The 122,312-nt window shown below is 40.8% G+C and overlaps 15 protein-coding genes and 3 long non-coding RNA genes across 23 annotated transcripts; 10 read left to right on the top strand and 8 right to left on the bottom strand.

Annotated features, from left to right (window-relative positions):
• Positions 1 to 9,472: 9,472 nt before the first annotated feature.
• Positions 9,473 to 16,087, top strand: LOC146714814 (uncharacterized protein C17orf114). The gene is made up of 3 exons (XM_085451143.1): positions 9,473 to 9,647; positions 14,607 to 14,702; positions 14,790 to 16,087. The coding sequence occupies exons 2-3, from the start codon at positions 14,618 to 14,620 to the stop codon at positions 14,960 to 14,962; spliced, it is 258 nt and encodes an 85-aa protein (XP_085307269.1). The 5' UTR covers positions 9,473 to 9,647; positions 14,607 to 14,617; the 3' UTR covers positions 14,963 to 16,087.
• A 743-nt stretch (positions 16,088 to 16,830) lies between these two features.
• mettl3 (methyltransferase like 3) lies at positions 16,831 to 22,316 on the bottom strand. The gene is made up of 11 exons (XM_085451138.1): positions 21,868 to 22,316; positions 20,520 to 20,710; positions 19,963 to 20,427; positions 19,675 to 19,850; positions 18,852 to 19,065; positions 18,550 to 18,737; positions 17,739 to 17,777; positions 17,548 to 17,656; positions 17,317 to 17,382; positions 17,122 to 17,234; positions 16,831 to 17,040 (listed from the first exon to the last, which is right to left on the bottom strand). Exons 1-11 carry the CDS (start codon positions 21,968 to 21,970, stop codon positions 16,920 to 16,922), a joined length of 1,785 nt encoding a protein of 594 aa, XP_085307264.1. The 5' UTR covers positions 21,971 to 22,316; the 3' UTR covers positions 16,831 to 16,919.
• A 4-nt stretch (positions 22,317 to 22,320) lies between these two features.
• ttc5 (tetratricopeptide repeat domain 5) lies at positions 22,321 to 29,108 on the top strand. Of its 2 annotated transcripts, XM_085451140.1 has the most exons (10): positions 22,321 to 22,387; positions 22,471 to 22,576; positions 24,334 to 24,466; positions 24,562 to 24,773; positions 26,895 to 27,045; positions 27,138 to 27,229; positions 27,350 to 27,553; positions 28,186 to 28,400; positions 28,515 to 28,659; positions 28,746 to 29,108. In XM_085451140.1, exons 2-10 carry the CDS (start codon positions 22,514 to 22,516, stop codon positions 28,863 to 28,865), a joined length of 1,335 nt encoding a protein of 444 aa, XP_085307266.1. In that variant the 5' UTR covers positions 22,321 to 22,387; positions 22,471 to 22,513; the 3' UTR covers positions 28,866 to 29,108. The 2 variants fall into 2 exon arrangements, with proteins under 2 accessions (XP_085307266.1, XP_085307267.1); XM_085451141.1 differs by having other exon boundaries at positions 22,340 to 22,576.
• A 1,106-nt stretch (positions 29,109 to 30,214) lies between these two features.
• Positions 30,215 to 35,113, bottom strand: ccnb1ip1 (cyclin B1 interacting protein 1). Its single transcript, XM_085451142.1, has 5 exons — positions 35,034 to 35,113; positions 33,904 to 34,202; positions 33,335 to 33,481; positions 32,971 to 33,157; positions 30,215 to 30,584 (listed from the first exon to the last, which is right to left on the bottom strand). The coding sequence occupies exons 2-5, from the start codon at positions 34,198 to 34,200 to the stop codon at positions 30,418 to 30,420; spliced, it is 798 nt and encodes a 265-aa protein (XP_085307268.1). The 5' UTR covers positions 34,201 to 34,202; positions 35,034 to 35,113; the 3' UTR covers positions 30,215 to 30,417.
• A 2,278-nt stretch (positions 35,114 to 37,391) lies between these two features.
• Positions 37,392 to 44,122, top strand: LOC146714810 (uncharacterized). Its single transcript, XM_085451133.1, has 3 exons — positions 37,392 to 37,880; positions 39,541 to 42,842; positions 42,934 to 44,122. The coding sequence occupies exons 1-3, from the start codon at positions 37,805 to 37,807 to the stop codon at positions 43,144 to 43,146; spliced, it is 3,591 nt and encodes a 1,196-aa protein (XP_085307259.1). The 5' UTR covers positions 37,392 to 37,804; the 3' UTR covers positions 43,147 to 44,122.
• Positions 44,123 to 46,838: 2,716 nt separating this feature from the next.
• Positions 46,839 to 55,631, top strand: slc7a7 (solute carrier family 7 member 7). 2 transcript variants are annotated; one of them, XM_085451134.1, is made up of 11 exons: positions 46,839 to 47,116; positions 47,531 to 47,584; positions 48,460 to 49,084; positions 51,638 to 51,763; positions 52,030 to 52,174; positions 53,313 to 53,436; positions 53,520 to 53,623; positions 53,713 to 53,809; positions 53,909 to 54,058; positions 54,695 to 54,878; positions 54,984 to 55,631. In XM_085451134.1, exons 3-11 carry the CDS (start codon positions 48,592 to 48,594, stop codon positions 55,055 to 55,057), a joined length of 1,497 nt encoding a protein of 498 aa, XP_085307260.1. In that variant the 5' UTR covers positions 46,839 to 47,116; positions 47,531 to 47,584; positions 48,460 to 48,591; the 3' UTR covers positions 55,058 to 55,631. The 2 variants fall into 2 exon arrangements, with proteins under 2 accessions (XP_085307260.1, XP_085307261.1); XM_085451135.1 differs by lacking the exon at positions 47,531 to 47,584.
• Positions 55,632 to 55,674: 43 nt separating this feature from the next.
• oxa1l (OXA1L mitochondrial inner membrane protein) lies at positions 55,675 to 61,718 on the bottom strand. Of its 2 annotated transcripts, none has more exons than XM_085451137.1 (11): positions 61,580 to 61,718; positions 60,390 to 60,583; positions 59,787 to 59,882; positions 59,419 to 59,695; positions 59,117 to 59,260; positions 58,935 to 59,020; positions 58,209 to 58,373; positions 58,003 to 58,107; positions 57,754 to 57,916; positions 57,544 to 57,624; positions 55,675 to 55,912 (listed from the first exon to the last, which is right to left on the bottom strand). In XM_085451137.1, exons 1-11 carry the CDS (start codon positions 61,644 to 61,646, stop codon positions 55,788 to 55,790), a joined length of 1,503 nt encoding a protein of 500 aa, XP_085307263.1. In that variant the 5' UTR covers positions 61,647 to 61,718; the 3' UTR covers positions 55,675 to 55,787. The 2 variants fall into 2 exon arrangements, with proteins under 2 accessions (XP_085307263.1, XP_085307262.1); XM_085451136.1 differs by having other exon boundaries at positions 60,390 to 60,524.
• A 4,334-nt stretch (positions 61,719 to 66,052) lies between these two features.
• LOC146714807 (uncharacterized) lies at positions 66,053 to 66,721 on the top strand. The gene is made up of 2 exons (XM_085452760.1): positions 66,053 to 66,185; positions 66,584 to 66,721. The coding sequence occupies exons 1-2, from the start codon at positions 66,053 to 66,055 to the stop codon at positions 66,715 to 66,717; spliced, it is 267 nt and encodes an 88-aa protein (XP_085308886.1). The 3' UTR covers positions 66,718 to 66,721.
• Positions 66,722 to 67,742: 1,021 nt separating this feature from the next.
• On the bottom strand, positions 67,743 to 70,409 carry LOC146714806 (uncharacterized). The gene is made up of 5 exons (XM_085452759.1): positions 70,319 to 70,409; positions 69,526 to 69,709; positions 69,328 to 69,428; positions 68,668 to 68,820; positions 67,743 to 68,582 (listed from the first exon to the last, which is right to left on the bottom strand). The coding sequence occupies exons 2-5, from the start codon at positions 69,680 to 69,682 to the stop codon at positions 68,121 to 68,123; spliced, it is 873 nt and encodes a 290-aa protein (XP_085308885.1). The 5' UTR covers positions 69,683 to 69,709; positions 70,319 to 70,409; the 3' UTR covers positions 67,743 to 68,120.
• Positions 70,410 to 71,401: 992 nt separating this feature from the next.
• On the top strand, positions 71,402 to 79,117 carry LOC146714805 (ubiquitin carboxyl-terminal hydrolase 47). The gene is made up of 11 exons (XM_085451132.1): positions 71,402 to 71,753; positions 72,334 to 72,436; positions 73,890 to 74,002; positions 74,101 to 74,171; positions 74,242 to 74,367; positions 76,591 to 76,686; positions 76,773 to 76,901; positions 77,388 to 77,516; positions 77,626 to 77,663; positions 78,350 to 78,381; positions 78,468 to 79,117. Exons 1-11 carry the CDS (start codon positions 71,681 to 71,683, stop codon positions 78,722 to 78,724), a joined length of 1,167 nt encoding a protein of 388 aa, XP_085307258.1. The 5' UTR covers positions 71,402 to 71,680; the 3' UTR covers positions 78,725 to 79,117.
• A 4,144-nt stretch (positions 79,118 to 83,261) lies between these two features.
• Positions 83,262 to 87,013, top strand: LOC146714804 (E3 ubiquitin-protein ligase DDB_G0292642-like). Its single transcript, XM_085451129.1, has 5 exons — positions 83,262 to 83,312; positions 83,654 to 83,748; positions 83,913 to 84,013; positions 86,050 to 86,205; positions 86,308 to 87,013. The coding sequence occupies exons 1-5, from the start codon at positions 83,293 to 83,295 to the stop codon at positions 86,761 to 86,763; spliced, it is 828 nt and encodes a 275-aa protein (XP_085307255.1). The 5' UTR covers positions 83,262 to 83,292; the 3' UTR covers positions 86,764 to 87,013.
• Positions 87,014 to 88,312: 1,299 nt separating this feature from the next.
• Positions 88,313 to 93,711, top strand: LOC146714803 (E3 ubiquitin-protein ligase DDB_G0292642-like). The gene is made up of 5 exons (XM_085451130.1): positions 88,313 to 88,370; positions 88,619 to 88,713; positions 88,904 to 89,004; positions 92,673 to 92,828; positions 92,911 to 93,711. The coding sequence occupies exons 2-5, from the start codon at positions 88,623 to 88,625 to the stop codon at positions 93,364 to 93,366; spliced, it is 804 nt and encodes a 267-aa protein (XP_085307256.1). The 5' UTR covers positions 88,313 to 88,370; positions 88,619 to 88,622; the 3' UTR covers positions 93,367 to 93,711.
• A 962-nt stretch (positions 93,712 to 94,673) lies between these two features.
• Positions 94,674 to 96,933, bottom strand: LOC146714802 (uncharacterized). The gene is made up of 3 exons (XR_014918862.1): positions 96,749 to 96,933; positions 95,864 to 96,038; positions 94,674 to 95,289 (listed from the first exon to the last, which is right to left on the bottom strand). It is a non-coding gene; the product is annotated as an uncharacterized LOC146714802 (long non-coding RNA).
• LOC146714801 (uncharacterized) lies at positions 96,446 to 99,824 on the top strand. The gene is made up of 5 exons (XM_085451125.1): positions 96,446 to 96,527; positions 97,408 to 97,502; positions 97,618 to 97,718; positions 98,564 to 98,719; positions 98,790 to 99,824. The coding sequence occupies exons 1-5, from the start codon at positions 96,490 to 96,492 to the stop codon at positions 99,243 to 99,245; spliced, it is 846 nt and encodes a 281-aa protein (XP_085307251.1). The 5' UTR covers positions 96,446 to 96,489; the 3' UTR covers positions 99,246 to 99,824.
• Positions 99,825 to 100,182: 358 nt separating this feature from the next.
• LOC146714800 (uncharacterized) lies at positions 100,183 to 101,343 on the bottom strand. Its single transcript, XR_014918861.1, has 2 exons — positions 101,151 to 101,343; positions 100,183 to 100,734 (listed from the first exon to the last, which is right to left on the bottom strand). It is a non-coding gene; the product is annotated as an uncharacterized LOC146714800 (long non-coding RNA).
• A 4,370-nt stretch (positions 101,344 to 105,713) lies between these two features.
• LOC146714799 (uncharacterized) lies at positions 105,714 to 109,417 on the bottom strand. 3 transcript variants are annotated; one of them, XR_014918864.1, is made up of 4 exons: positions 109,354 to 109,412; positions 107,667 to 107,795; positions 106,751 to 106,846; positions 105,714 to 106,154 (listed from the first exon to the last, which is right to left on the bottom strand). It is a non-coding gene; the product is annotated as an uncharacterized LOC146714799 (long non-coding RNA). The 3 variants fall into 3 exon arrangements; XR_014918865.1 differs by lacking the exon at positions 107,667 to 107,795 and having other exon boundaries at positions 109,354 to 109,417; XR_014918863.1 differs by lacking the exons at positions 107,667 to 107,795; positions 109,354 to 109,412 and having other exon boundaries at positions 106,751 to 107,648.
• Positions 109,196 to 112,315, top strand: LOC146714798 (uncharacterized). Its single transcript, XM_085451124.1, has 5 exons — positions 109,196 to 109,466; positions 109,750 to 109,841; positions 110,024 to 110,124; positions 110,520 to 110,675; positions 110,772 to 112,315. Exons 1-5 carry the CDS (start codon positions 109,318 to 109,320, stop codon positions 111,195 to 111,197), a joined length of 924 nt encoding a protein of 307 aa, XP_085307250.1. The 5' UTR covers positions 109,196 to 109,317; the 3' UTR covers positions 111,198 to 112,315.
• A 2,140-nt stretch (positions 112,316 to 114,455) lies between these two features.
• On the bottom strand, positions 114,456 to 117,235 carry LOC146714797 (uncharacterized). The gene is made up of 4 exons (XM_085451128.1): positions 116,995 to 117,235; positions 116,665 to 116,756; positions 116,207 to 116,351; positions 114,456 to 115,982 (listed from the first exon to the last, which is right to left on the bottom strand). The coding sequence occupies exons 1-4, from the start codon at positions 117,113 to 117,115 to the stop codon at positions 115,852 to 115,854; spliced, it is 489 nt and encodes a 162-aa protein (XP_085307254.1). The 5' UTR covers positions 117,116 to 117,235; the 3' UTR covers positions 114,456 to 115,851.
• Positions 117,236 to 122,312: the final 5,077 nt, after the last annotated feature.

Genomic DNA, 122,312 nt, shown 5'->3' with positions numbered 1-122,312 from the left:
TTTTCTTTAATCTCTTTGGCCTTTAAAATGTGCATCTAACCCCCCCCCCCCCCCCCCCCCCCCCCAAAAAAAACCCCAACAACAACAACTACTTAAATGTGTTAAAGGTGCATATGTTTTTTCCCTCCAGAGTCAAATTCAGAGGGTAGTTATTTTATAAAACTGGAGAGTATTAGTTATGTGGCATCCTTCCCACACAGTGGCATCTCCCTCGCTTTACAGGGCTGAACTGTGACTCTGTCGAACATAAGAATCAGTTGCCAAAGACTCAAGTCTGGTCCAAAGAATAACTTTGGAAAATGTGAACAAAGGATAAATTTTAACTGTATTTTCACAGGTTTTACAGCACTTCTACCTTCCCCCGATGGCCATTCATACCTCACCAAAATAAAATTAACAGATAAACATTTAGAAGAAAGTTTCTCCTATTTATGATTTTTACAGGGTTCCCCATAAAAAACAAAAACAAAAAGAGGAAATGCTTTTAACTATCAAACATTTCCTGTTGTCTAATTTCAGGACAGTCAGAGTTCTGAGCTAACATGACTTTTACACATTTATTTCTTACAGCTTAAGCCCAAAGCAGCAATCTTTACGCTGACAGAGGATTTTCACTGGTCTGACCTACTTAAGATCAAACTTGGCTGCATGTGGCCAATAATGAAAAATGAATCTTAACCTGCAGCCGATTTTACCCCAGTATTAAACCCTACTATTTGCTACAGACTTCTTTCTTATCTCCAAAAACTCAGTCATGCCCTCACAATGTGACTGCGCAGTAAACACACACACAGAGCTGTAACAGAAGTCTCTGCACTGTGTCACCAGTTAACTCTGATTATCCAGAAGAACTTGAACACATCAGAGTTAGCAACTCTGTAAATTACTCATCCTGTTCCTGTGTAGTGAGAGAGCCAGTTGTAACGAGATTATTTTGATTAGACACAAGGCCAAAGGTCAGAACGCCCCCTGTGGACACTGGGAACACTGCAGATGTACACAGTCTGCAGAAGGAGCGCCTGTTAGTGTAGGTGCAGGTTAAGCTCGTAATCTTTTGCTGCCTGGAGCAGCTTCGCGGTAATTGTTACCTAACTTTCAAGGTAAAAGCCTGTTGGGAGACTGCACCCAGGTAAATATAGACACGCTCTCTTAGGACATGCCAAATAACCCAAAGCTGTATCTGTAAGGTAGGCTGAGCCCCTTTGGCAGCAGAGATAAATGAATTTAAACTGCTTTAGTGGCCTGGTTTCCTCAGTAATGATGTCTCTTTTCTTAGTTCCATCTCTGGGGAGATTTAGGTCCATGTGTGCCACAGATTGAATCATGACCCTGCTCCTTTGTTGCAAAACTCAAGCACAAAATTATTCTCAACGTGTTTTTGTCTTCACAAACCCCCCAGGACACGGAGGAGGAGTTACGTTGATCTGGCCAACGCTTTGAGCCAAATCTTAGCCGACTGAGTGTCCGGTGCTGTGCTGCTCTCTTGCATAATGTCAGCGCACAAAGTGTGACCGATTTTGGGATAAAAGAATGAGGGGAAGGGGAGAAGAGAGGAAGGGGCCCCTGCTCTCTGCCAGTTTTCATACAAATCGGAGCCCCAGTGAAAGAATCCAGAGAAGCAAAGAAAGATCCATTTAATGGCGTACGTGCACACATCTCTGAGGGGAAAAGTGGCAGGCTGGTCATTTGAGCATAAAATTCTTTTGTTTTGTTCGCCTCAGCTTGAGCCAGGAGGGAAACGGGACATCGAGGCAGATCTGGCCGTTCCCAGAAACATTGAATTAACCTGCTGTTTGTGCAGCTGTGTACTCTTCTCTCCTGCTTCTCCCGCTTGTTTCTTGGTGGAGAGCTCTTCAACACACCCACACACCGCAGCCTAATCTGAAAGTAGCACTCATCCTGCAGTCACTGGCCAAACACAAATTTCAGCTCAGACGCACGTACCTGATAACTCAGCGCTGTCCACCACCCGGTCATTATGGCAACCACTAATAGCAGAAGCAGAGCCACAAAGCAGACAGTGAGGCACATTCAGCGGCTCGCTCAGCATCTCCAAAATCAACACATCTTAAAATCCAAATTTGAACTGTTTATTAATCAGAACAAACTCACTTTGTCAAGAACAATCACAATAAAAACTCACCCGTCAGGTATCCACACACGAAGACTTTTTGTCTGAGTCATGTTAGTTTCAAAGTGTCTGCAGATGCTGACACCCGTGTTAGTGGGAAGTGTGTTATTATGAGATGTGATAATGTGCATTAGCAACAAGACACAGTGTCACTTTGCCTGTTTGCACCATTGCTTCAAGGCAAACCTGACAGTCTGTGCTCCACTCTGCATGGAGGAGCTGTGATATTAACACTTTCAGTGCCAGATTATTATTTTCAATCTACCTGTGACTCATGAATCTCCAATCACTCAACATATCCCACAATACTTTTGCTCTATGAAAATATACAGTGAAGTTCAAAAGTATTGAGTCGCCCCCTCATTTCTTAATATTTTCTTCCCAGGAGCCAGACTTTCTTGTAATTCTTAACGTGCTCTTGAGCAATACGTCTCCAGGTTTCTGAAGGACTGTCACAGATTTCCTTTGGCTACTTTTTCACTCATTTTCAGTCCAGTCCTTGAACCAGACCAGAGGAATGTTTGTTTGTTTGTTTGTTTAAACCACTTCACATTAACTTTTGAGTCACTCGGGCATTCAAACAGCACTTAACTCATGTGTCTACACACAACACAATGAAAAATACCAAAGATAACACAAAGTAGGATTTCTATCACCATCGAGGTGATTCTCAGAGAGTTATTAGCTGAATATAATACTGAATATCTCTGCACGGTGTTCGCTGTAACCCTAAAAAGGAAGGAAGAGGCAGCAAATGCAAGTCTTACAAATCAGGAACATTTGAATGTCTTTAAAGAAGCCTGGAGAACTATTCCTGAAGATTACATAAAAAAATGACACGAATGTTTGGCTCTGAGTTCAGACTGTGTTGGAGAATAAAGGTCATCTCTGACTTTTAAACTCATTATAATTGTACAAACTCAGTTTTGCCTTATTTACTGTGTTTCCACGTCTGTTTGCTCTTGTTTCAATAAATCATTGCACCTATTTCTCATTTTCCTAACAAAATATAAGTAACCTGTGGCTTGAGACAGAGCAGATTTTTTAATGCTGTCGCATGCTGTGAGAACACTGATTGCTGGATTTCTCCATCACTGCTGGGACGGTGTTAAATCAGCACTGACCCGTTCGATGAAGTGTCTGCAATTCATTTAGTTAATGAAATGTGTCGGCTGAGAAATAATCAGCCCGGAAAACCCATCAAATCATTTCAGTTGCCGTTCATCCCATTTGGTGCAGTTTCGTATGCTCTCATCACATCTTTTATAAATGCTCTACAGAATTAATTAACAGTTGCGATCCCATAAAGTTGGTTCTGTTCAACTGGACGTTTTGTTTTCAGTGGGAGAAAAGTTTTGTCAGCCTTCCAGACTGAACAAATGCTTCCAGCATGTCACTGCCTGGACGACTGAGCGTGGATCACGACGTAACAACTGTGATCTGTGTTGAATCTAACCCATGAGAGCCCAAACCCATTTTTACTGTCAGGAAAACTATGGGAGAGTCAATGTTGAAACTTTAACAGGAACTTTTTCTAAATGTGTAAAAGGGCGTAGGTTCTTATGGGCTAAAGTACAAAATCAAAACAAACCAGTTGAAAAGGAAAAAGGAAAGTTCCAGGAGCATGCTTGGAGCAGTAAATGTTAGCTGACTTTTAATGTGTTTTGTTTTTATAGCAAACTGGGAATAAAACAATTCCCTTATCTAGAACATACAGCCCTGGGAGGAACCTCCCTATCTGTTCTGCAGTTTCCCAAATAGACCCCTTTTTTTAATCACAGCTTTTTTTCTATCTTCCTTTGCTTTTGTAATCATGTTGAACAGGGAATCATCAGCTTTCAGACCCTTTAAACCTATTTAATATCAAAGTACACGCTCTTTAAGAGGCTGCAGAAGACAGCATGGTGCTCTTTGCCCTGCAGGAGAATTATCTACTCATTTGCATGCTGTGCAGGATACGCCTCCTTTACGACGTGAATGAGCTCACTATGTGAAACATGTGTACGTCTTGTTTACGTAGAAACAACAGCAGGAGATAAATAACTCAATGTACAGACCACAGAGAGGGGAGGGTGGGGGGCAGGAACCAGCCGCGAGCGACCTCAGCTAGTCAGCAGCGGTTCCACAGACACACACACCAAAATGCTAGAAAATTAAACTGTGGGTGTGTGTGTCTGAGGGAGGGGACAACAAGAGGGGGTGAGGGGTAAGGGGAGGGAAGAGACGACTAGACTGGTTTAAACCTGCGATGACAGCATTTTAGTTAGTGTTCAAAATTCTCACAACAATCAGTGATGAAAACAAACACAGTGGCTTTGCACATCTTATCTGCCCTGGATTTGTCTGCAGAAAGACATTATCCTAGATGCTAATGTCATTATACACACACTGACACACACAGCCTGTCCTCCTCCTCCAACAACTCTATCAAACCCCCATTCTCTGCTCCATGACCTCCTCTAACAGCATAATAGAAGGAGAAGTAGGGTAATACAAATCAACAACACAACCTGAAGTGAGGCTTTTCTGCACAAGGTGTCACGTTCTGGTACAGGGATTCAACGCAGCGCGGTAAGGTATCTCCAAGGTGTGGTTTATTTACAGTGCAGTGCAATATATGTACAGTGAAGGGATCCAAAAACTCCGGGGGGGAATCACAGGGTAACTCGCTCACGTCTTCTCCGCTCACACTCACACACTTTCCCGTAGCAGGGAGGTCGCAGGTCCGGGGGGGGGGGAGATCTGAAGCAGACGAGAAGGCAGGTCACCAACAAATCACAAGTCACGGATATGAAGCACAAGAGCTGTGAGAACACTAACGTTAGGGGTACAATCATCCAGCGACGAGAGGATCTGTGTTCCAGCCTCAAATAGTGCTCCTGGTGATGATGGGTGAGTGTTGTCAGGTGTGTGTGTGGGCCAAGGGCGGGAGCCCACAGTGAGCTCCGCCCAGGCAGAGAGGGAGAAAACAGCAACAGCAATTGTAGCCTTGTGGGGCCGACCGGGCAGGCACGGAGACCATGACACAAGGGTCAAGAGTAACTGACGTATAAGTACATTTATAGGTAATTTTGCAGCGCTTGTCCATAGATTGCAGTGACTAATGACATAGATATTGATCCTTCTATTATAAGCATGAAATTAAAAAAATATCTGCTTGTATTTTAAAGTTTTTGCTTTTTCCATTTGATACTTTGAACAGTACCTTTGAGACAAGACAACGCTCTCTAAGCCTTTTAAATTAAATACTTATCCAGTCATGCACAATTATGTGAAAAACTCTGTGCAGTTCTGTAAAAAACTAAGTGCACCCTACGACTCAGTAGTTTCCCTTGAACCACCTTTAGCACCCATGACTTGCAATAATCATTTTCTGTGTCACTTTATCACATTAAATGTCCCGCTTTTCTTTGCAGCATTGCTTCAGTTCACTGAGCTTGTCAAGCATTTATACACGCACAGCTCTCTTAAGTTCCCACCGCAGCATTTGAGTCTGGACTTTGAGGCCTTGCAGCACCTCGATTCTTTTCTTTTTCAGTCATTCTGTTCCGTTGTCCTTGTGATCATTCACCTGTTGCATGAGCCAATTTAGGTCGAGGCTTAGCTGTCGACCTCACGTTTGACTCTAGTGTCGATTCAATGACTCCTGTGTTCGGATTTTACCAAACATGGTGCTGTGCATTATGCTCCAACATCTCCACTTTGGTCCCATCTGTCCAAAGGACATTGCTGCAGCAGTCTGGTGATTTTTCAGACGCCTTTCTTTCCAAGCTCCTTAGACTACGATGACCTGGATGACTGAAAAGCTTCACAGACATAGAGAGAAGACGCTTTCTTCTGACGGCGTATCCAAACAAACCATCGTTGTTCAGTACTTTTCTAATTGCACTGTCACAAACATGTAACATGCTAACTGAGGGCTGTAGAGTTCTTTTGCAGTTTCTCAGAGGACTGCATGCTTTGACTTTGAGATGTAATTGCTGGGACTTTTGCGCTTTTGCATTAACGCAAAATGCTTCAAACAAGAAAACTCTCCAAACTTTAGCTTTTATGGAAATAGTCAAACTTCCTGATGATAAATAGCAACACCTAGCTTACAAGTACCGTCTTGATTCCTTTGGAAGCAGGTTGGACTTAGTTTTTCACCAAACTGCGCTGATTCATGTGAAAACTTTGGTCTTCACACGACTTTACACTCTGGGGCAAAAAAAAAGGATAAAAAAAAACAGGACATAACTGTATAATTCAAGCAAGCATGAATGTTTTTCTTATATTTTCACTCAACTAGAGAAAATACTGAACGACACTCATTGTTTTCCAGTAACAACAGCTTTATGTTTGCCTACTGGTGGTGGTCAGAGGGCCCGGTGGCGCCTGTGTCCGGCAGCCTTGCCTCTGTCAGTGCGCCCCAGGGCAGCTGTGGCTACAATGTAGCTTGCCATCGCCAGTGTGTGAATGTGTGTGTGAATGGGTGAATGACTGAATGTAGTGTAAAGCGCTTTGGGGTCCTATGGACTAGAAAAGCGCTATACAAATGCAGGCCATTTACCATTTACCATTTACCGACACTAGGGGTGCAAAATTAGGTTGACCAATGACACTTCTTTCTGTGAATAAGCTTCTTGTCAGTCATATGGTGAGGCATAATCTTATTTATCCTTCTTTTTGACTCTAAGGAGATCACCATTTACAAAATCAACATCCTGTTGTATACAGTAACACTTGAAATGACCCATTTAGCCCAGGAAAAAGGTTGCGCATCAAGAGAGCTGAAGTGCTGTTTTCCATAGTCGCCTGCACAACAGGATGCATCTCTGCAGCGTGAGGACTTTCCCCTTTGCTGATTAGAAGGCTTTTACGCACACTTCTGTCGCCGCCCTTTCCATTCAAGTCCTCCTTTCAGCCACTGGTTGTGTCAATAGTACGACAGTGCTTCGTCTTGCTCCTCAGGTAACCCCCCCCTCTCAGCTGACAGGGCCTGATATCATAAATGTACTTGAGGCCAGTGGGACAGTGGGTGTGGTTTAGCTCCTGACATCTGAAGCTGCTCGTGGACTCACAGGAAGCGACACACTGTTGCCTCGTAATCATATTCAGGCCACCAGCAGACTGGCAGGGACACTTGTCACCTTACAAGGATAGGAAAGAGTGTGTGAACGCACAGAGGTGACATTGCAGAGGGATCACTTCGGTGCAAGTTTAGAATCTGCTGAACAAAAAAAGAAAATGGAGTTTTTAAGCTATTAAAATGTCATTAACTCCACTAAGAACAGCAAATCAGAGCAAATACTTGCCTGGCTGATACATCTGTTTAAGCATGTCTGATTTAACATGATAGTTCTGGTCTGCTGACCTGCTGTTAATCATTCACAGGGCAGATTTAAAATTAGAGAGAATGTCCCACTGAGGCACGTCTGTCCTTCACCCACATCCACAGGTGTAAATCTGTAAGCGTGAGTGTGCAGCTGCCATTAAGACCACAACGCAGACTTTAACTCATGGAGACAGACTGTTAAAGAGCAGCTTCACTGTCAGCCCAAAATACAGATTTGGCTCATTTAAGTCTTCAATCCATTCCAGGTGTTTTTGACAATCAGTGCTCTAAAATAAGAGTAAGAAGACAATTGGAAAGTGTTGAAAACACTCAGATACTCAGAATCAATCAGCAAACGTCACCCACTTAACCATTAGAAACCTCTGGTGCTTTGAGCTCAATGTAGCAGATGATGCTAAGGTTGAAGTCCCACTAAGGTGACTGGTTTTATAAACCCTAAAGGTTTATATGAAAATAGAAATGCTCTTCAAAATAACTGCATGATTTCCAGTAAAAAACAACGTAATTTATAGTCCTCTAATGAACTATTAAGGCATTGTACTGAACAAAGTTGAATTATGTGTAATTCCTCATTCACAGTGGAAGAACAAGTTTTAGAAAGCATGCCTCTTGTTTCACTAACTACTTCCTGGGTGATTTCTGGGCAGCGGGCTCAGACTCACTCTAAGAACTCATCTGGGTAAATTTCCAAATCACTGCAGCCAGAGCACTGCCTTTGATAAGCCTTAAATAGAAGCCAGGAAAAAAAGCATGTAGCGAGATTCACGCTGTCCATTTGTTCCTACCTGATATACAGCTGGTCATTCTTGTTCAGGAGTGACAACAAAACTGTTTGCAAAGTTATATAAAAATCATTTTTAGCTGCTTGTGCTGGCACAGACTTTAAATGTGTGCAACAAAATCTGAGCTGGCTGCAACTGTTTCCACGTGACTCATTTGGACTGGTGACGAGGTATAAACATCTGGCCAAGCCTTTATTCCCTGAAATCACTATTTACCTGTATCTAAAGGGCAAAATCCACGGTCTTTATTACTGTGCAGACTCTCGGGAAGACCTTAACAATATATATTGTGAATGTTTTGGGGGCATGAACAAAGAGACGTGATTCCTGCCATTAGATTATAGATTGTAGAAGGTACAGAAAGAAAAACCGACTGTAGGCGTGTGAAAAATGAGCCAATAGCAAAATGTGTTCTGAAGCTGAAGCTGACGCTTTGTTTTGGCATAAATAATCAGTTTCATCTTGAGTAGGAAACTAAGTGTGACTTAAGGTGAATCAATTTTTTTATGGTTTGCAATGATTTTAAGCCTTCTGGAGCCAGGTACCCCTTACACAAGGACCCCGACATAAGTGATTTCTCACTATCTGTTGGAAATTTTAGTTTTTCAATGATAACGCTGGTGCAAGCGATCGACATCATTTGTTGGCAATGTAAATATGCACAGAAGTCAACTAACAGTCCAGGACTTTTAGGATCCCCAGCCCCAATCAGAGAACCATAAATCTCATGCCTTGTTTACAGACCTAATATTAAAGGAAATGTCATTTTGTGCAACAACATGGGTTGGCTACAGTATGGTGATGGTAACAAAACATAACCGTACAAAATATAAATAAAGAAAGAAAAGCGGTGATGCTCTCTCTATGGATCAGTATAGAATAAATAGAAAAACCTGACTCCCGGATGTCAAACGATATCAAGGATCACATCATGATCATAGTTTGAGAGAGTCAAAATCATCTTAACTCACTTGTCATTTTGCACCTGTTATTTCGTTTTTCCTACACAAGCGGCTATTTATGCTTTATCCACATCAACACGTGCAGATGGAGGCACAACAAGCAGGAAGCACTGCACAAGCCTACAGTACGTGCATTAAGGAGGGGTTAGCCGGGAGGGAGAGTGTACAGGAGGAACGCACAAGAAAGGAGGGAGGGTGAGAGAAAGCAGGCGTGTCCATTCAGCATGCTCCGGGGATTAGCTATTTAAAGTGCGGCGACTGCGCGCCACTGAAACCATTCCACGGTGCCAATAAGGACGCGGATCTCAGGACGTGCAGGACGAGGCAGCGCAGCAAGGACACAGAGTGAAGCACATTTTAATGAGGGGACGCAGATAAAGAGTGAATAGACGCGTAGACAGCGAGAAGAAAATCAGCAGTATCCAGTATTTCATCGGGTAAGTAATCAAACTAACCCTCAATTCAACCATGACTGAAAGGTTGTATCAAGTTGTATTGTAAAAACTTGCTTGAGTGCATCTCGGTTTTTTTTTTAAATGTTCTGTTAAAGCTTCACGTAGGTCATGATTTATTGTTCGAATAAATAGATAACCTCGTATGTGATCTTCTCTTATCAAACAGCTTAAGTGTGAGAAGAGGAGGTGTGTGTTTGTGGGAGGGTGCCTGATTATGACACTGTCTGGCAACGCATGGAAGACACTATTACTGACAACAGCCTGCCACACTCGATTATTTACGCGTGAATAAGTCACCGATTCTTCTTCTTATCTTTCTTCTGCGTTAATTAGCAGCAAGATTTATGGTCCAATAATGCGATTTATAAGCATGTTTAACCTCATGCTACCAACTTTAACACATTTCAATAGCCTAGACAAGGAGGAAACGCCACCGCCCCTTTCGCACAGCTTAAAGTTGTTCAAGGAGACAGAGACACGAGTGATGCGCGCAGTGCTCCAGATGAAAGCTCAGATTAGCCCGTCTGGCGTAGTCCGAGCATTTCATTCAAACTTCCACCTGTACGCGCGCACAGGACTCCACCTCACACACTCTGTACCTGTAGCATAGGCGCAAGGAGATTTAACAATCCGGTTAGGGAACTTCTTTAAATAACAAGTTCAGGCATGGGAAAGCGTTAAGTGTCGTGAAAGTTGTTTATGATTCATAAAAAGCATAAACCAGTAATGAAAAGACGTTTCTCGTTGTACAAGTGCTAGCATGTAAGAGGAAGATTGTTTACAACACTGGATTTCTTACAAATTTCAACTTAACTTAGAGTACCAAGTTATTATCTTTATTTTTTTTGTTATTTTCTTAGAAGTTTGAGTTACTAAGTCCAAAAAATTGAGATAACAATCCAACATTTTGGCTATTTTATTTATTTATTTATTTATTTATTTATTTATTGTAGTGGCAAAAATAAACAGCCATAAAACATGTTAGAGGAAATTAAAAACAGAAATCATCAAAGATTTCTTTTTTTTTTTGTAAGAAAAAACCTCTTATTTGAAATATAGTTCAACAGTTACATAAATGTTACATCAAAAAGAGGACTTGTTTCATAAAGGTGCAGCATCAGCGTCTCATAGACACTGAAATAAAACATGTTGAGTTATTAGCTGGCTAGCATGTTGACGTGACATGAGATTTTCCATCTATTTGGTGTAATCATGCAAGTTAATTTTATGAAAAATATATTTTGCAGTGTTTAAGAATGAGTTCAAATATGACATTTAGATCGAGTACTAGGCCCACTGCACTTTTCAACAGGAGCCGCTCGGGCATAGAAACCCATGAAGCTCCCAGCTGATAGTTTAGTGCTGATGTTAATGCCAGAGAAAGTTTTGGAAGTTTATTGACCCCACTTTGTAACTTTACGTGGTTTGACACTCCCTGGCTGAGTTGCTGTGGCTCTAAAATGCTTCCACTTTGCAAAAACACAACATATGTTTTTAAATGTGGAATATCTAGAATGGAAGAAATTTCACAAATTGATATTTTATAGTGGTAACACCCATGCTCAAATCCATCTGGATGAGATTAATTTGAGCATCTTTACATTCCTTTGTTTGATTTATGAGCAGCTGAATAGCTGACAGATTTCTGTGGAGTTAAAAACAACTTGTCTCGTGAATACAGAGAGAAGTAGAGGTTTAAAATGAGCGGGCCTATCACTGCCTGATCCGTCTTTTCTTTGAATATTCAAGGGAAGATGTTCTAAAAGCTGTTTTATCCTCCATCTCTGATGAATATGAATAAAAGCTGACTGCATGCTGCTACGAATGCACACAGAGACATCTGCAGGTAGACGTGCACAGAGTGTGCGTCATCCAGTCTGGAAAGTCTGTATGGAGCTTTGTGGCAGGCAGACTGGCCTTTTTAACTTTTATTTTTATTTTTTTTAAATAAAACTCCTGGGACTGACTGGAAAAGGTCAGGCCCAGTCCCAGCTGAGTGGAAGTGTGGGAAGATCGTTATCATGTTCCTGCATGAAAATGTGCTTTGAAGAGTGCAGACAGAGAGGATCGGTGGCATTTGTGGAGGGTACAAAATATATGAAGGGATCAGATTTAATTTAGCTTAAGTTTCATAATTATTCTGTTATGTTTCGTCAACGACACACACTCACACGCACATGCACAGACATGTGCTTTAAATGATGTGACACAATACTGGCATAGATTGTGAGCCAGAAGCCGCTCGCTAATGTTTCTCGGAGGGATTGCGCAACCTTCAGCTTCACCAGCAAAGCGGCGCTAATTGAACAAGTAAAACTGCATTATTTAGGAGCGGCATGTTAACCACATAAGCTGCCTGCAGGCTGAACTCTCCGCTGTGACAAACAGGCATGGGATCCTAACAGTCACAAACCCTTTCCCCACTTTTCCTCATCACTCCTATCCTCCTTTTGTGACTGTAAGCCTTTTTTAAAAATAATTTATGATGATGTTTTTCTTAGTCGCCTTCCTTTTCTGCTCTTTCTCATCCCATCCTCAGCCTTCTTTATTTTGTCCTTTTCCTTAAGTGCTTTTCCTCTTGCCCCCTCCCTTCTTTGTGTGTGTGTCTGTGTGTGCCATCTGAGGTTGTTTTTCTTTTTCATGCTCCCAGGCCTACTGTGTGCTGCCAGACCCCCACAGCCAACCAAGATCTGTGCCCAAAATTCCTCACTACTGACCAGCCCTTCATATTGTGTGCGCATTTGTGTGTGTGTATGAAACTGGTTCAAACTCTGTACTGTCCCTGTTCCCGTGCTATACTGTGATTTCCCAGAACCTCTAAATTGACCTAAACATAATGGAGTCACTGTGCGTGTAGATGGCATAAGGTTTCAGAGCCACACCTGACTGAAATGCAGATGGGAGGAGTATCGGATGGTTGGAAATAGAGGAGGAAAAAACGCTTGTACTGTGAGAATTTGTCAAGAAACAGGGTGGCTGTGAAATTAGTGTCAGAGTTTCACACTTAGTGGACACATACCTCCCCCATTGGCTTGTCTGTGACGGGGTGTAGCAGCTCTGAGACCGTGGGTATGTGCGAGCTGTCACGTCTGCCTCACTGAGTCAGGCAGCACGACCAGTCAGCAGTAAATAGTTGTCGGGGCGGGGGTTTTGGGGGGTTGTATATTTACCCAGGATTGGCTTTCTTTATGTTGCAATCACAGTTTACAGTTTGCGATCAGATATCTAAACGTGCCTCTGGGATGAATAAACGGTGAATTATCAAACTAAAAGAGGTTTCCCCATCAGAGTGACGAGGTTTACTTCAGACAGAGGTGGGAGGATTAGGATCAAACCTGCTCTGATCATAAATATTGTGACTAACTGGCTGAAGGTTTAATTCCAATAAAAAAAAACACACCCAAATGCAAATAAGGAGCTGATTATTACTGTATCCCTTTAAACGAATTGTGGGGTTGGGCACTCATGTCATAATGAGGATGTCAATGTACACTTTAAGCCCTGCATGACTGTTTAAAAAGGTGTACATCATATAAGAGATATCATATATAACCATATTTAATGAAAAAAAAGCTCAGCATTTAAAAAATAATATTGATAAATTCAGCTTTTCATCTTTAGCCAACCATGACAAAACAATTATACTGCAGGTCTCTGGACACTGAAGTCTGAAGCTCCCTGTCCATCCATCATCGATCCTACAAAGACATCACACCCGGAGAAAATCGTGCCTGCTTTGTGTCACATCTTGCATCCTTTTTGCTTCACTTTGTGGGTTTTTGTGTGCAAATATTTGCAGTTGTGCAACCCTTAAACATCAATTTTTCCCTTCTTCTGCTTTTGTCAATTTGTAAAGACCCCAAAGGGAAGTAAAACATCTACCAGTGCAGATGCCAGTTATTCATTCCATACTTCACTGTTGCCCTTCAATTGTACCTCAAAAGAATTACTGTAATCATTACTGATAGGAAATCTTGCTAAGTGGTTAGATGGTATTATTCCTTTATGTATTTTATCTGAAAGTGCAGTAAATATCTCCTCAGTTTCCAGTTTGTCTGGTAACAGTTAAATGTGAACATTTATTAGACTGGCATGTGAGGAATGAGCGCTTGCACTTCTCTGCACAGCTACAATAGAAACTGTCAACGTCCATCAGCTCCTTCTGCTCTATTTCACCTGACCTATTTCTTAACCTGATTAGCCTAAAATAAATACCTTTTTTCTTTCTAAGCAGCTACAGCTCTGTGCCGTCATGTGACCCTTTATCTCCCCGCTGCAGAAAGGCGGACAGTCCGCAGGGAAATCATGAATTTGACAGACATGTCTGGGTCGAGCTCTGCAGATAGGTCAAGGTTGAGCAGCTGTTTTGTTTTTTGTTTTTTTAAAGTTTGATTTTTGCTCTTCAATATCAGTTAAAACAACAGATTTAGAGGCAAATTTGAGAAACTGAAGTTTTTGCTGATATGAGATATGAGGCTGTCAGCTGTGACGTGCCTACATCAGACGACCTCTGTGTAAAATGTCTTTGCTTGTCAAAAGAGAGCTTATCATTCGCCCTGGCTGCTGTAGTGCACTGACGTCCTGTTCCAGGATTAGACGGCGTGGAGGGTGGTGGTGATGGAGTGGTAAATAGTGACTGAGTGGTTGGTTGCTGGGCCGCCGTGCCATTCGGTGATACTGTCAGCTTACATTAAGCGGTCGCGCTGGTGAAGCGCAGCATCATAATTCCATTAAACGGTGACCTGGTGAGGAGACGATGAACTGTCAGCAGAGCTGCTGTGGCTGTGATGAGGCGGCTTAAGTGCGAGCTGTGGAAGAAGTGTTGTCACGATGGTTTAACTCGGCTTACTTCATATTTGAGAGAAAGCTCGTGGAAGATTTGCGTACTTTCCAATCAGCTCACTTATATTTATGTCTTTCTTCACTTCTTTCTCTCCTCAGGCATCTCTATCATGGGTGTGAAGATGTTACAGTGCTTTCCCTTCTACAGACGCTGCAAAGAGCGCTGCAAGAGCAGGCAGTGCCCGCCCCCTCCAGGTGAGCACCACCTCCTGTATATTCCAACTGTATGAGAAAATCAAATGCAGAACAAACCGCTTGACTCTCTATCTGCCACCCATACAGTGCCTGTGGAGGAGATGAAGCCACGTCTGTCCTCTACGACATCCTGGGGCAGTGACAGCGAAGGAACAGGAAGCATCAATCGGGGTTCCCAGATCTATTTCTCCACCAAGGCCCGGCTTTCTTTCAGACACCAGCTGGACAGCAACATCAATGCAGTGGATGCCACCTACTGAGGAAGACCCAGGGCTTCATAGGACTTGAATGGACTCAGTTTTCCATCGCCGGTTTATGCTTGGAGCCCGATAGTAGAGCAAACACATTTTGACGCCACCTTTAAATGGGAATGGCGGTAGAGTTGCGGAACCACAGTTTGTCTTTTAACTGCTTGTTCCTCGCTGCTCGCACACAACTGCTAATGATTCGTCAGATTCAAAGGACAGAGGGAAAAGGACTGGGATGAGACGGCGCTCAGAAGTCAGACGAGTAGATCCGCTGCCCAATCGGGCATACTGATGAGGGCGAGGACAATGTAGAGAGTTGTTTACAGCGTTCACTACCAATAAGTGCATTACTTTGTCTTCTGTTTGGAAGGTGTTTTTTTTTTTTTACTGTGTTTCTTTTATATTTCTTTTTTTTTTTGACTACCTTTGTAGAAAAAGATCAATTTGCTGATTAGATCATGGCTGGAGTTAATTAAGGCTGTTTCACAAAGCAAGAGGAGGAAGATAGCATTGAGTGTGATGAAGTGTGTGACTATCTAAACCTCATCATTAAGTCATCATCGTGAAGTAACTTTCTAATCCTGCTCTGTGACACAGAACCCTGCTAGTTTAAAGTGAGATAATAAAACAGAAAATGGTTTGCTGTTTTATAAAAGACATTAACTGTAAAAACATGAGGTGGGACTGTGTGCAACATCTGCTGACCAGGTCTGAGCCTGTTTAACAGCAGTGTTGTTAATAGTTAATATTCATCTGTGAGATCTACGGTGGCCCTGATACTTCAGAAAGGCTTGCTGAAATCCAGTTGTGTTGTGCACCACAGGGCAACCGTATGAAATAAGCAGAGCTACACAGCAGCTTATTTCTGATAGGTATTTTGTTAGTCTTGCTTGATTCTGATCAATATTTTTAATTAGAAAAAAAGACGCTCTGGCTGTGTTTTTAAATTGCACGTTTTTTGTTTGTTTTTTTTGTAAGAAAACCTTTCTGTATTTGCCCAAATTGAAAAACTATGACTGTTAAATGCTGATCAAAAAAAAAAAAAAAAAAAGACTAATGATCACTTGTTCAAATCCAGAGTATGTCAAAAATATCTTCATTCTAAACTAAGCAAATATAAAATAAGTTGTAACAAAATGTCTCCGGTGTGTTTTTTTTGAGCTGGGGGATATATTGCTTGACAATGTTGTGAAGACACAAGGATACCAAATATTGGCATTTTCTAAAAACTAAATTCAAATACTCCAGGAATGCTACAAACAAGAGGGCTCCTCTCGTGCACGACCATCTGCAAAAAACATCACCCAAGAAAACTCGCGGTTCAACACTGGACACTGACCTTAACAAAGCTGCTTCCTAACTCAGAATAAGCTCAGGCGCATGAGCTCAACTCGACTGGCTGCCTATTGTTTGTTTTCTGGTTATATTACTATGGAACAGGAAGTTTACTGAGTGCAAGTCTAATAGTTAAATGTGAATTTCTGTTTGTGTAGACAGCAGCAGATGTGATTTTTGATGATTTATCACAGTTAATTGGAGTGTTATCAGAAACAAATTGCAAATAACTTCCAACTTGTGGACTGATATCAGACGTGCTCGCTCTTATAGCAACATTTATGGCAGGTTTTAGTGACGGTCTGCTTGACAGTCTCATTTTGCAGGAAAAAAAATAAAGTGAGATAACTTTATGTTACTGGATGAAACAGATGACAAACTTTTAGCTTTGAGGACACAATTTGTTGTTGAAAAAATGTGATAAGTTGCATGTTTTATCGCAAAATACTAAAAATAGCAATAATATGGTATCGTGTGGATGCGATCATTATGGATAATGTGCAGAGAAGCCGTGAAAAGTACACAGGCAAGATGGAGACGGGGCATCTAGTGGACAATATTTATTAAAAAAATGTTTACAGGTATAAAAAAAATAAAACAGTTTGAAAACAAACTTCTTCAGAGTTGTGAGCAGTTACGATGACTGGATGTTTTTGGGTTTGGAGATGACGCCGTCTGGATAACGTTTCTTAAACCGAGCCACGACCTCGGGATCCAACAGATGAATGCCGTCCAGCTGGTTCCCGAGAGTTATCCTGGACAGGAAATGACACAGACATTGTGAGGTGTGTAGAGCAGCTCGCTGGTCTCTAAATTAAAGCATGATGGTATGTTACCAGTTAGGCTGGACATTGTGGGGTCGACCAAAGAGCTCAATCTTCCTGGTGCCGGGTGAGAGTCTCTCTATCATGCCGTAGATCTCGTCTGGCTTGTGACTCGTGGAGCGGACCTGAGAGCGCACAGACATGACTCAGGCTGAAGGAATTATGGGTAATGACACCACGTATAACAGAGGATTTACAGCTGTTTACCTCTGCCACGATGACATCACAGTCCAAACCCCTGTTGAACCCCTGCGGGTTTCCTTTTACACCAACCTGAAGGCAAACACGTTTAGAATGAGACAACACAGGTTCAGCTATTTCAGCTACTGGACGGTTAAGAACGACAAAAGCAAAAAGTTGCTGAAGGTTAAATTCCTCGAGCCCGAACCCCAACGGGACCGTCCTCACAGTATAACACTGAGATTGGTTCAAACCTACCAGGCAGTGCTCCTTCCCGTGGTTCAGCCAATGACCCGTCCTGCCGGTGCGGATGATTCTCTGGAGCTGGTTGGTTTTCACCCAAATGATTTCATCCACACGCTCATAACTGAGAGAGGAGGATAAAGGCTGAATGATTAAAAAATAAGGGGAAAAATATGACACGATGTTGACAGAAAGGCAAAACTTACCCCCAAAGGCTGAGGCACTCTCTGCCCAGCTCCATAGCCCTGAAACAGGAAGAGAACGTTGAGTCTGAATACCATTTCTAAGAATAATGTTTAGGATTGGGGGAAATATCAGTTGTCAGACATGTAGTTACCTTCTTTGGGTAAATAATTAACCTGAATAGCAGCACAAAGTAGTGCCAGCTTCCTGTCGTGCTGAAGCTGAGTGAAGAGCTGTACGCAAACACTGACCGGGCTTCTCATCATTTATGACGAGTGAATGTAAAACTGTAGAGATCTGGCACCGTGCGGCCGATGTCATATTAACGAGAACAGAGAAGCATTGTGCAAGTTCCCTGTTCGATAGATTTATTTGCTAAGCCAATGCAAACTAAGCCACCAGGTTTTCCCCATCACCGCCACATGTTAATGTTGGGCATATGTGCACTGCTCACTTAAACACCTTGTTCCCAGCTAAAAGTCTACTTCTTTAGAGCCTTGCTGAATGACGACATGCCCCATTTCTTTACCCAGTCTTTCATTCTGTCAATGACTGTCTGTTGCCCAAGCTTCTATCTATCTATCGATCTATTTATCTAATCTAGACTTTAAAACGTTTATATTAAATTGTAGTGAACTAGGTGAAGTCTCATCTTAAGGGAAAGCGTTTCATAGGAAAAAAAGCAGCCATTATTCTCTAGAAGTTTAACTTAAACAGGCTGAGGGGCGTTAATTTGTAGATCAAATGAAACATTCAGCTATGACTTAAATGTTGACATAAAGTGGTCAGCTGTCCTGCTAACTGAGCCAGATTTCTGGACTTCTTTTTAGTTACCTGCCAGTGACCCAGAGGAAGAGGAAGCCGTCATCCTGCAGGATGGGGATGTTCAGTTTTCTCATCTCGTCATCGGTCAGAGTACCGTAGGGCAGCTCCATGTGGATGTCCCAGGGAGGGTCAGCCATCACTACGGCGAACTTACCCAGGATGGACACGTCCAGGTAGCGGATATCACAGCAGATCCACTGAGTACCAAAGCACATAAATCACACTATTTTACGATTTTAAAAGACATTATGACACACGAATGCGTCCAGTCTCATAGGCTTCTTTTAAATCATCCCCATCCTCCTCCTCACCTGTGAAGGGAAGAGTTTGCCCACATTGCTGTCGGCGTCCCCTGCGTGGAGACCAAGCTCTGTGGTCCCCGCCTGGGGCCCCAGCAGGTTCCCCTCGGTCTCCGGGGGGCTGTCGATCTCATAGTGGACGTACTTACAGGTGTCCATGTGGAAACAGGTGTTGAGGAAGGAGCAGTCGCCGAGGCTCTCGTCTGTGTGCTTGTTGATGATGCGACTGTATGACAAAACATAAAGTTAACATCACAAAGTAAAAAAAAATTGACACCTAAATTGCATTTAGGTGTCAGACCTTGTGAAGCAAATACAGACCGAAAGTGTAACTTGGTGCATGGCTGGTTAATGCAAGGTTTAAGCTGTTAAATGCTCACATGAACATAATAGTGGGCAGAGAATCCCTTTTTATGTAGGACAGTTTTCCAAACTTTATGCATTAGAAAACTTAAAATGATGCAAAATAAAACTTCTGGTGCAGCACATTAGACACATGTATGAGCAGGACACTCTCAAAACGTGGTGTGTCTCATATTTATATCAAACAGTATTTAGCATAATCACAGTGCCACCTGGAGGCCAAAGAGAGTATTACTCAAACACTTATGGATGTTTGCTATACTTGAAAAACAAAGCAATTAATGGGTAAATGTACTTAGCAGGTCAGCTAGAATTTCCCATATTTATGATACGCTCTTTTCTAGCTGTAGCACAGCAGCCTGTATTCTCGTGATTTGGACAATCCAGGACTGTCAGGGAAATAAACTTTCAGTCTTGTTAGTTACAGTTACTTGTCTGTAACAGTGTCAGACTTTGTGAAGCAAATACAGACCGAAAGTGTAACTTGGTGCATGGCTGAGGCGTGTCTCCAGCGCGAACACATTCTTCTTTGGTCCCGTGATCGCAGAACTCTTGGACCTGAGCTCGGCCGCGGGATCTGAACTTTTCCACGATGGACTGCTCCTTGGCTGTGCTGGCGTTCAGCAGCTCCAGAATCTCTCGGCTTAACTGGATGCGAAAGAGAGTCACGTGATAACTGCAGCAGTAACGAAACGCCGATTTTTAATCAGTTACAAAAGAAACAAAAACAGCAACAACAACAATAAAAACTCTCTGTTACCTTCTTGCTCTGCTGCTCCTTGGTGGACTGTTGGTTCAGGAGGCTTTCGATCTCCATGTCCAAATGAGACGACTGGCTTTTACTGCTCCTGCCCTTCTTCTCCGTCCCGCTCCCTGACGCCGAAGGCCCCGGCTCTGAGGAGGAGGCTGGCGTCAGCGATGTGGTTGACGAGTGAGGAGGAGAAGCAGAGCTCTGAAGCAAGGGCGAGAAGCCTGCAGCCCTTTTGCTGTGCATTTGGTCTTCTGCTTTTCTCTTGACTCCAGTTCTCTGGGCTCCAGCTACAGATCCAATCATAGCCCAAAGTTTTGTGTGGTCCACAGCTATGACCACCGTGGGGGTTGATGTGGAGGAGGAAGTTGTAGAAGAAGAAGGAGCCGAGGTGGGCTCTCGGACCTCGATGAGCTCCTGAGCAGAGAATTTAAGCAGCAGGCTCTGGATGCAGCCGTGACTAACGGCTGTTTCTGACTGTGACGAGAAGCAAACAAAACAGAGATGTCAAAAATAAACCCACATCACTGAGTTCAAGGATAACACGAGCACCGGAGACAAAAACTCACACTGTTGAGTTCATTTGTGATGGAAAGGGAGTCTGTTGGCAGTGTGAGACTCAGATCAGACAGATATCCCAGCAGCCTCTTCTCCAGCTCAGGGTCTGGTGGTTTTTCTGTTTCCTCCTGCGAGGTGGACGGAGCTGCTGGGGCAGGGCTGTCACTCCTGACTGTGGTACCGTCTGTGCTGCCACCACCATCTGAGGGGACAACAAAGGATGAAGCATCAAGTTCAGAGAAAATTGTCAATATTTCCCATTTTAAATTCCTGAAACGTTTCATAACTTTCAGATAAAAAGGTTAAGTAATTATAAAAATAGTTGTTTAATTTAATGGTACAAGAATCATCCTTTGTTGTTGTTTGTTACTCCTTTTTGTTTTGAGGAATTAGGGAAATCTTCATAGTGAAACAGCAGAACTGCTTTAAAGTTTTTCAGCTTATATCAATTACTGCCATCGGTAAATGTCCAGCGCTTGTACTGTTGATATACACTGCTACATCCCCAGCATGGCATCAAAGCAAATGAGCTTAGGCAGCTTTATAGCAAATTACTACAACTGCTGGATACTCTGAGCTAAATTTACTGGTTATCTGTAACAGAATACCTGACTGATCAATAATATAGATAGTAATGTCTTTGTTGCATCACATTTAGCAAGAATGAACACAGTATTTTGTTAGTGTCCAACAACAACCGAGTAAAACCCCACCTTCATTTGATAAAACTCAGGTCCCCTTTTGCCAGCGAAGGCAAATTCGCTCAATTAAATCAGCTACTAAATGAATGGACTGGAGCGCATTTCTGTGCTTTTCAAGATTTACCGAACACTTCAATCACATCTAAACACAATCATTTTATCCTATACACGTTAAGCGCTTCGAATCCGATTTAAAACCCCCAATTAACTTAATACACCATCAAAGCAAAAGACAAGAGACAAGAGAGCAGACAGGATGGAGAGGCTGGCGTGTGTGCAGTGAACTAACTTTGATCTCAGCTGAGAGGGGACCCACTGATGTTTATTTACATCTTGCCACACCGTCAGTGACACCAGTGATATGGTTGAAAGGTGTAGTTCAGACATAGTAATAACTATATTACGTTCTTTAATTAAACCAATCACAGAATTAAACCCCCCCTTCTTTCCTTGTTTCTAGTAAGCTTTTCTAATTGTAATTTGGCGCTTAGAGCACCAGAGGGAAACGATATCGCCATAACACGGCAGCTTACACAGTCTAGATGGCTGCAAAGCGCTGCAGACCTGAGTTAAGATACGTAAAGTTAAATATATGGGGGGAACTACCCCTTTGGTATCAATACCAGCGTTAGCTTGGCACTGCCCGGCCTGAACCTACCGGCGGACATCTGAGCCGGGTCTTTCCGCCGTCGCTGCAGCCTCTCCCGCAGAGAGTCCAGCTGCTTCTTGTGCGCCTGGATGTTGCTCCATGTGTCCGACATGACGAGCTGGACTCAGCTGCAGGAAAAACACCAATACTGGCCTCACCGAGCACCGAGTGTCCGGGAAACTAAACAAAAGTTGAATCCAGTCCACCCTTGGAGGGAAGCGGGTACGGTGCAACACAAAAACGTGTGTCGGGTAGCACACGGGTTGATTGGGATTAAACGTTCCGCTTTCGTAGTGATTTGTCGTGGTTTTAGGATTGAGGGTATATGATGTAAAATATAATACATATATATCTCAGTCTACGAAAGTGGCATGTTGGTAGCTAAATCAGTCATCACGTTAAACTTCATCTGTTAATTTTCCAGGCGGATTCGTTTTCAGTACGGACTACTTCAATTTCCGGCGTCGCCGAAATTAAAAGCCCGTTTCCTCTGTGCTGAAACAGACTACACTCGCGATGCTTCCTTAAAGTAATTACCTTTCTGTGGCAGCAGACATACCGTATAGACTAATATCTAATAGTTATTAAGTAACTTGGCGCATTTTGTTCCAGCTCGCTGTCAGATTTTGCTGCTGTTCCATGGTCTAACGCAAAGATGGCGGAAGAGGAGAAGAGTGGTGAGGCTGTGGAAAACAAAGACGAGCTGCAGATTATGAAGGTAACTCTTCTCAGCGGAATCACACATTTATTCAAATGCTCCGACTGTCTCCAGCCTTTGTGCCCGGCTAGCTTCCCGTGAGGACGGTGTCATGTATTGCTTCCTTGGAGTCTCCAGAAACAACAGCTGGCTGCAGCTGTCACGCCGAAGAACAGATTTTTTTGTAGTAGCTTTAAGGTTTTCTGCTATGTCAGGTGCAGGAGTGCCACACTTACCCTTCTGTAGCTAGATTGGCCACAGATGTTTCACACCACAGCTTTAAACCACCAGATAACGGGCTGATATTCGCGCTTTGCTTTGATCTGTGCGCTTCTTGCTGAGTCACCACATTGTCAGGGTGCCTCTGGTTTAGTGCACCAAGGATGAGGAGTGCAGCTGTACTGATTTGTTCTCTGCAGGCCCTTCGATGGTTCGTGCCTTATAATGTTACAAAAACGAACTATTTCAATACCAATATTTCACTCTGGGAGTACTGTGTAGCAGACGTTCACTTAGGAGCGAAGTATGGTTAACTAGAAAACGAGAAAAAACTAACAGTGAACATGCAGTAACACAATACCGCACAAAAGTCTTGTACTAATATTTTCAGTGGTCTTGAGCAATAGTTTTCCAGGTTTTATGGAGGTCTTTTGATATTGGCTCCTTTTTCACCCCTTTCCAGTCCAGATCTTATACCTGACCATTTTCATAGGAATGCTTTTGTTTGTTTGTTTAAATGACTCCAAAGTGAAATGTGAATCATCCAAGCCTGAAAATGCTGTCATGTCTACACATAACAAACATGTTGACAAAGAACCAATTTTTAATTGTATCTTTAGGGACTTTTTTTTATCAGCAGCTTGTCACAAAAATGCATAATTTCTTCCAACTTCTTTAGTCGTATCTATGGAAAACGCGAAAGATAACAGCTTGACAGACAGAAAACGGTATTTTTGCACAAATGGGCGATTCCCAAAGAGGTATTAGCGTAAAACTATGCTATATCTCATGCATGGTGTGCAGTGTGTCCTTAAGAAAAATAAGGAAACTGAACAAGTGGTGGACGTATAGTAGATGGAACAGTAACTGAAAGTCATGTACTTAAGAAATAGGAAAAATGCGGTATGCCCACATACGTAACAACTGGACTGAAAATCAGTGGCAAAAGGTCTGATGGAGTGATGAACCCAAATTTTACATATGACAGTGTTTTTTGGTCCAAATCATTGTTAGTATGTACTGATGAGAGCCAGTGATGTTGACGATCTTATCAAAATTAGTGAAATTCTGAACACTGATAATACCGTCATATTTTGATCCATGTGGAAAAAGTCTGATGGGCAGTGGCTCCATTGTTTTTCTTCAGGGGTTTAGGATCATCTTCACAGAGAACAGAACAAAAGGCAGCCAGCATCCAAAGAAGAGCTTTGAATGTCATTAAAGAAGCCACAAGAACTATTCCCAAAGACTCCTTTTTTTTGCCTTTGTATACTGTATTTCCATATATGTTTATTAATTTTAATAAATCGCTGTACACCTGTTTTCTAACGTGGTGTAAAGAAATCTGCAGTGGCTACAGACTTTTGCACAGAACATTCGCAAGTGTAGTATAAACTGTTAGTACTAGTTAAATTATTAGTTACTCAGGTAGTTTCACTCCTCAGCAGTATTTGTTGATGTGTTGTTGTGTCTCAGTGTTGTACTACAGGCAGATGTGGTTAAGAGAAATGTGTTTTTGATCTATTTTTATGTCTGTTTCTTGTCTTCTCTCCCGACAGGAGCTGGTGGATGAGCTGTATAAGTTCAGAGATTGTTATTTTGAGACTCACAGTGTGGAGGATGCAGGACGGAAACACAGCGACGTAGCAGAGGAGATGGCACAAACGCTGAAGAAGCTGGAGGAAAAAGAAGGTAAGGGTCTCTTTAAATTAAAAAAAAAAAAAAAAAAAAAGTGAGTTAATTTGCAGGCTTTCATTCACAACTGCTCCGTTTACAACTTCCAACAGACGCCTTTAAACACAAAGCCGAGTTCTTGCTGCAAAAGGGACGATGTCTGAACGTGGCTCCAGACTTCAGTGCTGCAGCAGAGGAGTGTCTGTCCCGCGCGGTGAAGCTGCAGCCTGGCCTGGTGGAGGGCTGGAACACGTTAGGGGAGCAGTACTGGAAAAAAGGAGACCTGATCGGTGCCAAAAACTGCTTCACTGGTGCCTTACAGCAGGTAATGATGGAGAAAGGAAGGTTTGTCCTCTTTGGTTTATTGTCTTCTCACATTCCATACCTGCAAACACTCCTGCTTTTACCAGGTTACTCCATTTTTTTTTTTTTCCCCCACAATTTATCCCAGGAATCTCTTGTAATTCAAACTTTATTATGAATAATTGTTATACACATATTAATACATTTTCAGTTTATGTGATGTGACCCAAGTTTCCAGTTACTGGTGAAACAATCTCCACATTTCTAATCATTGAACCCAAACCAGGAAACACAAAATCCACTTCAAATTGGTTTGTGTGCAGCTGATCTCTGCTCAGGCAGACAGATCTGTTAGATTATTATATTATATTAGCTCATTATCTCCATAGTTGTTGGTCTGATGCTTTAATCGCAACCATAGTTAGTTATCTGAACAATCTGTTCAGCTCTTTGGACGTGTGTGATGGGTAGTTGTTGACTTTGGTAAAGCTGGAAAGTTTTCAGACTCGTCCATTCACACCACAAGAATCAGTAATACAAAAAAAGACCTTTATATACTTTAGTAAGCAAAGAAAATATTCAATAACTTCACTTTTGTGTTCTGTTTAATACTGTATAAAAACATAATGCTGTTTGCTAAAAACATGTAGCCATATTGTCAAAAACAAATCTACCACATTTTTAAAATGCCAAACTGTCGTTCAGTTCAGTTTTATTTATATAGTGCCAAATCACTCAAGGCGCTTTATATTAAAGACCCTGCAATAATACAGAGAAAACTCCCAGTCAGACGCTCCCCCTTTGAGCAAGCACTTGGTGACTGAAGGAAACTGTTTCCAGGGCCTAATCCGTGGATCGACTTCCTTCGAGGCGTGGACGTCTATCAGCAGAGAATGTCCCTTAGTCTGTAACACAGTCAAATATATTCTCAAGCAATATTCAAGCATGCCATTCAGCGTGTTAGTACGAGCTCGGGAGCAGCTTGGGAGAACAAGAAAACAGAGACTGCTTCAGATTGTCTTCCCAAATTGACTCAACTTTATTCACAAGTACAACAGTTTATATAGAGGGTAAAATTCATGAGACAGCAGATTATCAGTTTAAACCAGTACAGACCAAGATAAGGCAGCGTCTTCCTGCCCATGGGTGAAGAAGCATCCTTTGTGTAGTTTATTAGTTCAGCTACAATTGTGATTATCTCAGCGACATATTTTCAAGGCACAAAACAAAGAGTTCTTACATTAGTGAAATCTGAAACAAACCATTTGGCCTTCAACAGGCGTCTAAAAGATTAAGAAACTAATGTAGCTGAGGGAGTGATCTCTGTGGTATTTCAACCTTGTACCAGCCTGTGATTCTCACACATCAATTCTTGGGTCAAAGAGAAAAATAACTAAAACAAAGGGGCCTTATTGAATGACAGAGTTTTCCTGTATAATGTCACTATAAAACAATATCCAGTAAATGCTACCATGGTACTAAAATACCTAACAGTGACAGTGGGAAGAAAAAAAACTCCCTTTTAACAGGAAGAAACCCCTGGCAGGTCCAGACTGAGGCAGGAGCAGCCATCTGCTGTGACCTGTGGGGGATGAGGGGAGGGAAACTGGATAAAAGTGACACAGTGGAAGAGAGCCAGAGATTAATAATGAAAATTGACTGATACAATAGTGGTGTATAAGCACATTGTGAGTGAAAAGCAGGGATTGAAGAAGAAATGCTCAGTGAATCATGGGAAGTTTAAGCCTAAGCTTATTTCAGCATAACTAAGGGATTGTTCAGGGTCACCTGATCCAGCTATGCTTAACTATAAGCTAATAAACAACAAGTAAGCCAGCAGTCTGTGAGCAAAGAGCTCTAACGGGGCGATGCTGTACTATGAGGTCTTTAAGACGAGAGCCTGATTATTCAAGACTTTGTTTGTGAGGAGCAGGATTTTTAATTCAATTCTGGATAAAACAGACAGCCAATGTGGGAGAAATATGCCTGCTTTCCCAATCCCTATCAGTACTTCCACTGAAGTATTCTGCAACAACATCTGGTGAATTTAAAAGCTATTTCTGAGCATTAATCCAGATAACCTCTCCTATCCTTTCTGTTAGGATTCATTCATGTTAGTATGTTTTGTTTTCCACCTCTGTAGAGCAAGAACAAAGTGTCTCTTCGTAACTTGTCCATGGTGCTGAGGCAGCTGCCCGCGGCTGACAACGACGCTCACGGCAAGCAGGTGCTGGAAAGCGTGGACATGGCCCGGCAGGCCGTGCAGCTGGACGTGAAGGATGGGACGTCCTGGTGTGAGTAGAGTGAAGACAGACTGTGCTCTTTGTTAGAGATGCTAAAGACTGTTGGGGCATTAATTCATGTCGTTCTGCCTTTGTTTTTACAGATATCCTGGGAAATGCCTACGTGTCGCTGTTTTTCACTTGTGGACAGAATCCCCAGCTATCTCAACAAGCTCTAAGTGCCTACACACAATCTGTGAGTACAGACTTAAACGGATACACACCAGAGGGAATACCGATAAATAATAAAATGAATACCGTAAATAAATAATCAACATGCGCATCTGTATTTTATTCCCGTTTTCCTCCTGTGTAGGAGACGGTGGATCGAGCTGCCTCTTGTTACCCAGAGCTGCATTTCAACAGATCCACACTGTTCCAGTACGAGGAGATGTACGGGTCTGCGCTCGCCGGCTACAGTCGAGCCGCCGAGCTCGACCCCGGCTGGAAGGAGCCACCAGAGAGAGAGAAGCAGCTGCTGGAATATTTGGAGAAAGTGACCGAACTCCTACAGAACAAGGTAGGAGACTCTTTACAAAAGTACCGGCATACTGTTTATGTCCTGTTACAAAAACGTACAGAAAAGAAGTCGGTGAAAATCATGCTGTGATTTGGTCGTGCTAAGAGTCTCCAAGGTGGTTTATCAGCCACCACCAGATTTAATATTATCAATGACTAAGTATGCTCTGACATGCTGATGCTGTAAAATACTCGGTAATACTCCAAAATGTTAATGATTGACATGTAATCAGTGGCAGCAAAGCGATATCTGTCTAGAGTAAAAGGGTAATCTAAATGATGTAGCTCTCTACTCCTGACACAAAATAATGGCTACAGAAATCATGTCATTGAGTCAAGTATGGATTTAAAAAAAGAAAAGAAGAGTAGAGTTAACTGAAGTGGTTAAACGTAATTCAAGTATTTTAAGATCACATAATTTCTTTAATGTCATCTTTGTATTACACACGTTGTCTTTATTGTTAGTCGTAGTTATGTGTATGAGTAGCACATGACCTTTGAGCCTGTTTGCTTCCACTGTTATAAATGCTTATCAGAGTGACATACAAGTCAGTTTTTTACCACATGATGGCAGCAAAGAGCACATTTGACTCTAGTTTTTCCCTTAAGCTTCAGTCTGCCTTGTGTGTTCAGGGGAAGGTGAAAGCCCGCCGGTTACGGACGATGCTGTCGAACCTCAACACGTCTGCTTTGGGCCCCTGCTCGTCTCCTCAGTTTCGCTCCCCGGCAGGCCGTGTGGGCAGCCTGGAACCCCGGACACTTTCCTCCCTGACACATGGCCACAATGCTGGGGTGGCCGCTCTGGGGAAGGTGGTGTTCAGCCTGGCCTCTGAGGGTCGCATGGCCTTGTAAGAGAATCTTATTTAACAGTAATGGTCCTTTAATGCACGTGCAGCTTGACTCTGGCTGTAAAAGTGAAGTAATGTAAAATCTTACAATCTTCTTTTTTATTTTTCCTCCAGTACGTTTGGCATGGTGGACAGTGAGGAGACTTGTATAGTGGTGATGGTTTACAACACAGCAGATAGCTGGGGCGTCCTAATAGGAGATTCTGTAGTCATTCCTGAACCTCAAGTTAAACGACACAGTATAACCCATAAAGATAAGGTAAGTGTTGCATTAATGAATGCTGTTTACAATCAACGCAATAATGTCTGACTGAGTATGTGACCTTCTCCTGTCCTCTCTACCAGTCACTTGATTTTAGAAGTATACGAGTGGACTCTCCTCTGCTGCTCATCGTCAACGGCAAGAAGCAAAACGTTAAAAGTCAGATCGCTGCCTCCGTCAGCTACAAGCCTCAGAGCGAGTGAAGCAGACTGAAAGCCCAAGGACCAAGCTTTCTCGTTTTCTCTCTTTGCTGGATTTTGAAGCATTTGTAGCAGTTTTATGCAGATCTGTAAATAGGACACCGTGTTACATTTCTTTGTATTTATAAACCTTTTTTATACTCTGTGGGTGTGGGGCCGAACGTGGGTTATCTGTAAAGGAAAGAACCTGTGACGTGACAGTTGTGACCTCAGTTTAAAAAATAAAAAAATAAAAAAAAAAAAAAAGGGAGAGAGAAAAAATATGTATGTTTAAGTGTATTTTTTTTCTTGTATGTTAAAACTAAAGTTCTCAAAAACAAGACATTTTGAGTTGTCCCATAAGTAGTACTTTTTTTTTTTTTTTTGTTAAAAGTAGTAATGTAACAAAGCCCTTGGTGAAACTGATGCAACTGAATTAAATTCAGCTGTCATTATGATTTTTAACTTTTTTTTTTTTTTAAATTTAAAGTTGTGACATGGCCTGATGATCAACTTTCAGCATGCTGTCTATCCACTGTAACTCATGTTTCCACAAACCAGTTTTTATGGCCTGGCTTGCACTGCTTTGGTTTTGCAGTGAAAAACTCATTCACATCACATCTTGGATCCCAATAAAGAACTGATCACAGCTCAGGTTTAAGGCTTCCTGCTTTGTATAACAGGATGCATACAGTGATGTGAAAATGAAGGTTTTCTACAGGACTACACGATTATGCAGTGACCCAGTCAAAGTCCAGACCTCAATGAACTGAAGCATGGCTATAAAGAAGAGTGGGCCAAAATTCCTCTACTACAACAGGAAAGGCTGATAAAGTCATACAGGAAATGATTACTTCAGATTATTGCTATTAAATTTCCACAGCACTGCATGAAGTGTTTCCAGAAGCAAATCTTTTGTAGCATTATGTAAATTAATAGATACATTTAAATGGTCATGCTGCATGTAGTGGAAAACAGCAGAATCTGATAAACCTGAAAAATCCCATAAAATCTTTGTTCCAAAATAAAGTTTTAAAAATCTCTTCCCCTAAAGTTTTTCTTCTCCCTCATCTCTGATGTTATGAAACTTTGAGGATCCAGTGGTGTTGTGCCTCTTTCTCTAATAAATCCTCCGACTGGCCACCTATACTGTTTCTTAATGATTATTGCAAATCATCAATATTCATTATGTGAATCTGATGACACAGAAATGTGAAATGATCCATTTGTACTTTCTCTTTTAAAGCTTTACAACTCTTCATTACTTTATAATCCTATATTTAAATACAGAAATGAGGAAAAAGTGATTGCACCTGAAAGCTTTTTGTTAAGCAACAGATAAGTGTTAGGTGTAAGACATAACTCTGTGAAAATATGCTTGAGATTTTTATTATTTACTTAGGAATAACATGTAACAAAATATAAAATGAAATCCCATATTTGTTAATACTGTTAAATACATATTTATGGTTTGAACAGGAAATAAACAGTGCACAAAATAAGAGCAAACGTCTCCTGCTAAAGTGAGTACAGCAGAACAGAGGAGAGTAACATGGATAACTGCAGACTGCTGCTCTCAGTGCCTCCTGATGAAGGGCCGGCATTTATCCCTGCCAGGGGAGCTGAACTGGAAGAAGGTCTTTCCTCCATCAGCCTCCAGGGCGGACAAGAATCGACTGTCCCCTTCAGGGCCGAGGGACAGGAACGGAGGGCTCCTCTGAGGAGTCGCATGCCGAGCCACCCCTGAGTGACACACAGGAGGTTGATGGATGTCTTTCATTGTTATTCTCACTAAAAATTCCCTTACATAGACATTCAGCTCATTACTCCTGCTGTTCTTTCCTGATGACAAAGTCTTTTTGATAAAAGCCCTGTCTTCTTTCGTTGCCATTAAGCATTATTCTTTTACCCTGATTCCTTCCTCTTCTCATTCATCAACGTGAGCACAATGTGAAAGCTGATTTTATGAAAGCAGAGTCCTTATTTATCTTTGTTTTCTGAACATAAGTGATATTTTACTATGGACTTTAGTAGTTTTTCTGCCAAAAAGCAAACAGCTTTAGTTAAGTGCAGGTAATAGAGGCCATAATGACATCTTCACATTGTTTGTGTACTCAGCCAACAACAAAAACTTACTGCTTCTTACCTAACAACATTTACTAATAATGCCTTTAACATTTAGGCATCATTAGTAAATGTTGTTAGGTAACACTTTTAAAAGGCATATATTATATATATTATTATATCATTATTGTAACTGTCCCTGAGACAGTTAAAATAATGTTGGTTATTTCATGTTTCTGTGATAGATTCATGCTTAATTTAGTTCATTTATTTACAAGATAAGATGATAAAAGTGTAACATTAATTTAAAAAATATGTGATTACAAAATATGGGTTTGTTAAATATGTAAAGTGCTGTAAAGTTTGTATGAGGCAAAGTTTGTAATTGTCACATGACCAGAGTTTGGTTGAGAGCACAACCATGGCATTGTGTAGCTAGCATGGATACATGGCTACAGATGCATCTACAGCCTCAGCGTTAATGTTATTCTGCATGTGGTCCAAGAGGCGCACACGGTATGGTTTCATGTATATTGTTTGTATAATGTTGCATACGTGTTCTACACTGGTAATGAGAGGACATTTTTGTGATATCCATTATTGTGCATTTTTCTGTTCTGCTTGCACAAGACTGTTTATGGACACTGATATGAGAGACTGATAAGCTCAAAACATTTATGTTGTAAACTTTGTGTTTCTTCAGTTTTCACGGTGTCTGAAGACAATAAGAGTGAGAGAGAGAGAGAAATAAATTTCCGAAGACATCAGTATGATGCGTGGCCATTCTTTGTTGGACCCCTGTAGTTACAATTATTATTAACAGAAGTTATGTATTGTATCATATATTATTAGCCTCGTGAAAAACTGACCTTTGATTGCACAGACCACTACTGTGCAATGATGTGTTTTAACTTGTTATGGTCAAAGTCTGTAAAATCAAGTTAAAACTGAGGGTTATCTTCCAATTTACACACAGTTTAACACTTCAGCAAGGGTTTGGAGATGGATATACAAAGCTACTGCAGTGTTTCCGAACCAGAGTGAGAAACACATCAAGAAATTCAAAGAGAGCCACACAGAGCAAGCCTGGCAGAGATAGGAAACAAAATGTTTAATATAAGTCTCTGGAAAGAAAACTGGTACGAGATGTGGCTAAAGACCTCAGAACAACTCTGAAGACAAAAGGGAATGACTTTGCTAAGTCTGGAAATTGAATTTGTTAGTTTAGTTTAGTGCCTGCACAGGAACGGACTGCAAGGTTGCAGACCAAGAAAAACTGAATTTTTGCAGAAGAGACACTTTCAAGACAGAATGAAGTGAGGACAACCTGGAGAATAATTATGGAGACTGGAGGCACTTTCTTTAGCCACAGAGATGCTGCTTATGTTTGGAGAAAGCAGGGAGAGGCATATAACCCAAAGAACACGGTCTACACAATGAAATACGGTTTAGGAAGCATTATGCTTTATGCACGCTTTAGTACGTCCGGAACTGGGAATCTCATCAATGTGGTAGGAATCATGAAGAAAGGACACGTGACGATTCTGAAAGAAAACCTGAAGCAATCAGCAGCAAAACTGGATCTGTATCGCCGATTTGTCTTACAACACGACAACGACCCAAAACATAGTTTGCTCCTGGTCAAGAACGACCCCCAGATAACCAAAGTGAACGTCACTGACTTGCCTGCGCAAAGCATAAGACCAAGGTTCATGCCAGAAGACCAGCAAATCTGGAGAGGTTTTTGAGATGTACCAAAGAAGAATGGGCTGGGACAGCTCAGGACACGTGTGCGAGACTTAATAAAACTAGCACGGTTGGAAAAGCTGTGTTAAAAATTCCCTGCCCTTGGTTAATACTGATAGGGGGGCTAAAATTCTGTCATTTGTGATTAAGTATAAATGCTGCTGTTCATATTTGAAAACAATATTATGGTTTGACCTTTAAAAGTGAAAATAACTAGTCATGTCTGTGTCCATTATCATAAACTAGTTGCCAAGCCTTCATCTCTGTCCAACAATGCACCTTTAAAAACTACAAATGAACAACAATGTGCTGACATTACCGGCATTATTATCAGCGTTGTAGTCTTGATGTCCCATTTGTTGCTCTGTATGTCTTTCTCCAGCACCCACCACCATGCTACGCATCCTCAGAGAGTCGTACAGCCCCTGTAGTTTCTGGTACTGCCGGTTTCTCTGCATCAGCTTCTCAGACACCTCGCTGTAATTCCTCTTGTACTCGTCCATCATCTGGCCATCAGGATACAGAGAAATCTAGTTTTACTCTATGTATGTCTTCAAGATTCACAGTTAAGACGACCACGTGCTCCTTGTAATTTTACATCTTAGCCTTTGAAGCTATTTTACACCAGGTTACAAGTTTAGTGTATTAATGTCTTGTGTGGTGATGAGAGTTGTGTCATTTACTTTCTTCAGGGAGGCGATTTCTCCTTTCAAGGCGGTAAGCTCCAGTTCTCTGCTCTGGTTCTGCTGAGTAAGCACCTTCTCCATCTGCTTCAGCTGTGATTCGGCCCGTGACAGACTGTACTCTTGATAGATACGCTCTTGATGCACCTGCACACACCAACACTTACACGCTACACAAGATCTGACTAACATAAACGGACCGTCAGGGTTTATATACGAGGAAGTACACGGCCAGCTGAGCACCTCGGAATCAGCTGATTGTTTACCAACTCACCTTTTTCATCATTTTAATTCTTTAAATAAACAGAATCTCAAATTTAGCATTTAGCATGAGTTAAAAAATAATTAAAAAAGGGGAGGGATCACAGCTAGAAAATTATCCTGGTTTCAAGCGTAGATAAAAAGAGACAACTTACATTCTGTAACTTGTTTTGATCAGATGGGCATGGCATCATTACATATGCTAATGCTACTTTACGAATAAAAAATTAGATTTTTCTGGGATGATGTGGGAGCTTCTCTCACACTTGTCTGCTTTTGTATTGATTGTTCACATGGAGATACTTGACCTGATAGCTCCAGAAGGCCAGAGCACGGGAACTGATGTCCAGCACTATGTCTGGTCGCAGACCTGTCAGCACCATCGCTTTATACTCCTCAGAGGGCGACAGCTCCATCCTCACAATGTCCAGCTTTCCAGACAGTGCAGACGAGCATGCAGGGCAGATGACTGGAGAACAGCTGAACTTCTCAGATCCGTGCTGATCACAGAAAACATGTGAGCACGCTGTGACCCAAGCGAAGGCGCTCAGCTTAGCGCGACACTTTGGGAAATTACACAGGAGGGTGTCATCGCAGATGGACATGCCTTTGTAAAGGACAGTAAAAAGTCATTCAGAGAAAAAAACTACAAAGCAAAAACATGATGTCCAAAGACTAACAATCAAATTTCCATAACACAAGGCCCAATGCGATGCAGGAGTAATTTGGTCTTTGTTTGAACTATTTTAATCACAATCAGACATTATTTTAGAGGTCTACATTTTACTTTAATCTGAAACCTTTGTATTAAAAACAAGGTGGACAATAGTTTTTATTAATACAGCTGCAGCTGGCCTTAACCTACAACATTTTGGTAATTTATAGGAGCTTATTTATTACATGTTTAAATAATTTTGTTCACATATTCCCACAAATTGTTTTTATCAAGTTTTTTGTAGGTACATATTTCATGTACCTACAAAATGTTCATCAAAAGCTAAGCTACAGTAACTGTATGGGGGCTAAAATAACTCTATAGATCCCACGTTGGATAAATGTACTTTTTACAATGGAATAAAGCAAAGGTTATTATTTGTAAACACTGAAACCCTTTTTTATTTAATTTGTAGTGGCTTATAATATATATTTATGAAAAAATAAAACTGTTAAAATACAGTTTTGTTGTATAAAACGTAAAAGCTCCGCTACCCAAAATTGAGCAGCATTATCGACATTAGATGCTAGCACTAGAAGGTTAGCTAGTGAAAGCCTGAGGCACTCTGCACTTGCTAATAACAAGCTCGTTAAAGTGTCATTTCAACCTTTTTTTTCCTTTAGCAGACTATTAAAAAATATATACTTTCGACATTATACACACGGACCTTAACACAACCCTAAAACACTGGTAAAATGGCTAATTTCAAAGACCAAAACCTACCGTTAACTCTTTACTCTGAAGATGACCCCGCAAGTGACATCACTGCTGAAATCTGATTGGCTGATACAGCTCAAGCTCTACCAATCACGATGGCAAAACCTTTAGAATAACTCACAAAGTTAGGGCCAAACTTTTAATGTAAATCTCAAGCAAGATTTGTGTTATTATTATTATTATTATTATTATTATTATTATTATTATTATTATTATTATAACATAAATCCAGTGAAGCCCTACAAACTGTGGTGTGGAAAAATAAACAACAAAATAAATAAAAATTAGGCCTACATGACCACTGGTAGCTACCACACTAAGCTACAGTAAGTTCAATTCTGAATTTGCAGAAGAAGAGGATGACCCCACTCTACTTTCCGGATTCAAATTGTGTGCAGCAAGAATGTTGGAAGTGCCATCTACTTTGCTGTTGTGTGCTTGGAAGGCAGCATCAGTCCCAGAGATGGCAGCAGGATATACAAACTGATTCAGAAGGCAGGAACCATCGTTGGCAACAGGTGGTCACTGAATAAACTGCTCTCCATAGTGGCAAACCCATCTCACCCACTCCACTCCACAGTAGTGAGCTAGCAAAACTCATTCTCTCTCAGACTTGCTCAATCCGCCTGCCGTAAAGAACACTTCAAAGAATTCCTACCTCATTCCTGCCATTCTCTGTAAAACTGTACAAAAAACTGTAGAAAAACTCTTCTTTCTGAGACAGGTGAGCACACCTGTCAGGCATAAGATTCCACACACATAATACATATTATGTATTATACCGTCTTGCAGGTGTCTCTATGTAATAAAGCAGTAATGGAAATAAATATAATATTTCAGTTACTGTACTTCACTGTCTAACGTTATGAAGCCACATAGCACATATATTGGCAAAAACGTATATGTTGTCTTTTTGAATTCATGTTTTTTTTTTGTAGCTGCTTTTGCTGGCACAAGTATTTATGCTTCCAGGCTTCCTTACAAAAGGGACATAAATAAAACAACAACAACAATGAGAATGAGAATGTGATCTGGATATCAGTGAGGGAACCATTAATGCCAGAGATGATATATTATGTGCCATCTGTTGCTATCCTGGATTTCAGGAAGGACCATGCTTGTTTCAGCATAATAATAATAATAATAATAATAATAATAATAATAATAATAATAATAATAATAATAATAATAATAATGGTTTTACATGTTATAGTGTCCTAACTTTTCTTTCTTTCTTTCTTTTTCTTTCTTTTCGAAATAGTGCCGTATTTCAAAGTGACGTGAAAAAGCTTGACTAAAGTCCATCATTGTGAGCTTAAACTGTTAAACTCTGAATGGCAGGCATTTCCTCAAAATCAAATACTGCCCATTTTCCCTACACAGCCTCTGAGCGGCCAGTCTATATGCTTTATGTGAGACACCTACTTAAATATGGCCCCCTTCCTCCTCCGCCACCACTTTTTTTCTCCCCCTCTCCTGCTTTTATCCATTTCTCCACGTGGTACAGGAGTAAAGGCAGGGGGTGAAAGAGGGGCATTGTGTTGTGCAGCAGCGGGTCCGGGGGTTCATAGTGAGAGAGGGGAGATGCTCACTCAACTGTGTCCAGCACGCCATTGTCAAAGATTCCCATCTATTCTCTGCCTTTTAAATAGAGCTCCAGTGTAAGATGCTTTTTTTGGGTGGTGGTGGTGCTGGGGGTGGGTATTATGCGCTCGGTGATAACACACACGAATTACATGCATGCATGTGGAATGGATGTGTGGCCCCACTTGCAAACATTAGCCGCTCGCTGCACTGTTGTTGATAATTGGCCCCGAGGAAATCAAAGGCTACATCTCGCCTTCTCAGCTCAATGCTGGGAAGGCAGATTTTTGACTCACGCTGACGGAAACCACCTGCCAGCTTGACTTCATTATTATGACTAGGATCAAAGTATAGGTGCAGAGCGCACAGGATGATCGAGGCATGGCACCTGATTGCTAAGTTACCTGTTGGATTAGTTTTACGCGTGTTACTGCATCTTAATCAGAGCCATCATCGTCTCTCTCTCTCTCTCTCTCTCTCTCGCACTCACTCTCTTGCTATAATGATTGAAACATTTATCTCGAACAAAAAGGCTACATCTTACGCCCGTTTTAATTTGTTTTTTAGACATCCAACGGGCTTTGACGCCATTGTCGGTTTTTTATTGAAAGTTTATGGCTGCAGCGTGAGAGTGTTAAGAAAAATAAAGCTGGGGGGGGGGGGCGAGATAGAGAGAAAAGGAGAACCGGGGAGGCTGTGTGTTGCACGCCATTCAAATGCAAATATCATAGAACAAGGAGTGGTTCTGTGTGCGTGTGTGTATATAGTGTGTATGTGTGACTGTGTGTGCGCTCCCTGTATGTGCATGCAGTGGGGCAGCAGTGGGAGAGGAGGGGCGCAAATTGGACAAGTTTTTTGGGGGGGTAGAAGAGACTTTAGAAAACAGCCACACACACGGCAAGCTTCATGTGACACGGTGCAGCCCGGCGGATTTCCAAACATCACTTTTTCTTTTTGGAACTTTGTTCCATGAAAGACCCGCTCTTTCAAAACTCCCCCTTTCTTCTTCTTCTTCTTCTTCTTCTTCTTCTTCTTCTTCTTCTTCTTCTTCTTCTTCTTTTTTCTTTTTTAAAGCCAAGGACTTGCAGCTTCTTAAATTTGGATGCTCTCGGAAGCTCGTCCAAGTGCGCAAGAAAAAAAAACTGCCATTGAACCGACGGATGCCCCCCTCTCCGTCTGACTCGCCGTGAATCATGTCACGCCGGAAACAGAAGAGACCCCAGCATCTCGTTAACGCGGATCCAGGGGGCCCGAGGCTGCAGTCGCACGGTGAGAAAACATGTTTACGAGTGTTCGTGCGCTTTTTATTTTTGGATTTTTGTGTTTCTTTCTTTCTTTTTGTTAAATCAAAGCGGCATAAGATTGTTATAAACAACATTGCTCACAGGCTACTGGCTGCTTGTGAAATTCACTATAAGAACTTAAATCTTTAAATTCATTTACCAACGCAAAAGTTAGCATTTAAGTCATGAGCGGGTTTTCTTTGATTTCTTTTCTCGAACTTTTGCAAGTTCATGTTTGCATTTGCATTCCGACAAATGCACCTGATTTAACTGACTGAAAAAAAGTCTCACCTCACAATTCTGCTTACTAGTTTAGTGCAATAGATCCCACTTATAAATGAGACCTGGGGCACTTTGGACGGGGCCAATAAACTTGCTCTTGTGGGTAGGATTAACTAACATACATCTGTGGCCATTTTCGTGTGCTGTTCATCCTCTTGGAGACCAACAGGCTGCTCAGCGCTGACTGCTGGAGGGCTTTGATTAGTATGGAGCACTCTCTTACTTCTTCACAATAAGGTGCAATAGGGTGGGGGCGGGGGGCAGTGGTTTTTTTGGGGGGTAAAGATTAATCTTCCACCCTTTCTGTTCTGATCTTCTTTTGCTCTTCATCCATGCTTTTCTTCCTTATGTGCCCCTCTCCCCCTCATTTTTCCACCTTTCTTAATACAGCCCCCCTCCCCTTTCTTTGCTCCTTCTTTCTCACCCTTTAGCCCTATTGACTGTATACTCCTAACACAGGCGGGGGGATTGAAAACATTTCAGAGAATATGGAGGTTTTTGTCACATTATTAGTGGGATATAGCTTCTGATGCATGCACCAGCTCCCCTGGGGCAAACTCTCACAATTAATAGTGGAAGTTTTAGTTTGAGGCTTATCTGCTTGCAGGTTTGCAGGGAAGGAGTTTCGCTTGAGGTACAGTCTTTCATTCCATCACTGTCTCTCCAGGAGGGAGTAGTTAGTTTGTCTCTCCATTGTTGTTACCCTCCCCCTCATTTCTTTTTCTTTTTTACTCTTTCTCACTCCGTGCTCAAGATTTCTGAAAGAATTTGACCCCTGAGTGCCAGAGGTCAGATTAGTTGACCAATCAGAGTGTGTGGACAGTGCCCAGAACCCTTAGCTTGGCCTGACCCCTGACCTCCACTGTGACGTAAGGCGGGGGAGGGTGAATAGGGAGATGAAAGACGTAACCGCTGTAGGGAGTGGGTTAAGAGGGGCTATGGGTTGTCTTGGTGATGCCCATTGTCCTCTAAAATGTGTTGCTATAGCAGCAAGGTGGTCTGTGAGCTTTTTTTTTTTGTATGTGTGTGCACAAGATGTTTGAGGAGTTTTACTCTGGAGAGCACAGATTGAGACAAGATATCACAAAGACTCGTGGACGGTTGAGTTTCTTGTTTATTTGCATGTTCAAGGCCACTTTCCAGCAGGAATTTCTTTTGATGTTGTAACTGTATCTTTTGGTATGCACACAGAATTTTTTAAAACTAAATTCATAAACAATAATGGAGGCAAAGGAAAAAACAGAGTTCAGATAAATTCACAAAGCTGTATATTTGGGTTGATATCGGAGCTTTGTCAAATAAACATGCAGGTTTAAAAAAAAAAACAACCCCTCATCATTCTTCTTTTTCTTCTAAATCCTCAGATGACCATCTGGGCTTAAAGTCACCATCCACATCTCTCGGCTCAGAAGTGACCTCATCAGGATCCTCCTCCTCCTCATCCCCCACATCTCTTCAAGACTGCCAGCCGCCTCTGGCCCCTCGCCCATCCCCTGGAGGGCTCCACGCGCCCTCCTTACCCAGCGAGAGCTCACCTCCTCCCCACTGGCCCAGCCACATCGCCCCCTTCACAACATCTCTTCCCAACACCCACTCCTCCCTCTCCCCGGACTTCCCTCACCCGTCGCTGTCTTCCCAAACTCACTCACCTCCCCCCCTGGGTCAGACCTCTGGTTCCCACAGCCAAGGGAACTCTCACTCCACCATGACCTCCCCGCAGACTGGAAGTTCAGCCACCACCACTACCTCCACCTCCTCTTCCTCCTCCTCTTCTCAATGTGTTCCACCTCACCGTGAAAGCTCAAGTCCAGGTCAACAGCAGGCCACCAGCTCACCAGGGGAGCAGGGACAGAGCCAGGTCCCTCCCACACTGGCGGTGCTCTTAGAGGAGCTGAGGGTTTTACAACAGCGCCAAATCCACCAGATGCAGATAACAGAAGAGATCTGCAGGCACGTTCTGAGGCTTGGAGGAGCTGTCTTTGGCCAGGACAACAATGCACAAGCCAGCGGAACGGAAAGCAACCTGAAACCTAACGGAGCAGCATCTTCATCCCCAACGCATCCTTCCACTGCCACTCCAGTCACCACAGCCTCGTCACTTTTGACTGGCCTTCCATCAGCTCTCTTCCCCCAACCGGCTGTCTCCAAGTCAGGCGCTTCACACAACAACAGCAGCAGAGCTGCATCTTCCTCTACCTCGTCCTCATTATTATCTTCTTCTTCCTCATCTCTTTCATCCACTATTAGCTCCTCTGTTGCCTCCCTACACCCCTTGTCCCTGTCGCTGGGCCTGCCACCGCGCTACCTCCATGAAAAATCGTCTAACACCTCTTCATTCGCTCACAGTAATGGCGTCAGCTTCCCAACTCCTTCACTTCCTCCCACCAGCCATCCCCAGGACCTCCAGTCCAGCTCCTCTCTTACCTCTGCCTCCTCATCAGGACGCCCTCAGCACATCTGCCGCTTTTGTGGGAAGGTGCTGAGCAGCGACTCGTCCCTGCAGATCCACCTGAGGTCCCACACAGGGGAAAGGCCCTACCAGTGTCCAGTCTGCCTGAGCCGTTTTACAACCAGGGGGAACCTTAAAGCTCATTTCCTGCGACACAGAGAGCAGAACCCAGAGCTGTCGCTCTCCCTGCTGCCTCCAGCGCTGTCAGAGCAAACGCAGGGCGGATCGGCCACAGGGAGCATCCAGAGGAGGCGCAAACGGCGAGCTGATGATGATGAAACATTTAACGCGGTGAAAGGAAGCGTTCCCGGCATCACAGAGAGCATGGCTTTAGGATTCCTGTCCAGTGGCTCGGCTCGGGCCTCGCCTTCCTCCCTACCTCTGCCCCCCTCTGTGGACATGGCTCTGCTGTCCACAGCTCATTCGCTGCTACAGCTGAACAGAGCTTCAGCGGCAGCCGCTGCAAGCGCATCCAGCAGTGTGCTCCCGTCTTCCTCTTCGTCATCTTCGTCCTCTGTGGGCAGCCAGTTTAAAGGAGCAAAGCAGCAGCGCTTTGACGAAAACACTCCTCCTCACTCGAGCCTCCATTCAGCCTCGCCGTACTCCCAGCTGGCTCACCTGCCTAAGATTCTCTTCCCTGGAGGTACCTCCCCTCACCACCTCGCGCTTCTCCGACCACCGGGACACCCATCCACCTCCCACCTCACTTCGCCTCATCAGCTACCTTTCCCTTTCCCACCTTTCCCCAAACCATCTGCCTCCTCCCCCTCCTCATCCTCTCCCACTACCTCTACCTCTGATACATCCAAGTTGCAGCGGCTGGTACAGAAGCTTGAAAAGCAGCCTCACCCAGGTGTCTCCTCCTCTTCTTCTGCCTCTTCGCCCTCCACCTCCTCACACACCACTACTGAAGCCAACGGAGACACCCATGGCCACGACCTGACCACCACCTCCAGTGCCTACCGCAGGGAAATGTTGGCGGCTCTTGGACTGAGTCCTAGTGCTAATGCTGCAGGATCAGAGACAAGCCAGGGTTCGGGCGCTACTAGAACTACCCCATCTCTCCCCGCCGTCCAGGCTGCTAATCAGTGTGGTGTGTGTTTGCGTGTTCTTAGCTGCCCCAGAGCTCTTCGCTTGCACCAGGCCACACATTTGGGAGAGCGCCCGTTCCCTTGTAAGCTTTGTGGTCGTTCCTTCTCAACAAAGGGCAGCCTTAGGGCCCACCTGGCCACTCACCGTGCGAGGCCACCCAATAGCCGTGCCCTGAACTCCTGCCCGCTGTGCCCACGCAAGTTCACCAATGCCCTGGTTCTTCAGCACCACATCCGCTTGCACCTCGGAGGACAGATTCCGCCCGATGAAGATGTTCCCCCCGAAGATGCTGCAGAAATGGACAGTGGCGTCTTTGATGATGGTGAGAATGACTCCATTAGCTCCCAATCTAAAACACAGCTCCTTCCTTTGGCCTTAACAACAGGCACCAAGTCTCAAATTGATGCTCTAAGCTCAGGGTCCACTTTTAAGCAATCTGCAGCTAATGACACCACATCTGTGAAGACAGAGGAATCAGAGCGCTCCACGTCCAGTGTTAGCCCACCTCTGACCCATAACCTCACTTCAGCAGGGCCAGAGGACAGCATCCCAGCTGACAGTAGCCTGGTGAATGGCTCCATGTCCTCTGAGGAGGAGACCCACACTGACCTGGGCAGCCCTTTCAAAGCACCCCCAGCTTTGGCAAATGGAGATTCAGAGGGTGACGACGTCCCCCTTTCTCTCTGCATTTCAAAGCCTGGTGCAGAAAATGATCTGCCACACAGAGGCGTTAATCATGATGAAGAGTCCTCGACAGATAAACCCACAATAACTCCTGATAGTAACCCCACTGCAAATCCCGTACCTTCACTCCCCCCTCCCGTCAGCCCCACAGCTATCCCAGAAGCAGATGAGGCCTGTGGCAGTGCACCACATGAGTCACAGGAACGAGATGCTGCCCACAGTAAAGGGAAAAGTGAAACACTCAGAGAGTCTTTGTCTGGGTTGGACACAGAGCTGGAGAAGGACACTCCAGAAAAGCCTTCTGCGGATGCTGAGCCCTCGGTCCCAGCAGCATCAGCACCAACACCAGCACCAACACCACACACACAGCCTCATCGCCCAGAGAAACCCTACAGCTGCTCCCACTGTGGAAAGGCTTACGCTAGCCGGAGCGGACTTAAGGTGAGAGAAGAGATAATAGATAGTGTGATGTAAAAGTTTTTAATTTGAGATTTTGTATCTGTAAATAAATATCATTGTGTCCTGTCAACAGGGTCATATGAAGACCCACCCCGGCGTGCTGACCAGTACCCCCTCCAAGGCTCAAACCAATGACAATGACTTTGCGGAGGATCGTAAAAACGCCGCACAGCAGGATGAAAAGCAGGGATTGCTTAAATCCCCCGAGAAAGGCGACAGCACAGATCCTCTGCCGAACAGCGTCGGCTGTGACGCGGCAGATGAGGCTATGGACACCACCGCGTAGAAAGTTAGTGCTGTTGAATGTCAGTTTTTAAGGGTCCTGACAAGGGAATGTATTTTTCTTTTACTTAATAGAACGAGATTTGTTTCCTAGCGTAATAATAATTCAAATTCATATTTACCTTTTTGTTAGGCAGATAGGTCTGCTGTAGTTTATACTGTAGTATGATTCCAGTGATTTTGTGAATGTAGTGTTTTAGCTATGTATTTTTCTATTTTGGAGACCACGGTGAGGCCTTATTTACACACTTCACAGCATTACCATGAGCTGAACTACTTGTTCTTTTTTTGTTATCGTGGTGCTTGTTCAGCACAGACTCTATGATAGCTGATTTTTGTGGTTTTTTTGTTTGTTTTTTTTAAAAAGAAGAGTGTCCAGAATTTTACAAAATGAAGTCAATACCAAAACAGGCCAGATTAGGAATGGCCAGAGTTTGTAAATACAGCTGCGGTTACATTTTAAGACTTCTTATTGTTTCCTACTTTGTTCCTTTTTTTTTTTAATGTGATGCTGCTGAATGCATGTGCCGAGCTACACTGTGAGCTGCACTTTGCCTTGTGCTGCCGAAAAACCTGCTGAAATGATTGAATCCGTGATGCTGTTTGGTCGTAATGCTGCCGGTGACTGTGTGAGTCCCGTACTTAAAACTGTAAGCTACCCCGGCCCTCACAGGGCCCTGTTTGCGTTGTTGTATTGATGGTTGCTGTTATCTGCATTGTGAAACCCGCAACAAGTATGAGCCCCGTCCGTTATAACCGCCCTCCCGCCTCCTCCTTCATCCTCCCTTCTCTCTCAGAGCACTTGAGGGTGTCCTGCTCCTGCACCAACTGTCTGCACTCACTGCATTCCTGCTTTAGCTCAGTTTAGCTTTTTGTATGCTTTGCTCCCCCCTTTGTAAACCCTTTTTTCTTTTTTTTTGTAGCAAAGACAAAAATATGTTCCCATGAGATGTATAAAAGATAAATAAAACAAAAGGCAATGTGAAGAGGAGACCTGTTTGTTGCTCGTCTGGTGGGTTTCGTTTTGTGTGTGTGTGTGTGTGTGTTGGGGGGGGGGGGCATTTTCTTGTCTGGGTTGGGTTTAATCCCGTGTCTCTGTGAAGTCATCTATCTGTTTAAGTATTCTGCTTGCATGACTCTTATTCTGTGTGCACACTGTTGGTCAGTTTTCTCTTGTTTGTTCCAGTTTCTCTGTGTGTCTGGATTGGAGGAGGAGGAGGAGGAGGAAGGTGGGGTCCTTTGTCTGAGACTCTGGGCTAGCTGTCTCCAGATTCTGCTTTTTCTTTTCTTTTTCTTTTTTTGCTCTCGGTGTCTTTTAATATGTTTCAGTTCCCCTGCGCTGTTCATGTGTGTGTGAGTGTGTGTGAAAAGGATAATCGGAGCCTGTATGAGTGTGATTGAGGGTGCAGCTGTAGAGGCTGCCACCTCCCTCCCTATACCCCCCCTCTCCTGCCTTTCGCTCCCCTTCTCTGTGTCATACTCTCTTTCATACTCACTCCTTTTTTCTTTTAAATTTTCTCTTTCATTTCGCTCCCTCACTCTTTTTGCTCCACCCGTCACCCCTACACTCCCCCGTGTAATGAGCTGACACACAGGAAGCTCTAATCCTCACACAATGCCGGCCCTCGTCCCCCCTCGCACAGTGACTGGGAGCGGGACAGGGGGCAACAGGGACCAACCTGGTCCAGCTGTCCCCAAAATGGCCGCCTTTAATCCCTCTAGTTTTTCTTTTTTTTTTTTTTTTTTAGCCTGCAGGGGCTCCCTGAAACCATGACAACTGGTAACCAATGAAAAGAATGCCCAGGGCAGGGAGCGGGACAAAGGGGGAGAAAGGAGCCATGTGTGAGAAGTTTGTCCACATGCGTTCATGAGTGACAGCGGATGTGTCTCAATCAAAAAAAAAAAAAAAGACAAAAAGAGAGAGAGCGGGAGCGAGAGACAGAAAAGAAGCCATTTAGATAGAAGTGAATATAAAATCCAACAGGTGTGATGCTGGATGTGTTTACAGGCTTTAATCACGCCTCATCACACTCATCAGTGAGCTTTAATCAACCCTCTGTGGGCATCAATCATCTCCAGGGAAAAAGGACAAAAGTTTCTCAAGGGGTCAAAGGTCAGCGTTTAAACCTGTTTAGCCTTGGAGCAATGAGGAATTAGCATCGTTTTAAAAGACAAAGAAACTGATTACTTCACAGTCGCCAGTAATTAATTTGATCTGATTAATTAAAGCTGCCATTCAAGCGAAACATCCTCGAATAAATCCTTAAAAAAAGGCTTATGATTAATTAGTGATTTGATTTTTGAATTGGGACAATAATAGCTGTAAAAATGTGCAACATGAGTCACGTATTTTTAACTTTTTAAATCATTTTTTTGTTCCCCAGGTTGTATTAGTGGGGCAGGAGTTTTGTTTGTTTTGTCTCTTTTTCGCTCAAAATGTTCTCGTTACGCTCTGTAAGTATTCGCCGATGGCCACATCAGACATTTCCTCACAAACAGAGCCGCACAGTTTTACATCATAACTGTGACCGACACACAGGAACAAAGATGAAGTATTTGGATCTTCTGTGAGTTCATTTTGAGCATCTGGTGATTTGATTGTTGAGGCTGATTCTTAATTAACGGTTTGTCTGCAGGGACCTGGCTCTTACATCTCCAGGTTAAGTGTTTGCCTGTTAATTAGACATAACAGAGATCAGAAAACGGGTCAGACAAAAGACAAAATGGAAAAAACAAAAATGCATCATGAAAATAAAAACACAAAATTTATGTTGTTTTTACTTTATACATTTGTTTTTATGTTCACTGCAAACCCTTTTACTTTAGAGACTTTATTTCTTGTAACTGACCTGTAGCAGCCTACCTGTAGTACCTTCACAGCCCACCAGGCGGACCCAACGCACACTTTGGGGAGAATCAAGAGTAAGCAAACAAAGCAAACAACAAAGAAAGAAAGATAAAAATGACCTACTGGTTTTTCTACTTTTCCATAATATCTGCATTATTGAAGGTTCACGTGCGCTTGATGTTTTTTCTCTCGGATCTTTCTCTTTTAAATCATCTTCATTTCAGTCAGAATCAAACCGAGATCACTAGAAACTGATAATTTATCACCATTCAGTTTATTTCATATCCACAAGAGGGCGCAATAGCTTGTGTTTGGTCATCCATCAAACAGCAGAAACACAGAAACGTATGAATTACTTGTTGCTATCAGCAACACTGACGCGACTCTTAATTAAATGTGCATTTAAGCCTCACACAGACACGCATCAGCTAAGTTACGCTATTTCCCTCAGTTTTATAAACCAGTATAACTGTTTTATTACAATATTGCCTGTGTTATAAACAACACTGTAATGGGATGTACTTAAAGTGAAGGAGAAAACGCAGGCTAGTCTTACATGAGTGGATAATTACGACCATTGTTCGGATGAGCCTTAAAGTGAACATTTCTAACAGCATTATATCATCAAATTGTCTCCAGATGCATTTGCATAATAGTAATCGTGGAAAAACCCTCAGTCTTCCTTTTATTTCCACTGTCACACTGATCAGAGAAGAGCAGGTAAGCTGCAGATAACACCTGTGTGATGGGCGAGATAATTGAATCACACACCCGTAGGAAAACAATGCTGAGGTGAACTAAAGCCCTCCCACTCTCGCCTTGAACTCGTTTCCTTGGTCGATTAAAAGCGTCGTTGGGAACCAGAAGTGCACAACACCTCAAACGCATCAGCCGAGGAAGGTCGGAGCAAAGCAGAACAAGAGGAAACCGAGCAGCAGCACAGCAGAGAGAGAAGAGGAAGGCGCATGAAGTGGTTTATTTACGACTGTGACGGGGAGGCAGGACAATGAAATAACAGAACAGAGAGTGGATTTTGAAATAATACAGTATTTGCGATCAGACTGTGCTGCAGTGATTTAGAGGACCCCAAGAGGAGCAGAGAGGAGCTGAGGAGCCTCTGGAGAGGGTGAGTGTGTCCCCCCAAACTGCTGCTTGTGTTTCATAATGATTTAAGTAGAAGTGTTAATTCAGGAGAGTTGTTTTATCATGCCTGGCTGCTTTTACGAGTGAGTAATCTGAGATCTTTTACATGAAGAAATAACTAATTAGAAACCCTCTGATGTGTTTCAGATGTTTCCACAGCTGCCTTGAAAACATAATGATACTTTTTATTATCGCTGCTTCATTAATCTGAACTGTTACTTGTGTCCCGTTGCGTAAACAACAGGACTTCCTGTATCCAGGATGTGACCTTAAGTAGCTCAAAAAGAAGCCTACTTATCAGCAGCTTTTGAACTTTGCACTTTCTGTCTGCAAGAGCTTCGCCTCTGAGCTTCTCCGGCATGCTTCACGTCCAATCTGCTGTCCTCCTTCTTTGCAGTGACTCCTTCATCAAGACACTTGCTGCTGCTCCTACTGCTGCTGTTGCCACGAGGTATCTGAACTTCACAGCCTCTCTTACATTCTCCTCACAAAAGCTTCATGCTTCTGTGAGTCTGTGTCTGTGTGTGTTCATATCAGGCTTTCCATGCTTGAGTCTCTCCTGTATCTGAGTTCCTTATTACTTACGAGCTGTATCCAGTTTACGATCTTTGGATCGATATCTTGCATTTATGCTTCTCCGTGTACCTCTACACCTGACGTATACTTATTTATATGCGCTGACTTTATGAAAGAGCCAGAAGCCTGAATGATCAAAGTGTAAATACTGTAAATAACTACACTTTAAATTGGCATTAATGTAGTGAAAACACTGTCATTCAAAACAACACTAGCAGTTCATGATATGTAAAGAGATTGTGTAAAGCCAGATTATTGAACCTGCTGCCTAACGTGTCTGCATCATCATCAAATTGCACACATGCTGACGATAATGAACTTTGGAAAACATGTGACCTGTGGCCGCTGTGCTGACACTGAAACTCTGCATATGCCGGCGTAGGTGGATCTGGGAGTCTAAGTGTGAGTCTTAGTCAGTGATTCTTTCTCTGCTTGTGGTTACCAGCGAGAAGCCGGTGTCTGAGGCACGCAACGTGTTTGCTCCCCTCCCCGTCTCTCTGTAAATACACTCAACCTTAAAAGGCCATTTGGTGTGCGGCCTAATGGCCCTCCAATCCCAAAATCCCGCTCTCGAATCCAACCGTGTCCACACTCGTTGTGCGTTGTCTTTTCTGCATGTTTGTTCTGACATTAGTGCCTCTGGCATGCGAGTGTGTTTTTGTGTGATCGGATCGGGACAACGCGAGTATTTGCTGTGTGTCTGAGTTGTGACAACATCGCTGATATGACCCCTGCGTGTTGCCTTCACAGATGGCGGGAGATAAACGAAGATAGCTCGAGGAGGAATTTTCCAATCTTCATCACACAGCAAGGCCAAACAAACCCTCTTATTTTGTGACTGTTTTCCTTTTTAAAATAAATTAAAACCACCAAACTCGAACAATGGCTTCTCACAGCCTCATCCCGACAGAAGAGCCGTCCAACGGCGGCCCCCCGTCAGAGAAGTCAGATGACTCGCAGGAGTCCATGAAGCTCAAGAAGGAGATCTCCCTCGTGAACGGAGTATGCTTGATCGTGGGGAACATGATCGGCTCGGGGATCTTCGTCTCGCCCAAGGGCGTCCTCATCCACAGCGCTTCTTATGGTCTTTCCCTGGTGGTGTGGACCATCGGCGGGATCTTCTCCGTGTTCGGCGCCCTGTGCTACGCCGAACTGGGGACCACCATCACCAAGTCCGGGGCCTCCTACGCCTACATCCTGGAGGCCTTCGGGGGTTTCATGGCCTTCATCCGCTTGTGGACTTCGCTGCTGATCATCGAGCCCACCAGCCAGGCCGTTATTGCCATCACGTTCTCCAACTACATGGTGCAGCCCATCTTCCCCACCTGCATAGCCCCGTACCTGGCCAACAGGCTGCTGGCTGCTGCTTGCATATGTAAGTACACATCTGGAGACTGAAGATGAGTCAGTGCGTGAGTGCGTGAGTGATATCCAGTGTCAATAATGCCTAATAATCTGTGTTACAGCCGTGGTTTCACATCTATGACAGATCACGTGAGCTGCAGAGACTAGAGAAGTGAAAAATGGTGGCAGTCGGTTAGAGTCAGCAGGTCTACAGCAGAAACACTCACTAACATCTGATTAAAGAGGAACCGATCCACCCTAAAATCATCCATTTGGTAGATTAAGTGGGAGGAAAAGCCACTTTTTACTCAATCTCAGAGCAGTGGCTTTGGAAAACCTGGTATGGGCTCATCACACAAGGACATGAATCACAGCTTTTCCTTTTTCTTCCTGTAAATGTAGAAAGATCAAATCTACCACGAGATAAAGCCTACGCAACTGCACACTGAGTCAAAGGTGCAGAGAGAACTTGTTAATATCTTCCAGATAAGCCCTGATAACAAATATATGTCCTCCTTTAAATCCATTGACCCACCTAAAAGGTGGGCGCGCAACACACACACACACACACGCTTGAATGCGTGCACACACACACACACACACACACACACACTTTTGTGCCACGCACCAGTAAGCAGAGGACGACAGAGAGGCTGGTAGCTATGAGGTAAAGTCCTCCCTGCAGGGGCACTCTGACCTGACAAGCCTCTCCTCTGATAGCTCAGTCAGCACATGAGTGAAGCGCTTAAACAGCACCACTTCCTTTTAAGTGAAGGCAGTGCAGTAAATGTAAGTGCAGCTGCTGTAATGAAGTCCCTCTGTTTCATATTCACCTTCACCCTATTTCACTCAAGACTAGAAAAGAAAGGTTTTAGACATGGCAGTGCCGAAACTGCTCTGACAAGACAACATGTAAGTTCTGTTTTATAAAAATTATGATAAAACACAAGAACAAACAGCTTGTAGTGCAATGAGGTCATGTGTAGACAGAGAACTGGGATGGGGGTGAATGAGGTCCTGGGTTTGAATCCACCGGCCACCCGGGGCCTTTCTGTGTGGAGTTTGCATGTACCTGTGTGGGGTACAGCATGCTTCCTCCCGTAACCCAAAGATTAGTTTAATTAAACTAACAGACCACATGTACAGATGTGAGTGTGAGCGGTTCCCCGTTTCAGGGCGTACTCCACGGCAGCCGAGGTAGGAGCCATCAGTGACCTTGAACTGATTAGCAGAATAAGATAGACAGTTGTGATTTCAGTACCTTAACATGACAGATAAAAACATTCAGATTATAATAAGTGAAAGTTTACATCCTGTGTAATAATTTACTATCGAATGATTTGAGTTGGACTGAGTATTTAAAAGTCTGGTTGGGTCAAAGTGTTTTGCAGTGGAAGAATTTTGACTGATTATCTCAGATGTCGTGTAACTGTATAACTTTATTAATATGCGCGGGCCATGCTTCTATAAAACGTCCAAATTTTGAGTAATTAGGTCATTGTGTGTGCAGTTTTTATCTATTCTTGTCTCTGTGATGTCAAAGTGAGAGGAGACATCTTTAATATGGTCATTTCAGATACATTCAGCTCAGTCCACATCCACGTACTGTTCAAACGTTTTGTTTGTGAGGGGCGGTTATCAGAAGCACGTGAACTCAGGTGTAAAGTCCGCCCAACCCGTACTCAAGGTCATCGTCTGCTAACAGCTACGCAGTCTTCAGCATCTCTGTATCACTGGCCTGCCTGTCTCTCACACCTGATCTCAAACCTCCACCTCTGGGTGGCACAGCCTCCTCCTCCATCACTCATCCTTGATCGCCTCCATCTGAGGCATTGTGCTCTGCTGTGTTTGAACAGGCATCCTGTTATTACCCTCTAGCTGTCAGTGTGGTGGAAGATGATGCATTCCTGTTTTGGTCTGAACTACAGCAATTAATTTACATTCATTAATAAAAAGATTCGCTTTCGCAAAACTGAGTATTACACGCTATCAATGGAGATAGTAATTTTTACGATGTCCCGTGAACTAGGCGGTCCCTTACTGATAAGGTGCCAGAGTCAGAGAGCGTGCGTGAGAGAGATAAGTGACAGAGAGGAGCAGAAAAACATGTTTTCCAACACCATTAATGCTGATCAAGGTGAAGGAGGGCAATAAGGAAGAATGCAGCAGGGACCACTTTACTTATCAGGACCAGAGGCTGTAGGTCAATAAGTGCCAATCGTGACAAATCTCCAACCTCAGGCCGAAACATACAAGCTCATCAGAACAGATCGGTGCTTGTTTAATTATTTCTTCTTTCAAGCTTTTAAACTTGGTCTCACTTCCATGACCGTACATGTGTGTATTTCAGTATGTGTGTGTTATGTGCTGCACTCAGCTGTTTCCTTGTCTGACAAACAACTATCCGGTCTGCTTGAGTCAGCAGCAGTGCTTCCTTAAATCAGCCGCTCTCTCACATGGAAACACGCTGGCACAGACACAAACACACAAACACACACAGTTTAAAGAGCAAATGTCTGTTGCTGTGCGAGTCTGTGTTTGAATGATACGTGTGTGTTCATGTGTTTCGCTCCCTCGCCTTCAGGTTTGCTGACCTTTGTCAACTGCGCTTATGTCAAGTGGGGAACCCGAGTCCAGGACTTCTTCACCTACGCCAAAGTTATTGCTCTCATCGCCGTCATCATCACCGGCCTGGTGAAGATCGGACAAGGTGCTCAAACACATCAGCAACTCACACACATTTTTTCTTTTTCTCGTTTTTCTTTTTCTTCTTCTTCTTTCGTCTTTTACCCTGTCTCTGTCACATCAACACTCTGCATGTCCTCCTTCACTAAATCCATAAAAAAATTATCTGCTGTTATAACTAATATAAAACTGTTAAAGAACAATCAGATAAGATTGTTATGTGGAGGGTAGGAGTTTAATTAGGTTAACTACATGACGCTCACACAGTGCCATGCTGTCACTTCCTTCTAGGTCACACCCAGAACTTCGAGGGGCTATTTGATGGCTCATCTCGAGATCCAGGAGCCATCGCTCTGGCTCTGTATTCGGCTCTGTTCTCCTACTCTGGATGGGACACCCTCAACTTTGTCACAGAGGAGATCAAGAACCCAGAGAGGTGAGTTAATACGCATGATGTCACATGAACCATTTGCCACTATGAGCATTAAATCATCCCATCATATGGGAATTAAATTACTTTGGTTTCAAATGTATAATTCCATTCCTAGACACCGGAGTATGGAAGCTCATTTCTGCCAATGAAAATTTTTTTTTTTGTCATGCATAAGTCAAAATTTCAAGTTATTATCTCAAAAGTTGGACTTTGGACTCAAATTTCTGAATAAGCTGAAAATTTTATATAACATGAATTTTTGACTCACGGATGATAGAAAACATTTTCAGTGATGGTAATGGGCTTTTTAGACTTGAGACATTAACAAACAGGTTCAAATGTGACAGGTTTTTCTCTTTACACCCAATGGCCTTTTTGACAGAACCCCAAAGTGGTTTGTGTCACTTTGTCCCAAAGATATAGCCGTTAATGACCAGCAGGGGGCGACTCATGTGTTTTTGCAAAGAAGAGAAAACTACACTTTTGGCTTCGCTGCTCTGTTACCTTATTATAAATATTTAACTCATGAGTTAATGCTTTTAATGGCTAGTTTAAGTCTTATCCAAAAATTAACATCTTTATTTTATAAACTGTGTCCTCCCTTTAGAGCCAAATGGCCAGAATAGCAGACTAGCTTACACTTAATTTTACATTTGCAGCTATTATAGTCACAATTACGTCTTTAAACATACAACAAGCAGTCTATGAGCAGTCTACTTTTCCTGAAGCATCTGGATAAAGTTCAGAGTTAAGGCTATAAAACTGAAATGATCAGTGCATGACAAAAAGTAGAGGTAGATGGACTTCTACGGCCTCCTCTTGTCTGAGTACCAAACAAAACACAGAGGTGAAAAGCAAAGGGAGGGAAAATGGGAGGAGAGGCTCTGAAGTATTCTCGTGTGTGTTTCAGGCTTATTCTTTGATTCACACAGCCAAACGCTGATCAGCAAGGCCACACATGTGATTAGATCAAAAGCCTTTCTCAGAGTTCACAGACAGAATAAGTGACAAACACCCGCTCCTTATCACTTAATATCCTCTTGACTCAGAGACTTCAGACAAAACTCTGGATCTTTTCTCTCTATAAGAATCTCTCTGATCTCTTTTGCTGCCCTCTGCTGTTTCTCTCTCTAAACTACAGAAACCTGCCTCTGGCCATCGCTATTTCCATGCCCATCGTGACTGTGATCTATATTCTCACCAACGTGGCCTACTACACTATCCTCCCAATTCCTGCAATCTTAGACAGTGATGCTGTGGCTGTGGTAAGTTCCTCCGATCCACACTGAATGATGTAGGCTTGACATGTACGAGGTGTAGCTTTTGTTGAAGAGTTTTCCCTCTGCAGACATTTGCAGATCAGGTGTTTGGTGTGATGAACTGGACCATTCCTCTGGCTGTGGCTCTGTCCTGCTTTGGAGGACTCAATGCCTCCATCCTTGCTGCCTCCAGGTATCTCTATCGTTCTTTAGGCTACTTTGCGAGGTCATTAAAACCAGTCAAAATAAACCAATCCTCATCATCGCTTTGTGTCTCGAAAGGCTGTTCTTCGTGGGCTCCAGAGAAGGCCACCTGCCCGACTTCTTGTGCATGATCCACGTCAACCGCTACACTCCCGTCCCCGCCCTGCTCTTCAACGTCAGTTGTTTTTTTCTTTGTTGTCTAATTGTTTCAATTTAGTGCCATGCTTTTTTGGCCCTCACCCTTACTCACCATGATTCCCGTACTTTCCTGCAGGGCGTCATGGCTCTCATATACCTGTGTGTAGAAGATGTCTTCAGGCTGATCAACTACTACAGCTTCAGCTACTGGTTCTTCGTTGGTTTGTCCATCCTGGGCCAACTATATCTGCGATGGAAGCAGCCGGACAGAAAGAGGCCTTTAAAGGTATTTAAATGAAATGTTTCAGATGTATGTGCAGTGTTACCTGTAAACAGACAATAGTAGACTGATGCTGCTGCTGAGATAGAAAAGTGAAGCCAGTGTGAAAATATAAAATCTCCACTTTTTATTGCAAAATCTTTACTGCAGCTCAGGAAATAACCGCCGGAGTGAAACAATCAGGAAAATAACTCCTGAACACATTTAATTTTTGAACTGCACACATGCTCAGACTGGTCACTGTGTACTCACAGGCTGTATAACAAAAAGGAAGCAGCCTTCAGGTTAGAAAAGCATCTAATTCTAATAAAGTTCTAATTCTTCAACCTGCATTCTTTCTACTGGCCAGCAGGGGGTGACTCCATTGGTTGGGCTGATTATAATGATTCCTCTCTCTCAATTTATGACCTACGTAAACTCTTTCGTGATGGGTCTACGACCTTTATCGCTTGGTTTAAGTCCTATTAAAAACAACATGTGCATTTCGTAATTGATGACCCTGTATTGAGTACAGCAGTCGATAAACTGGAAAAGGCTTTAAGATCCAGCATGTTTCACTTAATCACGTTGGCGAAAAGAATTTTTGAGGCAGTAATTCATCCCATCGTCTCACCCGGCTCTCTCTCTCTTTTCCTTCCACAGCTCAGTTTGTTCTACCCCATTGTTTTCTGCATCCTCACCATCTTCCTGGTGGTGGTGCCTCTGTACAGTGACACCATCAACTCCCTGATCGGCATCGGCATCGCCCTGTCGGGAGTGCCCGTCTACTTCCTCTGCTGCTACACCCCGGCTCACAAAAGACCGCTGTGGCTGCGAAGGTTCATCGGTAAGATTGGGAAGAATCCAGATGTTTTTCTGCATTATTCTGATCATCAAAGTGTAAATGCTTGACCTAAATCCTGCGTTCTAACCTCCTTCATGTCTCTTTTAGCCAAATGTGGCATGGGGATTCAGAAAGTGTGCTTCTCTGTCCTGACCGAGATGGACATCGACAAACTCGAGTAGAGACGCTCGTTTTAACGCCCTGCTGGCGGCCGGTGATGCACAAACAACAGACTCTCAGCTCAGCCTGGATCTTTGCCAGCCGCCGCTGTTGCGAGACCGCAGTGGACCAAACATTTGGGCTTAAAGCGGGATCCAGTTCTCAGACCCGTCAGCCACCACCCTGTGATGATGTTAAAGAATGTGTTAATGATGCTGCTCATAGGCGGCACTTCCCTGAAGCCAAGCGTGACTTCGGACTGTATTTAATTATGTCAACACAAGTAGTTTGTTTGAAATGATCTAAATGCAAAACCTTTTTTGATTTCACTTGAAGGTGGCCGGTTGTTGTTGAAATCGGTCCAGCAGGCTGCATCTTTGGAACCGAGAGCGCTGCTGATCGTGTTTTTATCATCATTTGCTCACAGAAACAGAACAGATGAGACTGACTCCACGCTCACTCAGGTGGATGAACATTCATGAAGTTTTATAATGTCAGAGACTACTGAAGGGCTATTTTTAAACAAGTGTGAAACAGCTTGAAAAAGTTGAGCTGCAAACATGTATTTATAATAAAATTACTCGTTGACAACATGAAGACAGCCGTTTGTTTTGTTGAAATAAGCAGACATACAATAAGGTTGTGTTGAGGCAGTTTACATTTTTATTAGAACACATATTCATACCCCTAACTCTTCTATCCATAAATATGTACACAATTCATCATTACTGCCACGCTGACAGCTGGTTGGATTTATCCAATAGTGTCCTTCCATGGTCTCGTCTTGCTTCCAGCAGACTTGTCTTTAGCTGATGCTGCTGCTGCAATGGGAGGTTTCTGCTCTAGAGGATTGTGGGTAAAAGTCTGTCTCAGTGGACCTGCAGGGAGAAATGAAATGAGACAACTCTTAGATAAACCACGGTGGCATCAAGTGATAAAAGTCCGGCAGCAGAACAGCAACAAATCAAACAGCTCCACCGAGTGTTTAGGAGGTGTAAAGACAAACACGTGTGGAGTCTCCCCCTACCTGTGACCTAGAAATTAATCTCAGTAGCCATCATGAGGAATGTTTCAATTCCTAAAATATATCTGGAAGATAGAGGTGGTTTGCAGGAACAGCCATAAACACGGACACACAGGTGTATCCTGTCCTTAGAGTGTTTTTAATCTTGGTGTGTGCAAGAGACAGGATGCTACAATGATGATCAACTGCCTGATCAACCTCTGTCCTTCTCACCTGTGCGTGGTGAATAAAAATAGTTCCCGTGCACTGCTGTCATTGTGACTCCTGACATTTAAGTTGTCATGAACACTTAAGTTCACCTGGACACTCCCCCCACATTAAATAAAGCATTACATTGTTGCCTTCTTCATGTCTCTTCATCGCCTCCTCCAGTCATATCTCTGATGAAAGGAAGTAAGATGTAAGGAGAGGAGATGAGGAAAGGAACTGAGGATGCACAGAGAAATGAGACGAGGTGCAAACATGTGAAATGTCTGCTGTGAAATATAAGCTCCAAACATCTAGAAATCAGAAAACGGTTGCTAAAAAGCCTTTTTTTCACAACAAGCTAAACTTTGATCTTTAGAATATAAAATGTCCATATTAGTATTTATTAATATATATATATATATATATATATATTAACATTACTTGAAATATCACTTTCCTGCTAAATTTACAACCATCCAGCAGTAAGTCTGATCAGGTTTCACACTCAAGAATCTGTATTTATCTCTTTAAACGCTAATTTATTTAACACTACTGATTACAAGAGTTTAAAAAAAAAAGTTAATTTTTATACTTCCCAATCCTTTATTAAAACCTGTCATTTTTAAGGATCTTAAATCTTTCTTTTAAGCTTTTAAAATGCAGTAAATTCCTTATAAAGCAGGTAGTACTGAAGTAGCCACTGAATAACTGCCCGGATAAATCCCACAGAAATAAATTGTATATGTCGCACTGTTCGGTAGGTTAAGGGCACATGCTCTTGGCTGTCTGTGTGTGCATCAAAGGTCAAAGCCATTTTTAAAATTTTTTTTTTAAACAGCTTTTAAATAATAACACATGTTCTTCCACAACTACAATGGGGCTACTTAGGAACAAATACACACAACAATCAGCTCTAACCCTGCAGCTTTTCAGCACATGAATCCGTTCTCCACCTGCTCCATAACAGAACAGGGACTACAGCAGACAGGCCGACCGCCTGACAGGGTAGCTGACTGACAGGAAGGATCAGGAAGCGGGTCAGCAGTGAATAAACCTTCAAAATAAAAGCGAGTGAATTCTACTCCGATAAATTGACTGTGTCTGGTGTCAGTCTGTAAGGTGGAGGGCAAGACGACAAATGTACTTGGGTCAGAGTTTATATAAATGAGCAACCATTTCAAATAAAGTTTTTTTCTCCCTCCCTCTAAATAAAGTGAGTCATTTTTCTGCAAGGAGGAAAAAAACCCTGACAGAGACCAAAAGGTCTCTGTGGATGAGCTGAAGACTGGGACTGACCTTTGGCAGCGAGGTCCAGATGATTTTTTATTCTTCGCTCACGCTCTTCCAGCTGGTGGGCCAGCTGAGCGTTCTTCCAACCTGCAGACCAAACCAGTTCCAACACAGACAAACACAAAAACAATCAGAGTGGAAACAAAGTGCTACAAACTACAACTAGATTTATAGTCCTACTCTGTTTATCGACAGATTTATGCTCACAACACCAACCCTTTTTCATGCTTTCGATCAATCCGTCGCTCTGTGGCAGAGCGGAGGCCGGGTGCTTGATCCTTTCAGGGATCTTCAACTTTTTTCTGATTAAGGGGTGTCTGAGCAGAGCCACTTGGCACAGAGAGAAGCAGTTTGAGGTCAGCCAGTAGGTAAAGACTGCCTGAAGTTTGTACGAAGAAAAATAAAGATGTTTCAGCGATGTTTTTTATGAGAACAATAACAGATGTGAGCGAAAGAGTCACTAACCGTGGGGAAGTTGATGGTGAGAGGGAAGATGACTAAAGGCATGATCCTGAACACCGTCTTCATGGCTCGCAGGTTGGGGTTGTCAATCCCAGACTCTGCACCCAGCTGAGGAAAAAAAGATGGTGATGAAGTGGGTCAGTAATTTTTTACCATCACTCTCTTTTTGTTGCTGTGTTTCTTTTGGGAAATAAGAGATCTGAGTTCACCTCCAGGATGAAAAACATCGTTCCAGTGACGGCCAAAGGCAGAATATAAAAAGGATCTGATGCCGTCAGGTCTGCAAACCACAGCATGCCTCCTGTCTGCATGCTGGGCACGGGCAGATAGGCCATCTTTCTCAGGGCGATGAAGAAGGAGATGAAGACGGGTGTCTGAGGGTTGTGGGCAGATGAGTGAGGCCAGAGAGAAAAATGGGAAAAACAAAGCTCCAGCAAAAACAATCTCAAACACGTTGAAGCAACAAAGCAAAGTCAATGATAATAACTAGCATATCTGCAAAGGTACACATACATTCATCACTAATTTAACAGCCATGAATAGTTTCTCTGTTTTATGATGATGAATCCATGAAGCTGCTCCCCTGCACCAAACACACGCCTTTATTTTGAAGGAAGGGACATATATTTGACATATGGCTGTGTTTGTGATGTCTAAATAAAACCCTTTCAACAAAACCCGCCATGGCAAAAAGCTAGACACCAAAATCTTACTTACAAACTGCATTTTTAGTGTTTCTGTGTTACAGTCAAGATGAACTAAAAAGAACTTCTTGTTAATCATAAATGCACCTAAAAATCTAAATTCCACCTTTGCTTACACTGTAATAGCTGGGAGCTCCACATAAGCAAGTACTAAGCTGAAGTGTAAAATTTGTTTAATTAGTCTGCCTGAAACATTCATGCCAATAACACAGAAAGCTGAGAATAACTGACCTGCACCAAAGGGATCAGGAAGCCACGAAGAGGATTCACATCATGTTTCTTCTGGAACAGGTTCAGGTCAGAGTACGCTTTGGAAACTGTGACAGAACCAGAGACAGCAGCAGCAGCTCAGGATCAGCTGAATGTCTAAAGAGTGAGTATAAGGCCATGAAGAAAGAGGAGAGAACATTTACATTCAAACTTGTTTCCGCTCTGCTTGGCCTCATTCATCCTGTTGGTCAGTTTGGTCATCTCGGGCAGCACGTTGTTCAGCTTCGCCGCCTCTCGCTGGCCCTTCACTATGACGGGAAACACAGCCAAGCGAGCCAACACGGTCGCTGGAGGAAGGAAAGCAGAGGATGAGAATAGACGCAGGAAATCAAAAACAAGGCGCTTCTTAAAGAAAACTTGAGGAAAATATAAACCCAGCCTGTGTTTGGGTGGCCTAAAGTGACGCACTGATACTGACAGAGAAGAAGTGTTAAAGCATGCTTACCCACAACAATGGCTCCCCACCAGGGCAAACCCAGATCCATGTGAATGAACTCTAACATATTCTGGACCAGCCCCACTGGTGTGTGACCAGCTAGTCCAAGCTCTGCTAAACGAGGCTCTCCAGCAACGGCCTGCAGGACCTCCACTGCAGTCGGTGCCACATCAGCGACCTGCTCAGAGACCGGTTGTGTTAAAACAGGAGCAGGGTCAGCAGACACGAGAGGAAGAACAGAGCTCTCTGCTGCTGGTAACACACTGGAAACTGTCCCACCTAGGATCTAAAATGATTAAAAATGACAAAAGCACCAAATGATTGAAGTGATCACGTAGCTGAGGGATGTGGAAGATTTACTTTGGATGCAGACTCACCTGCTCAGTGACAGGCTGTGTGACAGACTCCAGGACTGGAGGACTGTTTAAAGTTTCTGTTACTGGAACTGCAATGGATCCACCATCAGGCGGGATCTGTGAATGTCAAGATAAACTCTACACATCAGTTAAGTAGAAATGTAATAGTGTAACCTCACAGGAGTTCAATTTGTTTAATTTCAGTGTTTCTATAAACTGGATCCAGTTGTTAAGATTACATCAACTTGTAATGTGTTACTGGATCCTACGCGACTCATTTCACTCTACAGTCCACCTGTGGCTGTGATAGAGGATTTAAATCCTACAGGCCACTCCCAATCCTGTTACATGAAGAGGCTAAAACATTTGACACACTTTAGTTTGACACACGACAAACACAAACCTTTCCAGGTCTTCAGGCTGGCCACTGCACTCCAGTAAAAACTCACAGACACTTTTTTTTAAACCAACATTTAAATAATACCGTGACTACTATCAGTTTACACCAGTAAGTGAGGAGGCTCAAGAAAACAGTATAAGTCAGATTAACTTTAATGTGTGAAAAAGGTTAAAGAATGGCATAGATCTAACTGTAGTGACTACATAACCTGTGTGGCGACCCACCTGTGAGCTGTTGTGTCTGATGGCCACGGCATTCACCCAGAGGAACTTGTCATGGTGTCTGCGGCCCAGCAGAGCCCTGGTGGCAGGGCTGCGGCACTCAAACACTGTGTGGAGATGTGACCTCTGGATTAACCGCTGTGTGGACAGAAGGAGGACAAAGACCTGTCGGTCTGATACACTAACTGCAGAATAACCTTTTTTTTTTTCTTTTTTTTTTTTTTAAATAAAGACAAGAAGCAACAGGAAAGTAAAAAATAAAGCTTGTATAATTAATGATTATATTTCAAATTGAATCCTTAGAATAATTTACTAAGCTACAAGTCTCCTGCTTCTGAACCAGTTCAGTAACAGAAAACAATATAAGATGTTAATGTTTTACAGCTGCGTCTTTTCTACATTGTGTAATAACTAAAACCAGCGCACTGAATGAACAATGGGCTGTGAGGGTGACTTGCATTGAAAACGCTACGTACAGATAAACAGAATCAACCTTTTGGGATTTACTTACCTGTATGATTGGGCATGCATCAAGACTTTACTGCAGTAAAGTGCTGCTTGAATTAAACAATGTGACTTATATAACTCTTTGGCCACATAAACTAATGCAATGTGATCCTTTTTAAATATGATCGTCAATCTTTGCATTTGTTTAACAATTACTATAATACATCCTTAATAGATACATTGACGTTTGGGAAAACATTACATGTAGTTCAAGTTAAACCTATACTGACCTCTAGAGGTTTGCAGGTGACTCCTGCAGGACATGGGTTATTAAACTTTGGCATAGTTTAAATGAGGTTAATCTATTTTCATAAAAACTCTCATTATTATACATCGGAGAGAAAAGCTGTAATGGTTCTTTATAAACTGGTAGACTGTGCAGTCACACTGATGTAGCATTACGGATTTTCAATAACATCAAACAAACTCCTACTAATTCCGTATTTCAGTGTTTTTAGCTGACCTGTCCGCGCTTTCTGGTTTAAATCCAGCTGGTTTTACAGTTACCCTGAACAGCAGAGAGTCCTGTCTTTCTTGTCTTTGCTGGAGAGCCTGTTACTGTCAAAGTCACACAGGAGGCATGATGCTAGCCGGCGAGCTAGTTAGCCGTGGAGAAAAAGCTATTTGTATCTTTGCTTCGGAAGCACAGACAAAGTACCGAACATGAAACTGTGAAGAAGACCTACGTGGCTCCAGATGTCTGAGAGAGGATGGCCGCCTCGGCTTGGTTTGCCTGTCTGTCTTAGAAAACATCTTGTTAAGCAGACCGGAGTCAAACCGCTCCTGACGGCAGCCATGTTGACATGACAGACAACCTGCTACGGAAAGCGCAAATAGTCAATTTCAATTTCAACAAGTTGCGCACATATATAAAAACACGATGTTGGTTATTTCTACCAAGGAAGTTTGTTTATTTGCATAATTACATTTAAAAAAAAGTCACTGCCTGAAAATCATAGCAAATTTACCAAGTGGTTTTGGTTTGGTCCACTTTGGAGTCCAGGATCCAGGATTATTTGGAAAGATGACCTTTTAACCTTTTAAAAACTGAGACTCAAAGATACAAAAAACAATCAATAAACAAGCCTAAGTCACATATAATCACAGTCTGGAGTGTTACAGCAATGGGTGAGACATGTTTTCACTTTGTGTTACTGATGGTCACGTTATTACTAAAGGTTGTTTAACATTTGAAATGGTCTGTGTGCTTTCTGTGGTTCCTTTACCCAGTTTAAATATTACATTAAAAATGTAATGGAGACTTTCATGCAAGAAATTGTCTGTCTCGTCTTTTACACCTCTATTTCTTGTTTAAACCATACTGAACAATCTAGATGAAGAAACATGAAGATGAAGGATTTTCATATCAAGGAAACTGAAACACGAATGAAAATCACTTAGTGTTATTCCCATAAAGCAGAAAGTTGCTCTTTCATCGTAAAAATCGCATGACATAAAATGTAAGGTAATAAATATAATGAAACAATGATGAACAAATGAAACAAGTGACAATAACCAAAAACCAAAACAAACAATTAAAATCCTCAAACTTTATATGTAAATAACTTTCATTTTTAAGTTGATACCAGGTGGCACAATTGACTCCGTTTTAATGTACAGTTAATCATCAACACTTTAGACACTTTAAATAAAACCAAAACAAAACAAAATAAACATCCCTCAAAATATTCCTTGGAAACGGTGTCTCTGTGTCTCTTAAAATGATATTTAATGTTAATGTTAATGTCAGTAAGTGTGAACACGTCTATAAAAGCAAAAGCTCTGTCAGTTTGCTGGTCTGGAGTTTTCAGGCATGTGTTAACGCAATGCCTACACTGTAAAAAAAATTGTATTATAAAAGTATTTTACAGTTTATTTTACAGTTTTGTACTGTTCTTCTAGAACATAATTAAATTCACATAAATAGACTGTGATTTTACATTTCAAATGTAAATTAACGTAAAATCACTGTAAATGTAATAAAACATCATTTTCTTGTTTTTTAAATGTATCTGTCTGTACATATGCATATTTAGATTGTTAAAATACATTCACAAATGCATCACAATTTCACAAATATTTGTCCGTTATTTGAAAGATTGAACTGTTAAATTCAAATGTAATGCTATGGAAAAATATATATAAAATGATTTTTATAAACTTTTTCTTTTTACATCAAATAATAATAATAATTATTGTTATTTAGGGCGATCGTGGCTCAAGAGTTGGCAGTTCGCCTTGAAGGTTGCCGGTTCGAGCCCCAGCTCGGACACTCTCGGTCGTTGTGTCCTTGGGCAAGACATTTCACCTACGACCTACTGGTGATGGCCAGAGGGGAATTATAAAGTGGACTTGTAAAGCACTTTAAGGGTCTCAAAAAGCGCTATATGAATGCAATCCATTATTATTTAAACCAACTGTTAACTGTATATTTCTGTACATTTAAATATTATTATTCATATTGCTGCATTCATTGACCTTGTTTATAGGTAATTTCATTTTCATTATTTAATCACGTTAAATTGTTCCTAATTCAATGTTTAAAAGCACTTGAAAAAGGCAGAATCCCATGTAAAATTATGGCAACAAACTGTATTGTCATTACTGAAAATAACTGTATTTTCATGAGAAAGTTATTTTCTGGTATTTTCTGGTAGTATTTTGGTGCCCCAGCTGCCAGAATATTACGTTTTTTTAGGATTTTCTTTTTTACGGTGTAGGAGGAAAGACATGAGCTGTGATCTTAAAAAAGCAATTGTTTCTGCCCATCGGTCTGGGAACGGCATATCCAAAAATTTGAGGTCCATATAAACTTCCAAGAACTACGTCTCTAAAGGCCTCAGTTAGCATGTAAAATGTTAATTTGATGACAGTAAAATTAGAAAATGAATGAAGAAGTTTGGCTTGTTTATCAGAATCAGAATCAGAATACTTTATCAATCCTGAAGGAAATTAGGGTTACAGCAGGCAGCACGCTAATGGCGCATGCGCACTTACAAAGGAACCTTCTGACCAACTTTACACAAACATCACATTGGGGAGACATGTCAGAAAGGTAGGCTGATAGGAAAAAAAACAATGAAAATACAAAACGTGAGGTAAGAGGAGGAGAAAAAAAAACTCCACTCAGATTGAGCTCCTAGTGGGAGAACAGTTTGATAACAGAAAAAACACCTCAGCACAAAAGCACATGACTATCAATACATCATAGAAACACAAGAAAGCAACAGGGGCGGGTAAAGGGTAAGAGAGAGCCGGTGTAGACAGCGCATCCGGTTCTGCAGCATGTCTGCGCTGGTCCAGTCGACTGCCATCTTCCCAGGTAAGGCACAAGCATCGAAGGTGTTTGGAAAGGGAGGGAGGATCAGTGTGTGCATATCAGTGTATGTGTGTGTTTGTGCGTGTCCATAGTTTAGCTGAGACAGTGTCCTTCGCCCCGCCAGGCTAAGTAAACAGTCTTCCAGCCAACCCAGGTGGCCTTGCATGGAATGGGGGGAACAGTCTAAACACAGTTGTTATCAGGGTGTTTTGTTCAGCTCCAGCCTTGAGGCCGCAGCTGGCGCTGAAGGGGTCTCCGCATGAAGTGATGATGGTTTTTACTTTAGTGCGAACAACTCATATGAATTTCAAAGCTGTTCTAACAGTCCAACACTGGTCTCTCAATCTCCCGTTGGAGAGCCGCGAGCTTTCTATGGTGTTATCCAAACTTACGTTCCGTGATGTTGTCGTTCTTTTTGCTCAAAGAGCAGGTTCTGAGAACTCACGACCGCAGTGCACTTGCCCAAGATGTGATCGAATTTGCCCTCAAAGGTGTTATTCGAGCTAGCCCCTCCAGATGTAATCCAGTTTTTCACTCAGAGGTCTTGTTCTGAGTATTCACGGCAGCCGTGCGTTCTCCAAGATCTTCTCCGTGCTGCACTCAATGAGCCCATTTTGAGAAACTCACGCCTCGTCCCATCATTTCAATCCCAGCGGGCAGCCTTGTGGGGGTTTGAACAGCCGGTTCCACTTCCTTAATTCTTCGGTAAGCCAGGGCCAAGCCTGCTCCGATCAGCAAGAACCCTGTTATCATGGTTCCGAATAGGTAGATATCTTCAGCACTCAGGCTCACCCGAGCCCAGACTTCTCGTTGAGAAGGGGTGTCAATTGCATTCAGAGACCAGTTGATCAAATCCATAATTCCTCTTTTAGGTTTTAGAGAACAGACTGTGAGAGAGTGTTCCAGGGAAAAGTAAGTAAAAACACAAGACAAGACAAGGACATAAGAAGCTAAGCAGGGAAGATAAGGGCAGGAGAGGAGAAAGTGCGACCGCCTTCGCTGAGAGCCTAATCTGGCCTCATGTTTAGAGGGGCTTTCAGGGGAAACTCGTGTCTCTTTAAGAAGAACCTGGCAGCACGGCATATGTTTGTAAAGTTGTATCTGAACAAGTCTTCTGGAACAACAACCTTTCAACAGGTGAGACAAAAGTGCAAATGTTTGACTGTAACACACAGCTCCATGTTTCAAGAAAGTGTAACACAGCATCTCAGCACAAACACCTCATAACATAAGTTCCAAAGGTAGTGCAATAAAAACACATATTTTCAAAATAAAGCAATAAATCTGTGAGCAGCACTGATAACCTAAATAAAACAATTCAGCCTTCCATTATTGCAACTGGTGGAAAGCAACAGCAAGTAAAAAAAAAAAAAAGTTAATGTTTACGTATAATTCCCAAAACTTATCTCAACCAAAAACTGGCGCATGACCAGGTCCAAAACAGACTTGATGCCAGAGATATGACTCAGAAATCTGCTGATGACCTGGCTTCATTATTAAACCAATAAACCATTGAAGTATACAGCATCCATATCCTAATCACACATTAGAAACTGTGCTTGTGTTGCTTTTTCTACTGGCTGACGAAAAACATAAAATATTTTTTCACATTTATTTGGGAGTTGGGAACACCTTGCTTGCTGACCCACATCTTGCCCATAGTTAGAACTGAATCGTCACTTACAGTGTGCCGAAGCACTCCACAGGAGGAAGTTGTTTACCTGAATACCCAAATGGGCGGCGACTGCTGGGATTTTGTCTCTCGGACAAGATAGTTGAAGTTAAAAGCCTTGATAAAAGTCTTATTGAAGTGGAGACAGATCCAGCTCTTAGTGCTAAAATGTCCATCCAGCTGAAAGTAAACGGACCGAGGGGAGAGGAGAAGATAGTCGATATTTGTGACAATATGGACCAGATGAAGGCCCTCACTGTGATGGAGCTGAAAAGCAAAATCGCCAAAGCGCTGGTGATAAGTAAGCATGACTTTTCTTATCGTCTGCTTTTACATTTTTATAGAAATGCAAATGTCATACTTTTATTGAACAGCAGATTCTGTTTACAGAACTCTCTATTTAAATGCAGTGCAAGTGCAGTGTCTATTTATGTTGTCTTCAGCCAATCAGACAACACACACAATAACCACAAACATGACTTTTAGTGGTCTACAGCAGATATAATGATTTAATAATGAAAATTGTCTTCTAAGTGGAAACTTTCTTTGAAAAAATACAAATCAAATCATCTTTTGCTAGTATCACTAACTCATCAGATCACATACATTAAATAATCCAAATATTAGCTTTGCTGATCTACTCTAAAAGGCCTGAAGCAAGCCCAGCTCTTTAAAGCTCTTCTCTCTGCTTCTGCTCAGTTGGTGAAATGCGGGTGGTGTTCAGGACGAAGCCGCTGGAGGACAAAGCCCTGCTGGTGTCTTATGGGATTAAGCACATGTCCGTCATCCACACACTGCTGATGCTGCCTGGTGGAGGAGATCGACCCGCATGAAGGAACACGACAGACTCTGCACTGACAAAATCATTTATTGTGAAGTCTTTATTGTGATCTCATATGCACTCACATGATCATATTATTGTTATGTACTTACTGCTGTCCCTTTTTTGGTCTTTATTTTTCATATAATAAAATACATCATGTTTGTAGCACACTGCATAATGCGTTTCATATCTTATTTTTGAGACACTTTAAGAAATCAGATGTTTAGCTGGACTTTTGCTAGAGAGATCATTTCAATAAAACTCTTCCATGTTTGTTTGTGCTATCTTGTTTCTTTAAACTCCAGATTACAACAGAGGAATCTGGATGTTACAATATTTACAGAAACAGATCGCTGCTAAAAGCAGACAGTTACTGGGTGACTTCAAAACATAAAAGGCAGAAACCAGTGCCTGATCCAAGATAAGAATGTGATCTGAAAGACAGCTCTACTGAGGCAATACTTATAATCAGTGTTGGGCAAGTTACTTTGAAAAAGTAATTAATTATAGTTACTAGTTACTTCTTCAAAAAAGTAACTGAGTTACAATATTCTAAAAGTAATTAATTACTTGAAAAGTAATGTGCATAAAATGAATTTTCATTCACATGTTTTAGGACAAATTTCTTCTTTTAAAAAGACGCACGATTTATTTATTATTGTTAAAGTTTACTGCAGTTAACAATCTTGTTTGACACGTGAGGAGAAAAGGGGATTCCTAGGGTACAAGGAAAATTTAAAAAGTGAGAAATTATCCAAAAAGTTATTTTAAAAGTCTATAAAAGTCTGGTGCACATTCTTCAGATTTCTGGTGTAGAATTTTTTTCATTAAATATTAGAAAGTGAATTCTGTATTAGAAAATGAAGAAATTCTTTCAAATAATAGAAGTAAAACACTTAATTTTAGAATGCTAATATATTAATTTGATGATTACTGGTCTTAATCTGATTTATTGCTGTATTTGAGACACAGAAAGTCCATGCATTAGATCAGCGGTCTCCAACCTTTTTTGCGCCACGGACAATGCCCGACAATATTTTCATGGACCAGCCTTTAAGGTGTCGCGGATAAATACAACAAAATAAAACTAGTACCGGTACCGAAAAAAAGAAGATTTATTCATAACACACGTGAAAAGACCCAGGAAAACCGAGTAAACGATAAAAACAAAATAACGCTGAAAACCGATAAAAACCCTGAAAACTATACATTTCACACCTGAGCCTCAACTCTCACGGCCCGGTACCAAACGACTCACGGACCGGTACCGGTCCGAGGCCCGGGGGTTGGGGACCGCTGCATTAGATTGTGGTAACTGTAGCTTAGTGGTAAATTTTAAATCAGGCTTTACCAACTTACCGAGCTGTTAGTTTTTCTATGTGAATCACACAATAACAACATTTCTGTAACAATCTAGTAATCATCCCACTGACACACTGGTATAGAAGTCTGTCTAGGTGCTACACCACTGGAACAAGGTTTGTAATATTCACTCGTCTCCAAACATTCCTCTTTCATTTTGAGGCAAACAAAGCAGAACTGCAACTTACAACGTGTACAGAAGATGTTTTTACACCCAGTTGTGTTATGTTCCACAAGGAAGCCACATGTGGGACAGGCACGGATAGAGGGACAGCCAGTGATGCCCTCCACATTCTGGAAGGTGATATCTGGACATTTTCTCAGAGTTTCTAAGGACTTATTGTTGCAGCCATGATTTTCACATCGGTTTGAACGTGGGGACGGACCTTTCCATTCCCTCAAACACTGCCAACAGAACGTAAAAGTCCGATTTAGATCAGCTGTGCACACTGTACATTCAGTACACAGATTACTGAAGTCAGTTCTCAGCACTGAAGACTTGCAGCCAGGACACTGTTAATAAAAAACGATTATTTATTTAATGCTCAACATTTGGACAAATATGGCGCAGAAATGCAGACTATGTAAATAAACTTACTGATTTAACATCAAAAACATCCTTAGAGTTGCTGAACATTTTCTTTTCAAAGTACTCGATTTCTTCCGGGGTTAGAAGAGCCATTTTACAAACCTCCTCAAAGGACCACTCAGTATGACATTCAGTTTGGCCGCACACAAACCTGCTCTCGCCCTGAAACACAATATACAAAAATATATATCAATCAGTGAAAGCAAAACATGTGGAACAAATAGCAACTGCTCACAATAGTATATAGATCCATTAACTGAGCCACAGTCCAGTCTCATGCCTATTAGATTCCATTCCTACGATACTAATGTGAATGCTTTATTTATTTATTTTTGGATTCTGAAGTAGCAATCCAGAAAGAAAGCTTGAGAACTACCAGACTAAGAAAACCCCCATTAATTAATTCCTGCGCTGATGACCCATTACTTAAACTCCTATAAAACTTATATAGTGCGTTTCTGCTCTATCTGGTAAAACAACATACAAACGTTCTTGACATCATGAGAGTTGTCAGTTCTGCCTTATAGTCCTGTAATGTTGAATTGGTGCCTTATTTTGTGACTGCAACTCAGTAGTTATGCAACTGAGTGCATAGTAATATATACTCAGTTCAAAAATCACTGTTAATTTATTTGGGGTTTGTGATTAGATGAACGTGTAATATCCTACCTGATTCAATAAGCTAAGACACCAGTTGGTGAGAGACATGGGAGTGACAGCATGGCCGCAAGACATCAGCGCTCTCAGAGACTTGAAGTCCTCATACAAGACTATGAGTGACACATGAAAAATCGTATTACTGTTGTACACTCTACTCAACATTATCTGTAGCCCAGTAAAGGTAGAATTCATAGTCTGAAGACTTACAGTCCAACTCATCATCTCCATCCACAAATGTAAGTGTAGAGTCGGATGGGTCGTAGCACTTCTCCTCCTCATATGTCAAACTGCTTCTGGAGTCTTGAGAGGGAGTTCTGCTCCTCTGATGAGAAATCTTTTTCTTTTTAGATAGTTTTAAACCCATCCTGACTCAGCGCCGCCTTCAGATCATCTACAACAAAACAAACAGAGATCTCGCTAAAAAGTTTTTTCTCTCTTATTTCATCCACTTTGGACTTCACTCCATCAGGGACTGTCACTATACCAGATATTCTACATGCATTCACATATGATTAACATGTATTTATTCCATGTTTTATTCTCTCACTACACTTTTCCTTTATGCTGGGTGCTTTGTCTAACACTACGTGTACAAGTAGACACAGGAAAGACAAAAGGAGCTCATGCACAACTATGTGTGTCTTGGTGCGCACGCATTACAGTCTATAGCATTAGAGTTTATTGATAATACTGCCATAAGAGAGCGTGGAAAAAGTCAAGCCTGACGCGTGGATTTCAAGAGTTTCGACAATATATCGCTGCTCAAATTCCGATTAGATCAAAGTAATCTATGTTACTCACTTTGACGCGGAATAATCTTCGTCATCTTTCGACGTCTTGACTTGCTTTGGAAATAGCTCCCAAATGAAAGTTATCCCGATGCGCAGACGGATCTTAAAAGCGAAAACCCTGAACTTTGTTTCAGACGAAACAACCAAATGGCCAATAGTACCCAACACTTCCATTATTTAATGCAAAACATGAAAACGGAGGTAATTACCAGTAAGAGAGGAACTGCCAAAATCCAACGATGTCAGGATTCCCAAAATTGTCAAATATACTCGCAAGGAAATTCTTGTCCCACAAGACACAACCGCAATAGTCGTCTTTCCATCATCTGTTAGAACAAAGCACATCAAACAAAAACAGTGTACCTGATGACTAAAGTTTTAACATGAAGACTTGCCAAACAGAGATCCGGACGGTGACCTTTTCTTATTTTTCAAAGAAGAACAGAAGCCGCAGCTGCCCGCAGGTCGAACCCGCGACGTTGTTTTCTTGGTCATGTGGTCGCGGTATGACGCGTAGTGATCCAGTCAGAGTCTCTCGCTACAACACAACAGATAGGGATCATTTTAATTTAACAGAGAAAACAAATCCATGGGTGTTTGTTGTTTGACGTTACATTTTATCACCAAATTTTCGTGAACAGTCAAAGAGGCTCCACTCCAATCACATAGATTTACCTCAGCCTGTTTTTTTTCTCTTTTCTTTTTCTCTTTTTTTAAATAACACACTAAATAACACTAATCCATTCGCGTCTGCCTATATGCAAAGGATGTCTTCTTTCACTTGCGTGTGTGGACACACGAAGGTCACCACTCTGCCCTCCTCCCCATGTCGGAAAAAACAACCTTTCATGGGTGTCAGATCGGGTCCAAGTGAATTAAATTTCCTCATGAGACCGCGAGAACGAGGCTCGTAAAGAGCTCCGCATGTTGTTGTTATGATGTAAATACAAAAATGGGATACACAATCTATACTCATTCTGTAATAATAATAATAATAATAGTTGTAAACTCGAAAAATTTCGTCTCATCTAAACATAAAAAGGAAGAGGAACTCAGTCCATTTGATGGAAATGTAAACACTGACGAGCTGCATTCAAAATCACAATGTTTTAAAAATTACGCTAAGGTGTATCAAACAGTGTCTGCCAATATTTTATGACCACTTGGACTTTTGCATGGAGACTCTCCAGTGCATCATGTGCCCTCTGGGCGGATTTCAAGCTGACACGAATGAGTAGGCTGCTCCCCTGTGCCTGCGTGCGCAACAATCCCATGGCGCGCGCAGTAAAAAATCTCGACTTTCTTCTCTTTAAAATATAAAATAATCATTGTATGGAGCCTGTTCTTAAATAGAAAGTTCAATCTGAACTTGCAGCAAACAGCGACATCGGCGGATCTATTTTTAAACCAAGACAACAAGAAAAGAAGGTGAGCCGATAGTTCAAAGTCGAAACTATTCCTGGGTGAAAATATGGAATATGAGATGGTGCAACAAAGAGCTGGATATTTTTAACAAATAAACTCAGATTTTAAAAAAAGCAAAACAATTTATCCTCAAGGAGAAATTCAAGATGATCAGCTCCAGGAAACGGAACCTGGAAGAAGTGAACACAGAAGAGACGAAAAAACTAAGAGAGGATGCAGGTGAGTTAAAGTCTTTTATACTGAACACTTGCTGGACAAAAATTAAAGAAATAAAACTAAAGCACCGCATACACAGGATTTATAAAGCCGATTTATAAAGCTGTAACTGTCACAGAAAAGAAACATCTTTAAACCATGTCCCCATAAGGCCCAGGCTACATTATACATTCAGAGACCACTTTATTAGGCACACCTGTTCAACTATTCTATAAGGCATCTAATAGCCAGTCACATGGCACCAACCCACTGCATGTAGACATGGTCAAGATGACCTGCTGACGTCCAGATGAACATCAAAACCAGGAAGAAAAATAGTTTAAGTGACTTTGAATCGTTGATGCTTTGAAATATTTCAGAAACTGCTGATCTACTGGAATTTGCCCACACAATCTCACGTCACATGAGTTTTCATAAATAGATACAACAAACCTATTGGTCTGTCAAAAACTGTCAAATTAATTCCTTATATATGCTTTAAATATGCATCATTTTTGTGGCTGAGGTCTTTAAATTTTTTGTAATCTTTTCTACAGTCATTTATAAAAAAAAATGCTATTTTTTCTTTCTTTTACCCCCAAAGTAATCCAGCAGAAGAAATTTCATGGCCTGAAAAATCAAGGAGCCACATGTTATCTCAACAGCATAATGCAAGTTTTCTTCATGACACCTGAGATTCATGACAGGTGGGAGATTTTAGATTGCTTATATTTCACATCTGATGCTAATTAGAAACAAATAAACAAACAAATATACCCCTCTTCTGTGGAACCAGCTTCCAGTTTGGATTCAGGGGACAGACACAATCTCTTCTTTTAAGATTAGGCTTAAAACTTTCTTTTATGTCATAGCTTGTAGTTAGGACTGGATCAGGTGATCCTCAATCCTCCTTTATTTATTATTTTATTTCCCACTGTCGCCAAGTGCTTGCTCACATAGCAACAATCGAATTGAACTGAAAGTGAACAAAATTGAAGCGTTTATGCCACTAAGAATTATTTTGATTCATCAGGCCCTGAGTTTTATAAGCTCAGATATGTTATTACAAGATTTCTGGTCATGTTAAACTTTCTTCATATTTAGAAAATGTCACACAGAATAAATATTCTTTGGTTTGAGAATTATTTTTAGGAATCATATTACTCTCAACCAGCTGCTATACTGAAAGAAAACAAGAGACGTGAAAAAAAAGTTTCATCTAGTGGTGAATCGGTTCTTCTATCTTTCCCCACCTGCACTCCACCTCGTTTTATTTGAAGTGAGGTGGAGTGCAAACTATGGTCCTCCTCCATTCTTAGAGAAAAGTAAGCAGTTATTATCTGCCATGTGATTGAAGTGGAGCTTGTGCAAAACCATTGGTTCATCAGGTTATTGTAGTCACAATGTGATTATGATGGGGGCAAATGCATGGTTAATCAAATGTATGATCAGTCCCCTGCTGTGGGTTGTTGACTGTTCATTCATCACATAACTGGTATGAAAGCTTCATTTTCATCTACATTATTTTACGAATAGTTCGCAAAGCAGCAAACTTTCTGAACCCAAAACAGTGACTCCCAGTCATTACTTGGTTTTCTTTCATAAAAAGGAGTAAAAAAATAACTTTATGTAAAAAAAACAAACAAAAAACATCCAAAAAGCTTTTGTTTACTTCGCTTATCAACTTTTGAGCCTAGAGTGCAACTGTTCTGATTGTTCTTTATGACAGTCTGGTGTGTTGTGCTGCTATCAGCAAATGTAAACCTGATCTTCTGACCCCAGTCACAAATAAGGAGTTGACTCTAGAGGTCTTACAGAGTTAGATTTTGTTTGTTTTCAACTTCAGTCCCCATGAATGCAACTCTTGGTTTAATAGAGGCAGTTTTTTTTATTTTTTATTTTTTTAGGATATGCATTTTACCCCCTAATATCTTTAAAGAAAAATGTAAATTTAGGAAGCCCCTTGAGTTATTAATTGGGTGTCAAATCAGTCAAAGTGTTTCATTTCGAATTTTTTTGTCAGAAATGAAAGAAATCAAATGACTGAATAACATTGTTCTTGGTCACAAGCCTGTATTTGAAATTAGATAAAATATTAACAACATGGTGAATGGACCATAAAAAGTCAATATTAACTAAGAAATATCTGTTTTCCTGAAGGTTGGATCCAGAATCACAGAAAATAGACCAAGAGCTGAGAAACATCTTTGAACGTCTGAAGAAAGGAACGTGTGGAACAGAAAAGATAACAAAAACTTTGGAGATCCATAATGGTGAGATGACCAGTTGGTAAAACATAAACATCAAAGGTAAACTCAAAGAAAAGGTCACATAGTGGCTGTGCTGAGTAACATTTACATGTAATTTTCAGTTTCTCAGCAGCGTGATGCTGCTGACTGCCTGGATCTGATTTTATGTAAGGTCAGCCCCCGTGTCTCTGAGGTGAGAATCTTACCATCCAAATAACATTGAGAAACCAGAATGTTTTCTAACTGATATTTCTGTGTTAAAGCTTTTTGAGGGTCAGCTGACGTACACAACAAAATGCTCCAAAGGCCACGTCATCAATGAAGAGACAAATCCTTTCTGGACTCTTCCACTGTCACTCAGAGACAACCCTGATGAAATATACAGCATGGTAAGCAGCAGCCAGGGCTCAGACTGCACCCCTGGTCATGCTGGTTTTGAGTTAATAAAGAGATAATTCTGTCATTGGTACAGAAAAGATGTTTATTCTAACATACACTGTGGTGTAATCTGGATACATCATCAGTGATGTTCCCGGGCTCATCAGGTGCTTCAGGTCTCTTTTCTTTTTTTCTTTTTTTTTTGCCTGTCCCGTTTGGCTCTTTTGCCATCAGAATTATTGTCTAAAGGCGAAGAAAGATCCATCCATCCATCCATTCGCTTCCGCTTATCCTTTTCAGGGTCGCGGGGGGTGCTGGAGCCTATCCCAGCTGTCATAGGGCGAGAGGCAGGGTACACCCTGGACAGGTCGCCAGTCTGTTGCAGGGCCAACACACAAGGACAGACAACCATTCACACTCACATTCATTCACACACTCACACCTAGTGGCAATTTGGATTATCCAATTAACCTATCCCCACAAGCTGCATGTCTTTGGACGGTGGGAGGAAGCCGGAGTACCCGGAGAGAACCCACGCAAACACGGGGAGAACATGCAAACTACTTTACCAAATTGACCATCCCAGCCTTGCCGTAATGGTCTATTTGATTCATCTTTTATTGTTTATTTTATTTATTTTTTATTTTCACTTGTTAGATACGGGACAGACTTGAATGAGGAAAAGAAAAGGGAGAAAGGAAAAGGGGAAAAAAAAACAGTGGAGAAGAGGGGCGGGGATAAAGGGCAAAAAAACCAAAAACCAACTAAATAAGCAGACAAAAAATACATATTCCAATCACCTGGATCACCTGTTGAGAAAGAAAAAAGAAAACAAGCAGAAGAAAAGGAGAGCAATACAATAAACAACATCATGATGATCTATGGGAATATAACAGTAAATACTAAATATTAAACATTATTGTGCAGCACATAAGATCAACAGAACACAGTGTGCTTTGAGGTAGGAGCCAAAAAGGGTGTAGTTTGTGTGTGTGAGTCCCCATGTGTACACCTGTGAGCATGAGCGCGCTTGTTTTTAAAAGGTTCCTTCATGTAATGATCTGCTAGAGGGTGTGGGGGGGCCACAGCCCCGTCCTCCAGGGCATGAAGCAGGTATGGAGGAGATCAAAACTCCAGACATCCAGAGGCCCCCAGAACACAAGAGACCAAGGAAGACCAACAGAGGGGCAGCCGCGCCACTGTCCCAGAAAGAGCTGAGGAGAGTCCCAGGTGAGGGGTCGCTCAGCAGCCGCGGAGCAGAAGCCAGGGGGGGTTGCAGTGACGCGCCCGTGAGCTCCGCCGGCAGCCAGCTGTGCCAGAGTGACCGAGCTCCAGGCCGAGAGGCCGAGGGCACCCCACCCCGAACTGGCCCGAGCGAGCCCCAGGCTCCAGGCCCCGATAAGCGGCCACCAAGGAGTGAGCCGGTGTGTACCTGGGCGCCCATCCTCGGACACAAAGAACCACCAACGCACCGATGTCTGAGGGAGTCCGCCACTGGCAGGGGAAGTGGTGGTGGGAGATAGGCCTCCATACCTTGGAGGGCCTGAGATGTCTCCAGAGAGGTGGCATCTGATACCCAACCTAACATATAGACACAGACATACAGGCACACTCAGATACAAACATCCATTACCACCCTCATGCTCTCATATGGTGTTTCAGGTCTTAATATCAGACACCTTCTCCTCGGTGACCCAGCCATGGGGATCAGGCCCTGACTTGCGTCCAGGTAGCAGGCTCTACTGCATAACACCTTTCTTCAACCAGAGCTATTGGGAATCATTCACTTGACAGCTTTCCTCCTTCACAGTCTACAGATCCCCAAGAGCACTAGGACTACTCAGTGTATATACTGACTTGCAAAGCCCCCAACACGCCACCTCCATGGGGTCAGTGGGTGCTTTCAACCCTTGCCTCCAAAAATTGGCTACAAAGTATTTTGTCCACTTTCTTTCCTGGGCTTCCTCCACTCAGTCCTCCTGTGGGACCATCAACTCCAGCAGCGTGACTTGCTTAGACTCCTCAGACTCCCAGGACCATGTCAGGCCTGAGTATGGGGGTTACAATGAGCACGCTTAGTGTGCATGAAAGCTTTTCAGTTGTGTATGTAAAAGTGTTTTACTAGTTGGTTTCTGTAACCAACTCTTTCTTTAAGAGCTTGATTTCTGCCTCCACCCCCCCCCCCCCTCTTCTTCTTTTTTTTTTTTTAAATTGCAACATGTGTGTTTGTGCAGGAAGGAGGATTTGAAAAGGTTTTCCAAACCAAGTCATACAGTGGAGACAACATGGTGTACTGTGGAGAATGTGAGAAAAAAACAGAAGCAACGAGTGTGAGTTTCTTAGTTTTTTTTTATTTTAAAGCAGCGTTTGTTAGTCAAACTCTGCTGTGTGTAATCATCTCTCTTGTGGTTTTTAGAAATGTGAGATGGTGAAGTTTCCTCACATCTTGATTCTACTCCTGAAGAGATTTGGCTTTGACTACTACACCATGTCAGATTTCAAGTCCAACTGCTGTGTCGCTGTGCCATCTGAAATGACAACAAACGTAAGGAGAAGTCACTCTGAAACCTGCTCTTATGTTTTTGTTTCTATAAACTTAGAACAAAACTAAGGAAATTTGTGATTGGTCAATTGTTTCTTTGTTGTAACTGGCAACTAATCTTATATCTGTTGGAAAGCCTGTTTATTTCTCCTTTAAATGCTCCCACATTTGTAAGGAAATGCGTTTGTAAGGTGAGCAGCAGTTACACCCATGAAAAACCTGCCAGATCTTCACTGTCAATGTCAAACAGTTTACTCTGCTAATGACTCTTGCTTGGTGCTGTTTATTAGTTTGGGTGAAAGAAGGCTGAAGAAATAAGAAAGGTCCATGCTCACAGGTGCTGAGAATCTGGTACCTGGGGTACCAGTAGCTGAGATTTATTACCAAGAAGCATTGTTAGAGCAAAGAAATAATCAGTCAAACACAGATTTCCTTACTTTTTGCGATAATTTTATATGTTCTTATGTCTGACTGCGTGCTCTGTTGTAGGGCAAAAAGTACAAAGTGTATGGGATAGTGAATCACATGGGCAGTCTGAGAGGTGGACATTACACAGCCACTGTGCTGTTCAGGGAGGACCACACCTGGTATGACTGTGATGACTGTAATGTGACAAAGGTGACTGATTAAATAGAACTGAAATATGGGTCATATTGAAAACCTACAGAAAGTGTTACAACTGCAGGGCTCATTTTAATGTTAATCTTGGTTTTGTTGATGTGTGCAGGTTGAAGAACAGCTGTTTGCAAAAACCAAGACATACAAGTAAGTTTAATTTTGTTTAACAAGTCTGACACAGCAGACAGTTTACATCTAGAGCTGTTTGTGAGCTTTATTTACTAAACCTTCACAAAATGATTTTTTTTCCCCCAGTGGTTTTGCGACCGAGTGTTTTGTGTGTTTTAGTTTTATTCTTTGATTATTGTTATTTTCTCAGCGTTTCCTGGTTTATTTTGAAAGAGTCTTGCGTGTCTCAGCTGGTTCCCCATGTACTTCCACTTCCCCTGATCACCTCCTGTGTGTATTTAAGTCCTCTGTCTTCCTTTGTTCATTGGCAGGTCATCTTTTTACCTTACATGTCTCGTCTTTGTATTCATAGTATTCATAGTCATCATTGTTGTTTCATAGTTATCACCGTTTTCATAGTAAGTTTGAGTTTTTTCCAGTTTAGGCGTTAGTTTAGTTCTCGTCACTGTTCATGTAGTTTGCACTTGTCGTCATCAGCCCTAATAAAGGCTCATCTTTGTTTAAAGACTACAGTTCCTCTTTCAGTGTCTGCATTTGGGTCCGTTTACAAAACACACCGAGGTACCCCGCCGTGACAGGCAGTTATTTTTACCACTTGTTGGGGCACTTTAATGTCTTTAATAAGCATGTATGACTGATGGATTACTGAACATTGTTGAATTTCCTTCTTGCTCTGTGTGAACTTCAAAATGATGGTTCGACAGTTCCAGGTCTGCATATCTGGTCATGTACAGAGGTAAGATCACAAAACTACTGAACATCAAGAAATCGTTTAAGAAGTTCATTCAACACTGACAAATAATTACTGTGTCTTTTGTGAAGCCTCGGAGAGAGAGCCAGAGGAATTGAAAGAACAACAGAGGACCAGGAGAAGAGTGGGGGAAAAGGATGAACCAAAGAAAAGAAGAGTGTATGAATACATAAAGAAATCTGGAGAAAAGAACATCCACGATGATGCCCTGCAACCTGGCAAGAGTTCAGAGATAAAGAGGAATACTTTTTTGATTACTTTCATCACTGTTTTTTTGGCCTTAATTGTAATACTTGCAATGATACTCACAGCTCTAAGCAGAAACTGATGGAGAGGAAGAAAGTCACCAGAGTTTATGGTTTTGAACATTTCAGCTTGTAACAGAACCAGTTTTGTCAAGGGAGCAATGAAAATGTTATAATTGCCTTTCACAGATAACTATGGTCGATGTTATGAACGCAACTTTGTAGAAGCCATTTAAATAATTGTAAAATCAGTTGTTTGAAGTGTGCAGCTCAAAGAAGTTGCTGTGGTGATGATGATGATGATGATGTGGATGAATTTTAATCACAACAGAAAAAATTCAGGCATCAAAATTGTATTTTTCACATTGTCACTGTAAATTCTGACGCACAAACACAGCCATGACATGCAATACCAAGATTTCATTAGCAATAAACGATTAAATAATAACTGTTGTAATCATAAAGTTTTCCCCAAAATTATAAAAAATGATTTTCCAAATAAATAAAGGGTCCCACTCCACAGTGAGTGATAGTGACAGAACAATATCATATATTTGTTTGACGTGCAATTTACAGTTCACCCAGAAGGAGGCAGTGATCCAATAATGTAACTAGAATGGTTATGGATATGTAATCTCTCATTATTAATATTTAGCAACTTATATATTTACTTATATATTTCTGGCTTTAATATTACATAATAGAAACTGTAAAAGTAAGTTTATTACCTACTGTTGTTACCTGAAACCACAAAGACCATCAGCTGTAAGAGCGGTATGTTGACATAGCCTATAGGCTACTTATAAACACTGACAACCTTTCAATTGATATTCTGCACATTGTCATCCAGTTTCTGAATCCTGCAGACAATATTAATTGCAGTGTCCTGCCTTAATTTTTAGAGCTCACCATCCAAGCCAAGCGTCCAACAGTCCAAAAGCAAAGTGTAGCTGAGCGTCATAGTAGAGACTGAGCTGCTGCTGTCAGATGTTCTCTCATCATCAAAATCTCTTGTGAAAGGTAGCTTGTATTTTCATCTTTAGCCACCTTCAGCCACCAGGTGGGCCTTCTTCATATTTACTTTCTAATAGTTTACTCTGTATATCAGGTGTGTAAATTAAAGCAATTAAAGGTGCTGCTAGTTAGAGACATTGTGGAATTTGTTGTGCATGTGGACTACTCAGATTTAATTTGTAAGGCACTTATACAGTTGCTGACTAATATACAAAATGTCTATGTTGTACACATTTAATGTTATTCCTTATCACTTTCTGATCAGAAACACACGACACCATGTTTTCAGCCTCACTGTGATGGACTAAGTCCTCCTGATCTACAATCACTGCTGCATCAAGTGCTTCTTTTCAGTCCACACTAACAACATACACTAATCTACATATTCACTGTGAACATGTAGATTAGTGAATGTTGTAAAAAGAAACAAACAAAACAAAAATTTGAGTATAGCTTCCCATATAACTTTTTCATTTTCCCACCGAATAACTGAAACTATTCATGTTTTTAATACGATTTTACTCCCCCACCTTCCCTCTCCCTTTTTAAAAGCAGCTGAGATGCAACGTGATACATGATATAGGCAACAATCATTAAAATCAGAAAGCCTAAACATGCACTGTTTACCAGAAATCTCACATATGCTCTCTAACCCTGTGTTAGTTACTATATATGTCTAAAAACATATCTTTACTAATTGTAATGTTCATTTTATAATACATGGACAAAGTCCCAAAAGATTTGGATCATTTGACTAAACTGGAAAATCACATGCCTTTCTCCAGTTTAACAACGTTGGATGGAATGGTATCAAGAGAATATAATTTTGTATTTGTGGCTGTTCCTGAGTTTTTTCATTGCAAACATTATCCTGCATCATACATAAATCAGCTACTCTAAAAGATTAAAAAAAAAGCTGGAAAAATAAACAAATGACTTCAATACAACTTTCTTGGGAATACTTATTTACACACTAATTAATCATTATTTACAATCTTTGATACTTAGTACTGAACTCTAAATAGGTTTGATAAAAGTCTTAAAATGTAAAGGAAGACCCAAAGATGACACAGTTCAGTCTCAGCTGGCAAAGATGATGCATTTTGTCCTTTGGTGTATCATATTTCAGTCCTGCTGTGCATCGATGATGATATCTGTCAGCCACCGTGGACCTTCGCCACCATCTGCACCACAGACGAGGGTTTGATCCCATACTCTGACAGAGATGCAGAGTCATCGTCCAGCGGCTTTCCTGAGACAATCAGCCGGAATTCAGCCACAAGATATCCTACACACACAAGACAGGAGAGAGAGAACCTCACTAAATATTTAAACATGTCACAAATAATTATATCATGTCCCTGAACACCACGGAAGATTGTTATTTTTAAAAGTCACTCAGAGAGCACATGACTGTGGCCACTGCTCAACTTAAACTAAACTAAGTGTGAAGAATATTTAATTCAACTATAATAAAATAATAACTGGAAACAAAACAAAACCTGAGTGTGCTCTCACAGTTTGTGCTACTAACTGACATACAACAACAGTAAACACGTACAAATGTGTGCATGGGACTGTGCTCATCTATTAACACAACCTGAGATGTCCACTTGAATGTGTGTTTGAAGTTGTTCTGTTTTATTATTGTGCTTCTTGATTCTTGCACCACACAAATACCTCGCATGACAATAAAACAAACTGAAACTGATACTGAACATAATGTAAACAAAACTAAATCAAAAGATTTTTTAACAATAAAAATTAAGCACATTAAGGTCATTTAAAAGATGAATAAAATAAACCAGGACATTTGAATGTAGGCTTATAACAGAGTCTGCCTCATTTGCTTGTCTTACTTTTTATCAGATTTCTACATAATCACATGAGACACAGATTAAACACAGATCTGTTTTGAGTTGTTGGGCTTACCTTTCTTGGGAAACAGTTGCGCTGCTTTCATCTTCAAGTCTTTCACGGTCTTCTGCTGCTTTTTGGAGTGGTTTAATTTGATAATCCTCAGCTCACCTGCGGGTGAGCGAACAGACACGCTGTACTTGCACATTATGTTTGTCTGGATCGTGTGTGAGGCTGAGGAGCTCCTTTGGGTTCTGTTAAAGTCAGATAAGGTGAGTGTATTAGTCACTGAGATGGGCTGTCTCTAAATAGTTGTTCAGCTGACGACTCTGTCAGACAAACATGAAAACACACTTCAAGAATTTTAGGGAAGTTCCTGAGTTCTAATTTAGTTTCACTATCATCTCCACACAGAGATCACATGATTTATTTTAACACAACAAACTGTTTACACTGTCACACTCAGTGGATACTAACACTAGTATCCATATTTATCAATACTTAAACGGCATCAAACACTTTATCTTATGTACTTTATCAGTTTTCTATTCTGGTCAAAATGTGCTTCATTGTTTGATTGCAGTACAGCAGAGCTCCAGAGGTGAAGATAGAAGTCAGCAGCAGCCCAAGTGTCACCTGGCAGTTTATTGCTCTCTGCCAGGTGATTGGCTGAAGAGCTGTGAAAAGGTAGTGGGTGTGTGGGGTGAAGTGAGCGCTCTTCTGTGGAAAAAACCCAGAGGCAATTAATTCACTCAGGTGCGAGTGGGTATACTGTCGTGTGACCACGAATTTTAATAGAAGAATTGATCAAGCCCTAGATCGACTGCGCGCAGGGAAACTGATCAATATTCTGTGCTGTCTCTGCTGTCCTTTTTTCGTTCTTTTGATTGATTTGTGATTTTGTTTTGGTTAGTCCGTCCAGCCGTAAAGGCGATTATTGATTGAGAGTAAGTTGTGTAAGGGCGGACTAACCTCCCTTTTTGTTTTTTTGTTTAATTGTTTGTGCCACTTCCCTTTATCTCCCAGATCGCAGGCCATGCACAGCACTGATTCCCAGCTGCGCTGAGACCCGAATTGTTTGCAGTGTGTGTCGCTAAGCGGGGTGTGACGGGTTGCAGTGTTGTTATTTTCGCACAGTTTGTGTGGCAAGTCTCATGTGCAGCTGGGATATCAGCACGATGTGTTGTAAGTCCTGTCTGGAAATGACTGGGAATTTGTATGTCTAACTCATGTAATAAAGAAATGATCAATTTATTTCTTTGCCCCGTTTACTCATCCCTTGTCCTCTGTTACAAATAGAATATTTGTATAAAGTGAAGTAAATTAGAGGGGAAGAGAAGGAGAGAGAGAGCTGTATACAGACATCAAACATACCAACTAATTAGATTGCTTTTGAAGGTTTAGGTTAAACTGAGATTTGCAAAAGTGAAAAAAGATTAAATATTTTTGTAAGCATCATATTTCTTTAGTATTTAGTGCAATGCACTGTATGCATGACATACCCCCAAAGGTTTGATCCTGGAGTCGTCCCTAGAAAAAGTCTATAACTATAACTTTGCTAAACATAAACAAAAAACAAATAAAAGAAAACAACAACAACTTTCCCCCTCTTTTAAAGAATATTATGCGTTATATGTGTTATACTTCAATCTTCAGGGACGGTTTCCTCCTTATCATTGCTCACTGATAAAGGTCAAGCTCCATGTTCACGTCACTCGGAGTCATTAGTTGTTACGCTCATAACAGCGTCAGACGTTTTTTGGTTGCATCTAGAGCGAGGATGGCGGGTCTGCTGCACAGGTAACACTCAGCGTGGTTCACTCACTGATGTGTGTGTGTGCTACATTTACTCGTCTGTTTTCACAGGTAAAGATGTGATCGGACTTTTTGTTATGTTTGGAAACTGCGCACCGGAGAGCGCGCGCTGTGCCCGATCATTCAGTGTCACAGTCTGACATCACAGTGATACTGAAACATGAAGCCGCTGATTAAAAACTTTGAATGTGAAGAAGAAACGGGAACTGTTGATCGAAGATCCCGCAACACTGCAGCGCGCACGCTGTTCTGACTCCAAGCCGGATTTTGCGCTTTTACGTGAAACCGGAAGTGTTCATTCAGATCTGTTTGTTGTTGTTTCGCAGTGTGACACTCCCAAGAGTGCCGACAAAACACGAAAAGTGTTACGACCCTCATGACCCAACAGTTAAATTTGTCGATAAGGAGGATGATTTGGACTGTAAGTATCACGTGAGCACTTTTCACGGCGATGTCAAACAGACAGAATTTAATGGAGAAACAGTAAAAAAGAAAACAATCAAATGCATAAACCAATGTAAGAACAGACATGGAGCATATATTTCTGTGTAACACTGATTTTTGCTTCTGTGTGATTGTTCTCAGTTTTGTGTGAAGACTTCAAATCTCGCAGAGCTCAGATGTCCTGTGGTCACGCTGTGACCCCGACCTCTCTCACCAACTGGTGTCGCAAGTTGTTGGACCAGGTAGGCCACTAAAGGTTGTCTTTGTTAAAATAAACAGTATGTAGCAACAAAAACGAGTGATGGGGAAAAAGAGAGAAACAAACGATGATTACTAGGATGGTGGTGTGGTGATTGGGAGTGAAAAGCTTTACAATTACAAGGAAAATCCAGCAACGGAACCCAGGGAATGACAGCTATATATCTGGTTCAAACATATGGTAATTATCAAGGAGGCGCTCAGGTCTGCTATACTTTAGACAGAGACACGGCTAAGGTCATTTGACAGGTATTTAAAACAAACCAATTGCACATATACCATTAATCACTTCAGGGCTGCAGCTCACCAGTGAGCAAATGGACTGCCAGAAGAAGACCAGAGAATCACCAATCCACAGGTGCATCTCACCTCTAATTAACACTTAAATTAAAGTTTAGCTCAAACCAGGGCTGTCTACACCGGCTCTTGCTTACCCTTACCCATCCCTGTTGCTTGTCTTGTTCACACCTTGTTCCAAATTATTATGCAAATGATATTTTTCTCTGTTTTTCCTAAATAGTTGATTCAAATGACAGTCGGCATATTTTTCCAAGTCATCGACCAATAGAGTATAATTCAAATGTCACTGAACAAAACTCCCAATGAAAACAGTACGTTTTTCAAAAATAAAAAACTTAAAATGCACTGTTCCAAATTATTACGCACACAGAGTTTCAAAAGATTTTATAGGTTGTAGAGAATTGAAAATGGTCATTTGTTGAATTTGCAGCATTAGTAGATCAATTTCACAGACATCAAAAGCTATTTCAATCAAAAACATCTTAACAGGTCAAGTTACATATTAACATATGAACCCTTGTGCATTTTCTGCTGGGGTGTTTTTTCTGTTCTCAAACTGTTCTCCCATTAGGAGCTCAGTCTGAGTGGAGGTTTCTTTCTCCTCCTCTCACCTCATGTAGTGTATTTTCATTGTTTTTTTTCCCCCCTATCAGCCTACCTCTCTGACATGTCTTCCCAATGTGATGTTTGTGTAAAGTTTGGTCAGAGGGTTCCTTTGTAAGTGCGCATGCGCCATTAGTGTGCTACCTGCTGCAACCTATAATTTCCTTTGGGATTATTAAAGTATTTCTGATTCTGATAAATAACCACGGAACATGGAAGTATATCCCACCAGCAAAGCCACCCACTGACCTCCACTTTAAACCTTCAGCTTCTGAATAAAATAAAACAAAAAAGTTGTTTATAGATCCAAAACATGAAGACAATCAAACTCACCCTCATGGTAGTAACAAACTGGTCATCTGCAGCTATAAAAAGGTCCTTCCAGTGGTGTAAAAAACATTAGTATATTACAAACCAAAGGCTTTTCTTTTTAATCTTATTGGTGTGGCCTTTCACAACAGTCCCAGTTTCTTATGTGGCTCCTTGGGAAAATTAATTGTCCACCTCTGGGATCAGGTTTTACCGTAGCTGCTCTGGTGATTAACTGACTTTTTAAATAATGCTCTGCTAAACAACTTTATATCCACATTGTCCACGGCAAAGTTAAAGTATTTTGAGAAGTCATGTCCTTCTTTTGCACCTCAGGAGTTTTGGACTTATAAAACAGTATTTAAAGTTAGATTAGTAACCAGTGAATGTACAAGCCTGTATGGAAACACTGGGACTGTAGATTCTGGCTTACTGCTCTTACTGCCTTATTTGGCTTTTTTGAGACTCCAGTGCAGCTTTAATTACACCTGTGCTTTTATAGCTGTGACCTTTGAATGTTTTCTGTGTGAAGAGCCTTTGCACAGATGACTTTAAGACAGAATTAAGCAACAAAAATCACTACAGTGTTTCAACAAACAATGGCATATTTAGCAATGCATTTCTGACGGATGAGGAAATATTTTGATTATGATTTGTTTCATTAGGTGTTGAGCAACCTTTCTCCACAATATAGAGTTTAATATTTTAATATTTTAAGCTTAACTGGAAAAAAAGAGGAAAAAAATATTTCATCAACTTGTTTGGAACAAGTCTGATAATTCTCCCATCTCTCATTATCTCAATAAAGGGTGAAAGCAGATTTGTGTGTGGCGGGTCTGGTTGCAGTGCTGAGTGGACTTTTTCAGAGGTTTGGAAAATGGCTCTTCTGACCCCTCAAGAAACTGAGCATTTTCGAAACAAATTGGCTGTCAATGCTGCCTTGCAGACGCTTATTACCAAATCGGTAAGTATCTCATTAGAATAGTATAATGTCATGAAAATAGAAATGTATTTCTTGTAAGATTTAGTTCTTATTAAATATTGTAACTCTCTTGTCTCCATGTAGTGTCCTGTATGCAGATCCACTTTGATGAGAGAGAATGGATCAGATTTGAATGTCCTCTGTAAAGTGTGCACAGCAGTAAAAGGACGACCGTTTGAATTCTGCTGGCAGTGTTTGAGGGAGTGGAAGGGTCCACGGCCTCGGAAAGACCGCTGTGAAAATGATGGCTGCTGTAACCACTCACTAAAAACACTAAAAACCTGCCCAGATATCAGCTTTGATTCAGTTGAGGGAGTCAATGGGTGTCCCTCTGTACGTGCCTGTCCCACCTGTGGGTTACTGTTGGAGCACAACAAGAGGCATTGTAAATCTCTTGTTTGTCCTCGATGTAAGGTGAAGTTCTGTTTTGTGTGCCTGAAGATCTTCACTAAATGTATGAAAACAAGTGGCCCTTATGCAGCATGCTCCAGTGGTGTAGCCCCCAGACAGACATCGATACCTGTATGGAAAAAGAAATAATTAAAAAGACACAAAGCTCCCAAGTTTCACTTTTAATGCCTTTTCTGTAAATAATATACCATGATGTTTTTTGTTTTTTTTACATGACCTGTGGTTTTAGTCACTTGTTATAATTCTCTATTGTGTTGGAACAGTTATCAGATATAATCAATGTTGGCTTATATTGATGAGAAATTTGCTACCAAATGTGATCTTTACAGCTGTATTATGTCTGAATCATAACGACAATAAACCTGAAAAATGTCGTTCATTCATAAATTTGAAAACAAGTTAATCATACATTCTGTGATAAACGCATTCTTTGCCTCAATATTTAGTTATTTTACATTATCCTGTCATTGTCTGTTGCATCTTTAGCATCAGCATCTTTGGCATTAGGATCTTCTAAATTGTTCTAAATTTTATACATTTAATTACAGGTTGTAAAGCTAAAATACAGATTAGAATAAATGCATTAGCAAAATAAATAGCACAATAACTGACAGATAAAAATAACTAACTTATTAGAGAAGAATATTAAAAAAAGATAAAAATGAATGTAAACGTGGTGCGCTTTGAAACACATTGAATAATTCATTGGCTACATTTTAAAATAACACTTTAAATACATTAACTATTCTAATTTTACAACAATTAAAGTTTATCTGACTCGGATCTCTGGACCTGTTCACTTTCATCCACCAGGTGGCACTTTGTTTACTCTGTACATGAGGTCTGTGAATTAGAGGGGTGTGTCCAGTTAGACACAAATGTTTTTAACCTTCCTGTTGTGTTCTGGTCAAAGACTCCCACCGGAATGTATCCACACTGCACCATGAAGGCTGCATGGTGTTTAAAAGCATTTGTGTGTAACTGGAAGCACCTCCCAGTGCTCTAATTCATGTGCAGAGTACACAAAGCTCCACTTGGTGGCTGAAGGTGAACAGGTCCAGAGATCGGAGGCAGATAAACTTCGACTATCCAAATTTTACAATACTTAATATATTCAAAGTGTTTTTTTAATGTAGGGAATGAATTATTCAGTGTGTTTCAAAGTGCACCACGCTTTCATTCATTTTTATCTTTCTTTATATTCTTCTGTAACAAGTTATTTATTTTTATCTGTCAGTTGTCAGAGGAGGGTTTGATCCCATATTCAGGCAGAAATGCAGATTAATCGTCCAGCGGCTTCCCCACGACAATCAGCTGGACTTCAGCCAGAAGATATCTTACACACACAACACGGGAGAGAGAGAACCTCACTAAATATATAAACGTGTCACAAATAATTATATCATGTTCCCCAACCACCACTGAAGATTATGTTTAAGATGCACATGACTTTGGTCACTGCTTAAAACTAAGTGTGAAAAACATTTATTTCATCTGCTTCATAAACCAGCAGCCCACAACAAAGGCTTAATAAGACAAACAAACCAAAACATGCTCCAGGACCGTCAGGCAAGTTCCTAATTTAATTTACTTTCACTATCACTTTCTTACAAGAAAACACTCCTCCGACCTTTGAGTTAGCAGTTGCTCAGTTCGCCACTGCGCCCAACCTCTTTAGGCTGTATCCAGAGCGTCCGGCAGAAAGATCGACGTTGGCGGCATTCACGTGTCCGGAGGTAACACAGCTTCGTTCAGTCAGTGATGTGTGTTGCACTTGGTCGGATATGCAATGGTGTGAGTTCACTGGTAACGATTATGATCGCACTTTTTGTTATTGTTGGAAACACTGTAGAGTTCACTCTCTCCGTCTGACACACACACACACACACACACACACACACACACACACACACACACACACACACACACACACACACACACACACCACTAAAGTGCACATTCTGGTTTGTTTATCATTTCGCAGACTGATGGCCTCAAATATGACAACGAAACAGGAGAAGTGTTATGATCCGAATGACCCAACACTTAAGTTTGTTGATAGAGAGGATGATTTGGATTGTAAGTAACACTTGGGCACTTTTCAAACTGGTGTCCGTGACGTTAAATTATATTTTAGAAATAATAAAATAAAATCATTTTAAGCCTTTGTATTACTATTGACATTGTGCAATGTAAAAATAAAACGGACATTAGCGTTTATTCCTGCATAACACATTTTCTTTTAAATGGTGTGTTTGCTTGTTCTCAGTCTTGTGTGAAGGCTTCAAATCTCTCAGAGCTCAGATGTCCTGTGGTCACGCTGTGACCCCGACCTCTCTCACCAACTGGTGTCGCAGGTTGTTGGAGCAGGTAGGCCACTGAAGGTTGGCTTTGTTAAAATAAATACATTTAAAAAAAACTGCATAAATAAAAATATACCTAAATAAATAAGAAACAGAAGTAATCAGGCATCATGGCAGTATCCTGATTTTGGGATAAATCAGATAATAAATGAATAATTTGGGCCTTAATTATAGAAGTTAATGGTTTTAATGCTACCACCCACAACTATTTTAAGCACACGTTTGTGATAAACACACATGTGAATAAATGCAGAAAACATATTAAATCACTTAAATAAAGAGATCCAAAGCGCACTTAAATAAATACCATTTTACTGGAATGATTATTGTCATATAGGTGAGAAAGAGAGCGAGAAAGACTAACTGAAGTCAACAGAGGGAGTGGTGCACTTAACTTATCTCGATAGAAACCACCTCTGCTTTCAAGGAACAAATAAAATGGGACAGAAATGTTCAGCTCTGATTTCTGTCTGCGTTGTTGTCGCTTGTAGCATTTATGTAATGTAACTCTTGCTTTAGTTAAGTGAAAGTTTCATAAACGGGAGTTTCTCAATATGTAACGCAAATGCTGCAGACGCATGACTCATCAGTGTGTACACAACATTTCAGTATATAATCATCTGAGATGATTTAGATAAAGAAATGTTTGGTCACTGCTGAACAGCTGCTCTTCCACACTTATTGTTTTCAAAGAACAGTTTAGTAAGCAGAACAGGACTATGATCTACATCTTTTGGTCATTTCAATCCTCCACCCATGCTCCATACATTTTTAATATGTACATATACTGATTAACACTGATGTGCTGTTGAATCAGCAACTGTGATACACAGCAAAAAATTACACATCCGAGAGCCTCATGGGCACGTTCTGGGTTTGAACCTGTGCTTTGCTACACAACATTACATCCACAATTTCAACAGCAATATGAAAGTTTTTTTGAGAAATCTCTTTACTCTTTTGCATGTCACAAGTTTTTGGGAAAAGCTACTTAAAACTAGACGATGAATGTCAGGTAAAAAGAAATGTCCTGGCAGTTTTCTGTTTTTATACAGACGTTCACAGACTTTCCTGTTTATATTACTATTACAACATTTGTGTTCATTAGAACAGGACGGATGGATGACCACAGCCCTCTTAGCACAGGGCTGATAGGACTTTTCTCTCATATATTAAAAAAATGAAATTCACAGATTAAAACATTAAAATAAACATATATTAAAACAGAGTGTTATAACATAGGTGTTTCACAGACAGGTGGTCAAAATGCAAAAACAAGTTTCTAATATTCTAAATGAATCAAATGTTTGGCCTCAAAGAATACGTCTGTCTCTGTATTATGTCCAGTATTACAGTGCTACACCAGGCTCTGACACCAAAGAACACTTCATCTGCATTTGTGACACATCAGCGGTATCTGTCAGAACGTTATTTAAAGTGCTGGGTTGGGACAAACTTACAGATAAAACTGCATTTACTGTATTTGTTTTGCCTGCTCTTGCTTTTCAAAAACAATGAGGAGCAAAGTACAATTAGTAGTGCTTGTCTTGATGAAGATTTAATCTGTTTAAACTGTAAACAGCAGCTAATTCAATTCAATTCAATTCAATTCAATTCAATTTTATTTATATAGCGCCAAATCACAACATAAGTCGCCTCAAGGCGCTTCATAAGTGAATAAGGACCTGTATCCATAACTCCTCAACAGTAACAACACTTAAAGTGCAGTACCTGTAATACTGCAGGTATTGCAGGCATGCTCTAATAATTCTAATAGAATACTATCATCAGCAATATCGAATGCTGCACTAAGGTCTAGCAGGAAGAGAACAGAGATGAGTTCACTGTCAGAGGCCATAAGAAGATCATTTGTAACCTTCACTAAAGCTGTTTCTGTGCTGTGATGAGCTCTGAAACCTGACTGAAACTCTTCAAATAAACCATTCCTCTGCAGATGATCTGTTAGCTGTTTGACAACTACTACTATTTTTTAGCTAAGACAGCTGGGCCAAGAGATGACTTTTTAAGTAACGGTTTAACTACTGCCAGCTTTACATAGCCGATTATTAGAGACAGGTTGACCATTTTTAAGATTGAAGCATTAATGGTAGGACTTTTAGGTGTCTTGTAGGAATGGGGTCTAAAAGACACATTGATGGTTTGGAGGAAATAATTACTGAAGTTAACTCAGAAATATTAATTGGAGAAAAAGACTAAATATATATCAATTGTTACTAAAAGTAGCTGTAGATAATGTTACATCTGCAACATTATTATGAGTATTTTTTTCTCTATTTGTTCAAATCTGTGAAGAAGTTCATGAAGTCACTACTAGTTAGTGTTAAAGGGATGGTTGGCTCAACAGAGCTCTGACTTGTTTTAGCCTGGCTACAGTGCTGATGAGAAACCTAGGGTTGTTCTCAATATGAATAGTGAGATGTTCTAGCTAGCAGAGTAATTTTTTGATAAAGCAGGCATTTCTCCAGGCAAAATGGGGATCTTCTTGATTTGTGATATGCCATTTCCGCTCGATATGCTTTGAGGTGCGTGTTTTAGAGTTACCGGTATACCAGGGAATCAGGTCCTTCTGATTTGATACTCTCTTTTTCACAGGAGCTACAGTATCCAGTCATATGTAGTGAAGAGGTAAAATTATTAACAAGACAATCGACCTCTGTTGGAGTAGCATTCATGTAGCTGCACTGCTCTGAGAAGCAGAAAGATGAAAGTCTTTTTTTTGCTGTTGTTATTAACTTTTAAACTAAAAATAAAACGAATAAAGCTACAATAGAACAGCACAGAAAAGCCCTTTATTATCATTGTACATGTACAACAAAATTATAGGTGCTCCACACCAACCGTGCAGGTATAAAATATAATTAGCAAGACAACAGGAAAAAATAACAAACAGGAGAATTATATGCAAACTAGAGGAATGTATACAAAAAAGAGAACGGCACACATTGAAAAACAAAGTGTAAAGACTTGGTCTTTGTTTAACACTTTACAAAGTTTAATACTGAGCAAACTGAGGTGGAAAATGACTTGAAAACAAATTAAAATTGAATGGATTTGTATACCCTTCCATTGAAATCCAGCAAGAAATAACAGAGTATTACACAGCATTCAGTTGTAATATGAGCAGTTTATTATTAAAGTAACACACGTTCCTTGAAAAACTAAAACAAATCATAACATGAAACTCACCTCGTTTCTGTGGAGAGGTTGAACAGGGTTTTTCTTCATGTTCTCAGACCAGCTGGATCATCACCAGCTTGCATCTTCATACATCTTTCCTTCAGTGAAGCCTTTACCTTCGTTGCCATTCATCTGTGTTGGAAAACCAAAGTGTTGGTTCTAGCTTATGAGTCACTGTTGATCTCAAATAATCTCTAAGCAGCTGAATGTTAAAGAAAGACACACATATTTCTCCTTATCATAGGCTAAAAGCTTGATATAGACACAATGACTTGCATGTCAGCAGCATCCCCATAAGGCATATAAAGCCCTGCAACAAAAGTTAAAGCGAAGACATAGTTACATGGATAATGTATCTGCAAATATTAACTCAACATTTCTATGTGCTACAACATGGACATAATGGCACAATGATAAATCTGGTTTGTTTACAAAATGAGTCTAATAAATAATTTCTCGTTTACTATTTCAATAAAGGGTGAAAGCAGGTTTGTGTGTGGTGGGTCTGGTTGTAGTGCTGAGTGGACTTTTGCAGAGGTTTGTAAAATGGCTCTTCTGGACCCTCAAGAAACTAAGTATTTCCGAAGAACATTGACATTCAACGTCGCCAGGCAGACACTTGTTACCAGATTTGTAAGTATCTAATTAACATATTATATTGATTATAAAAATTTTTTTATGTATTAAATGTTGCCACTCTTTTGTCTCCATGTAGTGTCCTGTATGCAGATCCACTGTGGTGAGAGAGAATGGATCAGACTTGAATGTCCTCTGTAAAGTGTGCACAGCAGTAAAAGGACGGCCGTTTGAATTCTGCTGGCAGTGTTTGAGGGAGTGGAAGGGTGCACGGCCTCGGACAGACCGCTGTGAAAACGATGGCTGCTGTAACGAATCACTAAAAACACTAAAAGAATGCCCAGATATCAGCTTTGATTCAGTTGAGGAAGTCCATGGGTGTCCCTCTGTCCGTGCCTGTCCCACCTGTGGGTTCCTGGTAGAGCACAGCAAGAGGCGCTGTAAATTTGTTGTTTGTCCTCGATGTAAGGTGAAGTTCTGTTTTGTATGCCTGAAGAGCTATACTAAATGTATTAAAACCAGTGACTACTTTGGAGCATGCTTCAGTCGTGTAGCTCCCAGACAGACATCGATACCTGTATGGCAGAAAAAATAATGAAAAAGACACAAAGCTCAAGTGTGTGAGAGTGCCTTTCTGTAGTAATATACCATGTTGTTTCTTTTAATTATCTTTTGATAATTCTCTGTTCTGTTGGAACAGTTATCAGATATAATCAGTGTTGATTTTTCTTGATGAGAAATTTGCTACCACATGTGATCTTTACGGCTGCATTATGTCTGAATCATAACGACAATGAACCTGAAAAATGTTATTCAGTCATAAATTTGAAGTAAAGTTAATCATACATTCTGTGTGTACTCATCTTTTTCCTCAACATTTAGTTATTTTATGTTGTCTGCTGCTTCTTTAGCATTAGCTTCGGGATATTTAGCACTTATACTACTCAGGTCAGACTTTTCTTTCTTGTTTTGACTGCTTAGGTTTTTTTTGTAAAATGTTTAAATAAATCAATGTTTAGTTTCTTGAAACCTTGTTATGCTAAATCAAAGTAGAAAAAAATGTTTTTGTATTTTCACCTTCAGCCACCAGATGGCACTGTTCACTCTGTACATGAGGCGTGTTAATTAGAGCACTCACAGGTGCGCCCAGTTAGAGACAAATAATTTTTAATACCATGCAGCCTGCATAGTAAGTGAACTATTGAGATAGGATTTTGGCAGGTAATCAACAGCTACTGCCTAATACACATCAAAAGATTTATATAAATGTTACCATAGAATACATTTGTTATTTTTCTGCCTGCAAAATGCCTCTATAATAAACATACAGTGTTATTTATTGCTCACAGTAAGTAATACTGCATTTCATAAAAAGAACATCATGCCAACAGTTAAACGTGGTGGTAGCAGTGTAATGGTCTGGACTGCTTTGGTGCTTCAGGATGACCTGCTGCTGATGAATCCATGAATTCTGCTCTCTACGAGAAAATCCTAAATGAGAATGTCCAACCATCAGTTCATCCCATCCCATGAAGCTCACTTGTGTTATGCATCAGGACAATGAACTGACAGCAGCAGGTCCACCTCTGAGTAGATAAAAAAAAAATTAAGGTTTTGGAGTGTCCGAGTCAAAGTCTGGACTTAAATCAGATTGAGTTGCTCTAAGATGCATGACCCTAAACAGGATGCTAATGCTTGTAAACCCTGCAATGTAGCCAAAATTCCTCCACAGTGATGTAAAAGACTCACAAACGCTTGATTGCAGTTTTTGATGCAGTCCAGTTATCATGTTTATGGGGAATGAATTACTTTTTTTTGCAGGGTATATTTAGCTAAGCAAAGCAAGGCTACTCAACAAGAACCCAAGAATAAATATACAGAGCTACAAATGAGCACAATGGGTTAAATTCAACAATCATTGCATTTATTTTTAAACAAGATGAAAGCAGAGCATTTATGAGAATCAGCTGGAAAGTCAAGATAACTAAATATTAACCAATGATTTCATCACTTTTTTTTTAGGAACATTGATATTCATGGGGCTGCTGCGTAACCGTACATTTGTTGTCAGCTTTTGGTATTTCAACTACTAGTAAGTTACACAGGCTAGCAACGAAACAAAAAGAGAAATAAAAAAAAGAAATGTTATTATGCCCCATTTGTGCATCATTTACAACTTGTGATAATAAATTAGTGCTGATGTCTATATAGGTATGATAAAAGTCTTAAAATCTAAAGGAGGATACAAAAGTGTAGAAGAGAACCAAAGATCAAAGATGACACAGTCCCAGCTAGCAAAGATGATGCATTGCGTCCTTTGGTGTATCACATTCCAGTCCTGAGGTGAATCTTTTGGGTGGAGTTAAGTTCATCGATGATGATATCTGTTAGCCTCCGTGGACCTTCGCCACCATCTGCACCACAGACGAGGGTTTGATCCCATACTCTGACAGAGATGCAGAGTCATCATCCAGCGGCTTTCCTGAGACAATCAGCCGGAATTCAGCCATAAGATATCCTACACACACACAGGAGAGCGAGAACCTCACTAAATATTTAAACATGTCTCAAATAATTATATCATGTCTCTGAACACCACTGAAGGTTGTTATTTTTAAGTTGCACTCAGACAGCACATGGCTGTGGCCACTGCTCAACTAAAACTAAACTTAGTGTGAAAAACATTTATTTCACCCGCTTTATAAACCAAAGTGTGCTCTCACAGTTTGTGCGACGAAAACACAATAACAGTGAGCTATCCAGTTGAATGTGTGTTTGAAGTTGTGTCGTATTATTGTGCTTCGTGATTTTTGCACGACACAAAAACCTCACATAACAACAAAACAAACTGAAACTGACACGGAACATAATGAACACCAAACTGAACCGAAAGAGTTTTGACAATAAACACTTGATACAGTTTAAAAAAGATATAAGATTCTTGAAATAAATGAGGACATTTGAATGAGTCTGTGTCATTTGTGTCACTTGATTTTCATTAGATTGCAACACGATCGCTCGACACATAGCTTCACTACTATTTCTTCTCTTTATAGTTTCTCTTTTGATATGTTTTGAGTTTTTGGGCTTACCTTTCTTTGGAAACAGTTGCGCTGCTTTCATCTTCAAGTCTTTCACGGTCTTCTGCTGCTTTTTGGAGTGATTTAATTTGATAACCCCCAACTCACCTGCAGGTGAGCGGACGGACAAGCTGTACTTGCACATTGTGTTTGTCTGGTGTGTGAGTCTGAAGAGCTCCTTCGGTTTCTGTTAAAGTCAGGTGAGTTCAGAGTGTATTAGTCACTGAGATGGGCTGTCTCTAAATAGTTGTTCACCTCATAACAAACCCTTTATCAGACAAACATACGAAAAGATCTCTTAGGAATCCAAATGTTAGCTAAGTTCTATATCTAATTTAGTTTCGCTATCATTTTCTTAGAGTTAAAAGAAATCACTTTCTTTCTTTATGATTAATTTTAACGTGATGTTGGGTTCACTTTGTTGGTTTGATAGTTTGTCGTCATTGTTGTTTATTCATAGGCCTGCTGTCTGTTCACCTTTTAATGTTTTATTAATAGCTTGCACATTAAACTGTATATAATAAACAAATCCGGCCACACGTTTGTGTTGACGTCACTCAGAGTCAGCTGTTACTAGGCTCATCGCGGCGCCACACGTCTGTTGACTGCACCGTGCGTGTCCCGCAGCAGGATCGACGATGGCCTTATTCACCTACCTGGCCGGTCTCCCGCACAGGTAACACTCAGCGTATTCACTCACTCATGCGCGTGTTACTTTTGGTTACATGTTCAATACTCTGATTTCACTGGTAACGACTTTTTGTCATGGTTAGAAAGTGCGGACCGGAGAGTTCGCTCTTTACTTCGATCATTTAGAGTCTGACGGTCTGACGTCACAGTGATCCTAAAACATAAAGCCTGTGATTAAAAACATAGTACTGAAAGTTCAGAACTTACTGTTACCAGGGCTGGAGTGGTAATTTGGCACACAGGGAATTTCACAGGCAGGGCGATGGATCAGTTCAAGGGCCCCCGAAGAGTGAGCAGCCTATTCGTTCATTTTCATTATCGACACTGTGTCGTCCAATAAAATATCTTTACGCAACCGGGACCTCCCCTACCTTCCCTGCGCGCTCCGGCGCTCGAGTTTAGTGTGGAAAAAAGTTCTGAAAAGATGGAGCTGAGAAACTGAAACCGAAAAATAAAAAAGAACTAAAAATAGATGCACAAAATATGTCAAAAGAACAGAGATATTATCTGCAGGGGTGCTGTTGAGGAGGGAGAAATTAAAGAGCTGGAGAGACGTCATTAAGATCCAAGGATCTTACTAAAAGCCGAAGTGTGGCTTTAAATTATGATATGCGACATTTCAGTGTAATTGAGAAATAACCCAGCAACAACCAATCTGATTAAAACCTGCTTCAATATCTCAATGCCTTTTTTTGTAGTTTTTTTGGCCCATTCCCACTCCGAAATCACTCACTCACACACACACACACACACACACACACACACACACACACACACACACACACACACACACACACAGCTAAAACTCGGAGGGGGGGGGGGGTTGTCTCTTTGAAGTGACACTGTGCTCTGTTACTGTTTCGCAGACTGATGGCCTCAAATACTTTAACAAAACAGGAGAAGTGTTACAACCCTCTCGACCTGACATTTAAATTTGTCGATAGAGAGGATGATTTGGACTGTAAGTATTACTTGGGTGCAGCAATAATGAGAATAATTACAATAATAACGGTGAAAATCATTTTAACCAACGTCACAAAACATTTATTCTTGAATTTGTGTGTGATTGTTCTCAGTTTTGTGTGAAGGCTTCAAATCTCTCAGAGCTCAGATGTCCTGTGGTCACGCTGTGACCCCGACCTCTCTCACCAACTGGTGTCGCAGGTTGTTGGAGCAGGTAGGCCACTAAAGGTTGACTTTGTTAAAATAGATAAAATAAAGTCAGCATAAATAACAGTGTACCTAAATAAATAAAAGCAGAAGGCATCGGGCGTGGTACCAGGTTTCTGATTTTGGGATAAATTAGATATTAAATTAATCTTGATAATATTTTTAATCCTACCACAACATACAAGCACACACATGTGTAAGTGATGAAAATAATACCTGATCTATTATCACATCTTGTTTTAAACATAATACACAGCAAGCGCTCTTTACTTGGTCTGCAGACACATCACTCAACAGTGTGTACACAACATTTTAGGGCCTATAATCACCTCGTGTTCAATCAGCACCTGTGAAGCACTTCAAGAAATCACACATCTAAGAGACTGATAAACCGTGCTCTTCTAAACAACCTTACAGCCACTTTTGTTTCCTTATTCTTTTGCATCTCACAAGTCTTTGGAAACAAAAGTACCAAAAACTAGATGAGCACCTAATGAAAGCCTGTATCAAAAATATTAACCTGAAACCTGTTATTTTTATCATATACTTTAGATTTCAGTGCAATGACTTACACCTTGTCCAGCTGTGACATTTTCAGTGTTTTATCAAACCACTGCATATCTAGCAATGCAGGTATTAGCTACAAGAAAAATTTTGCTAATGATAAATATAATTTCTTTTATTAGCTAATAAGTTAATGAATTACAGAGCATGTCTTACCCACAATATGGTATTTATTGATTAATGTGAGTTTAACTGAAACAACAAAAATCCAGCTCATCAAATTGTTTTGTGTTTTGTTTCCAACATGTGAGTCTAATAATCCTTTTACGTCTCATTATTTCAATAAAGGGTGACAGCAGGTTTGTGTGTGGTGCGTTTGGTTGCAGTGCTGAGTGGACTTTGGCAGAGGTTTGTAAAATGGCTCTTCTGGACCCTCAAGAAACCGAGTACTTCAGAAAAACCCTGGAATTCAACGCTGCCAGGCAGATGCTTATCACCCGATTTGTAAGTGTCTCATTAACATATTATATTTACTGTAAATTTGTTATTATTGTTAAATGTCATTCTCTTGTAGTGTCCTGGATGCGGATCCGCTGTGACGAGAGAGAATGGATCAGATTTGAATGTCCTCTGTAAAGTGTGCACATCAGTAAAAGGACAGACCTTTGAATTCTGCTGGCAGTGTTTGAAGGAGTGGAAAGGTGCACGGCCTCGGAAAGACCGCTGTGGAAATCGTGGCTGCTGCAACCAGTCACTAAAGACGCTAAAAGAATGCCCAGATATCATCTTTGATTCAGTGAAGGGTGTCCATGGGTGTCCCTCTGTCCGTGCCTGTCCCACCTGTGGGTTGCTGTTGGAGCACAGCAAGAGGAATTGTAAATCTCTTGTTTGTCCTCGTTGCAAGGTGAAGTTCTGCTTTGTGTGCCTGAAGATCTTCACCGAATGCACCACAACAAGTGGCATTTCTGCACCTTGCTCTAGTGGTGTAGCTCCCAGACAGACATCGATACCTGTATGGCAGAAGAAATAATAGTAACAACACAAGGCCATCAAACTTCACTTTGTTTTGGTGTGAAAGTGCCTTGGAGTTGATGCACTTTAAACTATATCATAATTATATTAAAAAAAATAACTTTTTGCTCCCACATTTACCTAGCAACTGCCAGAAACCAGTCAACAATTCCCAGAATTTCACTCTGACTGGAGATTGCCAGGTCACTGAACTTATACTAGGTCTGCATGGTTAAGCTACTTCCAGTATCCACTTGTCAACCAGTCAGGAAATAAACATGTTTCATAGAAACCTGTGGTTGGCATTTATCTGTAATAATATATCATGTAATATAATGCTAAAGAAATGTTGTAGTTTGTTGATGAGAAATTTCCTACCAGATGTGTATTATGCCTGATTTGTAAAATCTCAAAAATACATTTTAAATGTGAAGTTAAACACACATTCTTTCTTTTTGCAAAACCTTGTTGGGTTAAAACAAAAGTTAAGATGTAAAACATGCAGCTCATTTAAATAAATTGTCAAAATGTTGTCATTTATCATGTTGTGCTGGGTAGGTGATACCAGTTTTTGTTTTAATTAAAGAAATAATCTCTTTGGGTTTTTAAAAAAAATTATTTACAGTTTCAGTTTGTTTCAGTTTGATTCCAGTATTTGAATTATTTTATGGAGATTAAATGATTTTTAAACATTTTTTATTCACTTACATATAATTTCCAGTTGGTGGAAATTGGGCGAAAAGTCCTTAAATGTCTCAAATACAAATCACTGTACATGACGGGCCTTTATCATGAGTATCAGGCTTTTATGTATCATTTTGTATAATATACATGACAGTCTGACTCTGACTCTCTGACAGTCTGAAGTAATAGGCTACAAAGCAAATCAGAATTTTATTTCTTGCGTAACTTGCAACTAACTAATCTAAAAGTGCAATCCAGTCCATGACAAGTACAGTGGTATATGTTTGTTTTTATTTACATCACAAAAGCACAAATGATAAAAATCAGTACATGATTTACTTTCTTGAGGTTGTTCTGTGTGCCTTTACATTTTCTCATTTCTTGGTGGTTATCATGTGGCTAATAATATTGCCACATGATTGATTTATTATTTATAATCTTTGGCTCTGAGCACAGAAGCCCATGAGGTGGAGCATTTAATTTCCCCGGTGTGTGCACCCTTACATTTGTTATTGGTGTCCCACACAATTTATCAACAAAAATAAAAGAAAAAGAGAAAAAAGAAAAAAGTAGCTAATGAATTGTTTACACCCTGAGAAACAGCTCGAAATAACTGCACAGGTTTAACAGCGTACAAAAGCATTTTTGTCCTTGGTCTGTGTTAAACGGTTGGAGCTCGACGATGGAGCTCAGTCAGCCTCCGTGAACCTTGGTCACCATCTGCACAACAGAGTTGGGCTTGATTTTACAGTCTGACAGCGACGCAGAGTCGTCATCCAGTGGGTTTCCTTCAACGACCAGACGGATTTCACCCAAATATTTCTCTACACATGGAACACAAGGAAAACAGAAAGTTACTCCGCAAGCCTTAGAATAAATAAACAGGCTACATGTCCCCGCATTAAAGGTTTTAACGCGGGCATTAAAATACTGGACTTATTTAAATGCCTCTGTTAAAGCCGCATCGCAGAGAACAGCAGTTCAGTTAGTAACACTTTCACTGTCTGTGCTTCCGGACAGTCTCCAGGTTATGGACCAGCCTCGTCAGTTCCACGTTTATAATGTTTCAACAACTGACAACTGAACTGATCGTAATTCTAAAAATAATTTTAAACATACAAATCATATTTCACAAATCACAAAAAATACGCAGCATGATTTAAATGTATTGTTTTGTTGTGTAACAGATTGCTACAGTGTTTATTTTTATTTTTTCAAATCTTGTTTTAGGTTCGCCTACCTGTGGAAAACGCTTTGAGCGCTTCCTTCCTCAGCTGGCCCACCGTCGGTTGTTGCACGGGCAGCTGTTTGGAGTACACGCTGACTGTTTTCATCCCGCCTGAAGGCGAGACAACAGCGACATCATATCGACACATCGTGTGGGGGAAGCTGCGAGCTCCTTTCACTGTCTCCGTCTGAATGTTATGCGCAGTTACGCTAAATTTTTATACAGCAGACCCGGAAACATGCGTCTGAAATGGTTTGTTTCGCTTTAAGAAGGAAACAGTAATGTAAACATGCCATTTATTTATTTGTTTATTTATGAGAATAAAATAATGTGGATGTTATTGACACTTAATCCAACTAAATCGGCCTACAACTAATCGATTACAGTGTGAGGGAGTAACAGAAATATAAGAGTGAAAGTTGTTGTTGTATTTGAATTGGACTCATATCGAGTTGACCGACTCTTTGGAATCACTGCACAGGTTAATTCAATATTATCTCCTGTGAATCACAGTGACTTTAATCTAAAACACTGTATATGGTCTCCTTATGATTTACAAAGCAAACCTAAACCAAGAGCTTTGCGTTAGTCTTTAAATGAGTCTGCGGGTCATGTGTGGACATGAGTTACACAAGTAAACTGTTCTTTATCTTGTTCGTGTTAAACCATTTTATTAAAAACAGTCTGTAAATCTGCTTTTTCTATCACTTATATCTCAATATCATAATATCGTTTCAGAATTATAAAACGGTAATTGCGCAGATGTTGCAGTTGCGCAGTTCTGCCGATAGTAGTGAAGCTATCAGATAAGTAATGGAGTGTCGGTGTGTCAGGGGAGTCTGGCGTTTCTCGTCTTTGATTTAGAAGAAATCACGTGATTATTCACCTTCACCGTGTGGTCAGCAGTTTTTCTGCCAATCGATCAGACATTCGCTTTGAAGCAGCGGGCTTAGTGTCGCTTACAGGATTTTATTTATCCATATATCACGTCTGCACATCCTTTAATGTTGTATCTGTCGCTGCGTTTGGTAGCCTATAATAATCTTATTTCCAGGCATTGGAAGATATGGTACTCCACTGCTTCAGTAAATAGACTCCAGCCCACACAAGTCTTCTCAGTTCACCGCTGTTCACGTCATTTCAACAACTGCTACTCGAGTCTCGCTGTGATAATGTCCACATCGTAAGTGGATCAGTCACAGCTCTGCTGCTCAGGTAAAGCACGATGTGGTCTAATAACTACATTGTTGATGTGCATATTAGATCGGACTGCCTGGTTATTGTTTTAATATTTTGGAGGATGGAGGTTTTCTAACGATAGGAAACTGCGCACCAGAGAGCGCATCCTCTACCCTCATCTCTCAGTCACGTCTTTTAAAATGCTGAAAGGCCCTTTGTAACAAATGCTCACCACAATACAGTAGAAAATGTACAGTTGTTTATACAGAGAGATGGTGGTGTGTTGTAAGAACGTCCTGGTCCGAATCCACCTTCAGGCTGGCCTGCGACAGGCTGGTGCTTTGTTTATGTCTATCCTGCGTTTCACTCCAGTTTTGCTGGGGACCCTGAATTGAATAAGTGGAAGGGAACAGATGGCTGAACTATGGAGCTTTTCATTCTTACATATGAATGTAACTGAACAAAATTTTAATTTTTTTTATTTATTATTGTTTAATCTTTCTTTTTGTCCCTGGTCATGCTGTTACCCATGTGTTTCTCATTAAGGTTGGACAGGCCAGGGCACACCTAAAACCCATTTACAGTCATGCATGTCAGTGGACTCTGGAAGGAAGCCAGATTTTTGAGTAGCAGGGAGAACATAAAAACTCCAGACTGGTGGATTAAAACCACGGACCTCTATGTATGAGGCATCGTACTAACATTCTTGCAATGCAGTTCTGAAACATGCAAATAAATATTCAGTTTCATTAGATGATACGTTAAGAAATGATACAGAATTCTGCTGGAATTATCTGAGGGAAGCATCCACGACCTCTTTGCTGCAGTCAGTCTCTAAAACAGGGGTGCCCAATCCCGGTCCTCGAGAGCTACTATCCTGCAGCTTTTAGATGCATCCCTACTCCAACACAGCTGAATCAAATGGTTTGATCTCTTCAGCATGCCATCATGTTTGGCAAAGGCCTGATAACAAGCCATTCACTTGATTCAGGTGTGTGGGAACAAGGATGCATCTAAAAGCTGCAGGACGGTAGCTCTCGAGGACCGGGATTGGGCACCCCTGCTCTAAAAGTACTGCCTTTGAGTCTGTGAAGGGAGTCCATGTCCCTCCATCCATGCCTTACTCACCTGTGGCTTAGTGTTGGGACACAGCCAGACACATTGCAAATCTCTTTGTTTGTCCTCAATGTAAGGTGAAGTTTTGTTTTGTGTGCCTGAAGACTGAATGCGTGACAACAAGTCAAATATCTGCACAATGCTCCAGTGTGTGGGCCGCCAAACAGACCTCTATACCTGTTAGGCAGAAGAAATGATGGAAAAAGACAGCAGCCTGCTGGAGCTTTGTTTTCTTTGCGTGTAACGTAATTTCCCATACTGTGTTTCATGTCCTTCTCTGGTTATAACATGAGGTCAGATTTGGCATATGTAATCATTATTGGCTTTTGTTGGTGAGATATTTTGCTGTCACATGTGATTTTTTTTTGCCTATACTGCTTTTAGTTTAAGTCACAAGGACCATAACAAGTCTGAAACTTTTCATTTATTCATAAATCTGAAATATGGTTGAACCTGCATATACTTTATGTATGCATTCCTTCATTTCAGTTTAATTCCAGTTTAATGAGATAGTATATTTTACTTAGTTTCAGTTATTTAAAGCCATAATTAAAGCCTTGTTTTTCCAGCATGAATAGGTTGCGGATAAAATTCCCCACAGATCCACCTTTATCCTAAATGCTGGTTAAGTGGCACAAAGAGGAACATTTGCTGCATTGTTTTCAGCAGAAGGGTATTACAGAAAATATGCAATAAGATTTAAATATGCAACCGAAGATGACGCGTAAACCAGAAAATTAAAATAACTTTCAAACATATAAATAACGCTCATCATAATGCCTGCTAGCTCAGTTTCGAGTTGAATCACTTTATCAGGCATGATGCTGTCATTGAGATGAAAACTGGAAACTACCTAATACACCCGCACCAATGTGTGTTATGTAACCAGAACAATGTTTGGTTTGGTTTTTTTGCTGTTTCACATCCTGGTTGTCGTGCCAAATGATAGGTATGAGTGGATTCATCAGTAATCTTATTATCATATCATTTTTTTATCCAGTTTGATACACATTCATAACACCACAATGGCAAAAGTAACACAATAACCATTTCAATCTCTCCAAACAAGACAATAAATCCAGTTGATAAGCCAGCCCAGTGAAGCTGATTGGTAGATCGGGTACTTTCCACAACTTTGGCTACATGGTGCAAGGTTCCAAAAGTAGAGTGATAAAACCAATAAATGCACAAAATAAGATATTAAACCTGGACTCGCTGCAGAACTAACACTGATTACATAAAATAAAATGTACAAAATAATCCTGGCTGCTAATCTGCAGTTGCATGAGTTTTCGTAGCTGGTGGAGAGAAACCGAAAGTGATAACAAATAAATAAAAAACAATCTAGGGCATTTCCTGGTGTGTGCAGACAACAGCTTCTGTGTTTACTTCTCATTCTAAACCTGAGAAGGATATCAGGTGAATGGTGATAATTCAGAGAAAACTGAAAGGACAGCTGAAAGAGAGGGACTGAGAATCTGCTACAGCAGAGAGAAGGGTTGTTTTGGGACTGCAGTGAGGAAAGAGAGTCACAGAATGACAAAGCTGAGTGCGGCACGAGCTGAGTAATGAAAAAGGATTCAATGTAGATGCCGCAATCAAAGAAACAAAGGCAACAAATGTCAGGGTGCCGCGAGGGGAAAACCCAAGCCATATTGAGAAGTGTGTTGAAGACAACAGAATCAAAACAACAGCAAAGTGGCAAAAATATATATTTGTGCAGGTAAAAAATGGCTTTACTATGATATGAGGTCTGCCCAGTTAAAGACAGATCAACATGTTTAGGATCCTCCCACAGATTTCATTTATGTTCACATCAGAGGACCGTGAGGCCTCAAAAGCTTCATTTTATGCACTGTCTGCTTTGGGTTGAACCACCAGCCTTCTGATTAGTAGATGAACTGCTATACTGCATAAGCCACCAGCAGAAACTGGTGTGGTAATAATATTGCCTAACAGCAACTGCAATCTAAAGGCAGCACCCAACAGTCCAAAAGGAAACTGTGGCTGGGTGTCATGGCAGAGACTGATGAGGAAGCGGTCCTGAGCTGTAGCTGGATGCTGTTCTGATCCCAAGCAGACAGAATAACCCCACGGTTTGCATTTTCACCTTTAGCTACCAGCCAGCTCTTCTTCATATTACTCTGTATATCAGGTATGTGAATTAGAGCAGTGATAGGTGGTGCCTATTAGAAACAAACAGATTTTTAATGCCTGCGTGTAGCAGTGTGGAATCTGTAGTATACATGGACTATTGAGATTAGTTTTCAGAACACAGACTGTAAAAAAAGAAAAAATCTTTTATTATTGAATAAGATGGAAAAATATCTCAAATGATATACATTCATAGTTATTTTTGATATACCAACAAATAGCAAGTTACACAGGTTAGCAGGGAAATAAACACAAAATACATTATTACGTCCTAATTATTCATCATTTACAGCTCATCATAATTAATTAGTGCTGAACTCTAAGCAGGTATGGGAAAAGTCTTGAAAGAGCCAAAGATGATGGTTTTGTCCTTTGGTGTCTCATTTTTCAGTCCTGCTGTGAGTCTTGTGGATGCAGTTGAGTGCATCAGTGATGATCAGCCACCGTGGACCTTCGCCACCATCTGCACCACAGACGAGGGTTTGATCCCATATTCAGACAGAGATGCAGATTCATCATCCAGCGGTTTCCCTGCGACAACCAGCCGGACTTCACCCAGAAGATATCCTACACACACAACGCAGGAGAGAGAGGAACCTCACTAAGTATAAAGATGTCACAAATAATTATATCATGTTCCCTGAACACGACTGAAGGTTGTTATTTTTAAGTTGCACTCAGACAGCACATGATTGTGGCCACTGCTCAACTAAAACTAAACTAAGTGTGAAAAACATTTAATTCAACTGTAAAAAACAAAACCTCAACAACACAGTTTGTGCGACTTACTGAAACAGCAACACAGTACACAGGAAACGTGTTTGTAATTGTGGTCATATCTGTTAACACAGCCTATCTGAGCTGGCTTGAGCTCACATGTTTACTCAGACTGAGATGTCCACTTGAATGTGTGGTTGAAGTTGGTGTGTTGCATTATTGTGCTACACAAATACCTCACATAACAATGACGCCAAACTAAATCGTTCTTAACTATATTATTATTACCAATAAAATTAAACACTTCATGTAGTTTTTTTTTAAAATATATAATTTAAAAGATTCATAAAATAGGCAAAAACATTTGAATGTAGGCTTACAACAGAGCCATGTGATCACTCAAGAAGTAATTTTTCTCTTTGATCTGTTTTGGGGTTTAGGCTTACCTTTCTTGGGAAACAGCTTCAGCGCTCCTTTCTTCAGGTCACTGACCGTCTTCCGCTGCTTCTTGGAGGGGTTTAACTTAAGAATCCTCATCTCCCCTGCAGGTGAGAGAACAGACAAGCTAAACTTGCACATTTTGTTTGTCTGGATCGTGTGTGAGCGGTACGAGCTGCTTCAGGTTATGTTAAAGTCAGAATGGGCGTGGGCTGAATTTATAATTGAGATGGCTTTTTCCTTTTAGGTGGGTTGTCCCAAATAGCTGTTCACAAAGACTAGCAGCAGCAGCTTATATGAGCCTACAATGGTGACTTTATCAAAAAGCCACACCAACAGATGTGTTTGGACTGTTAGGGAAGTTCCACATCTAATTTAGTTTCACTATCGTTTTAAATCGAGTTATAAGAAATCGCATGGTTTACTTTTGCCACACATTATGTTTACACTGTAGGGTGGATAGTTTACATCAGCTGAACGGACAAACCCAGGGCTGGACTGGGACAAAAAATCAGCCCGGGCATTTTGACTAGAGACCAGGTATTATAGGAAAAGCCATAGAGCCTTTGAATGAAAACAAACGCTGTTGTGACAGTGATGTACATTATCTTGTTGGTATAAATGAATGCCTTCTATACATTTTACATCAGATGACCACTTTGGTTGAAAGATTTAGATAATTATTTATTAAAAGCGAGACATTTTAAATGAGAATAAGGAAGAAAAGTATTTATTTTTGTCCCCCTTCCCTGTTAATGCCCTACCTGGCCCCCTGGCATAACTTTGCTAGACCCGCCCCTGCACAGTTACCAGCTGTCAGCTACTTAGAAAAGGATGCTGGTGTTATTTGTCTCTCAGAAACAGTTCATAACTTCCCTTCAACTCATTCATGTCACCTAAAAGGTAAACCTGTTTGTCCATCACCTGTTCAGCTCTGATGATTCAGTAAGGACATCTCCTGGTTTCATCTTCATGTTTCCTCTCACCAGATAACCAAACCAACATCATGACCAGCAGCTTTACAGCTGTGGCTCCAGCAAACATCAGCTGGTCCTAGAAAGTAATATTAAATAAATTATAACAACAACTGATCAAGCTTAAACATGCTGTTGTTGTTCAGCGTGAAATCTGCTGGCTTCCTCTTTCTGGTGCAAAGTGGGCGATAAACAAACAAGAGAGAAAAGCCGATTAGCTGATCATTGATCAGTTTGATGATTGAAGTAGCAACAGAAGAGGGAGGGGAGAGGATGAGCGAAGAAGAGGCAGCTGTGCAGCATAAAAACACAGAATAACTCCAGCTTTGTCTTTTTTTTCTATTCTAGCTGAAGTACGGGACAAATCGTGTTCCTTTTCACCTCAATACCATGTTATTCTGTTTGTCTGTGACAAGATTGCTTTTAGAGCCATTGCCCAAGCAAGGAGGAAGGTGCATATTGTGTGCATATTTAAAGACAAGATCCAGAAAGCTATTCTTAAAGGTTTATTATGGCAATGAGGTGAATGGATGGATGTGTGATTTTGTCTAGACATTCAAATAAGAACACACAATAACAATTAAGGATCAAACCAAATCACAGTGCTATCATGCTACTGAAAGGATTCAGTAGATCACTGAATCTACTGAATCTACACTAATGCATCCAACATCTTAGCATTTCCATTTCTTTAAAGTTATGGCTCTGGTGTAACACAACCAGGGGGAGGGAAGATCTATTTACATTGCATGGCAACCAGATATAAGGTTAAACAGAGTCATCTTTGTTTACCTTCTCTGGTGAGGAGGTAAAAGCCTACCAGGCCAAAGTGGAATTATAAAGACTCCTGGGTATTTCCAACAGCTGGTGCTGGTGTAAGGAAGTTGGCCATCTCCCTGTACACCTCATCCACCTAACACACTGCATACTGTAATAGCCACACCCTTTTTGCACATACTCTTATTTCTTTCTTTGTTATTCAGATATTTATCAGTAAGTGACTTATATGTATGTATATATAGCATATATTGTGCTATTTCTTACTTCCTGTATTGTCTGCACGCTCGTGCAGTAAAGAGAGTGTATGTTGTAACACAAGACACAAAAAGAGAGCTGATTAAGTTGTCTAACTAACTCATCTACACCAGGCATGCTGTAGGATATGTAGCAGCACTGAGGAGGTGGTTTGACTCGATTAAAAAATAAATCAAAAAAGGTATGTCGACTTTTTTCATTTTTCATTTTCAACTATTTCGAGTTCAATCTCGAAACTTAGAATTAGTTCTCAAAATAATTAAAAATTTTTTTTCAATAAAATCAGGACTCGTCGTAAAAACCAGCAGGCAAGGCTAAACTCGAATTTTACCAACGACAGAGGTGCGGCCCTGAAAACAAACACACACACACACACACACACACACACACACACACACACACACACACACACACACACACACACACACAGTGGGAGAGAGAAAGAGATGGGAGGGAGGGAGGAGTATCGCTGCTCATATTCACCGCAGAACAACACGATTCTTAGTCGACCGCTGGATATACTCCCGTGAACAGATAGTGCGCAGTGACAATAAAAGCCAAGCCAGATGTTCAACCGGACCACACCTTTGTGTTCACCTCACCAAGATTCGGGTGTTGCTCCGTTCATCAACGTGCCAGATGTCTATTACATGTATCCAGTGTGTCCCGCAGACAGTGCGCCGATGTACTTGCCCCCGCCTTTGCTGCTGCACAGGTAACAACTCAGGTTACATCTGCTGCTCCGATTCCACTGCTAACGATTTTTATGCTCTGACTTTGCGTTACGGTTGTAAACTGCACAATGCGATAATTCAGTGTCACAGTCTGACATCACAGTGATGCTGAAACACGAAGCCGCTGATGAAAAACTTTATGTTAAGAAGAAACGCGAGCTGTGTGCAAGTATCAAAAACTGCGCAACACTGCAGCTCACACACTCTCTTTTTTGAAGTGAAACCGGAAGTGTTCATTCTGATCTGTTTGTTGTTGTTTCGCAGTGTGACGCCCCCAAGCGTGCCAACAACACAGAAGTGTTACAACCCTCATGACAAAACACTTAAATTTGTCGATGGAGAGGATGATTTGGACTGTAAGTGTCACGTGGGCACTTTTCAAAGTGACATCGAACAGATTCACATTTGATATAGAATTCATGACAATAATTAAATACAATAATTTTACCTGTGCTCACATTAGTCTAGGTTAAACAAAACGCATTAGCATTTATTCGCGTGTGACACTGATTTTTTGCTTGTGTGTGATTGTTCTCAGTTTTGTATGAAGGCTTCAAATCTCTCAGAGCTCAGATGTCCTGTGGTCACGCTGTGACCCCGACCTCTCTCACCAACTGGTGTCGCAGGTTGTTGAACCAGGTAGGTGACTAAGGGTCAGCTTCATTAAAATAAAAAAATAACAGACAACATCAGACACAGTGGCAGAATTCAGATTTTAAACAGGGCAGAGTAGTTTTGCCTGTGTCTTGAAATTACAGAAGTTAATGTTTTTAATGCTACACGCACGTGAATAAATCAAGAAAACAACGCCCAATATATCATCATTATTAGTATTATTTTCCTGTGGATTGGATTGGAACGATACTATTTCATTTGTTGATAATATGCAGTAACCCTCACACAACATAGTGTTTATAGTTTTATTAATCAAAGATTAACCTAAAGATATTAACTGCAATTCCTGAGATTGTTCTCTCGTTTGTTTTCAACCCCTGAACTGTATAAATAACGCACCTTTCTATATTTCAATAAAGGGTGAAAGCAGGTTTGTGTGTGGTGCGTCTGGTTGTAACGTCGAGTGGACTTTTGCAGAGGTTTGTAAAATGGCTCTGCTGACGCCTCAAGAAAATGCATATTTTAGAAGAACCATGGCGTTCAATGCTGCCAGGCAGACACATACGACTAAGATGGTAAGTGATTCATTAACATATATATTTCATGTAAATGGAGAATTGTTAGACATTTCATCATGTATTACATATTGTCCCACCTCTGTCTCCATGTAGTGTCCTGGCTGCAGATCCACTGTGACGAGAGAGAATGAATCAGATTTGAATGTCCTCTGTAAAGTGTGCACATCAGTAAAAGGACGGCCGTTTGAATTCTGCTGGCAGTGTTTGAGGGAGTGGAAGGGTGCACGGCCTCGGAAGGACCGCTGTGGAAATCGTGGCTGCTGCAACCAGTCATTAGAGACACTAAATAAATGCCCAACTATCACCTTTGGTTCAGTGAAGGAGTGTCCCTCTGTTCGTGCCTGTCCCACCTGTGGGTTACTGTTGGAGCACAGCAAGAAGTATTGTAAATCGGTTCACTGCCCTCGATGCAATGTGTCATTTTGTTTTGTATGTCTGAAGAGCTCCGGTACATGTTTGATAACCAGGTGTATTCTTGCCCCCAGACAGACCTCTATACCTGTCTGGCAGAAGAAATAATGGGAAAGACACGAGGCTGTTAAGTTTCACTTTCTTTAAATTAAGAGTGTCTTTTCTAAATCAATGTACCATGCTGTGTTTTTTAATTCTCTGCTTTAAATGTCATCGCATTAAAAAAAAAATGATGGTAGTGAGAAATGTATTACCAAATATGATCTTTGCAGCTGTGTCATGTCTGAACTGTAATGATAAATCTGATAAATGCCATTCATTCATAAACTTAGAATAAGGTTAAACATTCTGTGTGCACATCCTGTCCTCTGGTTACTTACATATATAACACATGTCGTCTCCTTATCACACATTTTGTTTGTTTTGCAAACTACGTGATATTAAATCTGTTTAGAACAAATGTTTTGTGTAGGAACCCTTGTTTTGTTTAATCAGTGTCAATGCTCTTATTTCCTCTAAACTGTTTCGAGCAAATGTGTCTTTTAATAAAACTTTGTTATGTTTAATTAAAGTCATTGTGTAAAACATTCAGCATATTTAAGTTAATTGTTTCATTTTCGAAATTAAAAATAAAAATGTGTCTCTGAGGAAGAAAAGCTTGCAACATCATATTTAATACAAGCCTGTAGATTTTTTTCTGCCTTTTTTTTCCTTAGTGTAAAATGAACACTGTCATGTAAAATGTGATTTTTTGTACTATACATTGTTAAAAAAAAATATGGTCCAAATGAAATGTTGATTTGAAAGTTAAATTAATACAGTGACTGAGTTAAAATGCAGATTTTTAATTATTATTATTGTTAGGTTAGTCATACAGTCTCAGGAAGAGAAGGCTTCATCACTTTGTGCTGTTGAGTTGGGGAATGCAGGAAAACCTGTTTTCATTCTGTTCTTCATTTATACAATATAAAATATTTAACTCTTAATCTGATTAAAGTTTAGCTGTTTGAAGGTTAACTTAAATTCCAAGTTTCAGTGTGAATCCAGGGATATCAGTATATTTTTTACTCTTTTTAAATGATGTAAAATCATTGTTAACGTATTGACATGTAAGTCACAGCATGTATTGCACTGAGGTAAACATTTTACAGAAGAATTTCTATCTCTATTTAACATCCAAGCTCTGATATGTAATGTTCCAAGGAGCAAAGGTGTCTCGCTTTTTCCCCGGACATAAAGGTTTACTAGGCTAAATAAAATAAAATAAAACATCAATCATCTTTGCTTCCAGAGTCCCACTGCTCTACTCTCGCAATGGTTGTCCACACCTGCTTCAACCTCTCCCTGACATAGGTGGTGCTACTTTTTGCACCAGGTTTGCTGATCTTGATCTTTGGAAAATAGCCCGAGCCCTTTAGACTTATTGCCAGGTTGTCAACCCAAGCTTTTCATCTCAGGCATCCGTGATAAAGGCCTATGAGTCCGTGATACGCATATCAGTTAACCATTTTAAACTTATGTGCTTGTGTTGCCGGCATGAGGTCCTTTACCGCTAAGGAATGGATCAGCTCCAGAATGATCTACATTTGAAGCAAGTTGTTTCCCTAAGTGAGTTTAAATAAATGCTTAAAATTTTAAATCGGCAAAGATCGGCATGCAAATTTTTAATGGATAAATTATCTGACTACTATGTGAAAATGTTTTGGGACTTTTTTCTTTCTATTTCTATGTTGATGATCTGTAAACAAAACAGTTAAACTTAAGCTGAAACATGTAAATGATGCTCATCATAACACCTCAATTTCAAACACAATCATTTAGCTGAAAACTGTAAACTACCTAACAACTAGAAATTGCCCGTATCAGCGTAGCCAGAACAATGTTTGTTTTGTTTTTTGCTTCTTTACATCCTGGTTGTCGTGCCAAATGATGGTTATGAGTGGACTCATCAGTCCTAGTTTACAAACATTCAGATTAAATAATTTTAACATCCAGTTTGATGGACATTCAGAACATTGCAGTGGCAAAGGGAACACAATAATTCCCCCAAACTCACCAAATAAAATAATAGATCCAGGTCATAATGCGACACAGCGTCACTGGTCAGACCAACTTTGACTACAAGGTGGAAGTTTACAAAATATATAGTGATAAAACCCATAAATCATCAAATAAATAAATAAACCTGGACTCTCAGCAGCACTAACACTTTTATTATATAAATCAAAATCATATAAGTGCTGATCTGCAGTCGTATGACTTCTTGTAACTGGTGGAGAGAAACTGAAAGTGACAAAAACAAAATAAACAAAACAGTTTTGGGGATGTTCCCTGGTGTGTGCAGAGGTCAGCGTCTGTGTTTACTGCTCAAACCTGAGAAGGATAACAGGTGGGAGCCAAACAAACAGAGTACAGATAATTCTGGGAAAACTGAACCTTTAAATTTGTCTTATTATGTGGTTTCACTATGGCTTAAAGTTTAGCATCTTGTTGCTTGCTGGGCAAGATCTTCTAAATTCACATAAGCTAAATGTGAAGAAGCTGGTGTGAGAATCAGCACCTCCAAGTCTGAGGCCATGGTTCTCAGCTGGAAATGGGTGGAGTGCACATCAGCACCACTAGTCAGGGTTGAGCTGCTATGTTGAGGGGAGGACTAAGTGATGGGGGAGCAGAGCAAGAGATTGACAGGCAGTTTAGTACTTTACTGGTTTGGTGTGGTGAAGAAAGCTGAGCGTAAAAGTAAAGCTGGTGATTTACATGTTGATGTATGTTCTTCCCCTCACCCGTGGTCACAAGCTGTGGGAAGTGACTGTAGAATTAGACTGTGGATACAAGCAGCAGAGTTTTTTTGTGAAGGATGAGGGCTCAGCTCTTGAGATAGAGAGGTATTATTGTTGTTGTTATACTCTTTCTTTAGAAATATTATCATCATTTTCTTGGACTCATTCAATAATAAATGCTGGGAATTCCACTCGTTTTTTAGGGCTGGAATGAAGGCTATCAAATACACATGACAGTGGTTTGTAGAGAGCCAGGGGAAATCCTGTGTTTAAAGTAGTTTCACTATCACTTTCTCTTCAGACATTTAAAATAAATAACATGAGTTAATGTTAAATAATACTGTGTAAAAGCTGAGGAGCATTACATGGTTTATCCACACGTAACCAATGTCGCACCTTGTAATATTTTACTGAGTATTAAAGTCTTGTATGTGTAAATCTAAAACATAACATTCATTGTCAAATCTGATCCCTGGATTTGAACAAGTCAGCAAAACCTCATTTGATATGAGCCTGTGGATTTTCCTTCCTTCCTGCAACATTTTGCTGAGATCCCATATTGACAAATGAAAATGATCGTGTAAAATGAAATATTTTATAATACTTTATTTTTTATAAAGTGGTCCAATTGTGCCAATTGATGGGTCTGTCTAACACAACCCCTCGCTGGAACGAGACAATTCTATTACAACAGCAAAAGCAAGACGCAATTTACCAGAGCTCTTTGTGTTACTCGTGCACGAGGGAGAGAACTGGACGAGCGCCGTTCCTTCGCTTGACACCAGTGCTCTCATCTGCTCCCTCGTAACACTGCTCTTTATTGAGGTTACATGAATATGCATAGGTTCATTAACATATGACGCCTTACACAGATATACATGTGAACAAAGAATACCTTGTCTGTGTGCTGTGTAGGTATATGTGTGTGTGTTGGTCAAGATGTGACCCTGTGAATAACTCCCCAAAATCTGCTGGCCTGGAAGTCCAGCAATTCATCTAAACAAAAGGTACTTATACTAAACAGATACAGAGTAGGTGTCCTCCTATAGTATAAATCAGTAAGAGAAGGTATGACCTCTCTCATGACCTGAAGATGTGTGTGCATGCCAGAACACTCTGGAAAGCACACAGTCTCTACAGACTACTACAGATCAAACCTCTATTATTATGCAATCGATTATAAAACTCTAAGCATATATGAGTAGAAATTTCTAAGCATAAATGACAATCAACAATATAAACCTTACGCCAATGTTGATTTAGAAGTATTTACAGGAACAGCTAAAGTTGTACAATAATCAAGTTAAGGTGGAATCAAACAGTTTAAATAAATATGAAACACGTGAACATCACGATGCTTTTTGGCTCAGTTTAGATTAAAAATATTAAACCTGATTTCAAAATTATTTCAAATGTTGTCATTGACTTAAAAATGGTAAACTACTCAACATGCAGACATCAGTGGTATGTGAGCAGAACAATGACATTTGATAATGTGTATTTATTCATGCACATTATAAATAGCAAATATAAAATCAGTCTTTTTTCAGTATGTACTTTTTGGAGCTTGCTCTATATACAGTTACATTTATTCTGATTTCTTCCTGTGATGATAATAATCGGAGGCTCCTTAATTATTGTTTGTATCCTTTGTTTCAGATATGGGATGTGTATAACATCAGTGAGAGGAGAAATTCCTAATATTCTCAGGCACACACCTCTGACTGTGAGAACAGAAGCCCCAGAAACTTGTTTGGAAAAAAAATGCACCCCAATTAATCATTATTTACTCCATATGATATTGAATTAGTGCTGAGTATAGGTATGACAAGAGGCGTAAAATGCAAAGAAAGCGCAAAGGAGAAGGAAAGCCATAGACGCCAAGCTTCAATTAGAATTATGCGTTTTGTTCTTTACATGTATTTATAGTTCGGTGAATCCTGTAACTTTGATATAATCAGATGAATTGATGATGGACTCCTTCATCCTCCGTGAACCATAATCACCATCTGCACAACTGAGCCGGTTTTGATTCCGTATTTTGTCACTGGTGCAGAGTCGTCGTCCAGTGGCTTGCCATCACTGTGCAGCTTGAAATCCTTCTCAGTGCATCCTAAACACACATGACACAGAAAGAGATGACTAGACTAAATATAGCTACAAATATGTCATAAATAATTATATTACGTTTCCTGCATTATTCATAACATAACATAACTTCATAACATTTTATAAATTTTTTAGTGAAATTTTTTAAGACATTTGAATATAGAGTCATTAAGCACTGGTAATTACAATTTTAACGTATTTATTTTTTGTTTTTTTTAGGTTACTAACCTTTCTCGTTGAGCATTTTCTTCACTTTCTGTTTGAAAATGCTCACAATCATTACTTGCAGCTGCATGGCGCACAGGAGCAGCAGGTATCTCTGACCATTAGCCATGATAATGGAGATTTCACACATTGTTTTGGCTACCACCATCTGAAGGTTATGAGAGGTGATGGTTAGTACTTTTGTTAAACAGCACTTAACACATTTACTATACCACATATCATAAAAAATAAAGCACAAATATTTTAGAAACCTTTTCAGTGAGTCCTCTAAGTGCAACCATTTTGAAATGGAGTGAGGAAACTCAGTTCATGTTTTTATACCAAAATATTAAGTTGAAATACGTGAATTATAATTTATTCCATGTAGTATTAAATTAGTGCTGAGCACAGGTGTGACAGGAGCTGTAAAATGTAAAGAAAGCTAAAATAATGATGGACCCTCCATCATAAACGTTTCTCACCATCTGCACAGCTGAACCGGGCTTGATTCCACATTTGGACAGTGGTGCAGAGTCGTGGTCATGTGACTTTCCTCCATGATTCTTCGTATATCCTAAACACATATAACACAGGACAGAGGGGACTTTACTTTGCAGCCTTTAGACTAAATATAGCTCCACACATGTCATAGATAACTGTACCATGTTCCCTGCATTACACTGAGCAGAGGTTATTGTTGAAAGTAAAGGTGTCCAGTTTAAAATGATTAAAAATGGTTTAAAACACCGGACACAGATTAACTGAGTATTGATAATTTCATTTTTATGTATTTATTTTCAGATTTTATTTACCTTGGTTGACGCGCGTTTTCAACACTTGGTTGAGCTCACGCAGGGTCGCATCTGGCAGCTGGTTCATGTGCAGGTTCACCCCCCACCTCTGGCTCACAGGCAGTACAACGGCAGCAGACATCGCTTTGTTTAGGAAGTGAGGCTGCGATCTTTTCAGGTTCTCAGTCTGAAGGTTATGTGAGGTGACGGTGTGGTCACGATGTTTATAACTTCGCCTGAGGGGCGGGGATTGCCCGTTAGTTGTTTCGTTTTAACCAGGAAATAACAATGAACAAAAACATATGAACAAGGTATTGATCTCGTTATCTGCGAGAATACTGTTTGTATTAATAACACGCCTTTAAAATTGTGAAAGCGTTTTTGCGTCTTTTTTGTGTTGCTTTGCACGCAAACAGTTTCTAAGTTAATAACAAATACAATAAACAACAATCAACCACTAAAAACATTTTCTGTTGAGGAACGCAAACGAATGATTGTAATGTGACGTCTTTTAAAATAATAATGCAAGGTGTGAATATTTTTCTGCTTTTTTGTAAAAAAAGAAGAAGAAATCATTAGTAAAATAATCATCCTTATCAAATACTTTGCGCATTGGTGGATTAACCATTCTACATAGAAATGAAAAAAAGGATTATGGTAATTACTAATAAAGTTTAAATTGAAATATAAAAACATTCAAATATAGTACACATCAGCTGTGGTATAAACCTGACACTGGCGGCCTAATTCATTTGTAAAGCACAACGGTGTGCGCACAAGGTCACTCACGGGTCAGTCAGTGCTGTGTGTGTCGTATGAGGCAGAGGGCTCACTGACTTAGATTTTAGATTTTTTAGTCTCTCTCTCTCTCTCTCTCTCTCTCTCTCTCTCTCATCCAACACACACACACACACACACACACACACACACACACACACACACACACACACACACACACACACACACACACACACACACTATTGCTTCAGACTGAAAATGAAAGTGTATCTCACAAAAAGTCCCGAAAGACTCAGCTCACAATGTTGCTGTTACTACTTCCAGAAGTGAACAGTAGCAGCAATCTCGTGGAACTATTTAAAACAATTTGGTGCATGTCACAAGTTCATGTGTGACACGGATTTTTTTCTTGTGTGTGATTGTTCTCCGTTTTGTGTGAGGCTTCAAATCTCTCAGAGCTCAGATGTCCTGTGGTCACGATGTTGTTGTTAGACCAGGTTGGCCACTAAAGGTTGACTTCATCATTGAAAATAAGAGCACACTTTTAACAGACACATCAGAAAGGAACACATGCCCAGGTGTAATGGAGACAGGGATGGTTGTAACAGCATCACTTTCAATAAGAAGGGATATCCTAAGAGCCATGTAATCAGTTGTATGTATGAAAACATTCTCCCCGGCCTTATATGTGAAACTGGGAAGCTGTGTAAAGAAGCACTAAGAGTTTTTAGCAAAATCACTGACTTCTAGTTAAGAAAGTGAATCTTTTGATCAAGTGTATATTTTGATCATTCCTGCTCAGATTAGATTGTTTAAAATTAGTGTCTTGTGTAAATTGTCAGTAAACTTCAAGCTGTCTTGCTGTTGCGGCTAAAGTAAAAGGCTGACAGGCGTGAGAATAGTTATAACAACAACAAAAACAGTTAAAGCTACCTCCATGGTGACATTTAAATGCTTTTTCCCTAATTTGCAGATTTGTTTGAGAATGTCGAGACAGTGGATGAGAAAAGCTTTACCACTGTGAGAGGAAAATAAAATTGTTTATCTCATAGTGTAGTGTCTGTGAAGGTTCTCAGTCATCCAGGTCATCGCAGTCAAAGGAGCTTGCAAAGAAAAGCGTCTGGACTTCTTTAAGTTGCTTGATAGTTCATAGTACATATCATAGTGTAGTGCATATTTTAGAGCAGGAAGAAGTGTTGGTCAGCGCACATTAAATGATTAGATGAACATATTGTGATATAGTAGCAATTTTTAACTGTTAATTACATTTTTATAACCAATATCTTCTCGCTCCTCGTCTAGTACAAACACATTCATGTAAAGTTAACGTGGGATTATAAATTGGCCATGGATGTGAAGGAGATAAATTGCTAAAATTTAAAATACTTTCAGTTAGTAAGACACGAAAAGCACTTTATAAATGAGAAAAGTAATGACTTTTAAAACAACGCAAGCAGTGTCCAGACTCTTCTACTATGAAGCCACGCTGTTGCAGTTTAGCATTGTCTTGCCAAGAAAACGGCAGCATTTCTGAATCATGTTCACGTAAGGAGTCATATCTGTATGACAGAGCTTTAACTTGTATCTGTGGATGGTGCGGTGAATCTCTGGATGCGTTCCTGATCCCATGCAATGATTTCTATGGCAGAATCTTTTCTGTTTTTACTGCAGTGCTGTCTGACAGTCCAAAGATGACAAGCATCCAGTTTTGATTTTGGACCTTGTCCCTTGAATACCAAGATTTCTCCAGATCACTTGGATGTGTTGATGATACTGCACACGATGAGATATTCAGTCGTCACAGTTTTACACTGGTGAATTATTCAGAAATCTTTCCACAATTAGTAGAGGAATTTTTTGTGTTGTTGTTTTTGTTTGTTTTTCAGATTATTTACCTTTTGTTTCAAGCACTGGGCTTGCACATGCTGGTATCCCGTTTTAAATGACATGACACCATCCATGTATCAGTTCTCTGGAATGCTGGGAGCAGTAATCAGTGTGATGATGTCCACACCTCCATCTCCTTGGCCTCCTGCTCCAGGTCTTCTGGAATACACTAAGTTGTTCCAAGGCAGCTGATAGACATCATCTATCTAGCATGTCCTGGGTCTGGGGCAGTGGTCCCCAACCCCTGGGCTACCGGCTGTGAGAGTTGAGGCTCGGGTGTGAAATTTATGGTTTTCAGGGTTTTTATTGTTATTTTTTAAATTGTTTTTATCGTTAACTCGGTTTCCCTGGGTCTATTCTCATGTGTTAGGAATAAATCTTCTTTTTTATGGTACTGGTACTGGTTTTATTTTGTTGTATTTATACGCGACACCTTAAAGGCCAGTCTGTGAAAATATTATCGGACATAAACTGGTCCGTGGTGCAAAAAAGGTTGGGGACCACTGGTCTGGGGTATTGTTTCACAGGGGTGTGCAAAGCAGATTTGTATGTGGCAGGTCTGGTTGTAACATTGAGTGGCCTTTTGCAGAGTTTGGTAAAATGGCTCCTCTGACCCCTGAAGAAATGGAGTACTTTCAAAAAACCATGGCGTTCAATGCTGCCAGGGAGACCCTTAATACCAGTTAGTAACTGATATCTTCCTCATTTATTACAATTTATGCAAATAAATATTTATTATTGGGGTGGATGTAGCTCAGAAGGTAGAGCAAGTCATCCCTTGATCAGAAGGTTGTTGGTTTGATACCTGGCTGCATGCCAAATATCCTTGGGCAAGATGTTAACCCTAAGTTGCTCTCCGTTGCATCCATCGGAGTATGAAAAAACAAAATTAATTTCAACATGTTTAATCAAAATTAAATGACATGCAGTTCATTTAAATAACTATTTTAATTTAAAATAAAAAAACATCCCTGAAGTTAAACATGCAAGCAAACAGCACGTTTAATATATGTTTGTAACAATACTTCTTGAAAAGAAAGGAAAATAGATTTGTGGGTTGAGCAGCAGAGTTCAGCATCAGATCTCCTGAGCCAATGCCAAACTCCACACTTTGACGCTATGATCCAGCTGCTATAGGCAGAATCTGGATTCATTGCAGAACATAACGTTCCAGCATGTTCTGGTTCCAGTGCATCTTGCTGATAACAATACAAACAGTGCAGGGCAGTGACTGAATGTGTAGCGAGCCATCTGCCAGAGCCTCTTGAAAACCTTGACTGCGAATCTGTAGCAGACTGCCTAAAGATGGTAAATGCTGACAGGGAGAGGAAATGTGCCCACTTGGAGGTTGGTCTCTGACATTCCCTGTTATACTTGGCCTTCAGTTTGGAGATGGTACTAGTGCTTACACCAAATACTGCTGCAGCTTGGTTTTGCACAGCACCAGCTGGAAGTTGCCCTATCGCAGTAATGATCACAATGCCTGGTAATTCATTGTAGAAATAACTCTCCTTATTAAATTTAAATATTGTCATTCAGATGAAAACTGGAAACTACCTAACACACCCTCAACAGTCTCGTATGCAACCACAACAATGTTTGTTTTGTTCTTTTTGCTGCTTCACCGATTTGTTGTACCAAATGATGGCTATGAGTGAATTAATCAAACCTTTTGTAAAACCATATAAAAAGTAAAACATTTTGACATCCAGTTTGATGCACATTCAGAACACCACAATGGCAAAAGCAACACATGAAGCCCACAAACTGTCCAAGATAATCCAACCCAGAGTCACTGATCCAAAGATCGGGTACTTTCCTCAACTTTGACTCCGTGGTGCAATATAACCCATACATTATAAAGTAAATAAACAAACCTCAACTCTCAGTATTGCTAACACAGATTAAGTAAAACAAAAGTGTTTAAAATCATCACGACTGCAAATCTGAAGTCACATGACTTCTAATAAGTGATGGAGAGAAATCGAAAGTAATAAAGAGTGAATAAAAAAAATCTTAGGGGCATTCCCTGGTGTGTGCAGAGGGCAGGTTCGGTGTTTACTGTTCATTCAGACAGGTGAATATATAACAGATGAAATCCAAACGAAACAATTGGAATCAATCCTGGGAAAACTGAAAGGACAGGGGAAGGAGGGGGGAAGGAGAGGGACGGAGAATCTGCTGACAGAGAGACCAGCGAGTACCTCCTCAACATGTCTTGAATTCCTCCAGAGGCCTGGCAATGAACTCATCTTTTGATTCAGGTGTGCTGACCCAGGGTGATATCTGAAATCTGCAGGACACTGGGCCTTGAGGCCTGGAGTTGCCCACCCCTGCGTTAAAGGAATAACAGTATTTTTAAGATCTTCCCACAGATTTTCACTGATGTACTGTGAGCTTTAGCAAATGTTTTCATTTGGTGTAGTTTATATTGAAGTCTAATGGCTGCTTTGGGTCATTATTTGGTTCTAGGAGTTCATCGCTTTCTCAGCGTTGAACTAAAGAGCCTCAGTATTTTCACCCTGAAGAACAACAAGTGCAAAGTGTTCTTTCATCAAATGCTGAACGATGAGTTCACTGCACTCAAATGACGTCTGAAGTTCTGCAGACAAAAGAGGGTTCAATCCTTATTAGCAAGGTGTAGCTAATAAAATGTCTGGTGAGGGTATGTGTCTTTCGTAAAAGCAGTTCACGTATCATTTGGTGCAAAGCCC

The sequence above is a fragment of the Copadichromis virginalis genome, linkage group LG3 (genome assembly GCF_057382275.1).
Source record: "Copadichromis virginalis isolate Kocher_CV1m ecotype Utaka linkage group LG3, C_Virginalis_male_GT1.1, whole genome shotgun sequence".
In the NCBI taxonomy this organism is placed as follows: Eukaryota; Metazoa; Chordata; class Actinopteri; order Cichliformes; family Cichlidae; genus Copadichromis; species Copadichromis virginalis.
Note: the sequence above shows the minus strand (reverse complement) of the source record. Positions and strands in the feature narration are given on the sequence as shown.

What these genes read in the sequence shown, in the direction of transcription:
- LOC146714798 (XM_085451124.1), top strand. Translation starts at nt 109,318, where the DNA reads ATGTTCAACCGGACCACACCTTTGTGTTCACCTCACCAAGATTCGGGT. An exon ending in TGGAGAGGATGATTTGGACT is followed by an intron (nt 109,842 to 110,023) that starts GTAAGTGTCACG and finishes GATTGTTCTCAG; the next exon opens with TTTTGTATGAAGGCTTCAAA. An exon ending in GTCGCAGGTTGTTGAACCAG is followed by an intron (nt 110,125 to 110,519) that starts GTAGGTGACTAA and finishes ATTTCAATAAAG; the next exon opens with GGTGAAAGCAGGTTTGTGTG.
- ccnb1ip1 (XM_085451142.1), bottom strand. Translation starts at nt 34,200, where the DNA reads ATGTCCATCTGCGATGACACCCTCCTGTGTAATTTCCCAAAGTGTCGC. An exon ending in TGGCCTTCTGGAGCTATCAG is followed by an intron (nt 33,482 to 33,903) that starts GTCAAGTATCTC and finishes TGGTGTGTGCAG; the next exon opens with GTGCATCAAGAGCGTATCTA. An exon ending in AAATCGCCTCCCTGAAGAAA is followed by an intron (nt 33,158 to 33,334) that starts GTAAATGACACA and finishes CCTGATGGCCAG; the next exon opens with ATGATGGACGAGTACAAGAG.
- LOC146714803 (XM_085451130.1), top strand. Translation starts at nt 88,623, where the DNA reads ATGGCCTCAAATATGACAACGAAACAGGAGAAGTGTTATGATCCGAAT. An exon ending in GTCGCAGGTTGTTGGAGCAG is followed by an intron (nt 89,005 to 92,672) that starts GTAGGCCACTGA and finishes ATTTCAATAAAG; the next exon opens with GGTGAAAGCAGGTTTGTGTG. An exon ending in AGACACTTGTTACCAGATTT is followed by an intron (nt 92,829 to 92,910) that starts GTAAGTATCTAA and finishes GTCTCCATGTAG; the next exon opens with TGTCCTGTATGCAGATCCAC.
- LOC146714797 (XM_085451128.1), bottom strand. Translation starts at nt 117,115, where the DNA reads ATGTCTGCTGCCGTTGTACTGCCTGTGAGCCAGAGGTGGGGGGTGAAC. An exon ending in CCGGTTCAGCTGTGCAGATG is followed by an intron (nt 116,352 to 116,664) that starts GTGAGAAACGTT and finishes CATAACCTTCAG; the next exon opens with ATGGTGGTAGCCAAAACAAT. An exon ending in GAAAATGCTCAACGAGAAAG is followed by an intron (nt 115,983 to 116,206) that starts GTTAGTAACCTA and finishes ATGTGTGTTTAG; the next exon opens with GATGCACTGAGAAGGATTTC.
- LOC146714806 (XM_085452759.1), bottom strand. Translation starts at nt 69,682, where the DNA reads ATGGGTTTAAAACTATCTAAAAAGAAAAAGATTTCTCATCAGAGGAGC. An exon ending in TGGAGATGATGAGTTGGACT is followed by an intron (nt 69,429 to 69,525) that starts GTAAGTCTTCAG and finishes TGTCACTCATAG; the next exon opens with TCTTGTATGAGGACTTCAAG. An exon ending in GTCTTAGCTTATTGAATCAG is followed by an intron (nt 68,821 to 69,327) that starts GTAGGATATTAC and finishes ATTGTGTTTCAG; the next exon opens with GGCGAGAGCAGGTTTGTGTG.
- slc7a7 (XM_085451135.1), top strand. Translation starts at nt 48,592, where the DNA reads ATGGCTTCTCACAGCCTCATCCCGACAGAAGAGCCGTCCAACGGCGGC. An exon ending in TCCCCGCCCTGCTCTTCAAC is followed by an intron (nt 53,810 to 53,908) that starts GTCAGTTGTTTT and finishes ACTTTCCTGCAG; the next exon opens with GGCGTCATGGCTCTCATATA. An exon ending in GTGGCTGCGAAGGTTCATCG is followed by an intron (nt 54,879 to 54,983) that starts GTAAGATTGGGA and finishes TGTCTCTTTTAG; the next exon opens with CCAAATGTGGCATGGGGATT.
- LOC146714810 (XM_085451133.1), top strand. Translation starts at nt 37,805, where the DNA reads ATGTCACGCCGGAAACAGAAGAGACCCCAGCATCTCGTTAACGCGGAT. An exon ending in CCCGAGGCTGCAGTCGCACG is followed by an intron (nt 37,881 to 39,540) that starts GTGAGAAAACAT and finishes CTAAATCCTCAG; the next exon opens with ATGACCATCTGGGCTTAAAG. An exon ending in CTAGCCGGAGCGGACTTAAG is followed by an intron (nt 42,843 to 42,933) that starts GTGAGAGAAGAG and finishes TCCTGTCAACAG; the next exon opens with GGTCATATGAAGACCCACCC.
- LOC146714804 (XM_085451129.1), top strand. Translation starts at nt 83,293, where the DNA reads ATGGCGGGTCTGCTGCACAG. An exon ending in ATGGCGGGTCTGCTGCACAG is followed by an intron (nt 83,313 to 83,653) that starts GTAACACTCAGC and finishes GTTGTTTCGCAG; the next exon opens with TGTGACACTCCCAAGAGTGC. An exon ending in TAAGGAGGATGATTTGGACT is followed by an intron (nt 83,749 to 83,912) that starts GTAAGTATCACG and finishes GATTGTTCTCAG; the next exon opens with TTTTGTGTGAAGACTTCAAA.
- oxa1l (XM_085451137.1), bottom strand. Translation starts at nt 61,646, where the DNA reads ATGTTTTCTAAGACAGACAGGCAAACCAAGCCGAGGCGGCCATCCTCT. An exon ending in CACAGCCTGTCACTGAGCAG is followed by an intron (nt 59,696 to 59,786) that starts GTGAGTCTGCAT and finishes TAATCATTTTAG; the next exon opens with ATCCTAGGTGGGACAGTTTC. An exon ending in TCCTGATCCCTTTGGTGCAG is followed by an intron (nt 58,374 to 58,934) that starts GTCAGTTATTCT and finishes CACAACCCTCAG; the next exon opens with ACACCCGTCTTCATCTCCTT.
- LOC146714814 (XM_085451143.1), top strand. Translation starts at nt 14,618, where the DNA reads ATGGGTGTGAAGATGTTACAGTGCTTTCCCTTCTACAGACGCTGCAAA. An exon ending in GCAGTGCCCGCCCCCTCCAG is followed by an intron (nt 14,703 to 14,789) that starts GTGAGCACCACC and finishes CCACCCATACAG; the next exon opens with TGCCTGTGGAGGAGATGAAG.
- mettl3 (XM_085451138.1), bottom strand. Translation starts at nt 21,970, where the DNA reads ATGTCGGACACATGGAGCAACATCCAGGCGCACAAGAAGCAGCTGGAC. An exon ending in TCACAAATGAACTCAACAGT is followed by an intron (nt 20,428 to 20,519) that starts GTGAGTTTTTGT and finishes TTCTCGTCACAG; the next exon opens with TCAGAAACAGCCGTTAGTCA. An exon ending in TTCCTCTGGGTCACTGGCAG is followed by an intron (nt 17,778 to 18,549) that starts GTAACTAAAAAG and finishes TTCCTGTTTCAG; the next exon opens with GGCTATGGAGCTGGGCAGAG.
- LOC146714807 (XM_085452760.1), top strand. Translation starts at nt 66,053, where the DNA reads ATGTCCATCCAGCTGAAAGTAAACGGACCGAGGGGAGAGGAGAAGATA. An exon ending in CGCCAAAGCGCTGGTGATAA is followed by an intron (nt 66,186 to 66,583) that starts GTAAGCATGACT and finishes GCTTCTGCTCAG; the next exon opens with TTGGTGAAATGCGGGTGGTG.
- LOC146714805 (XM_085451132.1), top strand. Translation starts at nt 71,681, where the DNA reads ATGATCAGCTCCAGGAAACGGAACCTGGAAGAAGTGAACACAGAAGAG. An exon ending in TCAGCCCCCGTGTCTCTGAG is followed by an intron (nt 74,172 to 74,241) that starts GTGAGAATCTTA and finishes TCTGTGTTAAAG; the next exon opens with CTTTTTGAGGGTCAGCTGAC. An exon ending in AAAAAACAGAAGCAACGAGT is followed by an intron (nt 76,687 to 76,772) that starts GTGAGTTTCTTA and finishes TGTGGTTTTTAG; the next exon opens with AAATGTGAGATGGTGAAGTT.
- ttc5 (XM_085451140.1), top strand. Translation starts at nt 22,514, where the DNA reads ATGGCGGAAGAGGAGAAGAGTGGTGAGGCTGTGGAAAACAAAGACGAG. An exon ending in ACGAGCTGCAGATTATGAAG is followed by an intron (nt 22,577 to 24,333) that starts GTAACTCTTCTC and finishes CTCTCCCGACAG; the next exon opens with GAGCTGGTGGATGAGCTGTA. An exon ending in GAAGGATGGGACGTCCTGGT is followed by an intron (nt 27,046 to 27,137) that starts GTGAGTAGAGTG and finishes TTGTTTTTACAG; the next exon opens with ATATCCTGGGAAATGCCTAC.
- LOC146714801 (XM_085451125.1), top strand. Translation starts at nt 96,490, where the DNA reads ATGGCCTTATTCACCTACCTGGCCGGTCTCCCGCACAG. An exon ending in CTGGCCGGTCTCCCGCACAG is followed by an intron (nt 96,528 to 97,407) that starts GTAACACTCAGC and finishes ACTGTTTCGCAG; the next exon opens with ACTGATGGCCTCAAATACTT. An exon ending in TAGAGAGGATGATTTGGACT is followed by an intron (nt 97,503 to 97,617) that starts GTAAGTATTACT and finishes GATTGTTCTCAG; the next exon opens with TTTTGTGTGAAGGCTTCAAA.